The 144,179-nt window shown below is 40.7% G+C and overlaps 2 protein-coding genes, 1 long non-coding RNA gene and 1 pseudogene across 3 annotated transcripts in view; 3 read left to right on the forward strand and 1 right to left on the reverse strand.

Annotated features, from left to right (window-relative positions):
* Nucleotides 1-51,989: 51,989 nt before the first annotated feature.
* On the reverse strand, nt 51,990-89,372 carry LOC127483289 (uncharacterized). The gene is made up of 3 exons (XR_007909436.2): nt 89,244-89,372; nt 67,419-67,493; nt 51,990-52,121 (listed from the first exon to the last, which is right to left on the reverse strand). It is a non-coding gene; the product is annotated as an uncharacterized lncRNA (long non-coding RNA).
* On the forward strand, nt 72,284-72,817 carry LOC100349685 (small nuclear ribonucleoprotein Sm D1 pseudogene; annotated as a pseudogene).
* A 1,470-nt stretch (nt 89,373-90,842) lies between the features above and the next one.
* On the forward strand, nt 90,843-108,522 carry ADH1A (alcohol dehydrogenase 1A (class I), alpha polypeptide). The gene is given in 9 exon segments (NM_001101704.1): nt 90,843-90,895; nt 94,241-94,342; nt 95,197-95,335; nt 96,839-96,926; nt 97,022-97,241; nt 99,525-99,785; nt 103,451-103,586; nt 104,448-104,586; nt 108,365-108,522. Coding segments are annotated over 9 exon segments (1,128 nt in total). The 5' UTR covers nt 90,843-90,877; the 3' UTR covers nt 108,390-108,522.
* A 29,757-nt stretch (nt 108,523-138,279) lies between these two features.
* Nucleotides 138,280-144,179, forward strand: part of LOC100349939 (alcohol dehydrogenase 1) — an 18,921-nt gene continuing 13,021 nt past the window's right edge. The window contains 3 exon segments of the mRNA XM_070047209.1: nt 138,280-138,394; nt 141,871-141,984; nt 142,374-142,475. Of these exon segments, the coding sequence (XP_069903310.1) occupies nt 141,937-141,984; nt 142,374-142,475 (150 nt within the window). The 5' untranslated portion in view covers nt 138,280-138,394; nt 141,871-141,936.

Raw genomic sequence — 144,179 nt, forward strand, 5'->3', positions numbered from 1 at the left:
AAAGAGAAAAGAAAAAGCATGGCAAATCACAGTGATAATTACCCCCACAATTCAGCTTCAAAAACTTGCCATGTAACGTAATCATGTAGGAGTTGTAGGAGTTGTCTACTCCTAAGGAACTGTGGTTTTTCTACTTATTGTTGAATTATTTATTTAGTGGAGGCTTAAGTGATTATAAAGTAAATTGAAAGTATGTGATTGTAAAAACCAAGAGAAAAACAAGAGAGGAAGGAGAGCAGAGGATGAGAGAGAGGGAGGGACAGTAGGGTAGGAAGTATCATTATGCTCTTTAAAACTATATGTATGAAATACATGAAATTTGTTCTCTATATATAAATTTTAAAAAATGATGATAAGGTATGAATTATTTTAAAATTTTCTTAATCATTGTGAATGAAACACACTGTTCTAGTCATCAGGATGTTTGAGCCAGTGATTTGGTCAACAGCTTTGAAAAAGTGTTGAAATATCAAGTTAAAAATCATAGAAAAATACACACGTATGTATGTGTGTACTTATTACTTCCAGGAATGTTTGTATTGGTGCTTTCCATTATTTTTCCTTTTCAGAATACACATGGTTTTGAATTTCTGAGTAACAATCTCTGCAAGTAGTGTAGGTAACTTCTGAAAGGCAAATACTACTAAAAATAATACAAGGATAGAGCCCAATTTAGTCTATTTCCCGACTAGCCCTAAGAAGTAAAGGCTTACAACTTCTGTGTGCCTCTAATTCCCTTATGACTGATACCTCTCTGCTTTAATTTATTTTATGGTGGATTTAATTGATTTTCTAAGGTAATTTTGATGTTTTGAGATTTTCATTCCATACTTTGTACCAGTTAGGAAATTTCTTTACATAGCTAACAGCAGAGACCAGAAATAGTGCTTTAATCAAAATAAACACATATTTGCCTTCACATAAAAGAGCAAGAACCCAGAATTGGTTTGGACACTTCGTTGTGTCTTTATGGACTTCACTTTACTGTTGTCCATCTTTCTTAATATTTGGCTTCCATTTTTGAAATTATCTCTTGTTCAAATAGTTCCTGAAATTTCAGCCATCCAAGATGTCTTCTACACTTTCAGACATCACATCCATTCTCTAAGCAGGAAACAGGAGGAAAGATAGATCTTGTCAGGCAAGGGCACATGCTGGCTATTTGCTCCATTTGTTTTTTTTGTTGTTTGTTTGTTTGTTTATTTTGACAGGCAGAGTGGACAGTGAGAGAGAGAGACAGAGAGAAAGGTCTTCCTTTGCCGTTGGTTCACCCTCCAATGGCTGCCGTGGCCGGCGCACCGCGCTGATCCGAAGGCAGGAGCCAGGTACTTCTCCTGGTCTCCCATGGGATGCAGGGCCCAAGCACCTGGGCCATCCTCCACTGCACTCCCTGGCCACAGCAGAGAGCTGGCCTGGAAGAGGGGCAACCGGGACAGAATCCGGTGCCCTGACCGGGACTAGAACCCGGTGTGCCGGCGCCGCAAGGCGGAGGATTAGCCTAGTGAGCCGCGGCGCCGGCCCTATTTGCTCCATTTGTAAGAGCCTTTTCATGAGTCCTAGACAATAATATAGGTTGCATCGGTCACCTTTAGCCACAAGAGAGAACAGAAAATGTAACTTCTTAAGAGGGAACACTGCCATTCCATTCTAAAGTAGGGGTTTGGGGTTGGATGTTTTGTGTAGTGGTCAAGGTGCCACTTGGGATGCCCATATCCTATATTGGCATGCCTGAGCTTGAGTCCTGGCTCTGCTTCCAATTCTACCTTCCTGCTAATGTGCACCCTAAGAGCCAGTGCTGATGGCCCAGGTAGGTGGGTCCCTGCCAGCTATGTAGAGGACTTAGATCAAGTTCTAGGACCCTAGTTTTAGTCTGGCTCAGTTCCTGCTGTTTGGGAACATTTGGGAAATGAATTGGTGAATGTGACATCTCTTTCTCTCTCTCTCTGCCTTTCAAGTAAGTAAAATAAATAAATAAAATTTATAAAATAGGGGTTCAGTTATGAACAATAGAGGGAAAAAATGTATATTGGGTTGGACACAACACTCTACCCAAATCCTGACATCAGCATGAACCCTGTTTAAGAAACATCTACACTCTTCTGTGATTGTGCCTTCCCTTAGAGAGGGCAATTTAAAATAAACATCTGTGTGGCTATGCAGCTGTACTTGTGCCATATTCCCTTTATGAAGACCCATAGGGATCCTTTATGTCTCATTATAAAGAAAAATGACAAGCTGACTTATCAGGGAGTAGTTTGTATTAATTCTGTCTAAACTTAGGGACAGAAGGGGCTTTGCTGTACTGCTCAGGACAGCCTAAGTTTCCTTATTGCCTTAGATTCTCTGGAGATTTCTTGTAATATGTGTATAAATTTATGAATGGCAATTAGTGATTTTTAAAACATTGTCCTGGTTAATAGTGGGCAGGAAATGTCACAGGTTGTTGGTTATCCACACATATTTTGAGGTTCATTACAGATTGAGTTATGTCCCCTCAAAAAAGTCATATGTTAAAGCACCAAACCCTGTTGTGACTATTTGGAGATAGGGCTTTGAAGAAGGAAATTAAGGTTAAATGCAGTTATAAGGTAGGGCCCTAGTCTGATACAACTGATATCCTTACAAGAGGAGGCAAATGTATTTATAATTATTGTATAATCATCATGGATTGTCTCATTATTGTACAATATATCTATTTCTGTATTTGAGTTAACATCTATTTTGTTGATATTACTGTACCATTCTAGGTTCCTTGTGGTTTTTGTTTGCCTGATACATCTTCTACTTTCAATCTCTTTGTGTGTTTCCAAATATAAAATGTATCTCTTGTAGGTAGCATAGAGTTTGGTTATATTAAAATAACTCTTCTTTTTCTTTGCATTATTTAATTCATTCACAGTTATTATTATTGACATAGTTAAATTTACACTGACCATTTTACTTATTGTTTCTCTGTGTCTCATGTCTTTTTAATTTGTATATTCTCCCTTTACTGTTTTTTTGTATTAAATGAAATAACAGAAATATTTCCTCAAAACTTTAGATTTCTTTAATAATTTTTCTCACAAAATTTTTTTGTTTTATCCTTACTGATTGCTCTAGGACTTACTATATATCTAAATCAATCAATACAGCTTCAGATTTGTACTAAATCCCCATAAGATATACAAACAATACTTCTATTTATATACTTTTTTTTATTTTGCGGTACTACTGTTATACATGCCCCATCTAGAAGGGTTACAAATCTGTTATTATACTGTTATAATTATTACTTTATATGACTTTTGTCCTTTAAAGATGCTTAAAGATGAGGAAATACATGTAGTCTTTTCTCATGTTCACAGTAGTTAAGTCTGATTAAAACACATGCTCCTGTAAGACTCTGGTCATATTTTTACCAGTAGATCAATACATAGCCTCATTTTTTTGTGTGTTTCTGTTAAAGACATCTTGCTCATTACAAACTGCCAGTCTTGAGTACTAAAATCATGGGCAATACCACTATAACCCATGCCTGAAAGAGGCTGATCTAGCGTGTATTTTCTTCAAAGGGCACATCCAGACTTTCTTGTGCCTACACATGTCTGACAGAACTACATTATTATGCACCAGGGCTATTTTTAAAAATAAACATTACAAACAAAATATAAAAATAAGAAAAAAGTTTATATTTAATAGACCACAAAAAAGGATATTCATTTAAATTGAGAGCTGAAACAAGCAGAGTGTTGCCTTGTCCAATCTCAGGAACAAGTATGTGAGAAGATCAAAGTTTTTGAAGCTCTACATATATCCAGGAATGACTGAAAAAGCACTATGAGTATTGAATATGGGATTATAAAGAATTTTTGTATGCATACTAATTCACAAATAAGAAATGTAGGAATACTGAGTCTCAGTCTTACCTACAGCTTTTGTTATATTAATTTTCTCACTTCTTATTTATGAGTCTCTTCATTTGTTCTTATGCATTCAAGTTACCATCTGTTATTTCCTTAGCCCAAGAGAGCTTCATTGCCAACTACCTCCTTTGTGTTTTTATTGGCAAGCCCATAAAAATTCCATATACCATAGGCTTCACAAATATATGTTTATTTTTATATAATTACTTTTTAAATAAGAGAGGGAAGAAGCAAAAATATTCATTTATACTATCTTTTACAGTTACATAATTACTTTTGATGGTGCTCTTTATTATGTGGATCAAATGACTGCCTTGGCCACTAACTTTCAGCCTTTAAAGAACTTCCTTTAGTATTTCTTGTCATCGGGGAGAGGCATTTGGCTTTGTGGTTGAGACCCCATTAGAACATCTGCATCCCATATCAGAATCCCTGGGTTGAAGTCCCAGCTTCCTGCTAACTCAACCTTGGGAGACAGCAAAAGATGACTCTGATACTTGGGTTCCTGCAACCCACATGGGAGAGCCACAATGAGTTTTCTAGCCTGGTGAAGTCCTAACTGTTGCAGGTATTGGGAAGCAAACCAGCAGAGGATGATCTCTCTCTCTCTCTCTCTCTCTGTAAAAATCAATTAACTAATAGAAAACAGCCTAAAAATTATTTCTTGGAAGGAAGATCAGCTAGCAACAAATTCTCTGCTTTCATTTATCTGGAAATGTCTTCACTTCACCTTCATTTGTAAAATATAAGATGGCTAAATATGCCATCCTTGGTTCACAGTTTTTTTTTTTTTTCTCTTTTTCTTCACATTTTATTTTTAACATGTTATTTGAGAATAGTGTTAATAATACAGGGAATTTCCATATACCTATCACCCCATTTTCCCTGTTAACATCTCTTAAGTTTTCCTTTGAGCACTCTGAGTGTTACTGCACTACTCTCTAACCCCTATTCTGTCTGCTGAGAAGTGATCTGTTACTCTTACCAGGGTCTCCTTGGAAGTTGTAAGTCATTTTTCTCTTCTTGTTCTCAGAATTTTCTTATTGTTTTTGGCTTTTCGTATTTTTAGCATCATGGGTTTGTTTGAGTTTATCCAGATGGAACTTGTTGAGCTTCCTGACTGCATAGATTACTGTTTTTCTTTAATTTCCAGCCATTGTTTCTTTAAATGCTTTTTGTGCTCCTTTCCTCTCACCCTCCTTTTTTTTTTTTAAAGATTTTATTTATTTATTTATTTATTTATTTGAGAGGTAGAGTCACAGACAGTAGAGACAGAGAGAAAGGTCTTCCTTCCGTTGTTTTACTCTCCAGATGGCCGCAAGGGCCAGAGCTGCGCTGATCCAAAGCCAGGAGCCAGGTGCTTCTTCCTGGTCTCCCATGTAGGTACAGGGGCCCAAGCACTTGGGCCATCTTCTACTGCTTTCCCAGGCCACAGCAGAGAGCTGGACTGGAAGAGGGGCAGCCGGAATTAGAACCTGCACCCATATGGGAGGCTGGCACCACAGGCGGAGGACTAACCTACTACGCCACCAACCCGGTCCTTCTCACCCTCCTTTTGATACTCCTATTACACACTTTTGTACACCTAATATTTCCTGATGTTTGGTTTCTTCATTCTTTTTCCTCAAATACATTGTTATCCAAATACAGAATTTCTACAAGTTCAATAATTCTTTTTTTTTGCCGGTTCAACTTTATTTCTGAGCTCCTCCAGCATTTTCATTTCAGTTATACTTTTCAACTGTATTTTTAAATATATTTTATAATTTCTGTGTCTTAGCTGTAATCTCTAAAGAAACATCATCATCATACTTTCTGCTGTGGTTTGGATGTGTCCTTTGAAAATTCATGTGTTGGAAATTTAATTCCCAATTCAACAATGTTGGAAGGTATTTGGAGATGTATTAAATAATGAGGGCAGGGCTGGGCTCTCATGAATGGATTAATACTGCCTTAAAAATGTTTGCACAAGTGGGGTTGTTCTGTCTTAGTTTTCTACCTTCCATCTGGCTCACACCAGATTTTGTGAGAAATACCTGTTCTTCATAAGTTAGTCTCAAGTATTCTATTATAACAGCACACATGAGCTGAAATGCCCTCCTTTATTTCTTTATTCACGGTTTTGTTAATTTATTTGAGTATATTCATAATGTCAGATTTGAAGTCTGTGTGATGAATACAAATGTTGTTTGCTCTCACAGGCTATTTTTTGCTGCCATTTTTCCCCAGAGAATGAGACATAGTAATTTCTGTGTTTTCATGTCTCATTATTTTTTGGAAAGTGGACATTTTTAAGAATATTGGTTGGGAGAGATCAAATGACCTATCATAGTCCACAAGCTAGGAAATAAAATAAACATAACTCTAGCCCAGTTCTTTGATGAATTTATGATGGAGGATAATGATTTTTTGCACTTATTAAAAGTGAGCTCTTTTGGGCTAGCGCTGTGGCATAGTGTGTTAAGCCTCTGTCTGTGGCTCTGGCATCCCATGTGTGTGCTGGTTTGTGTCCTGGCTGCTTCTCTTCCAATCCATCTCTCAGTTAATGACCTGGGAAAGTAATGGAAGTTGGCCCAAGTCCTTGGGTCCCAGCACCAATGGAGGAGACCCGGAGGGAACTACTGGCTCCTGGTTTTGGATAAACCCAGCTCTGGCCGTTGCAGCCATTTGGGGAGTGAACAAGCAGATGGAAGACCTTTCTCTGTCTCTTTCCCTCTCTCTCTGTCTCTCCTCTCACCTCTCTGTAACTCCACCTTTCAAATAAATAAATCTTTTTAAAAACATTTTCTTTATTTATTTGAGAGGTAGAGTTATAGACAGTGAGAAGGAGAGACAGAGAGAAAGGTCTTCCTTCTGTTGGTTCACTCCCCAACTGGCTGCAATGGCCAGAGCTGTGCCAATCTGAAGCCAGGAGCCAGGAGCTTCTTCCTATTCTCCCATGTGGGTGCAGGGGCACAAGCACTTGGGCCATCTTCTACTGCTTTCCCAGGCCATGACAGAGAGCTGGATTGGAAGAGGAGCAGCCAGGACTAGAACTGGTGTCCATGTGGGCTGCCAGTGCTGCAGGTGGAGGATTAACCTATTGTGCCATGGCGCTGGCCCCATAAATTTTTTAAAGAAAGTGAGCTCTAGTATGTGTTGTGAGATTTGTCACTGAGATATACCATAGTCCTTTGTGTATCAGTCATTTTCAGGTTACAAGGATAAGCTTTTTAAAGATTTACTTATTTATTTGAAAGTCAGAGTTAACACAGAAAGAGAAGAAGAGGCAGAGAGGGAGAGAGGTCTTCCATCTGTTGGTTCACTCCCTAATTGACCACAATGGCCAGAGCTGTGCCTATCCAAAGACTGGAGCCTGATCTTCTTCCAGGTCTCTAAAGCAGGTACAGGGACCCAAGCACTTGGGCCATCCTCTACTGCTTTCCCATGCCATAGCAGAGAGCTGGATTGGAAGTGGAGCAGCCGGGACTGGAACCAGTGCCCATATTGGATGCCATCACTGCAGGCAGCAGCTTTACCCATGATGCCACAGCACTGGCCCCCAAAGATAACTTTTGACTAACGATTATGTATTTATTCCAAGAAATAAAACTAGGCCTCTAATTTTATCTCTAGTTTTCCCTTACCTGTTTCTTCCTTAAAGACAATCTCTGTAATAAATACAAATAGCTCTCATTAATTAGTATCTTATAATTTTCATCATATACCTTCATTTATTTTATGATCATTTTCCTTATACTAAGCTATGATGATATTTGGAGCAATTGCTGATGGCATCAGCAGATTTACTTGTAAAGAAAGAATGAAAAGCCATTTACCAACTCTTGAAGCAGCTTCACAGTATACACAGTGTTAAGGGAAAATTCATTTGTCAAAATTGAGCTGGCTGCTCCACTGGAGAGAAAGTCCGTTTGATAGCATGTGGATTTCCTGTGGGTTATGGGCAGCAATAAATAGTGCAAAGGGACTTTAGTGATTGACTTTTTCCATCATAGTATTCTAAAGCCTGGGTCATAGTTGCTTGCATTTAGTGTTTACCAAAAGCAAGTCAAACTCATCTCTGGGATTCTTCCATCAGACCATTGTGTTTAAAATGTTTAAGGCATAAAAGGGGATGAGGGCATTACTTGCTCCTAACATCCATTTTTTTGCTTACATGGCTATCTTCTTTTTCCCCATTATAGGTTGAGTGGTTTTACGAGTTGTCATAAAATGAAACATAGGAACAAACACAAACTGTTACAAGTCAGCCTTTCTTATTGCTTAGCACATTTAGGGTTATACACCTTAGATTATATCTGTTAGTATCTGATTTCTTGCACACGGAAAAGAATGCTTGGTAAAAGAGAACTAGCAGTTAGAGTTAATGGTGGTAACTCAATCATTAGAATTCTTGGCAGTGTCTCAAAAAGTATAGTAGTTTTCCTATAGTAGTTTTCCATAATCTGCAAGGGATACCTTCCAAGACACCAAGAAGATTCATGATATCATAGATACTAGGTTTTTTTCTGTACATAAACAAGGGAACTTTAAAAAGTTTATAGGAAATGAGGCCGGTGCCGCGGCTCACTAGGCTAATCCTCCGCCTTGCGGCGCCGGCACACTGGGTTGTAGTCCCGGTTGGGGCGCCGGATTCTGTCCCAGTTGTCCCTCTTCCAGGCCAGCTCTCTGCTGTGGCCAGGGAGTGCAGTGGAGGATGGCCCAAGTGCTTGGGCCCTACACCCCATGGGAGACCAGGATAAGTACCTGGCTCCTGCCATCGGATCAGCGCAATGCACCGGCTGCAGCGCGGTGGCTGCAGCGGCCATTGGAGGGTGAACCAACGGCAAAAGGAAGACATTTCTCTCTGTCTCTCTCTCTCACTGTCCACTCTGCCTGTCAAAAAAAAAAGTTTATAGGAAATGAAAATAAAAAATAAGTATCTTAATGCAAAAAATTGTGATCTATGCATATGAGGGTATTCAAAAAGTTCATGAAAATGTATATTATGTTAAAAAATGTATATTATGAAAAATGTATGAATTTAAAAATATTTTGCATCAAAATAAACTTATCTTTTAATTCCATTTTCCATGAAGTTATTGAAGTACTCTTGGATACATACCTACGATAAGGCTTAATTTATGAATTAAGACATGAACATCAATAGTTAATTATAAAATAAAACAATTTTAATAATATACTACAATTAAAGTTATTCAAAACATTCATTTTTATTTCCATAATTTTCCATTTAATATATTCAGGCTATGTTCGCTGCAGGTAAGTGAAACCATGGAAGGTGGAATCATGGGCAAGGCAGGACTAATGTACTAGCAGAGAGGTAGCTTCTCTTCCTAAGTGGTGCTTTCCCAGGATTAGCCCTTTACAAGAAAGCCGGAATATGAAAAGCAAACATCTGCTGGTCTTCCTTATTCACCTCAGAAATTGAAATACAAACACTTTAGTCTGAGCTATTCTAAAGTGGGGAATAGATAAAGGAGAGAGGGCAGCTCTTCCATTTGTTCTTTGTCTATAGTGATGTCTGTTTAAAATATTTTTGCTCCAAATTTTAAGGGACCTCATTCTATCTGGCAAGAAAAAAATCCCAATACTATTGCTTTTTGCAATTCTCAAGTCTGACATAAATGTGTCACTTTATGAACTACCTATGGCCCATTGATAACCAGGCATCTTGCATGCTCAGTTGACTACTATGAATAGAAAGTCTCCAGAAAGAAATAACACTGAACAAATTACTGATGACATTGACTATTCCTGTCTTAGTATGAGGCAAGCACTTTTGAGCCAATAAGTTTATTTTAACATAAACATTTTGTTGGGGTCAAGATTTTACAAGCTTCTCCTTAGAGAAATATTTGGAACTAACTAGGTGTCATCTCCTTCAAGGGTGAGTAGGTTAAGGGTAAACACTGCAATCCAGGGACTGGTGTTATGGCATAGTAGGTTAAACATCTGCCTGTGGTATCCCATGTGAGCTCTGGTTTGAGTCCCAGCTGCTCCACTTATGATCCAGCTCCCTTCTGATAGCCTGGAAAAGCAGAGGAAGATGGCCCAAGTGCTTGGACCCCTGTACCCAGGTGAGAGACCCAGAAGAAGCTCCTGGCTCCTGGCTTTCGATTGACCCAGCTGTGGCAGTTGCAGCCATTTGGGGAGTGAACCAGCAGATGGAAGACCTCTCTCTCTGTCTCGCTCGCTCTCTGTCTGTAACTCTGCCTCTCAAATAAATAAATGACTCTACCCACATTTCATCGACTTACGCTTCAAGTGAGAACAAGTGCAGGAGATTTGAAGGTAATGACAATTGCTAAATTGATTCCACATTCAAATATTTTATCAGAATTGCTTAGCCTAATCTTGATTAAATGAGAACTAGTATGTATAGATATTAATATACATTTCTCAGGAGTTCTTAGATACTTATTGATGTTTTTCATTCATGGTGAACTAATAAACAGGTAACAGGAGCTGGATACATTGTGGCTTGGTATAATGGAAACTTTTTCTTTATGTGGATATAATGTCTAGGGAGAAGTTACATCTACAGCTACTGCTAATCATTTGGTTTTCAACCCACAATAGAAGATTGCAATTTGTTCTTCAACCTCTTACAAGACTGTGACTTCCAAAAAAAAAAAAAAAACAGATTTATTTATTTGAAAGGCAGAGAAACAGAGAAAGAAAGAAATTTTCCATGCTTTGGTTCACTCCACAGCAGCAGGTCTGAGCAGGGCCAAAGTCAGGAGCCTGGATCTCCCACATGGGTGGCAGAGGCCTAAATACTTGGGCCATCGTCTGCTGTTTTCCCACGTGCAGTAGCAGACAGCTGTATTTGAATCAGAGACCGCTGGACTCAGACCAGCACTCCCACATGGGATTCCAGCATTGCAGGTGGCAGCTTAATCCACTGAGCCACAAAGTTGGCCCTGAGAACTTTTAACCATTCATACAGTAGTATTTGACATCCCTGTAGGGTATTTTCCATTGTTTAGGGATTTGTATTACATTGTGTAATGTTCTGAGTCAAAGTTCCTTTTCAAAGGAAAGTGGTATTTGAAACATTTAACTATTTAAAAATATTGACTAGAAACATCACCTCTCTCTCTTTCCCAGCTCAAGGAAATCAATCTTGATTTTCTCAACCACTCTTGGTGTCCATGTCCATCCATCCCTTTCCACCTATGTTGTCTTTAGGGTGGAGTTGGCTTTTCCATGATCATGGATTGCAAAGCACTTGGTACTTCCAGAATTATTGGTGTTAGCACCAACAGAAAAAAATATGAGAAGGCCATGTCTCTGGATGCCACTGCGTGTATCATCATATGGATCCTGAGAAGCCTGTCCAACAACTACTCATTGAAATGACTGGCAAGAAAGTCAGCTATTCCTTTGAAGTCACTGGCTGTGCTGAATGAAAGTACACTGCTCACTGAAATTTTGATAGTGGAATTTTTGGTCAGGTGATCTGCCTTCCATGATTGGTAGGAACCTATTTTTTTGTAGCTACTCAGAGTTAGGATGCAACCTTTAAGATGAATGAATCCAGCCTCTATGGAGAGGAGAGATCCTCTTCTTGCTACTTCTGCGTTAGCGTTTACAGTGAGAAATAAGTGATATAAGACAAGGCAGCCATTGCCTTTTCAGAAAAGGGAGAAATAGTTGATAATTTCTCTTAGACACTTCTTCCTTCTTTAACCTGTCCTAAATCCCAAACACAAGGTCTTTTTGTATTCTAGAAGACAGTTTGCTAGCATTCAAATGTATCATTTTACCATCTGTTGGCCTATATTAATAGTCCATTTTCTTAACATTGTTTAGTCTATCTGTGATGGACTTTGCAGAGTTTCCTTATTGAAAACTTGTTTTTAGCTGCTCTTTCCTCATCCTTATTCTTGTATATGACATGGGAGTTAAAATTTAACCACAGTAAAAGCCTCCTCAGTTGTCCACACCTTGCTTGCCTGCTTTGCTTTCTAAATAAGTCTCAAGCTATAACTCCAGCCTTCAGCTTTGGAACACTATTCTTACAGGTCTGGGACTCTTTTATTATACTTGATTATAGTACTGTCCCTGTCACTTGTCATTCAATTCTTTGTTTGAAGAGCTTCAGTACAGCCACATTAGAATCATCACATGTGGGGCTGGTTTTGTGTCACAGTGCTTTAAGCCATGGCCTGTGATGCCCTAATCCCATATGAGTGCCATTTTGAGTCCCAGCTGCTTGTCTTCTGATATAGCTCCCTGCTAATGTGCCTGGGAAAGCTGCAGTAGATGACCCAAGTGCTTGAGCCCCTGAACCCATATAGAACACCTGTATGGAACTCTTAGCTCCTGGTTTTGGCCTGGTCCAGCCCTGGCTGTTGTGACAATTTGGGGAATGAACCAGAAGATGAAAGATCTCTCTCTCTCTTGCTCTCTCTCTTTCTCACTCCACTATCTCTCTTTCTGTCTCTCTGTAACTCTACCCATCAGATAAATAAAATAACCCTCTAATTTTTGTTTAAATTAGGGTCTATTCTTGTCAAAGAATGTTAAATCCTGAAATTAATTGATGCATAGACTAAAAAGAAAGCAGTATCATTACCAGTGAATGATTACCAGTGAGTTTGCATTTAATTCTTTTTAAAAAGCAATATTACATTTAGGATCAGTAGAGATAACAAAGTTACTCCCATTAGAAGAAATGAAGCAGCCAAGGAAGGGTGGGAGGCATGAAGGGCAAGATGGCTGTCTCATCACTAGCAGTGAAGTTGGGAGAAAGCAGGGCTCAGCTACTCCTGGCAGTAGCGAGGACTTTCTTTGGGGCTGGAGAACTATTCAAGAGGTGACAGCGACAGGCTGCTTCCTTTCCCGTGAAGTATAGATTCAGACTGTTTGGAGTTGGGGGCGGGAGGGGCTTTTCCAACAGGAACTGCTCATCAGAATAGCTCCAGAGTGAGAGCCAATGCTCCTGATAAGTGAGAATTAGCTTCAGGGAGGAGGTGTGTAACATGCAGAACCTGAATGGTGTAGATAATTAAGATTGGACAAAGATCAGGGTAGGAACTGATAGCAAGAAGCCAATCAGAACAAAATAATCAACTGTGGGGAGCAACTCAGGACTAGACTAAGTTACTGGAATTAAGACTTATTCTATGCATCTGCTCTCCCACAATATGGCGCTGGGAGAGGAACAAACAGCTTCTACCCAGCTGCCTCTCACCAACTTGACAAGCTGCAGGAGCTGCTCCTGATTGGAGGAGAGCGGCGTGCTCAGCGTGTGGGCAGCAGAGTTGGGATTGGTGGAAGAGGACTATAAAGGAGGAGAGAGACAACATGCACCAGGAACATCTAAGGGGAACATCTAAGAGGAACACCTGTGCAGCCCCCTCGAGAGCCGGCCGGCAGTGTGCCGCTCCCCCGCAGAAGTGGGGAAAGTGGCAGGGGGGCCCGCCCTTCCACGGAGGTGGAAGGGACGGTAGCCAACCCGGGAAGAACCAGCAGCAAACCCGGGGAGGGCCGAGCAGACAAAAGAACAGCACAGGGTCCTGTGTCGTTCCTCCACGAAGACGGGGAGCGACATAATGGTGCCGTGACTCGGATATGAAGCCCAGGCAGGGTTTAGTGTCGTTCCTCCACGAAGAGGGGGAGCGACAATCAACGGTACCTGGAATACCACTTTATTCAGACCTCTTTCAGACAATTTTTAATAAAATTCAGTAACAAATTATTTGGAGTTTGTTATTCAGATATGATATAGATAAGCAACTCCTTAAAACAGCAGGAAGGATTTGTTTTCTGGTACTATTGTGATCCAGATAGAGTAGCCCTTTGTGGAAAAACACTTAAAAATGGTGGATAAAAGTAAAGCCGATATAATAGATACGTAGGTGAAGCAGCAAGAAAGAAAGGGAAAGAGTTTTGGCGTGGAAACATTAAGAAAGCACATTTAAACAAGAAGGATGCTCCAGCACTGGCTTTTCCCTGAGGGTTGATAATCCACGGTACTAATTCACAGTGGGCTCAAATGTACGTGTAAGGAACCTCAAGCAAAGGTGTAGAAGATGAATCTGGCACAGAAGCCCTTAGGAGCCTGGGTCAGATACACAGGCATACAGCCAGTGTCTTCTTGAAAGATAGAACATGTAATGAAAACAACTTTTCTTTCACTGTGGCTCCAAATAAACAGGGAAAGAAAAGGCAAGATTCTTCTGAGAATTCTTGGTGTTAAGCAAAAGCCACCTGTGTTCTGGAAATACGATCTACCTTATTGGTGTTGTTACCAGAGAAGCAAAGGATCCTTGACTTTGCGCAAGAAAGAATTCAGGCGTGAGACAGAGAGCAGGGGAAAGCAACATAGCAAGGTTTATTAGAGTAGGAACATCCGTAAGAATGGATGGGCACCTCTCCAGACAGAACCTGAGACAGAGTGCACAGTTTACATTTAAGCTGGGGCTTTTAAGGGGATGGGTCTTGCCTTCCCTCCCCCTCTCCTTCTCCTCCTAAACAAAGGACTTGTTGGATGTAAATATGAAAAATTCCTTTCTGAGTTTCCTACCTGAAACAGGGGAAGCCTGGCTGGCATCGCCTGCCTTAGAGGAAGGATGGTTATCAGGTAGAAGGGGCAGGACCCCCTGGAAGGTCATCAGGATCGGGCAGGACATTTGAAGAACAGATACTGGGCTGTACCTGGAAGGTTATCGGGATGATTTTGAGACGCGGATGCTGGACCTAGATGTCAATTCCTTAGGCCTTTGTCACACACACATAAGCTCATTTCTGACTTCCTTCCTAACAGTGTGACCCAGAGACTCTTAGGCATCTCCAGATGAGCAAGGTCCTGAGGTCCCTGCAGAAATAGACACAAATCTTTTGTGCAGAAATGCACTGCATTGGTAGGTTGCAAAAAAAGCCATCAGATCGTTTCAAGGCACAAGAGATTTTACACACACACACACACACACACACACACTATGAAACAAAATACCACAATCTGTGAAGTACTGAAGTTAAAGTAACAGCAATGGAGGCACTGGCCTTTGTATCTGGCATCCAGCTTGCACCCAGCCCTGCCTCTCCAGGATCTTCCCTAAGGAAGAAGAGTCAGGAGGACTGACACCTGAGCCAGAGATGGCCATTCCCTGGGAGACTTCATCTGCGTAACAAGACAACCCTTGCTCTCCTTCTCCAGCCTTTACAAGCCTGTGCCACCTCCGTTCCCCCTCCCCCAGCTCTCTGTAAGGTTTGGCCATCTTGCTCCTCTTGAGGTTTTCCTGCCTTAGGCAGACAATAAAACCGTGTGTTCTTTTCCTTGATATCTATTATCACGTTGTTTGGTAGACTAAAATTATCAAATCTTCAGAGGGAAATGAGCTTGGACCTAGGCATGCAGAGCTGCCATTCATATAGCTCTGACCCAGTGGACTCTGGAGCCCAGGGCCCAGTTTAGACTCTGAATAAACTGAGAAAAGGCTATTATTTGATATTTAAGTGCTAATTTAAGAAAAAGGTTAAAGAGCAATCTCAGCCAGTTGGGCATCCATATGAGAGATTTCACAGATACTGAATAGTTAGGGTGACAGTCTGTTCCTGCTGTAAAACAAAAAACACTTAAGGAAAAGCTATGACGTGAACAGATAAAAAGAGGAGAAAGGATTTCTTGCACACCTCTTGTAAAAAGTCGCTGGTGGTTTAATATCTAAACTTCTTAAAAGGATATATCAAGGTGGGGTTTTTTTTTTTGGGAACAGAAGACTGTTTCCAAAAAACCAATATTGCTTGTTCAATTCTAGCAGTTTATTCTAAGGAGAATTTTATCCCTGCTCTTGGCAAGGTTTGAACATCATACTCACCACTAGGTGGCAGCAAGGTGTTGTATACAGTCATCACGGAGCGCCACTCAGCTGTGGCGGAGAGGAGCCAGAACATAAGCTTGTGGTGGTCGAAAGTGCTGCTGGCGTTCAGTTCCCTCACTGTTAATAAAGCTCTTTGGAAGCAAAAATCAATGAAGGCTTATGTGCAGCACTTTCAGTAAGATCCTCTGGTAAATGGAGCATTCTGCAGAGATTGCTTCCGTGAGTGCAACTGACATTAGGTATCTTGGCACTGCCGCTTACTAGCAACTGACCTCAGTGATGTACAGTTTTCTTTCCATTAAACTAGGAGAACCATGATGCCCCAGGTTAAGCATAGTGAGCAATTAAAATCATTCCTGCAGGGGCCAGCATTGTGGCACAGTGGGTTAAGCTGCCGCTTGTGTTAGGAGTCCCACCTGCTCTACTTCTGATCCATCTTCCTCCTAATGAGCCTGGGAAGGCAGCAAAAGATGGCCCAAGTAGTCGGGTCCCTGCCACCCACAAAGGAGACCTGGATGGAGTTCCTGGCTCCTGGCCTCAGCCTGGCTCAGCCCCGGCTGTTGTAGCCAATCAGGAAATGAACCAATCTCCCTCTCTGTCCTCCCTCTCTCTTGGTTTCAAATAATGGATAGATAGAAAGATACTCATTCCTACAGAAATGTCTGACAGACTCAAAAGTGCTGGAAAAACATGGGCTTCTATTGACTCTTAAGTTGTTGCAGACTGGTCCTAGGAGGAAGAGTGGTCTTTATGCTGGGCACAGCAAAGGATCTCATGAGTGCTTTTGACAGGGAGACTCTGAAGATCTAAGTGTGGAATTCACCCTCTAGGATAACTCCACACATATTTACTGAGTGAATGAAACAGTGAATGAATCTACAGGACAAGCGTGGAGCTGATGAGATGCAGGGTGCTATCCTAGAGAGACTCTTCTGGCTGGACAGCAGGCTAGGGAAGAGAGCCCAAAGACGGGGGAGGCACGGGAAGTCCAGGCAGTGACAGGCACTGTGCCTGTGGAGCAGCTGCATCAGGACAGTTGTGGTGACCCTGAGGGACACCCCCTGCAGAAATCAGCACATTGAGAGTTAACGAGTAAGAATCTTTGCCCGGACTGAACAGCAGAAGCACCTGAGGAGCTTTCTAAAAATTCCATAGACTCTGAAGTAGGGCCTGGACTTAGTGTTCTAAAGCCTTCCCCAGCAGGTGGAGGCAGAGCCAAGATTGAGACAAATAACTGTGGAGCCAGGCCTCAAGCTAAGACTTGTTCTACAGCCAGAAGTCAGCCATCGCTCCCCCAGAACCAGCCACCCTGTGCCCTTGTCCATACCATCACCATCTTTAAGCATAAAAATTCCTTTGTGTTCTGTATTATTGATATTTGTGTCTTCACTAACTGATATGTAGTTTGCTGTTTTTCTTAAAATCTTAACTATGAATGCACCTGGAATTTTTTGGGAACAAAATCGAAGGCTTCTACTTTCAATGCTGGGCAGAATTAACTCCTAACATTTTTCTTAGCAAGGTGGAGAGGATGGATACCAGAGAAGTACTCACGGATTTCAGCTGTCCATCTGTTTCCAGGATATTCTTCACATTTAATCTCTTTGCAAGAGTCATTTAATCATCTAAAGGAATTCTCCAAGGGGTGATGCATTAGTTGGCAAGAGGAGAGAAAATTCATTTTTCAAGTGAACAAATTCATGAAAATATTTTGTTAAGAGTCCTATAGTCTCTCCCTCTCACACTTTCACTTTCACTCTCACACTCTCACTCTCCCTGCCAGAATCTGATAGTCTTAGCAAAATCATTTAATTGAATAACTCTAGAAAGGTCAGTTATATGACTGGAGGCCAGTCATGGAGCATCCTACATCTCATTTCTTTCTTTTCTTGAAAAAAAAAAAAGATTTATTCATTTATTTCAAAGACAGAGTTACAGAGAAAGAGGGAGAGACAGAGAAAAAGAGAGAGCTTCCAACCACAGGTTAACTCCCCAAATGGCTGCAATGTCTGGCTTATTCAGGCTGATAACAGGAGCCAGGAGCTTCATCCAGTCCCCCTTGTGGGTGCAGGGACCTAAGCACTGGGGCCATCTTCTGGTGCTTTCCCAGATCCATTAGCAGGGAGGTAGATCAGATGTGGAGCTGCTAGGACTCAAACTGGCACCCATATGGATGCCAGCATCAAAGACAGCGGCTTAACCCATTTTGCTGCAATACTGTCTACCCCCAACATCCCCACAATCCTGGACCCAGGTCAAAGTTCCACTTCTATAATGAGAAGCTTTAACTTGCCTAATTGTCAAAACCTACCAGTTGCAAAATCTGGTTTAGGTACAAAGGGGGAGATAGAGAGATAGTGGTCAGAGACACAGATTAGGTCATCCAGGAGCTCACAGTGACAGTCAATAGTCTTTCACAACATTCATGGTCCTCTTCAAATCCTGCCAAATTATGTCTAATTTCTGCATCACTGCTGCATGATTGACACACGGCAATGAAATACCGGCTTAGCTTCTTACAGACAAATAAGCAACTCCTGTTTTATAAATTTGTCGTTTTTGAACAAGTGATATATACAGATATTATTTTGTTTGTCTATTGCATTAGAAATTATAGCAAACGAGGGACCGGCACTGTGGCGCAGTGGGTTAAAGCCCTGTCCTGAAGCGCTGCCATCCCATATGGGCGTCAGTTCTAGTCCTGGCTGCTCCATTTCTGATCTCTCTGCTGAGGCCTGGGAAAGCAGTGGAAGATGGCCCAAGTCCTTGGGCCCCTGCACCCACGTGGGAGACCCAGAAGAAGGTCCTGGCTGCTGGCTTCAGATAGGCACAGCTCTGGCCATTGCGGCCATCTGGAAAGTGAACCGGCGGGTGGAAGACCTCTCTCTCTGTCTCTACCTCTCTCTGTAACTCTGTCTTTCAAATAAATAAACTAAATCTTTAAAAAAATTTTTAAAAAGAAAGTATAGCAAAAGAAACCAGTTTGTTGGAATATTATGTGAACACTAACCAAAAAAAAAAAAAAAGAGTCATGATCTAGAAGATGTGTATATCAGATGCAGTCCACTGCTAAATCCCATATCTTAAGTGACTGTGGAACAATTATTTAGTCTGTCTGTGCTGCATTTCTCACACATCAAAGGTCAACACAAGGTAATCTGTCTGTAAGACTTATAATTCTAGCGTTCAATGAAAATCATCCTGGGAATGATTTTCTGCCCATTCATATTTATAATATATATGGAGTCTGTATTTATAAAGATTTAATTAAGACTCATTATAATGTTTTAATGACACTTAAGTTATGAAATGCAGTATGCAATGGGAACAGAAGATACCCTTCTCCACATTGCCCCATCAAAGGTTAAAGTTCACATTAAGATAAGACAGAACCTTGGAGAACATAAGCCTGAAATACTTCCACACTTATACAGAAAAAATCATTGTTGTGAGTTGGATTTTCAAAGGAGATGTTTGCCAAATTTTGGGTATCAATTCTCCTCCTGCTACTTGTCTATTGTGAGGTTGTGGTTATTCTGGTTACGAAATTGATCCATTTAAAATAACAGTGCTAACTTGTTCTACAAGAATACTTCAAAGAGTTCATGGAGAATGGAATTAAGTTATTCTGGTGTGGGCATTGTAGCACAGCCGGTGAAGCTACTCCTTGGGATGCCCACATCCCATATCAGAATGCCTGAGACCAAGCTCCATCTTTACTTCTGATCTAACTTTCTGCTAATATGCACCCTGAGAAACACCAAGTGATCACGCAAGTACTTGGGTCTCTGTCACCCATGTAGAAGACCTAGTTGGAGAACCTTGCTCCTGGCTCAGCTGTAGGGTATTTAGGGAGTGAACCAGAAGATGGAAAGTCTCTCTCTCTCTCTCTCTCCCTTTCAAATAAATAAATAAACTCAGAATCTTTCAATGGAAAAAAAAATTGCCTAAAAAAGTGTATTTTGCTGGACACATTTTTGGAATCCATGCAATTTTTTTCCATAATATGCATTTTCCAGAACTTTTTGAAGATCCCTTGTTCTTTGGTCAACTTTTTAAAGTATTACTTATTTTTGTTTTTTGTTTTTTTTTTCTTTTAATTTTAAACAGATTCAATATGGTTTGTAGATACAATTCTTTTTTTTTTAACTTTTATTTAATGAATATAAATTTCCAAAGTACAGCTTATGGATTACAATGGCTTCCCCCCTATAATGTCCCTCCCACCCGCAACCCTCCCCTTTCCCACTCCCTCTCCCCTTCCATTCACATCAAGATTCATTTTCGATTCTCTTTATATACAGAAGATCAGTTTAGCATACATTAAGTAAAGATTTCAACAGTTTGCTCCCACACAGAAACATAAAGTGAAAAATACTGTTTGAGTACTAGTTATAGCATTAAATCTCAATGTACAGCACACTAAGGACAAAGATCCTACATGAGGAGTAAGTGCTCAGTGACTCCTGTTGTTGGACTTAACAAATTGACACTCTTGTTTATGGCATCAGTAATCACCCTAGGCTCTTGTCATGAGCTGCCAAGGCTATGGAAGCCCCCTGAGTTCACTGACTCTGATCATATTTAGAGAAGGCCATGGTCGAAGTGGAAGTTCTCTCCTCCCTTCAGAGAAAGGTACCTCCTTCTTTGATAACCCGTTCTTTCCACTGGGATCTCACTCGTGGAGATCTTTCATTTAGGTTTTTTTTTTTTTTCCCCCCAGAGTGTCTTGGCTTTCCATGCCTGAAATACTCTCATGGGCTTTTCAGCCGGATCCACATGCCTTAAGGGCTGATTCTGAGGCCAGAGTGCTGTTTAGGACATCTGCCATTCTATGGGTCTGCTGTGTATCTCGCTTCCCATGTTGGATCGTTCTCTTCCTTTTTTATTCTATCAGCTAGTATTTGCAGCCTCACCCCAGTTATAATGGCTCACATTCAGAAATCTACCAACAACAGATGCTGGAGAGGATGTGGGGAAAAAGGGACACTAACCCACTGTTGGTGGGAATGCAAACTGGTCAAGCCACTATGGAAGTCAGTCTGGAGATTCCTCAGAAACCTGAATATAACCCTACCATTCAACCCAGCCATCCCACTCCTTGGAATTTACCCAAAGGAAATGGAATTGGCAAACAAAAAAGCTGTCTGCACATTAATGTTTATTGCAGCTCAATTCACAATAGCTAAGACCTGGAACCAACCCAAATGCCCATCAACAGTAGACTGGATAAAGAAATTATGGGACATGTACTCTTTAGAATACTATACCACAGTAAGAAACAACGAAATCCAGTCATTTGCAACAAAATGGAGGAATCTGGAAAACATCATGCTGATTGAATTAAGCCAGTCCCAAAGGGACAAATATCATATGTTCTCCCTGATCGGCGACAACTAACTGAGCACCAAAGGGGAAACTTGTTGAAGTGAAATGGACACTATGAGAAACAGTGACTTGATCAGCTCTTGTCCTGATGGTTGATGTACAATGTAATACTTTATCCATTTTAGTATTTTTTTTTGTTCTAGTACTATTGGTTGAACTCTGTAATTAACACACAATTATTCTTAGGTGTTTAAATTTTAACTGAAAAGTGATCCCTGTTAGTAACTTGGAAAACATTATGCTGAGTGAAATAAGCCAATCCCAAAGGGACAAATACCACTTGTTCTCTTTGATAGGTGACAACTAACTGAGCACCAAAAAGGAAACCTGTTAAAGTGAAAGGAACACTATGAGAAACAGTGACTTGATCAGCCCTCACCCTGACTGTTGATGAGCAACTTAATATGTTATCCCTCTTAGTATTTTTTTGTTTGTTCTACTTAATACTTTTGGTTGAATACTGTAATCAATACACAATTCTTCTTAAGTGCTGAAACTTAACTGAAAAGTGATCACTGTTAAATATAAGAGTGGAAATAAGAGAGGGAAGAGATGTGCAATTCGGACATGCTCAAGCTGACTTACCTCAAATGGTAGAGTTAGAAACATACCAGGGGATTCCAATTCAATCCCATCAAGATCAAGGTGGCATGTACCAATGCCATCTCACTAGTCCCAGTGATCAATTTCTGTTCACAATTGATCATAATGATAGGACTAAGAATCAAAGGAATTACATAAACAAGAATAGTGTCTGTAGATACAATTCTAAGAACATAATGATATTCCCTTTCTTCCTCCCTCCCACCCTCTTTCCTTCTCCCTTTCTTTCCATCTTTTTTTAGTTTTTGAGATATTTTAAATTTGTATCAAAGTAGAGTTTATCTCAGACATCCAGGGATGGTTCAACATATGCAAATCAGAAAACATGATACATCACAATAATAGATTGACAAATAAAAACCACATGATTATCTCAATAAATGCAAATAAAGCATTTGATAAAATACAGCATACTTTCATGATAAAAGAAAAGCAACCTTAAGCAAATTGGGTATAGAAAGAACATACGTCAACACAATCAAGGAAATATAAGACAAATCCATAGCATGCATGACATTGAATGAGGAAAAACTGGAAGCATTTTCACTAAGATCTGATATATAAGGGGAACCAAAAGATTCCAGTAAGAGACTCTGGGACCTCATAAGAATGTTTGGTAAAGTTGCAGGTTATAAAATCGATGCAAAAAATCAAGAGCATTTATATGCACAAAGATAATTACCATTTTGTTTATGGCCTTTATCTCTACTGTTGAGGAATAGTGTTTTTTTCTTCATACTACTTGTTTAACTTTTCAGTTACTGTAGGGTTAATCTTATGAGTATAAAGTAAACAGAAAATAGATCTTTGTAAAAATTAAGAGTGGGAGTAGGAGAGAAATTAATCCACACATCTACAAACAACTAATCTTTGACAAATGACTTAAAATCACTGCATATAGAAAAGACAATATCTTCAACAAACAGTGTTGGGAAAATTAGATCTCCTCATGCAGAAGTATGAAAGAAGACCTCTACATTACATCTTATACAAAAATCAACTCAAAATGGATCGAGGATCTAAATATACAACCTTATACTATCAAATTACTAGAGGAAAACTTGGGAGAAACACTCAAAACATTAGGATTGTAAATACTTCTTGGAAAAGACCCCAAAGCATGGGGAATAAAGACAAAGATAGACAAATGAGATTACATCAAGCTAAAAAGCTGCTTCGCAGCAAAGGAAACATTCAACAAAGTAAAGAGACATCTGACAGAATAGAAAAAAATATTTGCAAACTATGCATCTGACAGAACAGAAAAAATATCTGCAAACTGTATATCCAAGATATACAAAGAGCTCAAGAAATTCAACAACAAAACAAACAATCCAGTTAAGAAATATGAAAAGGACATGAACAGACATTTTTCAAAGGATAAATACAAATGGCCAACAGACACATGAAAAGATGCTTGGGATCACTAGTCATCAGGGAAATGCAAATAAAACCACCCCAGTTAGAACGGCTGTCATCCAAAAAAATAATAATAAAAGGGGGAAAGATGTGGAGATAAATGTACCCTAATTTACTGTTAGTGGGAAGTTAAATTAGTATAACCATTATGAAAAACAGTATGGAACTTCCTCAGAAATCTGAAAACAGATTTACCATATGACCCAGCCATTGCACTCCTGGCCATTTACCCAAAGGAAATGAAATCAGTGTATGAAAGAGTTATCTGTACCCACATGTTTATAGCATCTCTATTCACAATAGCTAAGATGTGGAATTAACCCAGTTGTCTATTAACTGATGACCGGATAAAGAGGATATGATATTACACACACACACACACACACACACACACGATGGAGTACTACTCACCCATAAAAAAGAATGAACTTCTATTTCTGCAATAAAATGGATGCAATTGGAGACAATTATACTTAGTGAAATAAGCCAGTTTCAAAAAGACAAATATATGTCTTCTCTGATATGTGGTATTTAATATAGAATACAAAAAATGTATAAGAATGAAAAATGACATTTTATGATTTAATTATTGTTTATAGCCCTAATCGGTATTCCTGTGGAATAATGGTCTTTCTACTTTTTACTTGCTGAACATTATTGTTAGTGATGCATTAAGCTTGTGATTATAAATTACTGCAAAAAATAATGGAAAAAGAAAGAAAGGAAGGAAGGAGGGGAATTGAGGGGGGAGGAAAGTATGGTTATTTTCTCAAAGTTGTATCTACGAAGTACATGAAATCTGTTCTTTTTATATCAATGAAAATTTAAAAATGGTCTTACTCCTCAGTTTTTTCTTTGGATGCCTCTCCTTCTACCCTTTGTTAAGTGAATCCCCAGAGGGCTTAACTATAAAAATCTACTTTTATGCCATCATGTGGTAATAGCTGTATTCTTCTCTCACAAGAGCACCAGTTTTGTACCTAAAGGTCACACAGATGACTGTGTGGTACCAGGAGCACTGGTGTCTCATTTCCTAGAGATTTTAGGACATCAAGCAAATAAAATTGTAAACAACACTGGAGAAGGAGTCAGCATGGTGAAACCAAGTATGCAGATGTCAAGTCACAAGTTTGAAGTAAGCAGGCTTTGATTGGCCTGTCAAAAGAATTAGCACCCACTAGGAATTCCTAGAGAGAGCCTTAACACAATTTAGGGAGACAAAGGAAATGTGGAGAATAGATTATACCGAGTGATATCTAATCTAATTTGGCAAAATCTCAACCTTTAGCAAGCAAATCTCGTGGTGCTTATAAATCTTAGAACCTTTTAAGAAATGTTTGCATATAGTCTGTGTTGTGATACAGCAGGCTGAGCCACCCTTGGATTGTGGCAAGCATCATATGAAATATGGGTGAACTGAATCCATATTAACATAGACTTTATTTTTTTTTTTAAAGAAATGTCATTTGAAAGCCAGATTGAGAGAGAGTGAGCGAGAGTGAGCAAGAGATCTTCCATCTGCTGATTGACTCCACAATTGTCTGCATTGCCTGGGGCTGGGCCAGGCTGAAGTCAGGAGCCAGGAAATCAACCTGAATCTCCTACATGGGTGGCAAGGACCACAGTACCAAAGTAATTTAACCATCATCTGCTGCCTTCCAGGGTGCACATAAGCAGGAAGCTAGACCAAAGCAGAGGCAAGACTCTATGCCAGGCATTCCTTTATGGAGAAACAGATCTTCCATCTATTCACCCCCCATATGGCTGCAATGGCCAACACTTAGCCAGGCTGAAGTCAGGAGCCTGGAACTCCATCCAGATCTACCACATGAGTTACAGAGTCCCAACTACTTGGACCATGTTCTGCTGTTTGCCTAGGCACATTGACAGAGAGCTGGATCAGAAGCAGAGCAGTCAAGGCTGAAACTGGCACTCTGATGTAGGATGCTGATGTTGTGACCTGTGTAGCAACTGTTCCAAGGTAAAGGAGGGTGTAGTGCATAATGAATAAAGACAAAGACATTTTAATATCTAATTCCCATTCCTTATAACAGAAAGGGTTAGGAAAGGGAGGAAGCTTCAGGGTGGAGGGTACAGATGAAGGAAACAGAGACTGGGACCATGATTCACTTAGAGAGAATGAGAGGCACAGTAACAGGAGGATCAAGAGACTGTCACTGTATAAATAAGCAACTAAAATCTAGGGAGAAGTGTGCAGTGGTGCAGTTCTTGATAGTTATAAAGACCTAATGTTCACTGTGGTCAGAGGCTTACTAAAGATTCCAATAAGGCTGAATGAGTTCCCAGAGGACAGAGCTAGGATCTTACATATTTGCACCTAAATCTAGAACCTGAAATTTAACCATCAACAAAAAATTATATCTCAGTTCTAGACAATTAAACAAGACAATAAACTGGGAGAAAATAAAGAAATATCCAGTTGAGTTTCTGGCATAAGCTATTGACCATCAGAGATCCCAGTGTTAAAATTTATCAAATTGAAGAATAAATGACTTAATGATACTTGAGTGAATGCATTGACTTCCAAACCTCAAAATTCAGGAAATAAATTGAGGGATTAGAATTCCATTACTGAAATTATAACTCCTAGAAAGTGGGTACAAAAACTATGAAACTCAGCTTACAGGATATCAGGTGGCTGAATAGGGAAAAAGATAAACTGTTCTGACCACAGAAAGATACCAGAACAGGGGAGAAACCTCATTTCCATGGACAGTTGAAGAGAATTTTTCTGTGGAAAGTCTACAGAAAGAAGAGAGACTGTTTGGAGCAGTGAAGACTGTACAATCATACAGCAGCTAGCAGCAAACCACTAGGAATCCACAGCTGGTGGAGACACCCTGTTCTCAGACTGAGGTGGGAGGAATCTGCAGCAGCCAGCATGCCACTGGTGATCTTGACTGAGGGAGAATCTAGTGGTACCCACTGCTTTTGAGTCCAGCCTGAAGAGCTGGCAGGAGGCAGGGTGCTCACCTAATACCATAAAAGGAGGGAACATTAATTCCCCCCCACACACACCAAGACACCCAGCAATCAGGGGGAAGGAAGGACCATCTTCCAAGAATAAGGAGAGTGAAGTTTGCCGTGGCCCACACACAACTGGTGGATTCTACCTGAGGGAGAAATCCATGGTCCTCAGTGACTTTGAGTCCAGCCTAGAGAGGTGGAGGGGGCAGGGTGTCTTCTTACTTCTATGAAGGGAGAACACTTTGCTCTCTTCCCCTCACCCAACCAACCTTTGTCAGGCAGGTGGCTGAATCTGGGAATGGGGTGGCTCTCTCCATGGATGGAGAGGATCACAGGGCAGGGAGTGGATCCTCTGCACTCTGTGACTGTGGGAATCCTGTGATTTTAATAGGGCAGAAAACTGAAAAGGCTGTGTGTGCATCTTTGTGCAATCTCTGGGTCTGACTCCACAAGCTCAGAGCGTATAGATCCTTTGTGTGGTTCCTGTGCCTGAGTGGGTGGGGTGCTCAGGCACTCGGGGCTCACCCTGGACAGCTGGCTTACCTTGCAGGGAGGCTAGTGTTGTGAAACATGCCAGCCAATGTGATCATATCCTCTTTCCTGCTGACAATAGAGGGCATATACCACATCAAACTTGGGTGTCTCTGGATTCTTGCTCCACCCTTGAGCTCTGCTCAGAGCTCCCTATCCCCATCCAGCACACACCTCTGGATATCTGCTGAAAGAGAAGGCATTCCACTAAGCCAAAGAGGAACAAAGCCTTCACAGGAGATATGAACAGGTATTTACCCGTATGTGCAAAAACCAAAGTAGAAATGCAAGAAACATAAACAAGGAAGACAATATGACACCCCAAAAGGAGCACAACAATATTTCAATATTAGTCTGTGAAGATGAGAAGATTGATGAAATGCCTGAAAAAGGAATTTAAAAGAATGATTGTAAGATTACTCAAAACACAGATAAGCAAATACATAAGTTGAAAAAAAATCTGTACATGACATGGATAAGGAATTCTGTCAGGAGATTGAGATGGTAAAGAAAAATGAAACCGCAATGTTAGAAATGAAGAATTCAGTATGCCAAATGAAAAAATACAGTGGAAAGCCTTAACAACAGACTTGGTGAGGTAGAAGAAAGAATATCCATCAATTGATGGATGGATAAAGAAAATGATATATAAAATGGAATAATACTCAACCATTAAAAGAACGTAATCCTGTCTTTTGAACAAAATGGATGCAACTGGAGACCATTATGCTCAGTGAAATAAGCCAGTCCACAAAAGACAAAAATCACGTTTTCCCTAATATGTGGCAGCTAACATAGAATTCATAAAAGTGTGAGATTGAAACTGACATTTCATGATTTGACTGCTATTTATAGCCTTTTTGTAGATTCCTGGGGAACTGTGGTCTCTCCATGTGTTGAACATTACAGTTAGTAGTGTAGTAAGCCTGTGATTATAAAGTAAATTGAAAGTAAAAAAAATTGTAAGCATTCTTTTCTATATTTGGATATAAATTTGAAAAATTACTTGTTGGGGCTGGTGCTGTGGCATAGTAGGCTAAGGCTTCACTTGTGGTGCGGGCATCCCATCTTTCTGCCTATGGCCTGGGAAAGCAATGGAAGACGACACAGTGCTTGGACCTCTGCACCTGCATGGGAGATCAAAAGAAGCTCCTGGTTCTTGGCTTCCCATCAGCTAAACTCGGGCTATTGCAGTGACTTGGGGAGTGAACCAGCAAATGGAAGACCTCTCTCTCTGTCCCTCCCTCTGTTTGTAACTCTACTTCTCAAATAAATAAAATTCTTTAAAAAAATTAGTTGTTATAAATTAACTTGAATTAGTTGTGAAATCAGTTCATTGCATGGTATGTATCACTTGATTAGGTTAAGAAAGAACTTGGGAAATTTGAGTGAAGGGCACTCTTTTTAATGACTAACTTTTTCTTTTTTTTTTTGTTTGGACAGGCAGAGTGGACAGTGAGAGAGAGAGAAAAAGGTTGGTTCACCCTCCAATGGCCGCCGCGGCCGGTGTGCTGCGGCCGGCTCACCGCGCTGATCCGATGGCGGGAGCCAGGTGCTTCTCCTGGTCTCCCATGGGGTGCAGGGCCCAAGCACTTGGGCCATCCTCCACTGCCTTCTCGGGCCACAGCAGAGAGCTGGCCTGGAAGAGGGGCAACCGGGACAGAATCCGGCGCCCCGACCGGGACTAGAACCCGGTGTGCCGCCGCCGCAAGGTGGAGGATTAACCTAGTGAGCCGCGGCGCTGGCCTTAATGACTAACTTTAAGAATTACTACATGACTTGGTAAAACTGAAAATATAAATTTTAAGAGTGTATGGGGGCAGGCATTGTGGCATAGCAGGTAAAGCCTCTGCCTACGGTGTCAGTATCCCATATGGGATATTATATTATTTAATGAGTACAAATTTCATAAGTACAACTTTAGGAATATAGTGATTCTTTTCACCATACCCATCCTCCCACCCCTACCCCAGCCCCACATCCTCATCCTTCTCCCATTCCCAGTCCCATTCTCCACTAAGATCCATTTTCAATTAACTTTATACACAGAAGACCAACTCTATACTAAGATTTCAACAATTTGTGCACACACACACACAAACTAAGAACAAGTTCTACAGTTAATTCTCATAATACAACTCATTGAGGATAGAAGTCCTGCATGGGAAGTAAGTGCACAGTGACTCCTGTTGTTAATTTAACGCTTAACACTCTTGTATGACATCAGTGATCACCTGAATCACTTGACATGAGCTGCCTAGGCTATGGAAGCCTTTTGAATCCACAATCTCTGTCATATTTATTTATTTTTAAAAGATTTATTTATTTATTTGAAAGTCAGAATTACACACACAGAGAGAGAAGGAGAGGAAGGTGAGACAGGTCTTCCATCTGCTGATTCACTCCGCAGATAGCTGCAATGGCCAGTGTTGCGTCAATCTGAAGCCAGGAGCCAGGAGCTTCTTCTGGGTCTTCCATGTGGGTACAGGGGCCCAAGGACTTGGGCCATCTTCTACTGCTTTCCCCGGCCATTTTAGCAGAGAGCTGGATTGGAAGTGGAGCAGCCAGGACTCACGAACTGGTGCCCATATGGGATACTGGCACTGTAAGTGGCGGCTTCACCTGCTACGCCACAGTGCTGGCCCTGACAAATGATGTTATTTTAATCAAAATGAATTCTGTACAGTGAAGAAAACAACAGGGTGAAGAGACAACCTACAAAACAAGAGCAAATATTTGCAAACTATTCATCAATAAGGGATTGATATTCAGAATGTATGAGAAGTCTTCAAAAACTTTTGGAAATGCATATTATTAAAACTCTATGTATGAATTTTAAATAAGCTTATTTTTAATTCTATCTGCCTATGAACTCTTTGACATAATCATGTATAAAGATCTAAAAGGAAACATTTACAAAGAAATAAATAATCAATTTAAAAATGGGCAAATGACCTAAATAGCTATCTGTCAAAAAATAAATGATCAAGTATTTTTTTGAAAAAATATTCACCATCACTTATCAAGTTAATTCAAATCAAAACTACAATAAGATAAAAGGGCACTTCAAAAAAAGTTAATAGAAAATAGAATAAAAAGATATGTTTATTTTGTTGCAAAATATTTGGAATCCAGGTGGGGTTTTGTCATATCATTTCAATGCAGTTAGAATAACTATTATCAAAAGATAAATGCTGGAGAGGAGGCGGGAAGTGGGAAGTCTTCCTACTATTAGTGGGAATATAAATAATTATAGCCAATATGGAAAACAGTTTGGAGGGTCCTCAAAAACTGAAAATAGAACTACCATATGACTTAGCAATACCAATTATAAAGTATATATTCCAAGAAAATTAAATCAATACATCAAAGAGATACCTTCCGGGCTTATTGCATACATATGCATATGTTTTCTGACACTATTACAATAGTGGAATTATAGAGGATAACTAAAATTTGGTGTGTGTATGTGTGTGTACACAATGAAATATTATTCAGCCATATAAAGAATGAAATTGTAATTCTCAGCAACATGGGTGAGCCACTGAAGGACAGTACATTAAATGAAACAAGCCAGGTACAGAAAGATAAATTTTCTATGTTAAATCTCTCTCTCTCTCTTATATATATATATATATATATATACACACATATAATGTGTATATATATGTGTATATATATGTGTGTATATATAATGTGTATATATATATGTATATATAAATGTGGTGGAATGAGAAGGCCATGCCAAGGTGGCCACTGGCAAGTGAGCATCAGTTACTCAGGAATGGCTTTGAAGCCCACGTGGCAACGGAGCCTGCCTGGCAACAGGCTGTGATTGGATGGCTTTGGAAACTGCCTGGCAACAGGCTGTGATTGGATGGGGCATAGACCGTCCTTTGACCAGATTGGCTGGTCTTGGCTATATAAGATATGGTACCAACTGTAATAAACGAGTCTGTGGGCTGCTTGCCTCAAGCCCGCTTTCACCCAACTCCTGAGGTCTGTGGTCTGTGTGGTGACTCCTCGCCTCTTGCCCCCACCACGCTGCTCCTCTCAGAAATGAACCCACTGCAACATTGTTGAGAAATCAATGGCAACATCTATCTATCTATCTATCTATCTATCTATCTATCTATAATTTCCCATGTATTGTAAAAATATTGATCTCAAAAAATAGAGTAGAAAAGTAGTCACTAGAAAGGGTTGGAGGGCAGCAGGGGTAAATATAGGTTGGCTAGCTGGCACCAATATGCAGTTAAATAGGAGGAATAAGTTCTAGTGTTTCATGCATAGGTTTTTCATTATATGCATTTTCATGAACTTTTTGAAGACCCCCTCATATGCAAAGATTTCAATTTCTTGCACTGTTGTACCTGAGCGAGTGTAAACAAAGGAGCACCACACATTGATAAAATTTGATGGTTCTTTATTGCCGGTGGTGGAGAGTGGGCTCATGCCCTAAAGAACTCTCGACTCTGAAGCCCAAAGCAACAGGGTTTATAAAGGCAAAAACCACAAAATTGGGAGGGGAATTCATGGTTGCTAGGAACAGGGGGGAAATACATGGTTCCCTGGGTCAAGCTGACCTAAAACCTATGTGAAACTAGTATCAATTATAATCTTGACAATACCAGTTACAATCTTCTTTTTTTTTTCTTTTATATTTTGACAGGCAGAGTGGACAGTGAGAGAGAGAGACAGAGAGAAAGGTCTTCCTTTGCCGTTGGTTCACCCTCCAATGGCTGCCACGGCTGGCGCACTGCGGCTAGCGCACTGCGCTGATCCGATGGCAGGAGCCAGGTACTTCTCCTGGTCTCCCCATGGGGTGCAGGGCCCAAGTACTTGGGCCATCCTCCACTGTACTCCCTGGCCACAGCAGAGAGCTGGCCTGGAAGAGGGGCAACCAGGACTAGAACCTGGTGTGCCAGCGCCACAAGGTGGAGGATTAGCCTAGTGAGCCGTGGCGCCGGCTACAATCTTAACAATTTCAATTATAATCTTGACATTCATGCTAGGGGGTTTCTATGCTCTGCCAAGTGTGATGTAGTGGACTGCTATTGTTCAACTGTTTTAGATCACAGTTTCAGACCAGAGTCTCACGGTGTGGGGGGGCACCTTCCCAGAATGGAGTCTCAGGTGCTCCAAAGTGGAGTCCCTACTGTCAAAGTGTTACTTCAGCACCAAAATAAACTTATTTATAATTCAACTTTCTGTGAACTTTCCATTAAGGTACCCTTGTTTGTATGTAACTTGGATACAATACACTTCCTTCAACCATTGGCCATACCTGTTTCTAGACTTCCCACCCAATTAATGAAAGAAAAACTGCCTCAAAAAAGCATTTTTAACAAAAAACATATGTAAATATGTTGCTATGGATTCATTCTGAGAGGAGGAGTGTGGTGGGGGCAAGCGGTGTGGAGTCACTGCACAGACCCTGGGAGTCAGGTGAAAGCGGGCCAGAGGCAAGCAGCCCACAGACTCGTTCATTTCAGTTGGTACAGCAGCTTAAATAGCCGAGTCAGCCAATCCAGTCAAGGGGTGGTTTATGCCCTAACCAATCACAGCCCGTTGCCAGGCAGGCTCTGTTGCCAGGTGGTTTCCCAGGGGGTTTCTGAAGCCATTCCTAAGTAACTGATGCTAGCTTGCCAGCGGCCATCTTGGCATGGCCTTCCCATTCCACCACATAAATGAATTAATTTCTTTGTGTCTCAAAATTTTAAAAACAGGCGAAAAAGGACATGTAGTGTTATATTAACTAATAAGTACATAAAAATAAATAAATGCCAGAATGAATAAACACATTTATATTATCGGTCCATTTTTTAAAATTAAATCTCTTTTAGCCCAGAGTTTCTAGTGAATTATATGCTTACAAATAATGTTGCATATCTGGCAGTTCCAGATATTTACTGTTTATTATGAAATTTATAGCATCATCCCTAACTTCTAAGCTTGTCATTGCTACATAGCAAACAGAAAGGTTTTCAGCCATGTTACCAGGGAAGCCTTCCTGTGAGTGGCTTTCTGAGTTATCAGTAAATGCTGGTTCTAAGCAGAGATCATAACATTGATTGTTCTCACCATTTCCCTTTCTAGTCCTTGAAGCCACAGTGTACTGTCAGGTTGAGTTCTTGAATATTAAACCATAGGATAAATGAGCAAGAAATAACTAACAAAAGAATGTTAAAAGACATATCAGCTTCTTTTTTTTTAACTTTTATTTAATGAATATAAATTTCCAAAGTACAGCTTATGGATTACAATGGCTTCCCCCCCATAACGTCCCTCCCACCCACAACCCTCCCCCTCTCCCACTCCCTCTCCCCTTCCATTCACATCAAGACTCAGTTTCGATTCTCTTTATGTACAGAAGATCAGTTTAGCATACATTAAGTAAAGATTTCAACAGTTTGCTCCCACACAGAAACATAAAGTGAAAAATAATAGATGATTTTTTAAATGATGATGAAATCAGATCAGACCTATTGTCATGTTTAATCCCAGTGAGAGTCAAGTTGGGAATTGATAATTTCTTCTTCTTTTTTTTTTTTTTTTTTTACAGAAGATCAGTTTAGTATACATTAAGTAAAGCTTTCAATAGTTTGCACCCCCATAGAAACACAAAGTGAAATATACTGTTTGAGTACTCGTTATAGCATTAAGTCTCAATGTACAGCACATTAAGGACAGAGATCCTACATGAGGAGTAAGTGCACAGTGACTCCTGTTGTTGACTTTACAAATTGACACTCTTGTTTATGGCCTCAGTAATCTCCCCATGCTCCAGTCATGAGTTTCCAAGGCTATGGAAGCCCCTTGAGTTCTCCGACTCTTATCTTGTTTAGACAAGGTCATAGTCAAAGTGGAGGTTCTCTCCTCCCTTCAGAGAAAGGTACCTCCTTCTTTGAAGACCTGTTCTTTCCGCTGGGATCTCACTCACAGAGATCTTTCACTTAGGTTTTTTTTTTTTTTTCCCCAGAGTGAGTGTCTTGGCTTTCCATGCCTGAAATACTCTCATGGGCTTTTCAGCCAGATCAGAATGCCTTTAGGGATGATTCTGAGGCCAGAGTGCTGTTTATTTAGGACATCCGCCATTTTATGAGTCTGCTGAGTATCTCGCTTCCCATGTTGATCACTCTCCCCTTTATCTATTCTATCGGTTAGTATTAGCAGGTACTAGACTTGTTTATGTGCTCCCTTTGACTCTTAGTCCTTTCATTATGATCAATTGTGAACTGAAATTGATCACTTAGACTAGTGAGATGGCATTGGTACATGCCACCTTGATGGGATTGAATTGGAGTCCCCTGGTATGTTTCTAACTCTACCATTTGGGGCAAGTCAGCCTGAACATGTCCCAAATTGTACATCTCTTCCCTCTCTTATTCCCACTCTTATGTTTAACAGGGATCACATTTCAGTTAAATTTCAACACTTAAGAATAACTGTGTATTAATTACAGAATTAAACCAGTCATATTAAGTAGAGCAGACAAAAAAAAACTACTAAGAGGGATAATGTATTAAGTTGTTCATTAACAGTCAGGGCTATGCTGATCAAGTCACCGTTTCTCATAGTGTCGATTTTACTTCAACAGACAGGTTTCCTTTTTGGTGTTCAGTCAGTTGTCACCAATCAGGGAGAACATATGGTATTTGTCCCTTTGGGACTGGCTTATTTCACTCAGCATGATGTGTTCCAGATTCCTCCATTTTGTTGCAAATGACTGGATTTCGTTGTTTCTTACTGCGGTATAGTATTCTAAAGAGTACATATCCCATAATTTCTTTATCCAGTCTACTGTTGATGGGCATTTAGGTTGGTTCCAGGTCTTGGCTATTGTAATTGTGCTGCAATAAACATTAGGCTGCAGACCGCTTTTTTGTTTGCCAATTTAAATTCCTTTGGGTAAATTCCAAGGAGTGGGATGGCTGGGTCGAATGGTAGGGTTATCTTCAGGTTTCTGAGGAATCTCCAGACTGACTTCCATAGTGGCTTGACCAGTTTGCATTCCCACCAACAGTGGGTTAGTGTCCCTTTTTCCCCACATCCTCTCCAGCATCTGTTGTTGGTAGATTTCTGTATGTGAGCCATTCTAACCGGGGTGAGGTGAAACCTCATTGTGGTTTTGATTTGCATTTCCCTGATTGCTAGTGACCTTGAACATTTTTTCATGTGCCTGTTGGCCATTTGGATTTCCTCTTTTGAAAAATGTCTATTGAGGTCCTTTTTTAAAGCATAACCTAAACTTTCAATCACTTAAATTAGATGTGAAACATATTAATTAGGCAATTTTTTTTTTTTACTTCAGTCAGGCATTAAGCACTGAGCTAGTGTAATGAGTAAAACAGATATGGTCTCCACACTCAATAAGCACATAGTCTAATAGGAGATCCACTTGAGAAGAAAGTAGGTAAACCTGTAAGCCCATTACTTAAATTTTTGATAGATGTTAAATTGAGTAATGACCAAGGTGTTACAAGAGAGAGAGAGAGAAAAAAAATGGAAGATAGAGAAATGTCATTAAGGCATTTTGGAAGACCTCTCTGAGAAGGCAAACTGTGGGTCCTTGTGAAGACAGAAGCAAAATCTCCCAGCTGAGGGGACAACATACCAGAAAGTCAGTGATTAGGGGAACAAAACCATCTCCTCCTGGGAACTGTAAAAGGCCACTGTGACTGATATTGTCCTCAAAGCATTAGTGATGCTAAGAAACTGGCAAATGTTAATTCTTTATGGACATTTCAATACATTTATGTATCTAGTAGTCAGCTCCCTCTTGAGCTTATCCAGAAAAGAATGTGCTTTCAACAGTACCAAGACTGAAAGCATTTTCACTTAGGAAGGAGAAGGCTGCGTGGCCAGCTTCCTCGGGAGCAGTCTCTTGCCTGGGACTCCAGTCTCAGCAGACATTTCTCCCATCAATAATTTCTTTCTTGTTTCTCACTCCTCTTTTTATCTAAAGTTGTTCCTGCTTCTATGTAATAAGTAACTTGTGCCTCGTAAACTAGTCTGTAGCATTCGTCTTGCTCCTGTCTATATATTTGTCCATCTTTTTGTTCCTCACTCCCTCACAGAGTCGGACTCCCTTCACAAAAGAGAGTAAAAATCCTTCTTACACTGGCAAGCAGCCTTAGGTGCCAGCAGCTCTTCCTACTCCTCTTCTGACATCGTCACTCACCTCAGAGACAACAGGGAACTCACTGAGGGCTCAACCCATTATACATGTAAAGTTTTAGAAAATAAGAACTATGCTCCAAGTGAAACAGTGCCTAGTAAAGCATTCTTTGCCCTACACAGGCATCCGTGCATATTCAACAATTGAATTGGGAGGATAATATTTTCTGGCTGTGTCAAACGTGTAATTCATTAAAAGCACCATCATGATAGCCAAAAAAGTGAATGAAGTAGCAATGGCATGTTCTTGGCAGCTGCTCTCTCGGATAGTCAAATATTTCATTTTAAATTTGGATTTTTCTCTGCTTGAATCTTACCTCAGATTGAAGTCAACATGTTAACGAAAAGGAATGTTTACTTCAATTTGCAATTTTACATTTTAAAACTGCTGATATCATGTGTTAACTTTGCTAGGATTTTATACATTTCAACACAAGTTTTGGCAAAGAACTTTACACTTACATAGCTACTTGGCATGCCAAAAATGCAGTCCCATTCACTCAGCAAGGCCTCTGGGGAAACAAACTTTTCTCCTCCCTTCTCTCTCCTCTCGCCCACACACAAAACAAGATGAAATGACTATGCTCTGTGGGTTACAACTTCTGTTGAGAGCATGATGTAGTAGTCTGAATCAGGCAGTCTGGGTTTGAACCCAGCTTCACCTCTAGCTAAAACTCTTAGCACATGTTTCCTAAGGTCCTTTGTAGCTCTCCAACACTCTAATTAGAATGGTTTCTTTACGTCTGAATTGGTTTCTTTACATTTGAAATGAAGACTGAAGGGGGTCTCCTTAGGAAAAAAGGTTTTCAAACACTTTCAATTAGCTGCTTCAAAACCAGGGACTCTTCCAGTGCCCTGGTTCCTGCAAGTGAGAAGCACAGAAATAAACTTCCCTAGGAAGCCGACAACAGTTCTGGGGAGCAGTTGGCTCAATTCAACAAATGCTCCTGAAAGCCGCTTGATCAAGGGCTAAATCCCCAGCAAGCAGATCAGGGAAGACCGAGCTCTAGCACCTCAGCTCCAGCCCTAACAGGAGGCCCAGTGTTAGCCCTGCCTCTGGGAGGCTTGGCATGGTTATGATACGATCCTAATTCAGACTGTTACCCCTTTGCGATATGAAAGTATTGTGATAATATCTGCTATTTTTAGTCCATTTTTAAAAGCACATTCGGTGCTTTGTCTTATTTGAATACTCAGTCTACACTCTTCCCTCAAGTTTCTTAAAGCAGTTAAACCATGAGAAATAGCTCATGGTCCCTGCATCACTTCTTTTAATGGTTGTAAGGGTAAGATGGAGAAGTCAGGCTCCATCCTGACCCCGCTGTCTCCATCAGAAGCTAAATTGGCCCCTGGCTACCTAAGCAAGGACTTTCCATGGTGAGGCTGGGTGTAGTCCTTCTGTGTCTGTGCATTTGGCAATGGTTCTGGGCTTAGTGAGAGTCCCTGAAAAGGGAAGCACCTAATCATTCCCAGAAGTCTCCACACCTACACAGGAGCCCTTTCATATGAGATCTCCACCATTTACACAGAGTGTTTTTTCTCCTTATCAAAATCTGCACAATGGAAATGACACCAAGGGTCCACGCCCAGTTCTTTGCCTCAAAATAGCAGGGCATTTTTATCTGTCCCGTGGGAGTAAACTTCCCAATTAATAAAATAAACAACTGAGCACTCTTGGATAACTCAGTCTTACAAGACCTAAGCCTGTCATTCTCCCTCTCAGTTGATCTACTTCCTGGCTTTGTGAGTCCTGGTCCTACTATCCTCCTGGATATTTAACTGGACATTTGGGCACTAATCTCCATGGGTAATGACCCACTGTTACCTCCAAATCTTCCAGGCCCATGGGAATGTCCAATTGAACATTCTTTTTCTGTTCTTTTTTGAACCACAAAGTTTTTTTTTTTTTTTTTTTTTTTTTTTGACAGGCAGAGTTAGTGAGAGAGAAAGGTCTTCCTTCCCTTGGTTCACTCCCCTAATGGCCTCCACGACCGGCGCTGTGCTGATCTGAAGCCAGGAGCCAGGTGCTTCCTCCTGGTCTCCCATGTGGTGCAGGGACACAAGGACTTGGACCATCCTCCACTCCTTCCCGGGCCACAGCAGAGAGCTGGACTGGAAGAAGAGCAACTGGGACAGAATCTGGTGCCCCAACTGGGACTAGAACCCGGTGTGCCGGCGCCACAGGCGGAGGATTAGCCTAGTGAGCCACGGCACCGGCCAAACCACAAAGCTTTCTGAGAGCAAACTGGTGAAACAAAGTTGGTGAAAGAGCACCAAACCCTTTCCATGTGCTCACTCACCTTAAACCTCCAAGCAAGTCCTGGTGTGGGCAGTATGTGCAGGGTGGAGACAGCTGGTTCGTTGTGGACCAGCTCTGCAGGAGTCCCCGGGGGTTGTTCCTGTGGGAGAGAATCAGACCTCCACCTGGCAGGGGTGACAGCAATGCCAAGCACAGGTGCACTCCACAGCCGGGTTCAGATCCCATTGCCACCTTCCTCCCCCTCTCCATCAGAGCAAGAAACCACTCTTACTCCCCCATTTTCCCTTAGGTAGAAAGGGACTTAACTTTCCTTGGCTTATTTTCCCCACTTAAAACCAAGACAGCATTCTAGTTCTACTTACTACGGGCTTAACTGCTTTGCCATTCATTAAAGATAAGCTTTGTGATGCTTTCCTCCAGTCAGAATTACTGCATTTTTTAAACAAATGTTGGTTCACTCCCCAAAATGGCCACAATGACCAGGGCTGGGTCAAGCTGAAGCCAGGAGCCAGGGGCTGCTCCCGGGTTTCCCAGGTGGGTGCAGGGACCCAAGGACTTGGACCATCTTCCGCTACTTTCCCAGGCATATTAACAGGGAGCTGGATCAGAAGTGCAGCAACTGGAACATGAACCTGCGTCCATATTAGGATGCCGGTACTAGAGGTGGTGGTCTTACCAGCTATACCACAGCACTGGCCCCTGCATTTTTAAATATAGGTTTAGTCAGTACTTGCCAAGGCATAGTTTGTGTGATTTAATTTTCACTGTTCTTTGGGAAATTGCCAGTACTTAAACATGTTTTGATAGGCTTTTGTTTTTCTCCAAGGTAATCACAAAAGAAAACATTGAGAAAGTCCAGGTACTTGGCTTCTTGTCTTATTCCCTCAGATACATCTTCCCACAGTCACCAGAGTGATTCATCCACAGGGCAAATTCAACCACACCACTCCTTTTCTTACCAGTCATTAGGGGGCTCCACTTTGACCCCAGGATTATTAACAGGCATTAGAGATTTGTTTATTTATTTGAAAGGCAGAGTTAGAGAGAGAGGAAGAGAGACATTCTACCCTCTGGTTCATTCTCTAAATGGGCACAAGGGCTGGGGCTGAGGCAGGAGCTTCATCAGGATCTCCCATTTGGCTGCCAGGGGCCCAAGCACTTGGGCCATCTTTTGCTGCATTCCCAGGCACATTAGCAGGGAGCTGGATTGGAAGTAGGGGAACTGAGACTTGAACTGGCACCTATACGGAATACTGGCCTTGCAGGCAGAAGCTTAACTCTGTGCTACAGTGCTAGCCCCAATTAACAGGCCTTAATAATGCCTTGGGGTGGGCAGGCTGCCTCCCCATTACCCTCTGTACAGCCCTCCCTGCTCAGGCAATGTCAGAATGTTTTCTGTTGACCTGCACCCACCATCCTGGGGTTTCTTTGCTTTGCTTTCTCTTGCTATCACTCTTCCTAGAATATCCACCCAGCATTAACCTCACCTCCAACTTTGTCCTAGCAAACTTCTGCTCATCCTTTAAGACCTAGTTTAGTCTTCACTCCTCTAGGTCTTCTCCTCACCTGTCTGTGTGATATTCCATATGGCAGATTTTCATTTTTTATTTGTGTTTCTTCATGGATCAAGTCATCTGTCTCCAGCTGCTGGCAGAGGGGCTAACCAATAGACATCCAATAGAGTTTCTTTTTTATTTATTTTCATTTTGTTTGAAAGGCAGGGAGAGACAGAGAGCGAGCTTCCATCTTATGATTTACTCCCAAACTTTCTGTAATAGCCAGGACTGGAGCAGGCCAAAGCCAAAAGTCCAGAACTCCTTGTGGGTCTCCCACGTGGGTGGCAGGAATCTAAGTACTTGAGCCATCATGTGCGGCCTCCCAGCGTGCACAGTAGTAGAAAGCTGGATTAGAAATGTAGGTAGGATCCAGGACATTCTTACACGGGATGTGGATATCCTAAATGTTGCTTTAACGACTGCATGAATGCCTGCGCCTCCAAAGAGTCTGAAATAAATGAATAGATGAAAGGTCCTTGATCCCAGTTGAAAGTGTTTTTCTCTGCAGAACTTCTGAAGGCCTGAAGGTGGCAGTATACAGCTAGAGAAAAAAAGCCATGCGCTTGCTCACGGCTTAGTAGCTGGAGAAATCAGTCACACCACTCTGTTTCATATTTGCTTTGGAAAAATTTTCTAGATGTCTTGTTTGTTTCTCTTTTCCAATAGAATCAGCTGAAAACCTTGTGCCTCATAGAGACATCAAATCTGGGAATGCTGGACCAGCCGAGTAAATTGTGCAGAACTCATCCTACGGCTTCTGTCCTGCAGGGCCAGGGAACTGCATCAGGCACCAGAGCAAATGGTTTAACCAGTATGTAGATCATCTTCTGGCTTACAAACACTTTCACAGACTGCAGAAGTTATTGGTAAAATTTGGTAAAATATTGGTAAAGTTAGTGGATATTTCCATTGTGACCCAAAGTATTTCTTTTTATACTTTAATTACATTTATTAGTGTTTAATCCTGAATAATCTCATTCTCTGATTTTTATTTACTCATCTCTAGGTTCTAAATAAATAAACATAGGTTAAAGGAAAGGTTTAGTTCAGTGATCCCCAAGCATTAGCCCAGGTAGTTGCTATCATCTTATTTTTATTTTCTCTCTGCTCCTTATGTTGATAAAGTTCTAAATGAGTAAGTCAGAAACTTGAATCTTCATAATAGTGATCACATTTGTCGCTCCCCCTCTTCGTGGAGGAACGACACAGGACCCTGCGCTGTTCTTTTGTCTGCTCGGCCCTCCCCGGGTTTGCTGCTGGTTCTTCCCGGGTTGGCTACTGTCCCTTCCACCTCCGTGGAAGGGCGGTTCCCCCTGCCACATTCCCCACTTCCGCAGGGGAGCGGCACACCGCCGGCCGGCTCTCTCGGGGGCTGCACAGGTGTTCCTCTTAGATGTTCCCCTTAGATGTTCCTGGTGCATGTTGTCTCTCTCCTCCTTTATAGTCCTCTTCCACCAATCCCAACTCTGCTACCCACACGCCGAGTACGCTGCTCTCCTCCAATCAGGAGCAGGTCCTGCTGTTTATTGGTTGAACTGGAGGCAGCTGTGTAGAAGCTGTTTCTCCCTTCTCAGCGCCATATTGTGGGAGAGCAGATGCATAGAATAAGTCTTAATTCCAGTAACTTAGTCTAGTCTGGGTTGCTCCCCACAGATCCCCCTTTCTTTTTATTTTTGGCGTTGATACACGCCTGTCTTCGGTGCCCCGCAGCACACACTCTGCTCTGCTTGCTAGAGTTGCCCACAGGTGCTTACAAGCCCTACCAATCAGGCAAACCGAATCCGGGTCCTCTCTTCGCCATGTTGTGAGGAGGTTTTTAGGCGCTGATGCATGCCTGTGTTCGGTGCCCTGCAGCGCATGCTCTGCTCTGCTAGAACTGCCTGCAGGTGCTTACAAGCCCTATCAATCAGGCAAACCGAATCCAAGCCTTCTGATTGCCGTATTGTGGGGAGACTTATTAGTGTTGATTCGTGCCTATCTTCGGTGACCTGCAGCTCATACTCTGGTCGAGCTGCCTGCTGGTGCTTATCGCCTTACTAATCAGGCAGACCGAATCCAAGCCTTCTCATTGTGGTATTGTGGGGAGACTTATTGATGTTAATTCATGCCTGTCTTCGGTGACCTGCGGCGCATAAGCTGCTAGCCGCCCGCAGGTGCTCACCACCTCCCTAATCAGGCAGACCGAATCCAAGCTCTCTCATTGCCATGTTGAGGGGAGGCCTTATTTTTCTCTATTTCTCTATCTCCGGGCATTCCTATCTTTCCCATTTTACTTCTATCTTCCAGCATTCCTATTTCTCTCATTTTACTTCTATACTTCTGTTTCTCTTATCCCTGCGGCTTCCCGGCGCCCGCCCCGAGGCTGCTTCTCGGCGGCTTCCCGGCTCTGAGCTGCTTCAGCCCGCGCTTCTCTCATCTGCGCAGCTTCCCGGCTTCGCGCGCGCACTACGGCCTCGCACTAGCCCCACGTTCCCTATCTATTCACGCCCCGCGCGCTCTCTCTGCATGTGGCGGCTTCCGCGAGTCACACAGCGTAGCTTACGTTTCCGCCACCACCGGCATTCAGTCCAAGTTCCCCGGGCTAACCTGGCGAATTCCAACCTGGCGGCCCACGTCTCTGCCTCTGGTTCCAGATTTTCGCCTTTTGCTCCCCGGGCTGACTTGAAGAATTCCAAGATAGCTTACGTCTCTGCCTCGGCCTGCCCCCACGGCTTCAATTTCCCTAACATTTTTCTCTACCCGGTATGTTTCCCTAACTTTTCTTCCAACAACAATATTCCTCCCTCATTTCTCCCGGCTTCTCCCCACAGTCCGCATCCGAGTCCAAACCTCCTCCAGGTTTCACTTTCGCTTTCAATCTCCTAGCTTCCCCGCCATAGTCCGCATCCGAGTCTATGAAAGCTTTCACTTTCGCTTTCAATCCTAACTTCTTTCCCACAGTCCGTATCTGAGTCTATGCCTAGGCTTTCGATAGCTTCTTCCGGCACCTTTTCCGTCCAGCTTTTCCCTAGGCTCTTTGCTAGTCTCTCTCTCCGGTATTTTCCCACTTCTTCCCGTTTCTTCCCTCCTAGGTTTGCTATCCGAGTCACGGCACCATTATGTCGCTCCCCCTCTTCGTGGAGGAACGACACAGGACCCTGCGCTGTTCTTTTGTCTGCTCGGCCCTCCCCGGGTTTGCTGCTGGTTCTTCCCGGGTTGGCTACTGTCCCTTCCACCTCCGTGGAAGGGCGGTTCCCCCTGCCACATTCCCCACTTCCGCAGGGGAGCGGCACACCGCCGGCCGGCTCTCTCGGGGGCTGCACAGGTGTTCCTCTTAGATGTTCCCCTTAGATGTTCCTGGTGCATGTTGTCTCTCTCCTCCTTTATAGTCCTCTTCCACCAATCCCAACTCTGCTACCCACACGCCGAGTACGCTGCTCTCCTCCAATCAGGAGCAGGTCCTGCTGTTTATTGGTTGAACTGGAGGCAGCTGTGTAGAAGCTGTTTCTCCCTTCTCAGTGCCATATTGTGGGAGAGCAGATGCATAGAATAAGTCTTAATTCCAGTAACTTAGTCTAGTCCGGGTTGCTCCCCACAACATTGACTAGTCACTGTTTATTGATTTTCTGGTGAACAGCTGTACCCAAAATCTATATCCTTCAGGGTCCTGGCAGGAAACAGCTTATTCAAATTAGAGTTCAACTGAAGATAGTTTTAATTAAGTTTTCTTTTTTCCCCTAGAGGCGTAGGAATGGCTAGTCACTCAAATAAGGAATGATAAAATATATGGGTCTTGCTAAGGAAATTCTTATTACCCCTAGGCCTGAAGGTCAAGGACAGAGAAGAGACTTACAATAATCTGGCAAGAACTGGAGCCACAGATGGGGGCTGCTGGCAGGAGCAGTGGCCAAAGATTTCGAGAATTGGTGGTGCAATTATTCACTAACCAAAGACAGAGGGAAATCCCTGAAACGTGACTTTGGGTCTCCTTTTGGTTTCCAGCAATTCAGGACTAATTTCCTTTCATTACTTCTTGGGAACTTCAGGATTAGAGGTCATTTGCCTAAAAAATGAAATTTAAAAGCAAAAACTAATTTTCTCTTTGATAATAAAAACCATATTACTGCCCAGCTTCTTATCAGCACAAAACAGCTGATGTTAATAGGCTGAGTTTATACAGCCCAGCCAAAAGGAAAACAATTTGACTTCTTGTTACCCTCTGCAGTTTTATCTAGAAAATAAAACACATGCTTGTTTGCTATGTAAACTTGCTCTTTACCCCAGGATTCCCTTTCCTCAGCTGCAGGACTTCTAAGATCAAGAACCAAAGCATGAGAAGTATCATTATATCCTTAGAACTGTATCTATGGACTACATTGAATCTATTCTTTTAGTATTAGTATCACATTAACATGAGAATTGATGAGAATCATGAGGTAATAATATGCATTTGCTGTAACCCTGAGAATCTAATGTATTAATCGTCATTAAAAAAAAGAACCAATGCAGCATATCTTAAGATTTAATAAACTGACGTTCTAAGGGAGAATTAAGGTCACCATGGAATCTACAATTGACTTTTGTGACCACCACTCTATTCTTTTATAATGCGAATATATTACATGTTCATATTCATGTATGAAATAATTTTTTTCAGAACTATAGAATAATGCACTGCTTAAAAAGAGATTTGTGGGTAGACATTTGGTAGATCAGTTAAGAAATGACTTGGGACACCTACATCCCAAATCAGAGTGCCTGGTTCAAGTTTGGTTCTTCTTCCACATCTTGGGAGGCAGCAGGTAATGGCTCAAGTATTTGAGTCCCCAACACCCACTTAGGAGGATTATATTTAATTCTCAGCCTCTGACTTTGACTGGCCCAATCCTGGCTGTTGAAAGCATTTGGAGAGTGAAACAGAGGATGGAAGATCTTTTCCTGTCTCTTTCCTGCCTTTCAAATAAATGAAAATAAATGCTTTTTATTTAAAAATTCTTTTATTTATTTCAAAGACAGAACTATAGAAAGGGAAGGGGGGAGAGAGACAGAGAGGTCTTTGAACCACTGTTTCACTTCCCAAATGGCTGCAACGGCCAGAGTTGAGCCAATCTGAAGCCAGGAGCCAGGAGCTTCTTCTGGGTCTCCCACATGGATGCAGGGGACCAAGGACTTGGGCCTTCTTCTATTGCTTTCCCAGGTACATTGGCAGGGAGCTAATTAGAAGTGGAGCAGCTGGGACTTGAACCGGTGCCCATATGGGACGCTGGTGCTGCAGGCCAAGGCTCTAACCTGCTGCGCCACAGTGCTGTCCCCAAAGCTTTTTTTATTTTTAAAAGACATATTCATATCTTGAAGAGGAAAACTACTGAAATAAAACAATCTGTTTTCTCTACCACTGCAGCCAACTAATGGATGAAACACACTCCGGCACTAAGCAGGGTATTTCCCTCCCCATTTTCTCAAATCATACCCACTATATGTTGTGTAGCTGGATTCTGTCTTCTTGTTTAAAACACAATTTCTTTCCTTAGCGACTGGGAATGAAAAATCTTGCTCTTTGAAAATCAAGATGGGAACTTTATCTACTTTTATATGATGCTATTTTGAGTATCAGTTTTGAGATGAGTTTATAAGATAGTTTTCAGAATGTGGAAAACTATAAGGTCACATTCAGTTGCCAGAGTTACAGCTATTGCAGGCCCATGTTAGGTAACATACTGGGTTAGCAGTTTATTTCACACCTAGTATTGGCTGATTTCTCTCTTGAACTTTATATCCATAATCTGGATTTGGGGAGAATCTAGAACATAACAATTTTTATCATTAATCATTAACTTTTAAGGTATAATTACTTGTGTATATGATTAGCTCAGCTTTCAGCTACCCAAAGTTCAGAAACACAGCAGAAATCACCAGGACAAGCTTTGTTAGGCTTTAACAAGTGTTACCCACGTGCAAATGAAAGCCTGGGCTGAATACTCCCTGGGGAGGAAGGAGGTGCGGTTTTGCGGGATTTAAGAACATTTTTGCCAGCTGCTTCACAACTTGGTAGAACAAAAGTCACGTTAGAGGTCAAGAGTACTGCAGGAGCATTTGAGAAGTGGCTGCAATGGTCTCAGTTGACCTGGCCCTGGTCTCAGGAGGGCAAAATGAGTCCATGGCCTTGGTCACAGTGGAGAGTGCAGGCTGATTAGATCTGAATACAGCTGACGTGAGTTCTAGGCTTCGGTTGTTTGCCACATAGAATACAAAAGTGGACTTTTGTCATGTGGGGTAGGGAGAAGTAAGGCTTTGTGTAGAGCAAAAGAGCTTACCTCCTTCTCCTGGCCATGGACATGGGTTTTGCTAAAGAAGGAGGAGATTCTTGGGTTTGGAGAGGCTGAGAGCCGGGTAGGCAATGTCCTTCCAAGAGAGGGACACATGGGAGATGGATCACTTCTGTCTATCCGGGAGAAAGACCCTTCTGTTGGCCTTACAGCTCTTGGATCCTCAAGGCTTAAATGTTCCTTCTCAGCTGGGGAAAGAGATGAAAACTGGCTCCTGGAGAGCTTGGTATTTCCTCAATGTTGTGTGAAAGGATGGAGGTGAGGCCGTGTCTGCGCACCCTTGGTAGCTGATGTGGGGGAGAAAATGCCCTCAGTCTCCACTGCGTGAGAGAGAATCTCTCACATCTACCAGATGTCCAGTTGCTGAGTAGCTAGCAATGGTAGGTCAAGTTCTAAAATTCACATGTTGATCATGTTTGTGTGTAGCCAATGGAGTACTCAGGCCCCAAAGAGACCAATTGGGGTGAATAAACATTTCAGTGAGAACTGAACTGACTCCTGCCTGTGAAGTGTTTACCTGTCGCTTCCCCTCTTCGCGGAGGAACGACACAGGACCCTGCGCTGTTCTTTTGTCTGCTCGGCCCTCCCCGGGTTTGCTGCTGGTTCTTCCCGGGTTGGCTACTGTCCCTTCCACCTCCGTGGAAGGGCGGTTCCCCCCTGCCACTTTCCCCACTTCCGCGGGGGAGCGGCACACTGCCGGCCGGCTCTCTCAGGGGCTGCACAGGTGTTCCTCCAGATAGATGTTCCCCTTAGATGTTCCTGGTGCATGTTGTCTCTCTCCTCCTTTATAGTCCTCTTCCACCAATCCCAACTCTGCTACCCACACGCCGAGTACGCTGCTCTCCTCCAATCAGGAGTAAGTCCTACAGTTTATTGGTTGAACTGGAGGCAGCTGTGTAGAAGCTGTTTTCTCCTCTCCCAGCGCCATATTGTGGGAGAGCAGATGCATAGAATAAGTCTTAATTCCAGTAACTTAGTCTAGTCCGGGTTGCTCCCCACATTACCATGGCCTGATTGTTTGTGTCCCCCCTCACCCCGAATTTTTATGTTGAATCCTATCCCCCAAGATGATGGTGTTAGGAAGTGGAACATTTCAGAGGTGATTAGGTCATGAGGGCTGATCACTCATGGACAGGATTAGTGTCCTTCTAAAGAGGCCTGAGAGATCCTCTCACACTTCTACCAGGTGGGGATAGAGCAATAAAGTAGCCATCTGCAGCCCAGGAAGAGGACCCTTACCATTTACCCAATCTTCCAGGGCTTTGATGTTGGACTTTTCAACCTCTAGGTTTATGAGATACAAATTTCTGTTCTTTATAAGCTGTTGGTCTGGGGTGTCTTACTACTGTGAATGGTTTGAGGTAGCATTCCTGTCCCCATTCACGTATGTTAGTGTACATGACTCTGAGGATGTATGAGGCTGCTTCAAAGAGCTAATGTAAAGATGGAATTAAAAGATGGTGAGCATTTTCCATGAGCTTTTTTACCGAGAAAATTCATATCCTTAGGTGCTATTAGTGTCTCCCTCCACCCCCAAATTTCTCTTATCATGAAGTAGGGGAGACTCAAAATGTTTCCTAAAGCCCAGAAGTCCGTGCTAGGTGCATGCAGCCATGTTGTGGCCCAAGTAGGCATGTAGCTGAAATTCATTTACACATAAAGATAAATAGTTGAGTACTTTGGATAGTTTTCATTTGTTTTATAGATATGTCATATAATTAAATTTTGCCATTTCTTTTGTGATTCCAATGCTTAGAGTAATTTGTACCAACTACTTAAATACTTAAATATCCTTCCCTTGGCTACCAGGCCTATGGGGTAGCCCAGTGCTTCCTCACTTGAGGTCTTAGAATCTCCCTGACAAAGGCCTGGGAACACCTGAGTTGGAGGTGGCCTCCAGTTCAGTGCAGTTTCCATTTCACTTGCCAATAAAAGCCTGCAAGGAGTCCCTGCGGCCTCGCAGAATCCTTTAGGAGATGGTGGTCCAGAGTGTAGCCTCTGCCTAAAATCTCACCAGCTCAGGATTGACCTTCTGTCATTAGCATCTCTGTTGTGTCTGTGCGCAGGGAATGGGCAGGATGGAAGGGACATGGCAGTTGCTAGGATTTGAAGTGCCAAGAAGAGAAGAAGAATGGTCAGAGTTGTCATGTTCCTTTGGAGTAGCTCTGTTTTCTGTCTATAAAATAGCTGAGGGACAGGTTCTGGAATAGCACTTAAGTTACTGTTTGGGGGTCTGCATCCTATGTTACATGCCTAGACTCAAGTCTTGGCTCAAATAGTTGGATTTCTTCAACCTGCATGGAAGACCCAGATGGTGTTCCCAACTTGCAGCTTCACCCTGACCTAGCCCAGGCTAATGTAGGCATTTGTGGAGTGAACCAGTGTATGGGAGTGCCTTCTCTTTGTCTTTCAAATAAATCAAATTAATTAAATAAAAATTGAGAAAATAAAGGAAAGAAGATAGGCGAATCCCATTTCCCTTCTCCTTCCTGGGGAAGTGGTGGGAGGTAGTAGAGTTAGGAAGGATAATCAGGACATCAGTGGCATCAGTGGACTCATAGTCTGAACTCTCATGGTCAGAGCTAGACAATAGTTCCCCTGAGATTTAACTCTCCTTTAGGAGATCTGCGGAGAAGTCATGAGAATGCTGTGAGGAAGGGCAACTTTCAGATAGAGGTGCTTCCTGCCTGACCTTCAGAACCTGCAGGTCCTGTGGTCCTCATACTCTCTCCAATAAAACTGTGGCCTCGATTGCATCACAGGCTCAACTTCAGGTTCAGCCACTAAAGGGTGTAATTGTCCTCCCGTGTATCCTGTGAGCGTAATGAAAGCCTTCTCAAGTACTGTGTGAGGTGAGGGTGAAGAGAATTCAGCGATACTGATGTGGGTGCTTGAGCTCATTGATTCTATCCCCAAGCTTGTTTGACACTTGATGACTTTCTGGGTGAACTCAATTTATGGGAGAGGATAATCTCTTTGTCATTCTTGTCCTCTCCTCTCTGTGTCACCAGGCACTTCCAAGTCACACTGCACTAGCCCTTAGCCTACCTGATGGCTTCATTTATGTGCGAAATATCAAGCTATCCACTTTTCACATGACAAGCCTGAAAGAAGGCCCAACTTTATCAATCCAAAATAAAAGACACCCACCAAAACTAAAATACACATATTAGTTAAGGAAGGAAAACTGAACTGATAAGACCAGATGGCAAGCAACTGCTAGTGTAAACCTGTTAGCATTACACATGGTGAGAGGACCATGTCTTCAAACTCAACCTCTTCATTTTATAGACAAGAAGAGTGGAGAACAAAGTTGAAAGGCTGGTTGGTTCCAAGCAGAGAAGGGAACTCATGTATTCTTGTTATAGGTTCTTCTCTGTTCAGTGGGATACTCTGCTTTCCAACTAGCAGCTGTGTCTTTTCATTGTTAAACCACAGAACACAAAGAAATGTTTTCTGCTGGCTGCTTGGAAACGCTCTGTGTCCCCAATAATCAAGAGACTCTAATCTCTGGTTAGAAAGGGCTTTGGAAAACATCTGTTAGGACCACCCCTCCCATCCGGTATTGGACTTCTCCCCCACTAGAATCTGCCAAGGTATTGTGTAATCTCTGCTAGAACATCTCCCAGCCTGGGAAATCATTAGCTATGTCCACAATTGTGTACTAATGCATGCAGCTAGACTTGGGACATTGTTCATCATATCACTCTCAGCTACCTCTTTCCAATTCCTAGCTTTGCCCTGACCCAGCTGGTAGGAGCTAGAAAAGGTCTGATCTTTTTCCCACATGTCTCCACCTCCATCCTAGGCCTTTACCTCTCAGATTCCTTTGACAAGTTCCTGACTCTGAGTAGGCAGGGCAGGGTGCAAATTGACAAAACATCCTTGGAGACTTGGAGGTCTAGCAAAGACTATGTTCTGTGTGGTCTCTTGGTGCTCTGAGTGGAAAATACATTTAGAAAGAAATACAATATTAAGGAATTTGAATTGATCACATGTAAAAATAAAAGTCTTTGTTTTTCTCTTTCAATAACTATTTAACCTTCCTGAATCCAAATTCCCTCATCTACACAAGGACGATAAAATAACTTATGGGGCTGGCAGAGAGAATGCCTGCAAAGCATTCAGTGAGTGCCTACAGAGAGCGGTTCTCAGTCCTCTCCTGATTGTTACCTGTCACCTCTCCTGGGCTCCCCTCACATCCTTACACCTCTCCTCCCCCTGCAGAGCCAGAGTTCACTATTTCTTCACAACTCTTCCAGCTGCTGCCATTAACACTGCTCTTCCTTTCCTCTGCATTTCCATTCCAAATTAGCATCAAAGCTACCCCTAGATTGAATGTTTGTGTCCCCAGAATTCATATATTGAAATCTAAGCCCCACTGTGATGGTGTTTGAGGGAGGACTGGATGTTGATTGATCATGAGGGCAGATTGTCTCATGCATGCAATCAGTGCATTTGTACAAAATGAATCCAGAGAGCTCCTCTGCCCTTCCGCCATGTAAGACCACAGTGAGGAGTCAGCCGTCTACAGACCAAGAGGAGCACCTCACCAGATACTGCACCTGCTGGTGCCTCCATGTGGTACTGCTCGGCTTACAGAACTGTGAGAAATAAATGACGGCTGTTCATAAGCCACCCAGTCTGTGCTGTTCTGTTTAGCAGACTAACAAAGAGATTCTCCAGCTGTCCTGTGCTTGTTTCCTAACTCACTCTTGCCTCCTCTGCTTCCCACTCTTAACCTTGCCTCACTATAATATACAGTCTGTTCTCATCTGACAGAATAACTCATTTATAATCAGACTAGGCCATGCCACGCCTCAAAACCTTCCTGTGGCTTTCGATTGCAATCAGACTAAAAACAGAATCTCCTCAAAATAGCCTCAGCACTCACACTGCCTCACCTCCATTATTTCTCCGAGTTCCTTCCTTTGCTATCTTCCCTCCCATGCTCCCTGTGCTCTGTCCACTCTGGTCCCCTTGCTAATCCCGAGCCAGCCTGGGAGACTCCCAGCTCTATTGTTCACTTTGTCTGGAATGATCCTTGCCCAGGCAGCCTGGTGTCTCTCCTCCAATTCTGTCAAGTCCATGCTGAAATGGAATATTCTGGAAGAATCCTTGAAATTGCAGGTGTGTCCCCTTCCAGGAACCTCTAGACCTCTTCCTGATTATATTTTCTTCTCAGCACTTACTGCTAACTTCTTACGTAAACAACTTGCTCTGTTTCCTCCCTAAAAGTCTTCATTAGGATATGGGTCATACAAGGACAGTTTTTTTTTTTCTTTCTAGAACAGCACCCAGTATATATTACAAACTGTGTTTGTTTACCTAAAATGAACTTTCTTGTGAGAAGCAAGGTGGTATGGTGGGAGAGCTGTCGGTTTGGACTTTAAATTCCTGTTCTTCCACTCTTTAACCCTTGTAAATGATACTGGATCCTGCTCAGTTTCAATTTCCTCATGTGCAAAAAGTAAAGTAGACCAGTAACTAACTTGCAGCACTTGTGGATGGTCTGTTGAGATGGTGAGGGAAGAAAAACACACCACCAGTGTCTTTTCACCACCTCTCCATGTGTATTTGCCACCCCCCTCCCGCAAGAGTGGAGAGAAAACCTCCTTCTTTAAGATTCTTTTCTCTTCTTTTTTTTTTTTTTAAAGATTTATTTATTTGTTTGAAAGTCAAAGTTACACGGAGAAAAGGAAAGGCAAAAAGAGAGAGAGAGAGAGAGTCTTCCATCCGATGGTTCACTCCCCAATTGGCTGCAATGGCTGGAGCTGTGCTGATCCGAAGTCAGGAGCCAGGAGCTTCCTCCAGGTCTCCCACATGGGTACAGGGGCCCAAGGACTTGGGCCATCTTCCACTGCTTTCCCAGGCCATAGCAGAGAGCTGGATCGGAAGTGGAGCAGCCGGGACTCGATCTGGCGCCCATGTGGGATGCCAGCACTGCAGGTGGCAGTTTTACCCGCTATGCCACAGCACTGGCCCTTAAGATTATTTTCTTAAAATTCCCAAAGAAGAACTCCAAAAGAATATCTTGGGTCATGTGACCCTCCCAGAGCCACTCCCTGTGCATAGAAGGACACACTGCTGTGCTTGGCCAGCTTGGGGTCTTGTTCTCATTCCCATAACCAGCGTGTGACAGAGCCAGTCCCCTGAAAAAAAAAAATGGATTCAGGGAAGAGTAATTCCCAGATGAAGGACCTTTAGTTTATAAAGAAGGAATAATGGAATGCTTTGGATTCAATAACAAGAAGTGTCAAAGACCAGAGAATATGCTAACTCCAAGAATGCAAGGAAGGGCAAACCATCCAAAGGCACCTGGATCTCAGTAACAAGTAGACCCAGGAACCTGGCCTCAGTGCTCACTTTCTCTTTATTGTTATGTCTACTGCTTTGTGTGTTTTCTTCATTTTCTGTCACTGTAGTGTGAATTTCTTCACATGACGTAAAACATAATAGGAGTTAGTACCATTCCCACCAATGACTCATACCCTACTGTAGATGAATTTATATCACAGGCGATTTAGGCAACCCTGACACACAGAAGACTTTGACTTTGTGTCTCTCATGTTCTCCTTCTGTTCTTTTCTCCATCTCTGGAGTCATCTACCTCCTGTCTTAACCAGCTGTGGTATGTGACCTTATAGTTTACTATCCAAATCAGTACAATTTTAAGAATTAATGGAAGAGTTAATGTTAATTTTTCTGAAAACACAAAACATCAGGATCTCACTAAAATTATGACATATTTTCACCTTGCCTTTTAGCTTTATACTCCTTACTCTTTGAAGGGGTCTTATAAGAGAATATGTCCAAGGGTTTGTGGAAAAATGTAATCAAAAGGCAAGTTTATTGTGGTGGTGCAAAAATTTTGAAATCCACACATAATTTTTTGTATGCATTTTGCATGAACTTTTAGAAGACTCCTGTTATCTGTGGTGGAATGAGAAGGCCATGCCAAGATGGCCGCTGGCAAGCCAGCGTCAGTTACTCAGGAATGGCTTTGAAACTCACCTGGCAATGGAGCCTGCCTGGCAACAGGCTGTGATTGGATGGCTTTGAAACTCACATGGCAAACAGAGCCTGCCTAGCAACAGGCTTTGGAAACTGCCTGACAACAGGCTGTGATTGGTTGGGGCATAGACTGCCCCTTGACCGGATTGGCTGGTCTTGGCTATATAAGATGTTGTACCAACTGAAATAAACGAGTCTGCGGGCTGCTTGCCTCAAGCCTGCTTTCACCCGACTCATGGGGTCTGTGGTCTGTGTGGTGACTCCGCGCCTCTTACCCCCACCACGCTCCTCCTCTCAGAAACGAATCCACTGCAACATTGTTGAGAAATCAACTACAACAGTTATCCATCTTTTTTTTTTTTTTTTTTGACAGGCAGAGTTGATAGTGAGAGAGAGAGACAGAGAGAAAGGTCTTCCTTTTGCCGTTGGTTCACCCTCCAATGGCCGCCACAGCTGGTGCACTGCGGCCTGCGCACCACGCTGATCCGAAGGCAGGAGCCAGGTGCTTCTCCTGGTCTCCCATGGGGTGCAGGGCCCAAGCACCTGGGCCATCCTCCACTGCACTCCCTGGCCACAGCAGAGAGCTGGCCTGGAAGAGGGGCAACCGGGACAGAATCCGGCACCCCGACCGGGACTAGAACCCGGTGTGCCAGCGCCGCTAGGTGGAGGATTAGCCTATTGAGCCACGGCGCCGGCCAAGTTATCCATCATTTATGTCTGCATGAATCAAACTGCATTGTCATCCAGGTAAATTTTAAATATTAACTGACATATGAAAATAAATAATTTTGTTTCCTTTATAAAGGAGGTAAGGAGGGTTGCCTTCTACATGTTTAACTTTACAATGTTTTAGAAAGATAACTCAGTGCTATTAATCAAAGGTGTTCCTACTGTGGTGTAAAGTTCTGTTGATTTTTTTTTAATTTGTCCTATTTGAGACCATAAATATAGCTGAATAAAGCCAGCGTGGAAACTGTGAGAGAAGTAATGTAAATTTCCCTGGCCAACCTCACAAGGTGCATTCAAAAAGCTTTTCTGGAACTGTGATTGCTGTATAATAAACTGTATAGATACAAAGTATACAATTTGATAAGCTTTACTCTATGCTCACAAGCAAGATAATAAACACATCTATTATTCCACAAAGATTTCGTGTACCTTTGTGATTCCACCATTCAAACCCTTTCCTGTCTTCCCGCACCCCAACACAGCCATTGAGCTTGTGTCTGCCACTCTGGAATTTCCTTCTGCCTGAAGGAATTTTTTTTAATAGTATTTGTACTGTAGGTCTGATGATAATGAATGCTTTCTGCCTTTAGGGCTGAATATAGTCTTCATTTTGCCCTCATTTTAGAAAGATATTGAGGGAGAAGTAGGCCTGGTGGCACATCATTTTAAGCCACCAGTTGGGACACCCACATTCCATATTGGAGTACATGTATTGAGTCTTGGCTACCTCTCACTTCAGATCGGGCTTCCTGCTGATGTGCCCACGAGGTAGCTGATGATGGCCCAAGTACTAGGCTTCTTGCCACCCACATGGGATACCCAAATGATGTCTGGGTCCTGGTTTCTGCCTCGCCAAACCCTGGCTGTTGTGCAACTGAGGAGTGAATTAATGGATGGAAGATCTCTCTCCTCCTCCTCCTCATCTCCCTCCTCTGCCTCCTTCTTCCTCTTCTTCCTCGCTGTCTCCCTCCCTCTCTCATTCTCTCACTCACTTTGCCTTTAAGATAAATAAATAAATGAACATTTTTTAAAAAAAGATATTTTCACTGGGCATGGTATTCTAGATCTATGTCTAGATATTGTTTTTTGAATCTTAAAGATATTTCTACTAATTTGCAGAACTTACAACAATACATCTGCTGTTTTTCTTATCTTTTTTCTTTCTTCTTTGCTTTTAAGATTTTCTTTTTAGCACTGGTTTTGAGCATTGTGACTATGTATACTTGCTGTAGTTTTCCCCATATAGTTTGTGCTTGAGGTTTATTAAACTTCTTGGATTTGTGCATTTATATTTTTTATCAAATGTTGATAATTGTCAACAATTATGTCTTTCCTCCCAGGAAAACCTAAGGGATAACATCCATGGGCCTTAATAAATGCATGGTCCCACAGGTTGTCTCTTGCTCCTCATCTACTGGTTGAGTTCTTGCTGCCTCCTAACTTGCCTTCAGCCTCTGCTTGAAACCCACTGGAACTGTGAGTACTAAATTTATTCTGTTTATACATTTGGTTTCATTCCCTCATTGTGTCTCACCTAACACACTTGCACCTACCTTTTCCCTAGTCAGGATTCTCCTAGAGTGGAGACCTTGGTTTATGACTTGAGAAAGGTCTCAAGTCCAAATTACAAGGAAATGATAACAATGAAAATCCCAACAGCTCAGGTGCTACAAACATTTAAAATACAGTAAGACAGACAAGCATTTGGCCTAGTGGTTGGGCTGTTGGTTGGTATGCCCACGTCAGGACTAACTGAATTCAATCCCTGACTCCAGTTCTGGCTCCAGCTGCTGCAGGCACTTGGGGAATGAACCAATGTTCTCTCTCTCTCTCTCTCTCTCCCACTAAAGTAAATAAATAAAACATTTTAAGATTATTTTTAGATTTATTTGAAAGTCAGAGTTACACACAGAGAGAAGGAGAGGCAGAGAGAAAGAGGTCTTTCATCTACTGGTTCACTCCCTAGTTGGCCGCAACAGCCGGAGCTGTGCCGATCTGAAGCCTGGAGCCAGGAGCTTTCTCAGGGTCTTCCCATGCCGGTACAGGGGATCAAGGACTTGGGCCATCCCCTATTGGTGTCCCAGGCCATAGCAGAGAGCCAGATTGGAAGTGGAACAGCCGGGACTCGAACTGGCTTCCATATGGGACGCCAGCACTGCAGGCGGCGGCTTTAGCCACTATGCCACAGTGCCAGCCCCAAGATTATTTTTATAAGAGTTTAGTATATGATAAAGTTGACATTTTAATCAATACAAAAAGGACAGATAGGTAATTTATATTGTGATACTTGATCATGTTCCTACCTCATTCTGTATATGTAAATAAGTACCAGAGATGTTAGGATTATATGAGTGGCCTCCAAAACATTCATGGAAAATGAAAAACTATGCATACATTTCAAATTTTTTATACCAAATAGACGTATCTTTAATTTCACTTGTCCATTTTTTTTAACTTTTATTTAATGAATATAAATTTCCAAAGTACGACTTATGGATTACAATGGCTTCCCCCACATACCGTCCCTCCTACCCGTAACCTTCCCCTTTCCCATTCCCTCTCCCCTTCCATTCACATGAGGATTCATTTTTAATTCTCTTTATATACAGAAGATCAGTTTAGCATACATTAAGTAAAGATTTCAACAGTTTGCTCCCACACAGAAACATAAAGTGAAAAATAATAGATGATTTTTTAAATGATGATGAAATCAGATCAGACCTATTGTCATGTTTAATCCCAGCGAGAGTCAAGTTGGGAATTGATAATTTCTTCTTTTTTTTTTTTTTAACAGAAGATCAGTTTAGTATACAATAAGTAAAGATTTCAACAGTTTGCACCCCCATAGAAACACAAAGTGAAATATACTGTTTAAGTACTCGTTATAGCACTAAGCCTCAATGTACAGCACATTAAGGACAGAGATCCTACATGAGGAGTAAGTGCACAGTGACTCCTGTTGTTGACTTTACAAATTGACACTCCTGTTTATGGCATCAGTAATCTCCCTATGCACCAGTCATGAGTTTCCAAGGCTATGGAAGCCCCTTGAGTTCTCCGACTCTTATCTTGTTTAGACAAGGTCATAGTCAAAGTGGAGGTTCTCTCCTCCCTTCAGAGAAAGGTACCTCCTTCTTTGAAGACCTGTTCTTTCCGCTGGGATCTCACTCACAGAGATCTTTCATTTAGGGTTTTTTTTTTTTTTTTTGCCACAGTGTCTTGGCTTTCCATGCCTGAAATACTCTCGTGGGCTTTTCAGCCAGATCGGAATGCCTTTAGGGCTGATTCTGAGGCCAGAGTGCTGTTTATTTAGGACATCCGCCATTCTATGAGTCTGCTGAGTATCTTGCTTCCCATGTTGGATCACTCTCCCCTTTATTTATTCTATCGGTTAGTGTTAGCAGGTACTAGACTTGTTTATGTGCTCCCTTGGACTCTTAGTCCTTTCATTATGATCAATTGTGAACTGAAATTGATCACTTGGACTAGTGAGATGGCATTGGTACATGCCACCTTGATGGGATTAAACTGGAGTCCCCTGGTATGTTTCTAACTCTACCATTTGGGGCAAGTCAGCTTGAGCATGTCCCAAATTGTACATCTCTTCCCTCTCTTATTCCCACTCTTATGTTTAACAGGGATCACATTTCAGTTAAATTTCAACACTTAAGAATAACTGTGTATTAATTACAGAATTAAACCAGTCATATTAAGTAGAACAGACAAAAAAACTACTAAGAGGGATAATGTATTAAGTTGTTCATTAACAGTCAGGGCTATGCTGATCAAGTCACCGTTTCTCATAGTGTCGATTTTACTTCAACAGACAGGTTTCCTTTTTGGTGTTCAGTCAGTTGTCACCAATCAGGGAGAACATATGGTATTTGTCCCTTTGGGACTGGCTTATTTCACTCAGCATGATGTGTTCCAGATTCCTCCATTTTGTTGCAAATGACTGGATTTCGTTGTTTCTTTTTTTTTTTTTTTTTATTTTTTGACAGGCAGAGTGGACAGTGAGAGAGAGAGACAGAGAGAAAGGTCTTCCTTTGCCGTTGGTTCACCCTCCAATGGCCGCCGCGGCCGGCGCGCTGCGGCCGGCGCACCGCGCTGATCCGATGGCAGGAGCCAGGAGCCAGGTGCTTTTCCTGGTCTCCCATGGGGTGCAGGGCCCAAGCACCTGGGCCATCCTCCACTGCACTCCCTGGCCACAGCAGAGGGCTGGCCTGGAAGAGGGGCAACCGGGACAGAATCCGGCGCCCCAACCGGGACTAGAACCCGGTGTGCCGGCGCCGCTAGGCGGAGGATTAGCCTAGTGAGCCACGGCGCCGGCCGATTTCGTTGTTTCTTACTGCGGTATAGTATTCTAAAGAGTACATATCCCATAATTTCTTTATCCAGTCTACCGTTGATGGGCATTTAGGTTGGTTCCAGGTCTTGGCTATTGTGAATTGTGCTGCAATAAACATTAGGCTGCAGACCGCTTTTTTGTTTGCCAATTTAAATTCCTTTGGGTAAATTCCAAGGAGTGGGATGGCTGGGTTGTATGGTAGGGTTATCTTCAGGTTTCTGAGGAATCTCCAGACTGACTTCCATAGTGGCTTGACCAGTTTGCATTCCCACCAACAGTGGGTTAGTGTCCCTTTTTCCCCACATCCTCGCCAGCATCTGTTGTTGGTAGATTTCTGTATGTGAGCCATTCTAACCGGGGTGAGGTGAAACCTCATTGTGGTTTTGATTTGCATTTCCCTGATTGCTAGCGACCTTGAACATTTTTTCATGTGCCTGTTGGCCATTTGGATTTCTTCTTTTGAAAAATGTCTATTGAGGTCCTTGGCCCATCTCTTAAGTGGGTTGTTTGTTTTGATGTTGTGGAATTTCTTGATTTCTTTGTAGATTCTGGTTATCAACCCTTTATCTGTTGCATAGTTTGCAAATATTTTTTCCCATTCTGTCAATTGCCTCTTCACTTTCCTGACTGTATCTTTTGCAGTACAGAAACTTCTCAATTTGATGCAATCCCAAATGTTAATTTTGGCTTTGACTGCCTGTGCTTCTGGGGTATTTTCCAAAAAGTCTTTACCAGTACCTATATCTTGCAGGGTTTTTCCAAATAGATGTATCTTTAATTTCACTTGTCCATAAACTTTTGAAGTCTCATGCTGTGTATTTATTCACATATATATACCATATAGGATACCATATATATACCATTAGTAGTAGAAGACATGGGCTCAAATGAAAAAAAATTATCTACCAAAGAAATTTTCAGCAAATAACTGCCATACTGAAGTATCTGGATTCCAGTCCAGGCTCTGCTTCTGGATCCAGCTTCCTGATCATCCTCAGGGTGGAAAATAGCAAGTGACGACTCCAGTGCCTGGGTCCCTGCAATGCATGTGGGAAATCTAGATTGAGTTCCTGGTTCCTGGCTTTAGCCTGGCCCAGTCTCCTGGAAGCTATAGGAGTTTGAAGAGTGAACCAGTGGATGGAAGATCTCATTCTCTCTCTCTCTCTCTCTCTCTTTCTCCTTCAAATAAAAATAAATAAATAAATATTTTTTTTAAATCCTGGAAAAACTAATAAAATATTTACATTTTAAAATAAGCCTCTAAAAATAAGGAAATGAGACTAAATTAATCAAATTAAAAGATTTTAAAGACCAAGAATATTTAATTTTGGCTTGAATACAGATTCTTATGCAATTGTTCAAAAGTTATGATACATCCATATAATAAAAACAGTTTCACATATTAAATAATTTGTATAACCATTGTGACATAAAGCTCAAAAGTGCTAAACAGTATTAATCCTATAAAATTGTTTGTACAAAAAATTCTGGAAGTAAATAAGTTACTATTCATAGTTATCTCTGGGTAGTTGTATTTTGCTATTTTTATTATCAGTATTTTCTGCTATTTCAACAATAAATATGCATTGTTTTCCAAAATGTTAATATATTAACAAAATTTTGAGTTGTTTTCATAATTTCTATCAAGATAAAACCTTTCTGAGGAAATTATTTACTTCAAATATTTCTCTATCAACAAGAGTTTACTGAGATTTCAAGGAATATTACTGGTACATATCTCACTGAGAACCATATGTAGTGTGCATATTTTGATTGAATGTTTGATTTCTTCAGAATTTCTTGTGTTTAAGGCAACTGTCACAAACACTTTGTTTTCAGTAGATGCTAGATGTTTCCATAGATGTTCCCATCATTTCCTTTAAGCTGTAGCTTTTTGTTCACTTTGTGAATAATAAATTTCATTTATTTACTTGTCCACTGGTCTTTTTTAAAAAGATTTACTTGTTTACTTGAAAGGCAGAGTGACAGAGAGAGGCAGATACAGAATGAGAGAGTGAGAGAGATCTTTCATTACTGGTTCATTCCCTCAATGGATGCAAGAACTGGGGCTGGGACAGGCTGAAGCCAGGACCCAGGAACTCTATCCAGGTCTCCCATGTGGGTGGCAGGGACCCAGTACTTGGGACATTTTCTGCTTTCCCAGGCACATTAGCAGGACGTTTAATTGGAAGTAGAGCCACCAGAGTACAAACTGCTGCTCTGATACAGATGCTGGTGTCCCCTGCAGGCAGCTTAACCCGCTGTGCCACAATGCCAGCCTTGGTGCCTATTTCTGTTCTTATGCTAATACCACGCTGTTTTGATTATTTTAGGTTTGTAATTTATTTTGAAATCACAAACGTGATGCCACCAGATTTGTGATTTCTCAAGATTACTTTGGCTATGCCAAACCTTTTGTGGTTCTATATGAATTTTAGGAATGTTTGTTCTATTTCTATGAAAGATGTCCTTGGACTTTGATTGAATCTATACACATCTTTGGTTAATATAGACATTTTGACAATATTAATTCTTCCAATCCATGCACACAAGATAACTTTACTATTTTAAAAAATTTCCTCTGTCAATATTTTGTAGTCTTCAGTATATACATTTTACTTTCTTTGTTACATTTATTCATATTAAATATTGAAATTTAAGTTGAATTAAATATGGAAATATTTTGATTTTAAAACATTTCTTATGTATTTGATGGGTGGGGTGGGGGGGGGGAGTGCTCTAATATGCTGACTCACTCCCCAGAGCCTGGGAGCCAGGAATTCGATCCAGGTCTTCTAGGTGGGTGGCAGGAATCCAACTGCTTGAGCCATCACTGATGCCCCCTGCCCCCTGGGTCTGTGTTAGCACTAGATTCAGGAGCCAGCTAGGTATTGATCCCAGTTTCTCCTGCATTGGACATGGGCATGTTAACTACTAAGCCAAATACTCACTCTTTGATTTCTTTCTTGGGTAATTAATTGCTAATGTTTAGAACTACAACTGGCTTTGGTACATTGGTTTTTGTATCCTGAAACTTGCCTGAATTTGTTCATTAGTTCTAAAGGGGGCATCTTCAGGGTTTTTCATATACAGAATCATATCATCTGCAAACAGAGGCAATTTCACTTTTTCAAATTTGGATGCCATTTTCTTGCCTAATTGCTGTGGGTAGGGCTTCCAGAAGTATGCTGATCAGAAGTGTCCAGAGCAGGTATTGGGCATAGCAGTTAAGATGCCACTTGGGACACCCAGATCCTAAATTGAAGTGCCAGCTCCACTCCCAATTCTCGTTTCCTTCTAAGACAGACCAGGGAGATAGCACTGATGGTTCAAGCAGTGCGTTCCTGTTACCCACCTGGTAGACTTGGATTGAGTTCTTGGCTTCTATCTTCAGACTGGCCCATTCCCAGCTGTTACAGGCACCTGGGGAGTGAACTAGGCAATAGGAGAGCTCGCTCGCTCTCTCTCTCTCCCTTCACTCTCTTTTCCTCTGTCTTTCAAACAAATTAAATAAATAAATAAAAACCTTAAAAAAGCAGCAAGAGTGAGTATGCATCTTGGAAATACAGATGAGAATTTAAGATTTATCTGGATCTTACATAATTTTCAAGGTTCCTTTCCTAGAGACCTCCTTTCATACATTCTGCACAGCCTAACCATGCCCCACGGTTCGTGCCTTCCAGAAAGGCATTCCTCCACTTGGAATTATTTTAACCTCACACACCTCTTGTCCAAATAATGTTGTCTCCCTCACAGATGTTTCCCAATCACACTGATTATGCTTTCCTAAGCTTCTCATAAAGGATTCATTTGATTTTTCCCTATATGATCTTCTAAGTTTCCTGAAAGGAGAAAGGAGCTCTCTTATCTTACTGTGTTTGTATCTGGCCTCATTCAGCAATAGTTGTCTGAACTGCATTTCTTACAGGAAGGAAAAAGGAAGCCTTCCTCTATGTCTCCTGCCTTCCCATCTCATTCAGAATTTTTCTTAAGCTTTAATAAAAGACAAGGACCACAATTCCCAATCTACTTCTATGTAGATCACTAAATCTCACCTAGAAAACGTCCTCTGCAGAAACCCAACAGGACCTGGTTCTCATCTTTACCAGTTTTTATTTTAACTGCCTGGCACAACTGTATCACAGCTTCTTTGAAATCTTCTTATAGGAACAGGATGTGATGGACAGCTTTTATTTTCTATTGTTCTTAAGCAAAGTATGCCAAGGGTTGGGCACATTCTCTGATAAATTTTGAATATCTACAGTAAGAGGAGTAAACATGCCTTCTGCTCACACCTCTTTAAGATTCTCTATTGATAAATGATACATATTTCCCTTTTATTTGTTCGTAAAACTTAGAAAGAAGCTTGTCCTTTGTATCCTAAATCAAAGCAAAATAATGTTGTGCTTGAATTTCATTCTGGACCCACATTGTTTGCCCTGAAAAAGTAATAAAAAGAGAACACTCTCTTCCTCCCTCTTTCCTAGGAAGAGCGTCAGCTTGTTCCAGGGAGGCTCAATTGTGATCTGCAGTCGGGCGGCCTTTCATTAATGAGTGAGTTACTCTAGCTCTGAGTCTCAGAGTTTTGGGCAATCAAGGATTGTCTTTCAGGCAGAGGGTTGAGCACAGTATGGAACCACTGGAGTAGCAATTCTCTTTAAAGCCAATGTAAAGAAGAGATAACGCTGTAGTTGGTTAAATATAACTTACAAGCTACCCAGACAACAAACTTGGTTGTATCTGTTTTGCCACCAAGCATGTGTCTTGTCCTTGACTGTGGGGAGCAACCGGGACTAGACTAAGTTACTGGAATTAAGACTTATTCTATGCATCTGCTCTCCCACAATATGGCGCTGGGAGAGGAGAAAACAGCTTCTACGCAGCTGCCTCTTGCCAACTTGAGTGATGACCTCCAGGAGCTGATCCTGCTCCTGATTGGAGGAGAGCAGCGTACTCGGCGTGTGGGCAGCAGAGTTGGGATTGGCGGAAGAGGACTATAAGGGAGGAGAGAGACGGCACGCACCAGGAACATCTAAGGGGAACATCTATCTGAAGGAACACCTGTGCAGCCCCCGAGAGAGCCGGCCGGCGGTGTGCCGCTCCCCTGCGGAAGTGGGGAAAGTGGCAGGGGGAACCGCCCTTCCACGGAGGTGGAAGGGACAGTAGCCAACCCGGGAAGAACCAGCAGCAAACCGGGGAGGGCCGAGCAGACAAAAGAACAGCGCAGGGTCCTGTGTCGTTCCTCCACGAAGAGGGGGAGCGACACTTGACCATTCTATAAAACTGTCATAGGCTTTTATCTAAGAACACAGACGAGAGCATTTTATAAATCTTGGTATGAAGCTTTCTCAAAAGTCCACAATTTTATTTTTAATGTCTTCTTTGAGATAATAGCTAGCTAAGGTTTTGTTTATTGGTTGGTTGGTTGATTTTTTCAACATTGGTGTAATTAAATTTTAATCTAGTTTTCAGACTACATAACTTGCACAATTTCTGCGTTTTGGTGGTGAGAAGAGTTTTGTCTATAGCCTAGTTAAATGTTCAAAAAAAGAACATGGTCTCTGTTGGTAGGGTAAGTAGCACATACAATTTTGCCTCATTAACTTTATTACTCAGAATCCTCACATACCAAGTAAGTATATGTCTGACCATGAGTGAATAATGTGCATGTGAATCACCTGAGCATCTTGTTAGACCGTAGATTCTGCTTCAGTGTATGTGAGAGGGGCTCCAAGATTCTGCTCCTCTAATGAGTTCCCCAGTGATGCCCATTCTACCCACCTGTGGACACTGTTTTGCGTGGCAAGGGCTTAAGCAAGATGTTGTTAGTATTTTGTAACTTAGTACCTAGGCATCCTCATGCAGAGATGTCCAACCCATATGCATTTCTATCCCTTGGAGTAGGTTGCAACTTTCAAGTTTCCACTAAGTGCTTACTTTTCTAATTTTCTCCATAATTCTAACTTTTAAAATATTACATTACTTAATGCCAGGGCATTTCATGCATAAGCATTTTTTTTTTTTTACCAATACAAAATGATCCCCTCTCTCAGGTCTGTATCTTCTTTGCCTTCATTTATACTCTGCATGATGTTTATTAAACCATTCTGATTTCTTTTTTGTATGAATTTTCCCAGCATGTACCTAAAACATAATAGATGTTAAATAGCTATCAATTAAATGAATTAAGTTGTCATCAACTATCAGATTATTATTGACCTTCATCATTTTGTTTCAAGAAATCTCTGTCTCTGTTTCTCCTTTCTCTGTCTGTCTGTCTTAATTTATTCTAGGACTTCTTGGTGAATATCTCGAGTTCGCTCCCCAGATTTCTGATTTGATGTCAGGAGTGTTAGTTATAGTCCTTAGTACTTCTAGATGGAGGGTTTTAGTTTTAGTTTTGCTTTTCACTATTTTATCTCTTTTTTACTTTTACTTACATAAGTTTCCCATTCAGTTGGGTATCATTTGTGTCATCTTAGCCTAATGGTTCAAAGTACCCATTTCATGGAAGCTACATCATTCCTACACTTAGCAGAGACCTATGAAACAATTGCTTTCTAAAGTTAGAATTCGCTTCTTATATAAAATTATTTTCTCTTACATTTTGAGATAGTCTTCCCTTCTCTTAAGTATCTACTATAAGCTCTATTTCATTTTTTTCCCATTTTTTAAAAAAATATTTATTTATTTGAAAGGCAGAATTACAGAGAGAAAGTAGGGAGAGAGGGACAGAGAAATCTTCCCTTCCCTGGTTCACTTTCCAAATGGCCACAGTGGCCAGGGCTGGGCCAGGCCTAAGCCAGGAGCCAGGAGCTTCATCTGGGTCTCCCATGTGGGGGTAGGGACCCAAGGACTTGAGTAATCTACTGATTTCCCAGGTGCACTAGCAGGGAGCTGGATCAGAAGTAGAGCAGCTGTGACTCGAATCAGTGCCCATTTGGGATACTGGCATTGCAGGTGGCAGCTTAACCCCACAGGCCACAGTGCCAGCTCCCATTTACTTTTTCTTAAATGACTGATAATGCATTTGTCAAAAGCTGGGATGAATACAGCAGTGTTAAGTTTCTGCTCTGTGCACTTAGGACTTTGTTTCATAGCTCAAGCAAAATATCTAATTTATGAGCACAATTCCTAGCTCATGTTTAGCAGTGAAACTACCACAAAGTATGAAGTCCTTTACTGAACAACATAACACATGGGACTAGGACTCCTCATGAATTTTTCTAATGTGCTAACTGTAGCCACATTTGCAATACTTTCCTTAGGTTGCTAAGCATATCAGATGGCTTTTACTTTCTCCAGACCCCTGTCATACAACGTATCACATTCATGGAAAAGCCTGCATGGAGAAAAGGAGGCACTGATATTGCAAGATCTGGCTAGGGAGAGTAGAATAATTCTAAAAGGGTAGGGAGAGTTTGGCCTGGTGACTAAGTTTGCATCTCAAATCAAGGTGGAGTGCTTGGGCTTGGTGCTCATCTCTGGCTTCTGGCTCTAGTTGCAGTCCCAGCCATTGCAGGCATTTGGGTAGTAAACCAGCAGCACATAGGAGTGTGCTGTCTGTCTCTGTTCCTCTCCCTCTCAATCTCGGTGGGCATCTTTGCCTTTCCAATATATATGGTTGTTTGTTAATATATATGTTTGTTAAGAATAATTAAATACATGTTAATAGTAAATATATAAGATGAGTTAAAATGTTTGTTAGGAATGGTTCTAATGGGTAAAATCAATATTTCAGGAGACCTGCCTTGTGGTATACAGGGTTGAGCCAACACTTTTGATGCTGGCATGCTGTATTGGAGTCCTGGCTGCTCTGCTCCACAGCAGGGGTCCCTGCTAATACGCCTGGGAAGGGAGCAGAAGAGAGCCCAAGGTCCCTGACATCTTGTATGTGGGAGAACCGGATGGAGTTCCTGGCTCCTGGCGTGGACCTGGCTCAGCCCTGGCTATTGTGGCATTGGGGAATAAACAAGTGAGTGGAAGTCTCCCCTACCCCAGCTCCCTCTCTCGCTCTAACGCTGTCACCCTGCCTTTCAAATAAATAAATAAATAAATCATTTTAAACAACATAATATTTCATTGTCAGATCAGGAATCCCAGTGGATGGGCGAACCCTCTGTTCAGAAAAAGGCACAAAGGAGACACATAATACTTTTCTACTTCCTTTCACACTATTCAGTACCAATCAAGTTCAAAGGCTTAAAATCACAATATACCTCAAGGAATAAGCTTCTCCCTACAGAGGGAAAGCCTATTCTGACTATAGACTTCTGAGTTTATACTGTGGCTGCCATTTTTCTGTAGTTATTGGTTTTGTTGGGTAAAAGTGTGGAAGGCACGCTGCTTTTATATCATGTTAACCCAATAATTTAACCTCAAAAGGCAGTAACTTAGTGAACTAAGAAATCCGTTATCAGACACTGATAATAGTGAGGTTTACGAGAAAATGCAGACAACCCATTTCAAATATTGCACCAAATATTTGCAACCAGAATAAATTGCATAACCTTGGAGGACCTTTGATTTTATCACGTGTAAGATAATTTAGACTAAATGATCTCATCCAGCTATAGAATGTTGTAAAAAAAATCTCAAGGTGCAATGGAAATGTTTTTATTTTTTCCTACAGAGTGTTGGAGTCAGAAAAACCTTTTAGTAGGGCAGTTGTTTGGCACAGCAATTAAGAGGCAGCTTGAGATGCCACATTCCATATCGGAGTGCCTGGGTTCTAATATTTTCACATTCGGTACAAGTGTACACATCCCCCCCCCCCCCCCCCCCAATTATCTATTGGCTTCTAGAAGAATTTTACCAACTGGCCTTATGATTGACTTCGCTGAGCTTTTGTTTTTGACTCTTGAAAACACTACTTTATACCAGGAGGCCAAATTCACCCAGCTTTAAAACTTGTTGGTTAACACATTATTCCCTTCACCGATTAACACAATTAAGCAGAAACCTGGAAACTGATTCAACGGCTCAGGCACTTTGCTTGATGTTTTTCTGGTTACCATGTGGTGTTCCAACTAGATTTTAATCCGTGAAGGTGAGATATGCAATTTTGTTTTGTTTGTTTCTCCTTTTGAAGGCAGAAGCTGTGAAACCCAGTTGAAATGTGTAGTGTCATTCCACCTGGAACACAGCCACACGGCCGTGTTGGTTTGGGCAGCAGTGCAAACAGAGTGAACATAGATGAATACAGGAAGCACAGATGGCTACGTGTTTTATTGGGAGATATGCACCTCTGGAAGGGCTTTTCTCCTAAAGACCAGGAGCTTTCTTTTATTTTTCATGCAGTAAGCTCACAGTTAAGTAAGCACAACAAATCACTTGGTAAGCGTGCAATAAAACTCACAGAACACGATGACAGAGCCTGGTGTCCAGAAGGAAGGTAAGCAAGCGTTTCCATCCAACATCAAGTCCTTCAACTCTGGCAAGAAAAAAGAAAAAACATTTAAAAGACTCTAGGATTTTTCCATCCAGCTCCAAGGCTGGCCTCCTGTATTCGAGTTGTTTGGTTCTCTGTGGCGCTATCTCCTATGGCCTTTTTCTCAGTTGACATGAAACATCCATATGCCTCATGGCCAGAGACAAAAATGAATCAAAACAGTGCTTCATTTGTGGACATTTAAAATAGGACCTGAAATAAGGCAATAAACCTAAAACCAAAGCTTTGTAGGGAGTAAAATTTTCTAAGTCTCCCTCCCTCCCTCCCTCCTTTCCTTCCCTCCCTCCTTCCTTCCTCCCTCTCTTCCTTCCTTCCTTCTTTCCTTCCTTCCTTCCCTCCCTCCCTCCCTCCCTCCCTCCCTCCCTCCTTCCTTCCTTCCTTCCTTCCTTCCTTCCTTCCTTCCTTCCTCTCTTTCTCTCTCTCTCTCCTCTCTCTCTTTCTCTTCTCTCTCTCTCTCTCTCTTTCTTTCTCTTTCTTTCTTCAGGGTGTGCAGAGAAAGGGAGGAAACCAATCCTCCGGGGCTGGGGGTGTTGGGATTAAAGAGGAGAGGGAGGAGGAAAGGCAAGAAACAGATGGAAGTGCTCTGACTTCCCCCTTCTGGCTACAACCAGAAAAGAGAGGGATCCTGGAGAAGAGAGCTGTTGAGTCTTGTCTGGGTGCAAAGAGCCCAGTTAAAGGCTGCTCAGCTCAACCTGGAGCAGCATCTCATATCAGAGTTGATTCAGTTTTCTCCAAGCAATTGAAACTCTATCAAGACAATAGAAAACACAAGAAATGTTCCCAGTGGCATATAAGATCCTGTTTCTTTCTTTTTTTTTAAGATTATTTATTTGAAAGTCAGAATTACACAGAGAGAGGAGGAGAGAGAGAGAGAGGTCTTCCATCCGATGGCTCACTCTCCAATTGGCCACAATAGCTGGAGCTGCGCCGATCTGAAGCCAGGAGCCAGGAGCCTCGTCCAGGTCTCCCATGCAGGTGCAGGGGCCCAAGGACACGGAACATTCTCTACTGCTTCCCCAGGCCACAGCAGAGAGCTGGATCAGAAGTGGAGCAGCCGGGTCTGGAACCCGTGCCCACAGGAGATGCTGGTACCTCAGGCCAGGGCATTAACCCCACTGTGCCACAGCACTGGCTCCAGATCCTTGTTTCTTAGGTCAGTTTCAAGAATAAAGCTTTGATTAAGAGGATTAGCACATGGCATCATTCCATTATTTAGGGCAGTTAAATACATCAAGAAACAAGGAGGTATGAAATCAGATAATAATTCATCTGGTCTACTAAGACACAGGAACTGATTTAAAATAATTTCCTTTTAATATCACACAACATTCAACTTCTGCAAACATTCTACAATATTCTTATTTACTTCAGTTTCTTTTTCTATAAAAAAAATCTCTTTCTTAACCTTCCTCACCAAAAGTACATTCTTATGCTTTTGGCTTTCTCCACATTCTCTTTTTCTGTCCTACCTACTGGTTTCTTGAATCTACATTCTTGAAGAATCCTCTAACACTTCTAAATTAAGAGAAAAATTATTATTCTAAATTAAGAGAAAAATATCTTCTAACAAAGAACACACAGAATTGTCCTTTAAAGTAGTTTTTGAATTTTGGAGGAATTAAGTAGGAAAACAGATAAATGTTTTTATCTTTGTTTACACAACTATACTTTACCAAGTGTTGCAAACCCTAGAAATCTCAGGAAAATCTTTAAGCCTAGAAAGGAAAACATTTAAGCATAGAACCAACAATGTTTTCAGTAAAAGACATAACACCCTGAGTCCAATTGCAAATATTTCCAGAGAAGAATCAAAACTGTGGATGACAAAAGACTTAAAATAGTCGTGCTCACAATTAGAACAACTCAGCAATTTCTGTGTTTCAGAAAGCACAACAGGGCTTCAGGGACTATTCTTTCCTTTCAGACCTTGGACCTATAATGGGGGAAGGAGGGGCATGACAGACAAGGTATATATTGGCCCTGACCTCAGAACAGAGGGCTCTTAATAGATAGGCAGAGAAATACCCATAATTTAGAAAGCCAGAAAATGAGAGCCTTTTGAGGAGCTGGCCTCACTAGGCTAATCCTCCGCCTGAGGCGCCGGCACCCCGGGTTCTAGTCCCAGTTGCGGCACCAGATTCTGTCCCGGTTGCCCCTCTTCCAGGCCAGCTCTCTGCTGTGGCCCGGAAAGGCAGTGGAGGATGGCCCAAGTGCTTGGGTCCCTGCACCAGCATGGGAGACCGGGAAGAAGCACCTGGCTCCTGGCTTCGGATTGGTGCAGCACGCCGGCTGTGGTGGCCATTTGGGTGGTGAACCAATGGAAGGAAGACCTTTCTCTCTGTCTCTCTCTCACACTGTTTAACTCTGCCTGTAAAACAAACAAACAAACAAACAAAACAAAACAAAACAAACCACCTTTTGAGTCAGAGGGGCCAGAAGGCCTGCCCTTGCCAATCTAGAGAAAAGATATAGGATGGAGTTGGAAAACAGGTCTATGCAAGGTGAATGGTCAGTAGTAAAACCAGCTGTTTAAGACAAGCCATATAAGACCAGTTCTTGCAGAGCTTTTTAAAACAGTGGCCCATGGTTTCCTCTAGCAGGGAATTTAACATATAAAGATAGTGCCAACTAACGCTGGGCCTCGGGCCTCAGCTACTGAGCAGGCACAACATTCCTGCCCCTTCCCAACACTTGAGATGCAGAGGGGGTAGCAAATACACACCAGGAAGTCGTAAGCAAGATGGGCCTTGGTAGTCAGCTGGAAAGACAGAGAGTGAATGGCCTCTGTCTCCTTTAAGATATTCCTGATGGGATCATCTGCAGGGAGTGGATGGGTGTGTGGTTGGCCGGGTGCCGAATGTAATTTTCCTGTTCCACACCCAGATTATTCTGCTACAGGAGCCTTCTTGCAGCATGTGCCCTAACTGCATTTAACTACACGACCTGTGCCTGCATGTGTGCAGCAAGAAGACTGCATGGCTGACACTGCACAGGACAGAGAAGGGAAAGGCCAAGGTGGCTAGTTAAAAAAAAAAAAAAAGAGTGAGAGTGGGTAAGCCTCCGTCTCTGTAATAGATTCCTAACAGCATTGGCTTCAGGCAGTGGACAGGTGCATGATTTACAATGTGCCTATGGAATGTGGACACTGAATTGAGGCAGTGGGATGCCTAATGCAATCTTCCCCATTGGGCATTCCCAGCTTATCCCACCATGGAAATCTTCTGGAAGGGAATGCCCAAATAGCATTTACCTGCTTGACCCATTATTGTGTGGGTGCAGTGAAAAGAGACTGGGGCCGCTGTTGAATGAGATAGACAAGGCAAGAGAAAGGACAGAAGTAGGCCTGACATGGAGCATTCCGCAAGTCATCAGCTGAGGCTGCTCAGACTTATCCCCACTTTTGATCTGCCCCGGCTGGCTTGCCAAAGCTATGTTACTAGCCATGGCTGGAGTAGGTACTTGTCTTCCCATGAGAATGGTATTTCAGACATGAGCCAGAGACTGGAAGGAAAAAAATGGTGAGTTTTGATGAACAAACTTTACCTGGCAGGCCAGGAGGGTATCTCAGCAAAAAAAAAACAACAGCCCAGTCTGCATTAAGATTGAAGTTTTTATGGGTATGAGCCCATTCTTTCTCTTCCCTCTTATTCTGGGATGTTGCTGGACAGAGGGCTTTCCAGGTGTGGAATTTATCAAACTCCTCCAAGGGCTTTATCAGCACAATGTTATTGGAACTAATATTACTCCTGACAGAGCTTGGACAAGTCCCCTGAGGTGCCCCTGGGAGAGGGCTGGGGGCCCACATATAAGGTTAGCAGATGTGGGCAAGACCTTTGATGTGTGAATGCCACACTGCTTCCAAGGCATGCCTCTTTGTTTCTTCCCTCATTCCACCATGTGAACTTCCCATTTTTCTTCTTTGCTTCTTTTCATATACATAGGCTAATGTCTACTTTCCTACCTAATAAAAATAGGTGAGGAGCTAGGCAAGGAAAGTTGGAAAATCATGGCACAAACTTCCAAGGGTTGTGTGGGTAAAGGGGCTGTTGCCTGCGAACAGACCACCATAACTTTAGTTTTGTTTACAGTGGTGAGAAAAGAGATGGGTTGAAATTAAAGTCTTTAGGAAGGTAATTATGCACTAAGTCAAAGTGCTGTATTGCCTCAGTAACAAAAAACCTGACTTCTAGAGCCAAGAGTTCTATTTTTGTTATTGTCCCCCACAATATCATTCTTCGAATCTACACAACTATTGGTGCTAATAGGGGCACTGATGTTTTTGCTTACTGTTATAAAGGTGAAGGAAAATGTCACTTCAGCCCTATGAGAGTTCAGATGTTCAATAATAAGACATACAGATTTATTCATGTGCAAAAGCATAAAATCATGGCACAGACGAGAGCCATAGGATATCATTCTCCTGTGTATGTAACATTATTCCAAAACTTGCATACCCCTTTATCTATAGGGGAGGGGAGGAAAGAGGAGTGTAGGCAATTCCGAGGGCTATTAAGTGATTACTAGGGGAATCATGACTTCAGAGGTCATCTCTTTGGAATTTGCACAGGCCCAAGGGACAGACAGTATCTGGTCATGGAAGTCCACTGAACTGTGGTTACTTTCCTCAGTCCTCTTTTCTGAGATAGGAGAGGATTTCCAGGTGGAGATAGAAGGGCATTTTTCAATTCGGTCTTAATGCAGATAAGGAGAATTCCAGAGAGCCTTCTTGCTCTTGAAGGGACAGGAATAAAAAAGATTAGAGTAGGTTCATACGCCTAGCCGGTCCTCGGTAGTTGCATTCTCTGCGTTATCGAGCAGAAAGGACGATTGCGCCGCTACGATGAAGCTCGTGAGATTTTTGATGAAATTGAGTCATGAAACTGTAACCATTGAATTGAAGAATGGAACACAGGTCCATGGAACAATCACAGGTGTAGATGTCAGCATGAATACGCATCTTAAAGCCGTGAAAATGACCCTGAAGAACAGAGAACCTGTACAGCTGGAAACACTGAGTATTCGAGGAAATAACATTTGCTATTTTATTCTACCGGACAGTTTACCTCTGGATACACTACTTGTGGATGTTGAACCCAAGGTGAAATCTAAGAAAAGGGAAGCTGTTGCAGGAAGAGGCCGAGGCCGGGGTAGAGGAAGAGGACGTGGCCGTGGCAGAGGAAGAGGGGGTCCCAGGAGATAATGTCTCTCAAGATTACTGTTTCAGAGTGATGAGTGATTGGGGATTTCTTTTGTACAGGCTTTGTTTGTTTATGTCACTTTTTAATAAACATAAATGTTGGGCAGAATTGTCTATTGACTGTATCATATTGAGGTTCTAGTAGTTTCATATTCATGAAGTTGCCCTGTGAGACCTGAGCATTTCTTAGATAGTTCCCTTCTTTGATGATCAGACTTTAATTTTTTAAGTACAGTTTTTCTATTATGAATATATATATATAGAAAGAGAGCAACCACGTACCTTTTTACTTCACATGCTCTGAATATGTATTTTGTTACTTTACTCTTGACTCCTGTCTGTGGAACCTACCTATAGGTGAAACCATAAATTCTTTTTGATACTGTAGAAACTCAAGTCATTATTTTGGCGCCATGGCTCACTTGGCTAATCCTCCGCCTGCGGCGCCAGCACCCCGGGTTCTAGTCCCAGTCAGAGTGCCGGATTCTGTCCTGGTTGCTCCTCTTCCAGTCCAGCTCTCTGCTGTGGCCTGGGAAGGCAGTGGAGGATGGCCCAGGTGCTTGGGCCCTGCACCCGCATGGGAGACTAGGAGGAAGCACCTGGCTCCTGGCTTCGGATCGGCGCAGCACACCGGCCGTAGCGGCCATTTGGGGGGTGAACCAACGGAAGGAAGACCTTTCTCTCTCTCTCTCTCTAACTCTGCCTGTCCAAAAAAAAAAAAAAAAAAAAAAAAAAAAAAAAAAAAAAAAAAAAAAAAAAGAAAAGAAAAGAAAAAAAAGAAACTCAAGTCATGATAGAATAAGGGCTAACATTCATTCTGCTTTTCTGAGTTTCACTCTTTGGAGACTTGGGTACCTGGTAAAAGGTGGTAATCATCTTTGAATCAGGAGTCATTGATTGTGTTGTCATAGATAATGTTTTTTGTTTTTGTTTCTTTAGTTTTATAGAAGTTCTGAATAGAACATAGTTTTACGTGCCTCTGAGTTGAAACTGCAGCTAATATTCAGTAGATTATCAGTTATGAGCAATAATGAAACCTGTTGATGTGGAGGCACCTAAGTGGCTCCCCTTTCCAGCACTTTTTCAAGGAGTCCTTAAAAACAGAAGGGAGAAAAATCTTTATTTGACAGCAAAATGATTTTTTTTTCTATTATTAAGGATTTAATTGGTTAAGCTTAGAGAAAAATGCTTCTTGGTGTGTATAATTCCTTGTAAAGCTTACTACCATTTGTTTATATGTTAAGAAAAAACCTTACTTTGAGGCATTTGGGGAGCCTAAATCTACATTTCTGCTCAATATGCCTATGGATTTTTGTTTATTTTGTAAACAAGAAGATTTTCTGCAAAGTGTTATCTAAAAGTTTAGGCTTTGGGGGAAGGTTATATACAAAAAAGTGATAGCAAGGAGATGGTGTGTGTGTGTGTTTTTTAAAGTTACCATAAATCTTGTCATAAATATTTAAAGGTATCCACTCTCATCAAGTAAATTTAAATTTCTTGATTATTCCACAATTGACTGTCCTCTTGTTCATAAGTTAACCCATAGTGAATTACCTGTTTTATTACAGATCAGCCAGTTTGAATACAAATTCTTTGATCCAAAAAAGAATGTATAAAATTAATAATTAAGACAACTTTATATGAATATTCAAGTTGAACTGGCATGGGCAAAATACAATCAGTATGTAATTTTTCTCCGCATCTTTTGTAAATTTAGAAGTTGAGGGAATAAATATCTGGATCTTAAAAAAAAAAAAAAAGATTAGAGTTAGTTCATTTCTGAGCTTCCTGCTTTTAAGATCTGCAATTTACTTTAACTCAGATTGTTCAACATGCTCAAAAATTGCCATGTTTTAGGGCATCATTCTCCAAGCTCCAAAATAATGTTAGTCCCCTGAAAAATTATAAATGATATGTATTTAATGATTAATAAGTTCATGGTCTACATAACTGGAGCAAATACTCTCCTGTGTTACATTCACACTTTAAAAAAATGTATTTACTTGAAAGGCAGAGGGGCAGAGAGAAAGGGATATTCAGATAGACACACACACACACACACACACACACATACACACACATACACACACATTGAGAAGTCTTCCATCCACTGGTTCACTCCCCAGATGCTCACAACAACAGCAAGGGTGAAGCCAGGCTGAAGCTATGAGCCAGAAACCCCTTCTACCTAGTTCTTGAGCCATCATCTGCTGCCTACTGGGTGCATTAGCAGGAAATTGGCTTTGAAGTGCAAAGTAGCCGGGACTCTAACCTGGCACTTTGATACGGGATTCAGGCATCCCAAGTGGTAACTTAACCTGCCACAGCACAGCACCCGTGTCTACACTGACATTTGAGTACTAAACAACCATTGCATAATCCTCATTTAATCATAATGTATTATCATTTTATTTACATATTTTTGACTTTCATCTGTAAATTTCATCTGCTAATTCATTAAGGATTTGTGCATCTATATTCATAAAGCCAGTGTTTTTTTTTTTTTTTTTTTTTTGTCTGACTTAGACATGAGGAGTTGGAAAGTGTCCCCTCCTCCATTTTCTGAAATTGAGTAAATGGCATTATTTTCTCTTTAAATGTTTCACAGAATTTATCATTGGAGCCACACAGCCATGGATTTTATTTGTGGAAGGTTTATAATTAAGAATATATGGGGGGTGAACATTGTGGCACAGCATGTTAAATAGCCATTTGCAATGCTGGCATTCCATATCAGAACACCAGTTCACATCCTGGCTGCTCTACTTCCAATCAAGCTTCCTGCTAATGAGCCTGGGAAGGCAGTGGAAGATGGTGCAAGTGCTTGGGTCCCTGCAACCCATGTAGGAGACCTGGATGAAGTTCCAGGCTGTCGGCTGTTGGCTGTTTGGCTTTGACCCTGGATGAAGTTCCAGCCAGGCCACTGTGGCCATCTGGGGTGTAAACCAGTGGATGGAGGATAGATCTCTCTTTCTTTCTCTGCCTCTCACATAAGTAAATAAATAAATAAATAACTTTTTTTAAAGAATCAAAATTTTAAATGGTCATAGTGATCTTCAAATTTTCTTTTTTCCTTGGTCAGTTGGTTATCTGTGTCTGTCAAGGAATTTTCATATTCCATTAAAATTGTCAAATTTGTTGGCATAAAGTTGTTTATAATAGTCCCCTGATATTTTTTAATGTCTCCAATACATGTACTACTGTCTTCTTTTTATTTCTAAAGTTGATATTCATGCCATTTTAAAATTGATCAAACTAGCTAGAGGTTTCTCAATTATATTCATTCTGCTATTTTCTAAGAATTAGCTTTTGATTTCATGGGTTTTTCTGTAAATTTTCTTTATTATTTATATTTAATTTTATCTTATTTTATTTTTTCCACTTACTTTGAGTTCAGTTTGCTTCTTTTTTATTTTATAAGGAGAATGCTTGGTTTCAATCCTTTGTTTCTATTGTTTTCATCTAGAGATATATGATTTCTATCTAAGTCCAGGTTTAACTGAACCACACAATTTTTAATATGCTGCGATTTTATTATCATTAAGTTTTTTTTTTTTTGACAGGCAGAGTGGACAGTGAGAGAGAGAGACAGAGAGAAAGGTCTTCCTTTGCCGTTGGTTCACCCTCCAATGGCCGCCGCGGCCGGCGTGTTGCGGCAGGTGCACCGTGCTGATCCGATGGCAGGAGCCAGGTACTTATCCTGGTCTCCCATGGGGTGCAGGGCCCAAGCACTTGGGCCATCCTCCACTGCACTCCCTGGCCACAGCAGAGAGCTGGCCTGGAAGAGGGACAACCGGGACAGAATCTGGGGCCCCAACTGGGACTAGAACCCGGTGTGCCGGCGCCACAAGGTGGAGGATTAGCCTAGTGAGCCACGGCGCCAGCTATTAAGTTTTAAATGCTTTGGATTTTTTGGCCTCATAATTTCCAAATACCTTGGGTTTTTTATAGATGTATTGCTTTTATTGTTTTCTATATTAATTCTACTGTGGTCTGAGTACATCCTGTATATGATTTTAATAATTTCAGAATTGTTGAAAGTTATTTTAAAGTACAGGATAGGGCCCATCTTTTTTTAGATTTTTTAAAAATTTTATTTAAGGTCCACAAATTTCGTATATTTCATATGTACAGATTCAAGAACATAGCGATACTTTCTACCCTCCCTCTCACCCACACTCCCACTCTTCTTCTTCTTCCTTCTCCTATTCCTGTTCTTATTTTTTACAAAGACCTATTTATGGTCAACTTTATGCTCATAAGATTAACCCTACACTATGTAGAGAGTTTAACAAATAGAATGAAGAAAAAAAAATAAAACACTGTTCCTCAACAGTTGAGACGAGGGCTGTTAAAAATCATGGCATGTCGTTCCAAGTCGTTGGAAAGAAACACATGCTGTATTAGTCAAGTTGTCATCACTGTAACAAATGCCTGAGAGAAGCTACTCAGCCAGGAAGGTTTATTTTGGCTTCTGGTTCTGGAGGTTCACAGTCCGAGATAGGGTGGCCCCATTGGTTCAGTGTATGCCGCAGGCAGTGGATTGTGGAACATGGGTAGAGGGAACATCAGTTGGTGAGCCAGGAAGCAGAGTGGGCAGCTGGGCCAGGCACTCAGAGTTTTACAATCAACATTCCCCTCAGAACGACTTTCCAAGGGCATGATTCTAATAACCTAAGGACTTCCATCAGAGCCCTCTCCTAAATCCCGTAACTGGATCAAGGTTCCACCCTCCTAGCACCATTAACTTGTGACTCTGGGTGATTCAGTGACTGCATGCGTGTGTTGAGAAGCCAAATTTTGTTTAAGCATGGTATTTCATTGTTGGACATAAGGTTCTGTTTATGGTAATTGGCTCAAGCTGGTCAGTAAGGAGTTGTTCAGGTCATATCCCCACTGGTTTTCTTTTGACTTCTATCAAGTACTAATATGAGAGCACTGACTCTCTGCTTTAATGGTTAGGTTTGCCTGTTCCCCTTTTTAATTATAAGTCACTGCCTTAAATATTTTGAAACAGTACTGTATACATACACATTAATGACTAAAATCTGATGTTAACTATGGGTTTGTCATATATGCTTTTTATTGTGTTGAGAAAGTTTCATTTTTTTTAAAGATTTACTTATTTATTTGAAAGGCAAAGTTACAGAGAGGCAGAGAGAGAGAGAGAGAGAGAGAGAGAGAGAGAGAGGTCCTCCATCCACTGGTTCACTGTTCAAATGGCCACAACGGCCAGAACTGAGCCAGGAGCCTGAAGCTTCTTCCAGCTCGCCCATGTAGGTGCAGGAGTCCATAGACTTGGGCCATCTTCCACAAGCTTATGTATTTTGACTGGAGAATTTAGTCTGTTTACATGCAAGGTAATTTTTAGTGCCATTTGTTCACTGTTTTCTAGTAACTGCAGAGCCTTCCTTCCTTTCCCCCATCTTCCTTTGTGATGAAGTAATTTTCTCCAATAGTATAGTTTGTTTGGTTACTTGGTTTTATTTTTAGTCTATCTGTTACAGGCTTTTGTTCTGTTCTTACCATCAGGCTTATCAAAATATCTTGAAGTTATAATAGGTTATATCAGGTTATTTTAAACTGATAAAACTTAACTTTGTTTAAAAGGGAGGCATTTGGGAAAGCAGCTAAGCCACCACTTGGGATGTCTGTGTCCCATATTGCACTGCCTGTGTTCAAGGTTAGGCTCCACTGCCAATCCAGCTCCCTGCTAATGTGCACTCTGGGAGGCAGCAGGTGAACACTCAGGCAGTTGTGTCCCTACCACCTTGTGGGAGATCCATGTTAAGTTCCCAGCTCTAGGCTTTGGCCTGACCCAGCCTGGTTGTTACAGGTGTTTGGGGAGTGAACCAGCAAGCCAATTGGAAATCCTCATTCTCTCTCTCTCCCCCTGCCTTTCAAGCAAAACAAACAAATCATTAAAAAAAATGAAAACCTTTATACATTAACTCCATTCGTCTTACCACATTTAAAATTTCTTTTTATATTCCATTTTCCTCAACAAATTATTATAGCTACTGTTATTTTTAATAGTTTTGCCTTTTAACTTTCATATTGATTTACACATCATTGTTACAGTACAAGCATAAGAGTATTCTGAATTCAACTGTGTGCCTGCTTTGTTTTGAGACAAAGATAGAAAGAAAGAGACAGGGTTTATCTGCTGTTTCAATCCTCATATGCCCAAACAGTCAGGACAATGCCTAGCTGAGAAGCTGGGAGCCGGTATCTCAATCCAGATCTCCCAAGTGAGGGCAGTTAGTTGAAAACAAGCACTGCTGTGGTCACCGACATGACTACCAAGTGACTAACAGGCATATGGTTACACAGTGCAGATACCCTGGGCAAAGGCAGGGCTCACCTCCTGGGTGCAGTGGAGCAGGACAGAGTGAAACTTCATCATGCTACTCCAAATGGCATGCAGTTTAAAACTTACTAGCTGTTTCTGGAATTTTCCATCGTGTATTTGCCGACAACCCTAGTCCATGATGGATAATTGAAACTGCGGGAAGTGAAACCATGGATGAAGGGGATTTGTGCAGTGTGTGTGTATGAGTGTGTGTGAATTTGGACAGCTGCAATCATCAAATAATGAGAAATAAGAGAAATACTGGCTAGGTATTTACTGTCAGTTTTAGACTTTGCTATTTTTTCTGTAGAAAAGAGTCATTGAAAATGCAGGTTAAAAATGCTAAGCCAATTGAAACTCCACAAAAACAACTCTAAAAAATAGTAGAGTGCAAAATAGAGAGTGGAGAAGACTAATTAGGGGACCGTTATAATGAATCATCAGTTCAATGACAATGAAAGCAAATGCAAGAATCATCACGAACGCTAAGAATTAAATTATCATTATGAGAAAAGTCAAAAGTCAAAGGGGACCATAAGGTCACCAGCCAAGAAAAAGGAAATAGGAAAGCAAAGATATGAACATTTTAAAACAGATTGTTAACATTCACCCACTCAGGGTGTGGTATTGGAGGAAGTTGGAGTGGCATTAATTTTTAATTATAGTATGGTTTCTTTGTTTCTGTTTGGTTGCAGCAATAATTGTATATTGAAATATAATAATATGGGTCTGGTGCTGTGGTGTAGTAGGCTAAGCCTTGGCCTGTGATGCTGGCAACCCACATGGGCATTGGTTTGTGTCCTGGCTGCTCCTCTTCTGATCCAGCTCTCTACTATGGCCTGTGAAAGCAGTGGAAGATGGCAAGTGCTTGGGCCCCTGAACCTGCATGGGAGACCTGGAAGAACCTCCTGGTTCCTGGCTTTGAATTGGCCCAGGTGTGGCCATTGTGGTCATTTGGGGAGTGAATCAGAGAATGGAAGCCCTTTCTCTCTGTCTCTCCCTCTCTCTGCCTGTAACTCTTCCACTCATTAAATAAATAAATAAATAAATAATCTTCAAAAAGAAAAGAAATATGATAATGTAAAATGCTGTAAAGTAAAGGTAAATTTTTCAATTCTTGACATTCATATATAACTGTAAAATAACTTGCACATGGTGTCTTGTTTCTATTTTTAAAGAAAAGCTTGGGCAATTATTGTCAAAATAAGACAAACTACTCTTAGCTACCTCTGAAGCACTTATAAATTTTTCAAGGACTCTTATAAGATGCAGAGATAAAGAAATATTACTTTTTTATTGGATCATTAAGAGGGCAAAAGCCAAATTTATATAAAACAGATGGTAATTCAAATAAGCTGATTATATTCACAAACCTTAAAACACATGTGAGTTATTTGACTCTTTGTTTTCAGGTTATCATCATGTTGATGTGGACTTTAAAGAATTCTGGTTTATAGATTTAAGAGATTAAAATGACCAGACTTTGTGGGTTAGCCTGAATAGTCATGGGTTGCTACAGTTTCCTCCAAATGGTTTGTCATCTCCCCATCTGTCTCACATGGGGTTTACAGGCATTCTTTGAGAAAATTCACCCTCCACTATGTTCCTAGAATGCTGGTGAGTGGAAACATAATTTCTTTTCTTGGGGAAATGGGGAAAAAAAGGACCTAAAACATCTGAACTTGAGGTTTTTCCCAGCCACCAAACCACGCTGTAATGTATTAGTAGTGGATGGAAGCTCAGAACTTTTTTAAAATAAAGTATTTATTTTATTTTAATGGCAGAGTTACACAGAGAGAGAAGGAAAGGGAGAGGGAGAGGGGGAGAGAGAGAGAGAAAGAGAGAGAGAGAGAGAGAGAGAGAGAGAGAGAGAGAGATCCTCCATCATTGATTCACTCCCCAAATGGTTGCAATGGCCAGAGCTGTGCTGATCCAAAGCCAGGAGCCAGGAGCCTCTCTCAGGTCTCCCACACGGGTGTATGGCCCCAAGCACTTGGGCCATCTTTTACTGTTTTCCTAGGCTATAGCAGAGAGGCGGATTGGAAGTGGAGCAGCCAGGACTAGAACCGGCGCCCATATGGGATGCCGGCACTGCAGGAGGCAGCTTCACCTGCTACGCCACAGCGCTGAACCACTCAGAACTTCTAAAGAAGATGAAAAAGAACAACAGAATAGCAGAAGGGAAGTGAACATGAAAGAAATAGTAACTATGAAGGAAGGGGAAATGAAAAAAAATTATCTGAATATGAAATATATAACTTTTATAATATAAATGTATATATGCATATTATGCATATACTAGACATGCATATATTCATTTACATTTATATTCAGAAGGACAAAAAATGGCTCTCCTATGTAAAATATAAAGAACAAAAGTAAGTTCTTCATAATGAAAATATTATAGCATAAATTAAAAACTCAATAGACATGTTGAAAGGTACGTTCAGGAAATTTCCCAGAAAGTAAAGCAAAACTCAAAAAGACATGAAAAGGGGAGAATGAGGGGTGGGAGGGAATTAGAGTACCATATCAAACACACTGTCTTAGTAGTAAGTTCCAAAACGAATTCATAGAGAAAATGTGGCGGGAGGGGCAGTGAATGCCAGCTAAATGGACAAAAATAGAACCACCCCAAATGTATTATTATTTCAGACTACTTGGGATAAACAAACTGTCCTACAGACTTCCGAAGACAAGTAGATGAAGGGGGAGGAGGGGAAAGGAAAGGGATGGGGAGCAACAGCGCTACAAGCCAGGCCGTGCTAGCAGCTGTGGGAGCGGAAAAGGCAAGGCAAGGACTATTTCCCAGAGCCTCTGAGTCATGCTCCTTAGCCAACAGCTCGCCTTGGACCTAGCAATTTTCATTTCAGATCTCTGACTTCCAGCACCAAGAGAAAAATAAACCTCTGTTGCTTTAAGTCATCCAGTTTGAAAAAAAAAAAAAAAGAATTGTTGGGGCAGTCACATGAAAGGAATACAGCAGGTGTGGACCAGATGCAGAACACATGCAGGTCTTACCAAAGACTCCAATAAGAAACTCCAGGAGAAATTTCCTTCAAGACAAATGGATGAGGTACCTGACGTGTCTGTAGAACTTTGTGGGGAGAATTAGACAGCTGGTGAGATTTGGGGAATTGGATACGTCAAAGAGAACCTAAGCTAATTTTTATTTTATCAATTTGCAAAAGATTTATTTATATATTTAAAGGGCAGAATGAGAGAGAGAGAGAGAGAGAGAGAGAAAGTGTCTTCAATTTGATGGTTCACTCTCCAAATGTTGCAACAGCCAGGTCTTGGACAGGCTAAAACCAGAAGCTGGGAACTCAATCCTGGTATCCCACATGAGTGGCACTTAGGCCATCCCCCACTACCTTCCTAGGCACATTAGCAGGGAGCTGGATCAGAAGTGGAACAGCCAGAACTGGAACTGGCACTCTGATATAGCATGACTATGTCACAGTGGCTTAACTAACTGTGCCACAATGCTGGCCCCTATGCTAAATTTTATAAGGTAGCATTTAATTCTAGGGAAAAAGAAAATTGTTCAGGTCAATAGAAAAGAAAATCATTGCAAATCACATGGTTCATCTGTAAACAGCATTTTCATAGTCATAATAGTGAATCATTCTATTGCTCTATTGGAAAATGGAGAAGTAGGGTCTTATTATAGTAGTGATTACCCTAAATCTTCAACCTCCCAAAAAATGGGAGATCCATAGAACTGTCCAAAGAACAACACATACTACATAGAGATATACAGATAAAAATCTATAGAATAAGTTTCAAAAGTCGAATGCAGTGGCTTCTAGGGAAGAATAAATGTAGGAAGAGGTGAGAAAACACCTCTTTTTTCCATTAAAATTTTTTTTATTTATACAAAGGGAACAAATTTCATGTATTTAATGTGTATATGGTTTTAACAGCACAATGATACTTCTCACCCTGCCATCCCTCCCACTCTCCTCTTTCCTTTCTTATTTTTCTTTTGATTTTTTGCAATGACATACTTTTAAATTACTTTATAATCACAAGCTTAACCCTCCACTAAATAAAGACTTCAACAAGTAGTAAGTAGAAAAACCACTATTCATAAGAAGCATTGTAGAAAAAAAATAGTATATTGTGAATATTCATGTATGTTTTTATAACAATGAAAACTGGGAAATAAAACTGGAAAGATGATGACAACAAGACAAGCATTGGTTACATTCTAAGATCCACAAAATGTAAAACGCATGAAAAATTTAAAACAAGCTTCAAAGCATTTTGCAAATAGGTAGATATGGCTGGGAACAGCATTTTCAGTGACTACTTCATACAAGGGTTAAAAAAAGTATTACATGTTTCAAACACATTGGCAGGAAATGGAGGGCATGCAAAACATTGCAGGCCAACGCTTGTTAACAAATCTGTAATGGAAAAAAGCCACTTGACCCTGTTGGGCACCTCTACTGGCTTCCACTCGGTTGAATATTCTGGGTCTTTCCCTTTCTTCTCAAGTCCCGGAAACATACTCACTGCAGTGCTTTCTATTTCAGCAAATGACAACCATTAGAAGACATCAACTCAATCTGTGTAAACACAGATGTGTACTTCAGAGTCTGCTTCCGAGACCACTGCTGGTGGCAATTACTAAGCAATGTTTCCAGTTACAGAAGACTGGAGGAGCAGGTGTTTCGCCTACTGGTTAAGACACCCACGTACCATGTCAGAGTACCTGGGTTTGATTCTTAGCTGTGGCTCCCAGTTCCAGCTTCCTGCTAGTGCAAACCTTGAGATGCAGCAGTGATGGCTCAAGTAGTTGGATCCCCACCACCTCCATGGGAGACATGGATTGCATCCTCAGGTCTTGGCTTCAGCATGGCCCAGTCACATTCATTGTGGACATTTGAGGAGTAAACCAGCAGATGAGAGTGTTTTCTCTGTCTCCCCCCATGCTCCCCAAATAAACAGGTGATTATATTTCAAAGTAGATTTATTACATAAAACTGATTATAGACTTGTTGGAAGCTTGACAGATTATAAAGGGCATGCTGAGGTCACATAGAACACTAATGCTCCCTGAGGGTTGGGAGAAGAAAAGAAAGGGACAGGGTTACCAGAACCAAGGTTTCAAAGAAAGCGCTCTGGGAGTTTGGGGTGTGGACTTCTGAAGAAAGTGTGTCGCCCAGGGATTTCTCAGAAGGCAAGCTGTGTATTTATGTGGCTGAGAGTGTGTAGCCCAGCTGCTGCTGAACCCGCAGAGGGAATCCGGCAAGTCTGTGCCTGGAGGATTGACAACCACTGGAGGACAGAACCCACTGTGTGACATGGACTGGCACTAATGGGAACTGGGAAGAAAGGACCCTCTCCCTCCTCCTGCCCTCATGAATCTCTAGTGCCTTTCACTGGCAGAACTGTTAGGGAAGCCAAGTGTCAACAGGATGTGAGATGTTGCATTTGGAGGGTCACAGTTCAGCAGCATAGAGCAGGCGATAAAAGAGTAAATTGTGTAAGATAATAGGTAAATAAACCATATGTTATTTCTATTTAAGTAATACCCGGATGCACTCATTTCTGCTTCCCTCCAATTGCCACATTCACCTGCAAGGCAGCTCTGTCTCAGAAAGCTAAACTCTCCCACTGGCCCTTCCCAGCAGGGGGGGGGACCCATGTCCACAGGTACTCCCTTCTCCTGCGTGGAGAGGGCCTCCAGGCCTACTAGCTTTCCCCCACTCTGCCTGCACAGACCACTAACTGCTGTCAAAGAAACTCCCACACAATCCAGCATTCCTTCAGCTCTGTTTGCTTCCTTCCCCAAGCATGACTTGCACCCTTTCTGGCTCCCCAGTCTTCTGGCTGCAGTCTCCCCTCTTCCTCAAAGAACGACCTCACAGAGGTCCTCTGGGAACCAAATTCCTGTTTCCCTACTCTGCTTTCCACTTGTCGTCCTGCTGCCGAGTTCTCACTGTTCCTTCACTCTGGGTCAGGTAACTGTCCACACTGTTTTCAGATTCTTGATCATCTTTTGTTGTTTTATTTCCAATTTTCTTGAATCCTGCTCTTTGCAAAACTTCTTTCTCAAGAAATCAGTTCACATGGGGAGCTGAGAATTATCACCTCTTTGTGGTGTCAGATCCATTTTGTGTTGGCCATAACCATTCCTGTGTTCCACAGCACCCAATTGTAAGTGGCATTTAGAGGATTTCAAGGTTATCTAAAATTGCATGTGTTCAAATCTACCTCCCCTGTTTGTCAATAAAACCACTGGTTATTCTACTCTCTGAAGCTGGAATGTTTGCAGTTGTATTGCTATTACTGCAAGTACTTTAGTTTTTCCTTAAAAAACTATTTCTTCATCATGCCTTCTTTGCCATTTCCACTAAGCCCCAGGACTAGAACAGTGGTGTAGACTTGTGCTAATCCTAATTGGACCACAGACAGGCTGGGGAGCTTGGTTCTGGGCCTTGCTTTCTGTACCCATCAGAAGGAGTAATAATAATCACACCTACCTCTTAGGTCTGATGTGAGACTGAGTTAGTAAATGAAAAGTACTTGGAGCTGGTGCCATGGCTCACTGGGTTAATCCTCCGCCTGCGGCGCCAGCATCCCATATGGGCGCCGGATTCTAGTCCCAGTTGGGGTGCCGAATTCTGTCCTGGTTGCTCCTCTTCCAGTCCAGCTCTCTGCTGTGGCCCAGGAAGGCAGTGGAGGATGGCTCAAGTGCTTGGACCCTACACCTGTATGGGAGACCAGAAAGAAGCACCTGGCCCCTGGCTTCGGATTGGCACAGTTCCGGCCGTAGTGGCCATTTGGGGAGTGAACCAATGGGAGGAAGGCCTTTCTCTCTCTCTCTCTCTCTCTCTCACTGTCTATAACTCTACCTGTCAAGTAAATAAAAAAAATAAAATAAAAAAGTACTGAGACCACTGCCTCCCCCATTTGGAGGCCCCGGAAGTGTTGGCTGTTATTCTTGTCATTATTAATTCTCAGTTAGAAACTTCAGCTCTGGGGAAAATATCTTAGACTCTTAGTTCATGCAATTTGCTTAATCTCTCTGAGCCTCAGTTTCTCTGTAAAGCATGACTTATAATAAAACTTTCCAAGTAAGAGTTAACTTCAACAATATAAGTAAGGCATTTCATGATTTCTCAATAAATCGTGGCTACTACTACTGACAGAATGGTATCCTCAATGAAAATAATACTACCCCATGAAACATCACTGAAGATTGTTTATCCTTAAAAAGCTCTCTTCGGGGCCAGCATGTGGCGTTGCAGGTAAAGCCTCCAGCTATGATGCTGTGATGTGACCCAACGGCTCCAGTTCTGATCCAGTTCCCTGTTAATGGCCTGGGAAAAGCAGTGAAAGATGGCCCAAGTGCTTGGGCCCCTGCCACCCATGTGGGAGACCAGGAAGAAGATCCTGGCTCCTGGTTTCAGCCACTTGGGGGAGTGAAATAGCAGATGGAAGATTTCTCTGTCGCCGACTCCCCTACTCTCTCTGTAAATCTGATTTTCAAATAAATAGATAAATCTTTGAACAAAACAACTTAATAGAGTGTTTATAGAATGCATTCTTCTCTGGTGTGTATTTTGCTATCTGTGTTTTTATATTATTGGGATTATGGGATTAATGCTATTTTGCATTCTATTAAATCATTATATAATTTTTGCCTCTGCATGTTCTTTTTTTTAACTTTTATTTAGTAAATATAAATTTTCAAAGTACAGTTTATGGATTACAATGGCTCCCCCCCCATAACTTCCCTCCCACTCGCACCCCTCCCATCTCCCGCTCCCTCTCCCATTCCATTCACATCAACATTCATTTTCAATTATCTTTATATACAGAAGATCGATTTAGTATATATTAAGTAAAGATTTCATCAGTTTGAACCCACACAGAAAATAAAGTGTAACATACTGTTTGAGTACTAGTTACAGCATTAATTTACATTGGACAACACATTAAGGACAGAGATCCCACATGAGCAGTAAGTACACAGTGACTCCTGTTGTTGACTTAACAATTTGACATTCTTGTTTGTGGTAATCTCCCTAGGCTCTAGTCATGAGTTGCCAAGGCTCTGGAAACCTTTTGAGTTCACCGACTTCGATCTTAGTCAAAGTGGAAGTTCTCTCCTCCCTTCAGAGAAAGGTACCTTCTTCTTTGATGGCCCCGTTCTTTCCACTGGGATCTCACTCTCTGCATGGTTTTTTTTTTTTTTTTTTTTTTTTTTTTTACAGGCAGAGTGGACAGTGAGAGAGAGAGACAGAGAGAAAGGTCTTCCTTTGCCATTGGTTCACCCTCCAATGGCCGCTGCGGCCCGCGCGCTGCAGCTGGCGCACTGCGCTGATCCGATGGCAGGAGCCAGGTGCTTATCCTGGTCTCCCATGGGGTGCAGGGCCCAAGCACTTGGGCCATCCTCCACTGCACTCCCTGGCCACAGCAGAGAGCTGGCCTGGAAGAGGGGCAACCGGGACAGAGTCCGGTGCCCCAACGGAGACTAGAACCTGGGGTGCCGGCGCCGCGAGGCGGAGGATTAGCCTAGTGAGCTGCGGCGCCGGCTCTCTGCATGTTCTTAAACCTGGTCAGTTGCCTAGCACTTCGTCATACTAATGTACAGCATTTCACAAAAATGTTTGCTGAACATTTAAATTTTTGAGTTTGAACACTCAGAGCCAAGAATATCTGTACAGCTCTGCCTTTGGGCTTCTTTGTGAGCATTCTTGGGGAAATCTACAAAAAACATTTCCAAGATTCTATACAAGCTCTTTATGATAGCATCAAGAGCTAGGCTGGCAACCCATGTTGTAAATTGTGGGAGAGGCGGTAACTAATTTTTCTCACCAACTTTGGCTTTAATGTTAAAATGAAATGTTAAGTAAGGACTTGATTTATAGCGATGGATTTGGGTAGATTAAACACGGTGTTCCAGCAACTGAAATCTTGTGCTTTTTCCCCCTGTTTAAATCCTATAATATTTGAAAGCCTTTCTTTGCACTCACAAGAAGCTACATGTTTTTTTTTTTCTTTCCAAATATCTTTCAAGTAAATATTAACCATATTATATTGCCAAGTCCCTTGACCTATAAACGAAGGAATTTGGACAGAATGATTTCTGAGCACTTGCCAATTCCTGTGCTTTTTCTTAGGCCTTGCAAAATGTGGGGGTGGCCTTTGTGGGCAGACAGCTCTATAGCTCACTCCAACCCTTCTCTGCCCGGCCTCCTTTTGCAGAGTAGACGACAGAATGTGGGCTTCTGAGTCACACAGATGTGACTTGGGATTCTGCCACTGCATACCATTTTCCCAGCGCATTTCAGGATGGTTTCCTATACTCACATAACCTCAGCCCTCTGATCTGAAATGATTGTTCTGTGGCCAGACATCTGACTTAGGCTGCACACTTGACCCCACTGAGTGACTGAAAGGCTCTAATTTAGACAAAGAAGAATTGGGCCCAGGGTCTACTGAAGGGATGGGGGGAGGAGAGAGAAAATGTGAGACAGTCAGTCAGTTAGCTCCTGATAGGCAGTTAGTTAAGACACAGTACCCACTTCTTATCCTTTTATGCTAATGCGATTTCCCAATTTTCACTGTAAAACTCTTATTAACATTATCCTGAATACAATTCTGTTCTTGAAGCTAACTTCTCTGTCTTAGGAAGGACATTTAGGGACCTATAACAATTGGGCTTCTCTTACCTCATCTGTAAAGTGGGAAAAATAACAGTAATACCTTCCTTGTAAGGGTGATCTGGGGTTTATACATGAAAATGCAGGAATAACTTCCCATAGAGTTCTGGAGACATAGTAGGTGCTCAATAAATTGTGGTCAGTAGCTTTCTGTAAACTTATACCTCAACTAACATTGATTTATTAAGAAATGAAATGGTTCTTTGCCATCTTTTCATGCCTGTCTATCACCATGCAAACACACTAAAGAGTCCTTCAAATGGATCTGGACAAGCAGCATCCTTGATACTATCCAGATCATATGCTAAGTGGCCAGACTCCCTTCTTTGCAATGGTCTCCACAAGTGAAGGTAGGTGGATGCGAGAGGAGACTGAATGCCATTCTCTGGAAGTGATGCCAATGAAATGAAAAAAAGATTCTACTTATTTATTTCAGAGGTAGAATTACAGACAGAGAGAGGGAGAGGAGAGAAAGGTATTCCCTCCGCTGGTTCACTCACCAAATGGCCACAATGGCAGGAGCTGGGCCAATCAGCAGCCAAGAGCCAGGAGTTTCTTCTGGGTCTCCTATGTGGATGCAGGGGCCAACCACTTGCGCCATCCTCCACTGTTTTCCCAGGCAATAGCAGAGAGCTGGAACAGAAGAAGAGCAGCCAGAACATGGACTGGCGCCCATATGGGATGCCAGTGCCTCAGGCGGAGGCTTAACCCACTATACCACAGTGCCAACCCCTATGCAATGAGTTTAAGACCACAACAAAGAAATGAAAGACCTTCTGTCCCTGCTTGGTGGAATGGAACACCCCAGGATGGCTCTCTGTACCTGCATAAGTATAGGTGGACACAGACACAATGTTGCTCCTTTGGCAAGTCTAGATAAATATATATTTTTTGTGTGTATGCTGACAGACTATAAATCATTACATGACTATGTGCATTGTGGCCTCCAGGTGTTGGCAGAAGATTTGAGATTTATTAAAAATTAAGCCCATATTCTCTTTCCATATTCAAAGCCCTGAACAAGGGATAGGGAAAGGCCTAAGTGAGCATTTGGTCTATTTGCCAAGACAATCCTTGGGCCCTAACACAAAGGGCTGTTCTTTATGAAGCCTCCTTTGAGTCCTTCAGTCTGAATGCCCTGCCTTTAATAAGCTCTGCCCAGAGAGGCTGACTTGCTTGCTTGTGTGCCTTTCTCCTCCCTGGATGGTGAGTTTCCTACCTGCCAAGCTCTGTGATAAGTGCTTAACTTGTTTTTTTTTTTTTTCATTTATGCACCAAACAGTCCTTTGAACTGGTACTATTATTCATTCTAGTCTTATAAGAAAACTAAGAGGAGGAGCAGTTCAATAAGTTCAAGTTCACACAGATAGCAAGGAATCATGTGTTAGATCCACAAGTTATACAATACCCATTGCCCCATGTTGCCTATTGGCACTGGTACATGTCACCCAAGGGCACCAGTTCAGTGCTTGGAACAGGGAGGTGATTAGTCGATGCTGACTGATGTTGTGTGGAGCAGAAATACCAGGGACAAGTGAGCACCTTTGCTAGGACAGAGTGGGTGCCTAATTTCCTCTCTGGAGAGAAGAAGAGAGCTGGATCAAACGTGCTCTTCCAGTCCTATATCCTTCTGTCCTGCTCCAGGTGTCCTGCTCCCCCTTCTTCTCCTCCTTCCCAGCTGCACCACGTGCATTCACAGTTGGCAATTGGAGCAGACAGAGGGAAATAGAACTCGGAATAACCTCAGTGGGATTGAGAGAGGAGAAACATGGAATCACCAGGGAGAGAGAGTAAGAGAGAGACAGAGAGAGACAGAGAGAGACAGAGACAGAGAGATAGATTAAAATTTACGTGTAGGGAAATATTTAACCTAATAAAAACAAAGTATTATCTGCAATGATATATTGCAAAATCAGTTTTGAATCAAGGTTTTGAGTGCCTTTTTTTTCTTTTTCTGGTTTGATTTAGTGTGACAATAAGCTGATAAGGTGTGGCTTAAGGACTGAGATCATGTGCAAACTGGGTGGCACTTGAGCAAACAATCTGTGCAATATATTGGCTTCATGTACTAGAGCAGGCAAGAAGTCCACAAGAATTCACCAGTCTCCTGTTCTGCAGAGAAAACAGAAACAACATGAGCACAGCAGGAAAAGTAAGCAAAAAAGATTTTACTGTTGGAACTATAGTCTCATTAATATCATAAATAACAGGACATGGTATTTGTTGAAGAGTTAAAATTCATATATGAATTAGAAATAATGTACACTGAAATACAATATAAAATATGTGCTACAATTTACAATGTGTACTGAACTGCAGTGGAAATAAGTTATTCCTAAATATCTTTATTAAAAATACATAGGATCTGTATCTATTAGTCTTTATTCATACATTAAATAAGTTTGTAATAATTTGTGGGTTTATTCTAAGATAACTATGACTAGCTTGCAAATATATAATTAGACATACTTAATCAAGAAGTTATATTTATGTTAAGAAACTGTAATTTTAATGTGGTACTCTTTGTAATTATATTCTTTGTCTGAATGCAGGGAAATTAAGTATGACAGTTTTATGAGAGGAACTTATTTCAGAGCACATTGAAATATCCTTTATTATAAAGTCTCTTACAAGATATATTATCTCAAGCCATTATGATCATCACAGTTAGATAATACTAATTTGCAAGTTCTACAGATATTCTATAGAACAGTATCTTCTCCATACAAAAGTCAACATGATTTTACAGAAAATGAACACATTTTGCAGAAAATTTGAATCACTTACTAATACTAGTTACAAAGATATTTTGTTTTAAGTCTTTCATAGATTGATACTTATTTGAGGAATGTGATTATAAGTGCAGAGAAATGGATTGGGTCTTTCAAAATAATCAGCTCATGTTTTTAACTGCTTAATTACAAAAGCCAATGCAACTGCTTGCAAGTACACTTGCTGTGTTCAGAACAGATGACACAGTAGTGGAATATCCAAGTATAATGCTTAAAGGTTTTGAAGCTTCTAAACAACAGGTTCATATCAATAGCACCGGCTGGAATCATGTGAGTGGCCAATTGCCAGTGTTCTTATTCCAGCTCATTTTATTTCCATTTATTATTGATGGGTATTTACAATGGCATATTATATTTCAAGTGAAAATGATTAGGAGAACAAAATGGAAATTTACCCAAACTCACTTAGAAGAAATGTTGAATTCATACAGTAAAGGTGTAAGCCAATTATATTAACAAAAACAACATGCAGAGAAATAGTAATCTAGCAATCCTCCCCTCTCAGGCACAACATCAGTAACTTAGCCTATTGATAGTACTTAAACTATGTTAACAAATCTTGCCTTTTATTTTTCTCAGGTGATAAATAGTGATAGCAGGAACACTGATCTCATGAGGTGGTTGTGGGAATTTACTAAATAAATACTATAAGGCACTTAGAATGAGTCAATACATGTGAGTCATTGCTACTATTGATATTGTTGTTTAGCTTTTCATTGACTTTTCACTACTCTGAGGTGAAGAAAAGGTAAAGTTTGATTTATCTTAATTCTCTAGACAGCCAATTTGAGACTTTAGAAAATTACTCACTGAGTCAGCTGAGCTTCAGTCTTTTCATCCAAAAGAAAGGCAAATAATTCAACATACCCAACCTTGCTGGGTTTAAAGATATAGCATATATGGCTGGTGCCGCAGCTCACTAGGCTAATCCTCCGCCTTGTGGCGCCGGCACACCGGGTTCTAGTCCTGGTCAGGGCCCCGGATTCTGTCCCGGTTGCCCCTCTTCCAGGCCAGCTCTCTGCTGTGGCCAGGGAGTGCAGTGGAGGATGGCCCAAGTGCTTGGGCCCTGCACCCCATGGGAGACCAGGATAAGTACCTGGCTCCTGCCTTCGGATCTGCACAGTGTGCCGCGGCGGCCATTGGAGGGTGAACCAATGGCAAAGGAAGACCTTTCTCTCTGTCTCTCTCTCTCTCACTGTCCACTCTGCCTGTCAAAAAAAAAAAAAAAGATATAGCACATAACTCAGCCTACAGTACAGACTACAATGTACCTGCCACATCACAAGCATCTGATAATCATAAGTAGATATTATAATTGTATCAACATCAAGTACACTAATGGAGAGAGAGCTCCATCCACTGGTTCATTCCTGAAACACCATAGCATGGTGGCCAAAACCAGTAGCTCAATCCAGGCCTTTCACATGGGTAGAGGGAACCAACCACTTGATCCAACAGCACTGTTTCTTAGGGTCCCCATTAGCAGGAAGCTGGAATCAGGAGGTAGAGAGGCAAGTGTTGAGCCCAGGTATACTTGATGTGGGCATCCTAACTGGTGATTTAATTACTAGGCCAAACACCCACCCCTAATATTTATTTTGATGCTGATGCTGGTGAACACACTTCAAAGTTGAAGGATTTGAAAAATGCATTATGAAAATGAACTCTCAGAAGAATAAGTTTTACTGGAAATTTTGTCATATTTGCAATTATGTCAATTATCTCTAAAAAGAGCTCTCAACTTCATGCACTGAATATATACAGATTTGGAAACATGATGATTCTTTCCCCTCTACCTCCCTCCCACTCTACTGCCACTTTTCTTCCTCTTCCCTCTCCCTTTCCCATTCTTATTTTTTACAGAGATCAATTTTTCAGTTAATTTTTAAAAAGATTTATTTATTTATTTGAAAGTCGCAGTTACAGAGAGGCAGAGGCACAGATTGAGGTAGAGATAGAGAGAAAGGTCTTCCCTCCGTTGGTTCACTCCCCAACTGGCCGCAACTGGCCCAACTGGCAGCCAGAGCTGCGTCAATCCAAAGCCAGGAGCCTGGAGCTTCATCTGGGTCTCCCACGCAGATGCAGGGGCAAAGCACTTGAGCCATCTTTCACTGCTTTCCCAGACCGTAGCAGAGAGCTGGATCAGAAGTGGAGCAGTCGTGTCTTGAACCGGCGCCCATATGGGATGTCGGCACTGCAAGCAGCGGCTTTACTTGCTATGCCACATCACCATCCCCTCAGTTAATTTTTATACTCATAAAATTAACCCTAAATTAAGTAAAGGGTTCACTGATTAGTATGAAGAAGACAACAAAACCAAACAACCATCCAACCAAAACAATACTGTTCCTTGACAGGCAAGGCAAGGATTGTTCAAAATCATCACCTCTCAACGTGTCAGTTTCCCTCCTACAGATTACATTTTAGGTACTCTATTAGTTAATACAGGTCAGAGAGACCATATGGCATTTGTCTTTTTGTGACTGGCCTGTTTCTCTAAGCATAATGGTTTCCAGTTGCATCCATTTTCTTGCAAATGGAAGGATTCATTTTTTTAAAGCTCTGTGTAATCGATAGTGTATTATATTCCATAATTTCTTTATCCAGTCTTCAGTTGATGGACATCTGGGTTGATCACATATCTTAGTTGTTGCAAATTGAGCTGAGATGAACATGGGGGTACAGACTTCTGCTTGATTTTACAGGTAATAAAATGCAAAGCAGCTGTGCTGTGGCAGCTAAACAAACCCTTTTCCATCGAGGAGGTGGAGGTTGCACCCCCGAAGGCCCATGAAGTTCGCATTAAGGTGAAACATTTTTATATTTCTATAAAGTTTTAGTTTTAAAAATTTCAGAAAATATTCAAACTGGAAAAACCCAAAGATCCATTAAGTAGTACTTAATATGTGTTCATCCAGACAACATAATTAGATTTGTTGTTAAGGAAAGGTGTACATATATACTCTTAAAGATTTTTTAAAGATTTCTTATTTATTTATTTGAGAAAGCAAAGGAGAAACAGAGGAAAAGGTCTTCCATCTACTGGTTCACTTCCCAAATGACTGTAACAGCCAGAGCTGGGTTGATCCAAAGCCAGCAGCCAGGAAATTCTTCCAGGGTCTCCCAAGCGGATGTCGGGGCCCAAGTACTTGCTTTCCTGGGCCATAGCAGAGAGCTGGAGTGGAAGAGGAGCAGCTAGGACTTGAACTGGCACCCATATGGGATCCCAATGCCACAGGCAGAGGCTTAGCCCACTAGGCCATAGTGCCAGTGACCAAAGAATATGTACAGTATAATCCCAATAAATAAGAAAGAATGTATGTGTTTGTAAAAAATGGTACAAGATTTCAAAACTGATCAACATTGGGTGATTTCTTGGTGTTACTATGCAACTTATATTTTCACAAAAATCACACATTCTTGTCTATTACATAAGATAATTGTCAAGAAAAGTTATTTCATAAATTATTATAAATGGCTTACGTCAAGGAATGAAGGTAGACTAGATGTGAAAGGCTTTAGACTTGGAAATCAACTGACTCTTTCATATTTGGGAAATGCAGGGATTATTAGCAAAACTCTTTAGAAGCCCACTTTCCAGAAATGGTAAAATCCGTCAGAGGATCAAATCTTCTTCCGAATCTAACCCTCTTCTCTTTAGATGGTGGCCACAGGAATCTGTCGCTCAGATGACCACGCGGTTACAGGAAGCATTGCGGTTCCTCTCCCTGTGATTTTAGGCCATGAGGCAGCTGGCATTGTGGAGAGCATTGGAGAGGGGGTGACAACAGTAAAACCAGGTAAAGAATTTCCACTCAGGGAAGGTGACTTGGTTCAAGATCCCAAGGGCATCGAGGTCAAATAGGAAACAGAGGCCATGACAGATGAAAAAACTTGCACAAGTTCACAAGCAAGCTGGAACTTGAGGGCTCCCCACCTTCCCTCCCTGCCTAACTCAGTCATGTATGCATTCAGGCATTTAGAAATTCTCTCCTGCAGTAATTATGTTTTGAGTATCCATTCTAGATGTCAGGCACCAGTCTGAGGATTACATGAAGACCAAAAGACACACAGCACCTGCCAGCGTGGAGTTAATACATTCTAGTGTTGCTGAGCTCTGTCTTCCATAAAGCACAAAAAGAACTACAATTGGGACAAAGGAAAAAGCATAGCCTTGGTCCTGAGTCTGTAGATCAGTGCGTGGACTTGGTCCTGTGCTGAGTTCACAGAACCTGGGCTGTTAGGCTATGACTGAATCAATACGATCTTTTCCCAGATGGGAAGAGATTTTCCTTTTCCAATATGGCCTCCCTTCTTGAACATGGAACAAATGAAACACACTAGGTGGAAGGAACTGAAAGAAACATAATAGAAAGTATTTGGCCATAAGCAACATCTGCTTTGTTACCTTTAGCCAGGGCTAACTGTGACTGGTTACAAATCACTAATTATTTTATCCTTAATATTCATTTTATTCACATCTAATGGATATTACTAGTAATGTTTTATGGGGAAAGGGTGAATAAATAGAAAATGTCCATGTCATCATCCCTTCATAAAGTTTGCCTATAAAATGTAAGGGAGCATTTTTCCTGGTCTAGAGGGATAGTAACTTAAATAATTAAAGCAGAAAAAATAGATAATTCATAAACTATCAGCTAAAAACATTTGAAAGTCAGGTCTTATCTTAAAAGAAAATCCCTAATCCATTTTTGAGAATTAAGGGTTTCAAAGGAGATTTTTGAATTCTTTGTCGCATTTTTGTTAGTTCCCTCCCCCGCCCAATGATTGTTTTCTTATTCAGTTCATAGTAAAGATGAGCGGAATCACTTTGAAAAGTCAAGAATTGGTTGTTGAAATTCTCATTTTTACTATAACCTATGCTACAACAAAAGCCAAGTCTCCTCAACATGTAGTGGAGGTGTGGTAGCTTCCTTGCAACTAAGATTTGTGCTTAGAGGGGGAATATTTAAGCTTGAATTAATGAAAGATTAAATGAAATTATGAGTATAAGGTCCCCAGCAGAAATCAGAGTATGCAAAAGTTAAGAATTAAGACAGTGGAAGTAATTTTTAAAATCCATGTTTCTTTCCACATCTGTATTTCCTCTGTGGGAGTCTTCAGGCACAAATAAACCCAAACTGATGACAATGCTGACAGTGATGGATGACAGTTGTATTTGGACCTTATTTCTTGGAGACTTCAAAGACACACACGTCTAACGTATAGATATAAGCTTTGTATTCTTGCTTTATTAATTCCTGTATAGAAATCTAAGAAGGATTTGTTTTATCCCTCTCCAGGTGATAAAGTCATCCCGCTGTTTACTCCCCAGTGTGGAAAATGCAGAATTTGTAAACACCCAGAAAGCAACTTCTGTTTGATAAATGAGTAGGTTTCTGATACTCTTTGCACAGCCAATGAGTTTTCATATTAGTTATGATCTGGTCTCATGTCCTTGTGTGTTTCTGTGTTGCCCTGAGCAGTCTGGGCAAGCCGAAGGGGATGCTACTGGATGGCACCAGCAGGTTCACCTGCAAGGGGAAGCCCATCCACCACTTCATTGGCACCAGCACCTTCTCCCAGTACACAGTGGTGGATGAGATTGCAGTGGCCAAAATTGATGCAGCTGCACCACTGGAGAAAGTCTGCCTCATTGGCTGTGGATTTTCAACTGGTTATGGGTCGGCAGTCAAAGTTGCCAAGGTAGGAATGACAGCAGCCAATAAAACCGGTTCTACTCAGGCTGTCAGGAAATAAAAAGGGAAGCAATTTCTTAAGGAATTAGAGATTTTTTCAAACATCTGGGAGGCGTTGGTTGTGAATAGAACTATAGTTCTGGAAGAAATTTGGGAGCATGTCTTAGAAAATTCACCTGCTTATTACAGTTGAAAAAGCTCTTGATAGTTAAGAAAAATTAAATATTTCATTTTTAATAATTATTTTCTACATGTATTTGTTATTTATAAGATTATTAAATATTAGGTCTTGGAACTCATTTAGTCATGATTCTATAATTAGAAAGCACCTGTGCATGCATCAGGCACAGTTGGTTCTGCTAGACTCTGAGGCAACAAAAGTGAAGGAAGCGAAGGACTTTCCCTTGAGGATGTTTTATTCCCTACTCCCAGAAGTAGGATCAACAGTAGATTCCAAAGCCTTGTCTGTAAACTATTAAAACAAGGGTCATTTATCATTTGGATTCCTAGGAAGGAATTAATGAAGCTTTAGCGATATGTATAATTCATTGATTATGGAATTTTACTGCCACATCTCCTCCCTGCTATGAACACACACACACACACACACACACATGGCACACACACACACACACACGCACACACTTCAGCAGTGGCAAATCTCAAGGAGAAATTATGTGAAGTCTTTTTCTCCTAAGGGGTTGAAAATCTAGTAGCATCCTTCATTTTACGAAATTGAGATCCAGAGACTTAAAAATATTTTCGCAACATGTCATAGCTGGTTAGTTTGAGAGTGAGGATGAGAATAACTTCCTCAGATCTCCTGCTGAATTTTAAATCATAATACTTAATTACCAACACTTTCAAATTAACAATCACAAGCCCTGCATTTTTTCCAGTTATGGTAGAAAGTAGTTTTTGTATCTTGTTGAATTGTTTTTAGGTATTCATTTTTATTTAGTTGAAAGGCAGAGAGACAGAGACAGAAACAGAAATCTTCCATCCATTGATTTGTTCATCCCTAAATGCCCACAACAGCTAAGGCTGGACCCAGCCAAGCCAGGAGCCCAGAACTCAAGCCGAGACTCCCAAATTGGTGTCAGGGACTAAACGCTTGAGCTATCACCTGCTGCCTTTCAGGAAACTGGAATCAGAGGAGAGCTGGGATTCTGACCCAGGCAATCCAGCATGAGATATGGGTGTTCTAAGTGCCCGTTCCTATTCTGGTACTTAATAACATTTGGTGAATGAACAAGTAAATAGACACTCACAGGGAATATAACAATAAAATTACTGAGGACAAAAGGAGTATTTTATCTACCCTGAAGGATGACTACAGAAGACTAGATTTATTAAACAGTCTTTAGACAATTTAAGCAATTTAGAACATGTCTTTCCCGTTTTTCTGTTACTTTATCCCTAACTCCCTTGTGTTATTGCTTCATCTGTTTTAGCAGGTGGTATAAGTGAGCCTAAACACAAACTAGAAGCTAAGGGGAATCACATTAATGGATTTTGGTCATTATTAAAATTTAGAACATCTTTTCATTGCATTATTGTTCATTTATGTGACTTAAAAATCAAAGCTCAAGATCTATGAAGATCACATTGGTCTCAAAGTGTATTATCTTAAAGTTATATGTTGGATTTCCTCTATTGTTTCGGTTTTGCTTTGAATCAAGGATAACTTGTCTGTGTTTCACAGCTAACTTTGGCTCTCATTTTACTGCTTATGACAAATGAAAGTCAATGAACCAAAAAAAGGATTTAACTTTTGAGGGTTGGATTTGGGTTATTTTCAGTCACTTGGCATGACCCTGTCCACTTATTTTTTTTCCACTTATTTCATTTCCCAAAAATTGCTTCTGTGTACATATGAGATACTGAAGGGAGTTGTCAATGGATTTGAACCATTGAGGTTCTTGCCATGAATGGAGTCACTGATATTTCAAACTCAAAGATCATCCAGTCCACTGTTCTAGCCTGGCTTCCAACTGGAGTCATGTGGGGATAGATTCTGCCTACATAGATTCTGATTTAATTGGCACAGCTGGGCAATGGGATTTTGTAAAGCTCCCCAGATGAGTCTCATATACAGGAAAGTTTGAGAACCATTATCCAGTTCAATGCTCCCCAAATTAAACATGAAGCAAAAAAGAAGAGGTTTTGACAGTGGGTTGGATTTAAGAATATGAGTAGCTCCTAGTAGCAGACAAGGCACTGCACTTCATAGCTTAGTGACTTTCGAACAATCATCACTTAATCCATTTTGCATTTTCTAAAAACACAGGTCACCCCAGGCTCCACCTGTGCTGTGTTTGGCCTGGGAGGAGTTGGCCTCTCTGTTATCATGGGCTGTAAAGCAGCTGGGGCATCCAGGATCATTGCAGTGGACATTAACAAAGACAAGTTTCCAAAGGCCAAAGAGGTGGGTGCCACTGAGTGCATCAACCCTCAAGACTATAAGAAACCCATCCAGGAGGTGATACAGGAGATAAGCGATGGAGGAGTGGATTTTTCATTTGAAGTGATCGGTCGACTTGATACCGTGGTATGTACTGTGACATGCCTTGAGATTTCTGCCTCTGTAATCTGGAATCTGCTGTTTTAGCAATAAAATATAATTATTACATATTAAGAATTAGGCTGATATATGGTAATTTTCCATCTCCTGTTTTTTATCTGAATTATTTAACTTATTGTTATGAGAAATTTTTCTTCCAGCAGCTAAGCAAAACTGTCTGAAGAATATTTCCCCTTTAAAGAAAAAAAGTGTTTTTAATTGACCCATTACAAGTTAACAAATTAATCTTTAGAAAAAAAAACAAAATCAAGTAAATATAAGCAACACATATTCTTTTCCCTCCACAATATTATAAAGATGATTTAACAAGTTTTATATGTTTTAATGAATCCCAATATATTTTCACATTTTATTAGTTGGATAAAATGAATAATGATCAATTTCAGGCCAAGTATTATTTTATTAATGAAAAATATACCCCACAGAAAATGACTGCTTTAACACTATATTTTACTAGAGAGAGCACAGTGCCTGGCCCAGAGCCCACACCCAGGATCTATGTCTTTCTTTTAAAATTCAACTAGCTCTTTAGAAACATGCCATGGGATTCCAAATCCCATTAAGGTGGCATGTACCAATGCCATCTTACCAGTCAAAGTGATCAGTTTAAGTTCATAATCGATCATAAAGATAGGATTAAATCTCAAAGAGATCACACAAACAAGACCAGTGTCTGCTAATAAAAGCTGATAGAATTAAAAAGGAGAGAACAATCCAACATAGGAAGTGGGATACACAGCAGACTCACAGAATGGCAGATGCCCTAAACAGCACTCTGGCCTCAGAATCAGTCCTTAAGACATTCAGATCCAGCTAAAAAGCCCACAAGAGTTTCTCAGGCATGGAAAGCCAAGACACTCTGGCAGAAAAATGACCTAAATGAAAGATCTCTGTGAATGAGATTCCAGCGAAAACAATGGGCTATCAAAGAAGGAGGTACCTTTCTCTGAAGGGTGGAGAGAACTTCCACTTTGATTATGGCCTTGTCTAAATAAGTTCGGAGTTGTTATGATATATCACACACACACACACACACACACACACACACACACATATATATGTTATATATCAAGAGATTCCATAGCCTTGGCAGCTCATGATAAGGGCCTCAGCTGATTACTGACATCAAAAATAAGAGTGTCAATTGTTAAATCAACAACAGGAGTCACTGTGTACCTACTCCCCATGTAGGATCTCTGTCCTTAATGTGTTGTACTATGTGAATTAACGGTAAAACTACTATTCAAACAGTACTTTATACTTTGTGTATCTGTGTGGGTGTAAAATCTTTGATTCTACAGATTACAAATCTTGTGTTGAAATCTTTACTTAATATATACCAAATTGATCTTCTGTATATAAATATAATTAAAAATGAATCTTAATGAAGAATGGGATGGAAGAGGGAGTAGGAGATGGGATGGTTTACGGGTGGGAGTGGGGTTATGGGGGAAAAAGCCACTATAATCCAAAAGTTGTACTTTCAAAATTTAAATTTATTAAATAAAAGAAAAAAAATTCAACAGCTCTTACCACCCACTGTGGTCCATGGCTTTGCTTATAGGTGACATGAGATAATGCATGTAAAATTCTTATCACATGTCATCTGTAATCTGTAAACTTTCAATAAATGCCAGCTGCTATTACTGGTAGGAAATTTTGTTCCTAATCTTACAGACATTACATTTAGAAAATACAGGATATTACTTTCATATAACTACAAATGTCATCAGTTGCCATAGGAGAAATCTCCAGCTATAATTCTCCTAATCTAAAATCTTTAGTCCTATGCTAAAAGTTTCCAGAAACCAACACGTCCCCACTGTTGAAGTTATCCAATAAGTTCCAGCAGTCTTGGTACCATAATCAAAGGAAGAAGTGACCTGCGAGTAAAATTTTTTACATCCCTGCTCTAGGACAATATACCATAAAATGATTGAAGTTCCAACAGAATCCAGCTCTTCCCACATCATAGCTTTTTTTCTTTTGCTCCTTTTACATTTTCCCTCATAGAACTAGATTGTGACTTTACCTTATGACACCAATTCCTGCTAGCCATGTGTTCTGAGGATATCTGATCTCCAAATGTCATACAACAAAATAAAAGGACTAACCATCATGTAACGTGGGAAGCCCAAATAATTTCCTTACTACAGAATATGTCCCCAAACCCTTTTGGAGATGGATGGATTTCTGGACAGTCTTAAGATTTCATAAAATCTTAAGTTTACAGTAAAGCCAATATACATTTTGTGAAGATAAAAATAACACTCAAATATGTCCATCTTAGAAGTGAACAGAATGGGGATCCATTGGAAAGGGAGATGAGAAAATTCAAGAGAGTTTTGATGACATAATCATTATATTTTTCAGAGTCCCTGGTTCAAAACACCTGCTTACAAATAAATGAATAATGCATTAACCAACTCATAGATTGCCCAAGAATCATGTGATAATCAAAGGAAACAGTCTTTGATTGAGGAAGCAGTATTTTTTTTTAAAAAAAAACACTTTTATTTAGTAAATATAATTTTCCAAAGTACAGTTTATGGATTACAATGGCTTCCCCCCCACCCATAACTTCCCTCCCACCCTCACCCCTCCCATCTCCCACTCCTTCTCCCATTCCATTCACATCAAAATACATTTTCAATTATCTTTATATACAGAAGATCAATTTAGTATATATTAAGTAAAGATTTCATCAGTTTGAACCCACACAGAAAATAAAGTGTAACATACTGTTTGAGTACTAGTTACAGCATTAATTTACATTGGACAACACATTAAGGACAGAGATCCCACATGAGCAGTAAGTTCACAGTGACTCCTGTTGTTGACTTAACAATTTGACACTCTTGTTTATGGTGTCAGAAATCTCCCTAGGCTCTAGTCATGAGTTGCCAAGGCTATGGGAGCCTCTTGAGTTCGCTGACTTCTATCTTATTTAGACAAGGTCATAGTCAAAGTGGAAGTTCTCTCCTCCCTTCAGAGAAAGGTACCTCCTTCTTTGATGGCCCGTTCTTTCTACTGGGATCTCACTTACAGAGATCTTTCATTTAGGTCTTTTTTTTTTTTTTTTTTTTTTTTTGCCACAGTGTCTTGGCTTTCCATGCCTAAAATACTCTCATGGGCTCTTCAGCCATATCCGAATGCCTTAAGGGCTGATTCTGAGGCCAGAGTGCTGTTTAGGACATCTGCCATTCTATGAGTCTACTGTGTATCCCACTTCCCATGATGGATTGTTCTCTCCCTTTTTGATTCTATCAGCTAGTATTAGCAGACACTGGTCTTGTTTGTGTGATCCCTTTGACTCTTAGACCTATCAGTGTGATAAAGCAGTCTTTATACCCTTACATGCTTATAATAATATTTGCCTCTTTATTACTTTGTAAGGAGGAGGGAAATACACACTCGTTCTTTTTTTCAAAAAATATTTTCAGGGCGTTTTCTAAAGCCACTGCACTATGGCACTGTTCCATACGCCATGGAGAATAAAGAAGCAAAGGACATAACCCCTTTCCTCTACACACACACATACAATCTAGTTAATTCAATATTACAGCATACTATCAAAAGTAGGAGCTATCAGAGAATTGACTTTAATGATGCTAAATCTGATTTTATTCCAGGTTGCTGCCCTGTTAAGCTGTCACGGGGCATGTGGGACAAGTGTCATTGTAGGGGTACCTCCTGATTCCCAAAGCCTCACAGTGAACCCTATGCTGCTACTGAGTGGACGCACCTGGAAAGGAGCAATTTTTGGTGGTATGTACTTAAGCTTGGAGAGCAAAGTCTTTTTTTTTTAAAAAACATTTATTTGAAAGGGAGAGTGAAAGAGAGACAGATCTTCCATCCACTGGTTCACTCCCCAACTGCCAGAGCCAGGACCCAGGAACTCCATCTGTGTCTCTCATATACATGACAGGGCCCAAGTTCTTGAGCCATCTTCTGCTGCTTTCCCAGGTGCAATTAGCAGGAAGCTGGATCAGAAATGGAGCACCTGGGACTCAAAGTGGTGCTCATGTGAGATGCTCATGTGAGATGCCAATGGGAGAGAAAAGTCTTAGAATTTCTTGGCTTTTACAAGTGACAAGGTCAGGTTTTGAAAAGCAGTCATCATCAAACATAAACTTGACTTCCTGTTGTATCTACAGGCTCCAAAGCCAGACAGGGAACAAATGGAAAGAAGGGATCCTAAGACAGATTTCCTGGAGTCCTCATAAACTAACAAGGACATTTCAGCCCCATCTCTTTATTTTTGTGACTGGATAAGGCACCAACATTCCTAGTAGGACATAGAAAATCTGTGGCAATAATTCATGACAGCATTCATTGCCCAAGTTTAGACAACCTCTACATTTGCCCCTTGACTTTGGGCATAATCATCTGTGCCATAATTTCTCCATGAAAGAGCTAAGAACTCAGCACCCTGGTTGATCTGGAGGTACTGAAAAATAATTAAGGCCCTGAAAAGGATACTGAAGCACTATCTCTCTACTAACCTCAACAATAGCAGCATGTGTATTCAATACTTTTATAAGCTTTCATTTTATTCTATCTGAAAAGTTGACAGTCCAGTTCTCCTACTTCTGGCTGAATCTAACAATGGCTCTGTCTTCTTTTCAGGCTTTAAGAGTAAAGATTCTGTCCCCAAACTCGTGGCTGATTTTATGGCTAAGAAGTTTTCATTGGATCCATTAATCACCAATGTTTTACCTTTTGAAAAAATAAATGAAGGATTTGACCTGCTTCGCTCTGGGAAGAGGTAGATTTTAAGTTTTCTTTCATGGTTGAAGTTTGGATAACATAGAATGAAAATGTGGAAGGATGAGAAAAAATTGGAGTGGCTTCATTTTCCTTTACCATTCAGTCTTTCAAGGTAGAACATCTAAGAACATATTGTTAGAAGCTAAGAACTACTGCTTTGCATTTCCTATTCTGCTAAAGCCAAATGCTGTTGGTTACAGAGGTCTGATGATCAGAACCACTCAGATTTCTGTATGATAGAATACTCGTCCTTGCTAGAAAGAGAATCAGACCATGATAATTACATTATGGAGTTACTGAAGCCTCTGGCTGGTCACAGAGGCTGATTGTCAATTTCTGTAAATTTAAATTCTATTCAGAATATCCTCCAAATCTGCATTATAAGAGTAGGTGGAACTACAATGGGATAGATTTATAAAGATATTGCCAGTTTTTCATTTTAATACTGTGATTTTTACTTCTTCTTGCAATGTACATATGGTTTTCATAAAGAAAGTTATTGTCAGAGTACAAAATGCTATTTGAAATGCTTAAATCTTATATATTCTTCAAAGCTTGGGGGAAAAAAGCAAATTGCCTTTCATACTTCTTTTTTTTTTAAAGATATCATTTATTTATTTGAGAGGCAGAGTGACAGAAAGAGACAGAAAGAATGGTCTACTGGTTTATTCCCCAAGTGACCACAATGGCCAGAGCTGGGCCAATTTGAAACCAGGAAACAGGAGCTTCTTCTGGGTTTCCCACATGGGTGCAAGGGCCTAAGCACTTGGGCCATATTCCACTGCTTTCTCAGGCCATTACCAGAGAGCTGGATCGAAAGAGCAGCAGCAGGGACATGAACCGGCGCCCATATGGGATGCCAGCCTCTCAGGCAGAGGCTTAACCTACAACGTCACAGCGCCGGCCCCCTACTTTCTACTTTTAAGATTTCGCACTTATACACATCTCATAGGCTGAGTTTTGTCACCTGTATGTATATGAGGCACAACTGGCAATAGTCAGTAATAAACCTCCTGCTCTAACTCCATTAGCCCTGCTGCTTCTCCTACCCTAAACTTTTTGTTATGAGGTTTTCAACTTTCAGTAGCATTTCTTGGGCACTCATATAACATATACTATATACACCGACTGTGAAATAGTCCTGAGGAAGGAAAGAAGCACAGAGGGCAAGGTGCTCCATGAAGCGTCTTACTTTCATTATTGAATGTGGTTCTCAAATATTGCCGATATGCTTTCATTTCACAATCTTAAGGGAAGACTGACTCAGAGAAGATGTGACCTGGCCAAATTAGGCAGATAGTAGGCATGAAACCAGGATTCAAAGGTAGATGTTAGCAAAATCTATTTTCTTTTTATTAAACTGCACTGGCTCTCATGAGCTCAAGAGCTGTGAAGTCCAGTAGTTAGTAAATGTTAGTTATCATTTACTGTCATCACTATTATCATTATATTGTAGAGATGACAGCAGACATGAAGGGTCTTCAAAAAGTTCATGGAAAATGGAGTCAAAAGATAAGTTTATTTTGATACAAACATTTTTGAAATCCACCTACAATTGTTGTAATACACATTTTCCATGAATATTTGGAAGATGCTGATCTAGAGATCACCAAAACTAGAGAGCTGAGCACCAAATATTTTTGTTAAGCAATTTAAATTCTCTTTATATTAATGCCACATTGTTGAATACACATTTAAATAAAGTGAACCATATAATGAGCAAATTTTTTAAATGGTAACATTCAATACTGATAAGAATAAGCTTTGGGGGGAGAGGGGAATGAGGGGAGTGTGGATGTCTTCTTGGAACTATACCTATGAAATATGTTCTGTTTATATTAATAAAAATTTTAAGAAAGAATAAGCTGACATGGGCACTTTAATGTACTGCTTGTAGCAATATTGTTATAACCTTTTGAGAAAACAATTTGGTAATTTCTATCAGAAATCTTTAAAAACCTAGCTCCTTTATCCTAATAATTCTACTTATAAAAGTCTATTGTACACAGAGAAATAATAAAAATGGAAGCATACATGTATGGTTGAATATATTTACTGTTTATCTACATAAAATTAGAAGCATCTTGAAAGTCCAACATTAAGGCAATGCTTAAATAAATTCTAACCATAAATTAGGAATTAATAAAACCATTAAAAAGTATTTCATTACATTGAGAGGTTCTTATGATGTTATTTTTGGCTCAAAAATAGAGAATACAAACTTATATGTATAATGTGATTCTAAATTTTCAACACTGCAGTAAAAAAAGCATATATATCTAGAAAATTTTGATAAAAATTCAAGAAAATATTAACAATGGTTATCTCTAGATTTTGTAATCAGATCATTTTTACTGTCTTCTTTACATTGTCCTGTATTTTCTAAATTATTTACAAATATTTTCTTGTATATGTATAATATACATGTAAAAATTTAAAGTTATTAATATGATATTTTTCAAAAAGTATTTATTCATCAGAAGATGGCTTTTAGAAAGGGCATTAGTTTCAATATAAATGTTATATTTCTTATATTTCTATTTCCAAGAGTGAAGTCTCTTGGAATTCATACAATTCAACTTTATATCTACTAAGAATCATTAACCATCTCTATACCAAAGCTCTATTAAGCCTTCAACATTGTGGATTTTTTTTAACCATCTGATACTTTTTATGTTAATGTGATATTAATACAAAGAGAACAGATTCAATGTAGTTTATAGATACAATTCTAAGAATATAATTATATTACCTTCCTTTCTCCACCCTTCTGTCCCACCCTCTTCTTTTCTTTTATTTCCTTTTTCTCTTTCTTCCTTTCTTTCTTTCTTTGTTTCTTTGCTTTTGAGATAATGTGTTTTTATTACATCACAGTCAGACTTAAGATACCACTAAATAGAGTTCAACAAGTAGAAAGTTAAAAAAAATAACTTTGCTTTATATCTTTGTCAAATCAATGGTCAAGAATGATAGACTTCTATAGATTTAATGATCTGTATTCTTTTAAAATTTACTGCATATGAGTGAAATGGTCATCTTTTATTTGATTATTATTTATAGCCTTGCCTGAACTAGGTCTTTTTTGACTAATGGGTCTTTTTAACTTTTTACTTGTTGAATTCTTTATTAAGTGGAGCGTTAAACCTTTGACTAGTATGTAAATAAAATGTTATCTTTTTACTTTTAACATAGTCTTTATTAAGCTATCAGTTCCTTTAGGCAAGTTGCATATAATATAATGTGTACAACTTTGTATTTAAATTTGAATCCCCACACTCAACTAGACGTGTGACCTAAAGAAAGTTAAAAATCTCTAAGAATACATTTTTATAATCTCTAAAATGAAAAGTGTATTAAGAACCTTCTTCATAGCATTTATTGGATAGAGGTTTAAATGAGATAATGCTTGAAAAGCATCTACAACTTACATGACACGTAGCAAGAATATATTACATGTTATTACCCATATGTTTTATTCCTTATTGCACTAGTCTTGAAGGCTGTCAAAAATGATTTTTTATGGATGAAAATGTAGATTTGAATTATAAATGGTAGTCATATGCAGGAGGAGTGAGCTTAAGACTGGAGAAAACACAAGACAGAACCAGAAAAGATGAACTGCACTCCTATTTGACTCAACAGGAATGCACTGAGATGGGAGTCGAGTGGCAGGGAATATGGATTTTCAATGAGACACTGAATGCTCCTTGGATTCTTATGTGGAAGAGTGTGAATTGCCTAAATGTTAAAACAGTATCTTTGCTTTCCTATTTCAGTATTCGGACCATCCTGACATTTTGAGACTACACAGACGCCTTCCTTGGAAGCAGTCTTCTGATTCCTGTATCCCACATCATCTGTAGCACCAGCAGACATCCTTAGTTCTCCCCTTAGAGATGCTCTCAATAAATGATGTGCAGAAACTTTACAAAAGACACAGCGATTGATGTGAAATGCTTTTTCAAGTAAAATCCAAGAGACATTTAGATAAGACATTGAACATTATGTGGGAAATTGGGGCCAGCCAATGATTCTTTCTAGTCATTTTATGTATGTCATCTTTCCCACTGAGGAAAGATATTGCCTGTGCCTTTTTGCATTGTTGTATCACTTCTACCCTCAGTCACTGAAACCCAGTGAAGAGGACCATCCATTTGTTCCCAAGCTACATATGATAGACTATTGTGCATGAAGTCTTCTACCCCTACTTCTCTTTCCACCATCTGTACTCTCATTGTTTTTCTTTTTCATTTCCTTATCTTTTGTTTGGAGCCTATCAGCACCTTACTTCTAGTTCTTCATACAGTATATTAAACATTATTGTGAACTACGGTCACCTATGAGACATCAAAACTTGTCATTCCTCTCTGTGTTTTGTTAACCACTATCCAACCTCCCTCCTTCTTCTCCCCACCTCTCCAAACTTCTCATAATCACTATTCTGAGTTCAGATCTACTTTTTAAACTTTCACATATGAGAGAGAACATGTATTTGTCTTTCTGTTTCTTGTTCATTTTACTTAACATCCTGATCTTCAGTTTTGTCCATTTTCTGGTAAATGTCAGGCTTTCATTCTTTTTCATGTCCAAATAATATTCTATTATATATTCATACCACATTTTAAAAATCCGTTCATCCAGCGATGGATGCCTAGGTTGATTCCATATGTTGGCTACTGTGAGTAGCACTGCATGACACTGGTATTCTTCTATTTATGAAATATACTAAAGCCCTAGGGTAAAAGCTACAGTCTGGTAAAAGGTGGATTTATATGTAATAGTTGAGATTATCAAGAACTTATAAATCCAAAAATTTCTTAGAAACTCAAAGGAAATTTCACGTATTTTATAAATTTTCTTTTTTTAAAAAAATTTATTTGGCAGGTAGAATTACAGACAATGAGAGAGAGAGACAGAGAGAAAGGTCTTCCCTCTGCTGGTTCACTCCCCAAATGGCCGCCACAATGGTGCTGCACCTATCCAAAGCCAGGAGCCAGGCGCTTCCTCCTGGTCTCCCATGCAGCTGCAGGGCCCAAGCACTCAGGCCATCCTCCACTGCCCTCCCGGGCCACAGCAGAGAGCTGGACTGGAAGAGGAGCAACCAGGACTAGAACCTGGCACCCATATGGGGTGCCAGTGCCGCAGGCAGAGGATTAACCAAGTGAGCCACGGCGCTGGCCCCCAGAAATGTCACACATTTTAATACAGTGAGGGGAAGTATTTTTATTTTATATTATTTATTTGCATTGACTACATAATTGCTCTTATAAATGAAGGCAAATGCATGTATGTGTGTGACAAATGTCAGGTTCAGATACTAACTACAAAATTAAACTATTCCGGGAACCATACTGAAAAAACATGCATTCCCAAATGCACAGTAGTGGTTAAATGGTTGTAGTTAGTGATCACAACTGACAATGTGAGCATGAGATGTCACTCCTTTTTGTTAAAAATACTGTGGTGGCTTGAAGTATAGGGATAAGATAGAAGCAGCCAGGAACATAGCATAGAAAATGGGTAAGCAACTAAGGAATGACACAAATATTTACAACCGTCTAAACAGATATTGACATATGTACTCACACAGGTATGCAACTTCGCAAAAATCTATTCAATGTAGAACTCTTCTGTTAACTTCTATGCCTCAAATCTAGTCTACGAGCCAAGAGTTAGTTCAATATTTTGAATTCATTAAGACCCATTGTCCTGATTGGTAATGCTTCTTTCCTCTCAGGGAAAGATTTACATGTTGAGCTTTATCTTTAAATGAATAACAAAAAGTTTACTCATACTTAAAGGATTAGAGCTATCTCCAAAAGTATTATTTGTTGCTGTATCTATCATCCGTTTGCTACTGTGACCAACCACTTACTGGGTGACCTTCAGTAAGTCACTTAGCTCCTCTGAGTCTGTTCATCATTTGATTTCAAAAAATCTACTAAGCCATTACAGCTTCATCAAAATTAAATGGCACGATGCTAGTGCGAGGGCTTTGAAGTGAAGTGCCACATAAAGGCAGGGAAGCCTGGTCACTTTGTCAAAGATGCTGAAGGACAGACTCAGAGTCAAGGCAATCCTCAGAATGTTCGTGAGGTAGCACGTGTCCAAGAGAACCACTGTTGCTGGATGCTCTGTGATTTTACATTAGTGCTAATGATGTCTGCTCCAGAGAAAGAAGGAATTCTCAATGCCTGTCCTGCTGGTGGCACAGAAGCCTGCATCCAGCTCCCTCTGCTTCCTCCCAGGTTAGGGAAGCAAGTAAAGAAATGGGCATGGGCACAGCCAGGCACTGTCAAGTGTTATCATAGAGTGACATGGCCCTCAGGGAGCCCGCTGTATCGCACAGCTGGCTTTTAGTTACATTGACATTAGTAGGGAGAGATGGATTGAAACCAAAGTACAAAAATGGAACCAAATGGGCCAGGCATTTGGTGCAGTGATTGGGACACCTGTGTCTTGTATCAGAGTGCCTCAGCCTTCAGGTTTCAGCTCCAAGTCCACTTACAGACTCCTGCTTGTGCACACCCTGGGAAACAGCACATGAGGGCTGTAGTAACTGAGTCTTTGCCATCTATGTCGGAGACTCTGATTGAGTTCCCAGGCTCCTGGCTTCAACTTGCAGGCATTTAATTACCCAGTAGACAGGAGATCTCTCTTTCTCTCTCTCTCTCACTCTCTCTCTCTCTCTCTCTCTCTGTGTCCTTTCAAATTAAAAAAAAAGTGGAACCACAGGATGGTTGTGTCCCAACAGGCCTGTAGTCATGCACACACTCTGGGTGTCCTGGTGGCTTCCAGCACTTTTTCACTCTAGCATCAAGAACTTCATGTTTGCTGGTCTCCAACAAGAAACACAACTCTGTGAATGTACATGGTTTGCACTCACTTTCAGCCTTCAGCACAAAACTTAGTAAAATGAATGAAAATTTCAGTTCTAAGAGGCAGAATTCCAGATTGATGGTTTAACTGTTTAATAGCTCTGATACACTGCTTTAGTACCTGCAGAAATTGTACATATAAACGCAAGGAGCAGCACCAAGTGAACTCCAACCGTTTGCTACTTTACAAATCACACAGCTGCTCCAGTACTAGAAGGAGTCATTTTGATAGAATTATTAGAAAATTACTTAAAAATCATAGTATGGTGAGAACAGGTCACTATATACATAGATCCCAGACTACTCAATTTCTGTTCACAAATGGTTACTACACAAATAACCTGAATTAGACAATTCCCTGAAAATGTTAAAGCCACAATTTCCTTGAAATACACTAAATTGTTTGTCTGCCAAATACTGAGCAATATTCAGGGAGTGGGCTATTGTGTAAGAGAAGCAAAAATTGGTGGGGCCAAGAACAAGAATAAAAGCAGAATGATAGCAGCGTGGTAGGGGCCAAATATTATTTTGAAATGAGTGGTCATCTCTGGAGACTTGGTTTGTTCATTTTACTCACTTGGGATCCAGAAGCCATAAGACCATATGCACAGCTCCATCACAATCAGAAGACTGCAGACTTGCTTAGCAACTCACAAATCTAACACATGAACAATGATAATTCGAGAGAGCATGATCTGGTTTCTGTGCCCTGGCTTGCCCTTTGACATATATGACACGTCAACGAATAACTTGGCAGCTTTGTTTTCACCAAAAGCAGGCCAGAGAGATCAACAGATAGTTCTTATCTGACTATGATATTGAGAGATTGCTACTCACCCCGAAACCCATAATTCATATGGCATTGCCTTAAGGAGCTGTAAGTACAGTTTTGAAACAGTAAGATTTCCAGTTCATTGTAAATTTAAATGATACATATCATCTAGGTGGGGCCATGTTGCAGGTGGGTGGGAGAAAGAAGTTGGGAAACAACTTCAAGACAAGTATGTCTTCTGAATGTGAATTCAGGCCTCAGGAAATTGGAAGCAAAACAAAAGCTGGAGAGAAGAAAATTGGATTTCCATGTGCAGAATCACGAAGCAAGACCCCCTACCTTTCACCTTACACAAAAATTCACTCAACATGGATAAAAGACTTAAATCTACGACCTGACACCATCAGATCATTAGAGAGCATTGGAAAAACTCTGCAAGATATAGGTACTGACAAAGACTTCTTGGAAAATACCCCAGAAGCACAGGTAGTCAAAACCAAAATTAACATTTGGGATTGCATCAAATTGAGAAGTTTCTGTACTTCAAAAGATACAGTCAGGAAAGTGAAGAGGCAACCGAGAGAATGGGAAAAAATATTTGCAAACTGTGTAACAGATAAAGGGTTGATAACCAGAATCTACAAAGAAATCAAGAAACTCCACAACATCAAAACAAACTACCCACTTTTTTTGTTCTAGTACTATTGGTTGAACTCTGTAATTAACACACAATTATTCTTAGGTGTTTAAATTTTAACTGAAAATTGATCCCTGTTAGGAATTTGGAAAAAATTATGCTGAGTGAAATAAGCCAGTCATATGTACTCACTGATTGGTGACAACTAATCGAGCACCAAGAAGGAAACCTGTTAAAGTGAAATGAACACTATGAGAAACGGTGACCTGATCAGCCCTTGCCCTGACTGTTGATGAACAACTTAATACATTATCCCTCTTAGTATTTTTTTTGTTTGTTCTACTTAATACTTTTGGTTGAATACTGTAATGAATACACAGTTATTCTTAAGTGTTGAAACTTAACTGAGAAGTGATCGCTGTTAAATATAAGAGTGGGAATAAGAGACGGAAGAGATGTGCAATTCGGGACATGCTCAAGCTGACTTACCTCAAACGGTAGAGTTGGAAACATACCAGGGGATTCCAATTCAATCCCATCAAGGTGGCATGTACCAATGCCATCTCACTAGCCCAAATGATCAATTTCTGTTCACAATTGATCATAATGATAGGACTAAGAGCCAAAGGGATCACATAAACAAGACTAGTTTCTGCAAATACTAGCTGATAGAATCAAAAAGGGAGAGAATGATCCAACATGGGAAGCGAGATACACAGCAGAATCATAGAATGGCAGATGTCCTAAACAGCACTCTGGCCTCAGAATCAGCCCTTAAGGCATTCAGATCTGGCCGAAAAGCCCATGAGAGTATTTCAGGCATGGAAAGCCAAGACACTCTGGCAAAAAAAAAAAAAAAAAAAAAAAAAAAAAAAAAAAAAAAAAAAAAACACCTAAATGAAAGATCTCCGCGAGTGAGATCCCAGTGGAAAGAACGGGTCATCAAAGAAGGAGGTACCTTTCTCTGAAGAGAGGAGAGAACTTCCACTCTTATTACGACCTTGTGTAAATATGATCAGAGTCAGTGAACTCAGGGGGCTTCCATAGCCTTGGCAGCTCATGACAAGAGCCTAGGGTGATTACTGATGCCATAAACAAGAGTGTCAATTTGTTAAGTCAACAACAGGAATCACTGTGCACTTACTCCTTATGTAGGATCTCTGTCCTTAATGTGCTGTACATTGTGATTTAATGCTATAACTAGTACTGAAACAATATTGTTCACTTTATGTTTCTGTGTGGGTGCAAACTGTTGAAATCTTTACTTAATATATGCTAAACTGATCTTCTGTTTATAAAGAGAATCGAAAATGATTCTTGATGTGAATGGAAGGGTAGAGGGAGCGGGAAAGGTGAGGGTTGCGGGTGGGAGGGACGTTATGGGGGGGAAGCCATTGTAATCCATTAGCTATACTTTGGAAATTTATATTCATTAAATAAAGGTTAAAAAAAAAAGAAAGAAAATTCTTTCATTAATAGATGGAAATCCTAAGGCTTTAGGCTTTAGGTTTTATCTTCCCAAATCTTCTAACTATAATGAGTAGCAGAAAGAGTTTGTAGGGATCAATGACCACTTATTTGACGTTTGTTACTTTCCCTGCCTTTTGGAACGTTCAAAGGTGGAGGATATTCAAAGACACGCTGGTTGACTTCTAAGCATGAGAGAGAAGTGAATCTTTCTGATCTGTTGCCCAGCTCTTCAGAAGTTCTGAAGAAAATGAAGAAAGTGAAGAAGGGAAAGGGATAGCAATTACTTCTGAAACTAGTACAGAGGAAGAAACCAGCGGTTAGCAAATTCCACTGATTATGTTGATCTTTACCCAGTGTGAATATTTATGTCTACATATCAAGGAGTCATAGGAGGAAAACTGGGTGGGGGAGGGGTCCCAGACCAAGGACCCAGCATGAAAGAGCAGAGCACGTATAGGAGGTCAAGAGCACGCACTGTGAACTTCACGGTGGGGAATGTCTGTGGCCAGGTAGTAGTGATCCCTGGATTCCTCGCCAGAAAGTCTAGATTTTATCCTCTGAGAGATCAGAGCTCTGTGAACCTTTTTCTGAGCAGAATGGTAAGATGATCATTTTGGCATGTTGGAAACTCATTCCTGCAGCTTGAGAAAGGTGCCTGAGGACGGAGGAGAGGACCTGGGACAGGCAGGAGGGTTAGCTTTGGACAAGGGAGAGAGGATGGCTCTGTGGAAAAGACAAAGAGGGCACCAATAAGGAGATGCTCTGGGGAAGAATCGGTGACTCAACCTCAAGATTGCTGGAGTACAGAGCACAAGACCGATGGAGGAGGCTGGTTCTAAAGAGTCTGGTCTGACGACTGCATGTGGGCAGTGGAGCCTGTCGCCAGCTTGGGATCTAAAACCAGCATCAGGTATTTGTGGTGAAGATGATTGTCTTAGTCTGTTTTGTGCTGCTAGAACAGAATATCTGAAACTGGCTAATTTAGAGTGAATAGAAATTTTTTTCTCACAGTTCTGGAGGCTGGGAAGACCAATATCAAGGCGTGAGGTGAGGGTCTCCTTGCTGTCACAAACCCTGGTGGAGGAAGAGGGGGTGAGAGAGAACAAGAAGGGCCCAAACTGTCTCTCTTCTGATGTCACCAATCCCATCAAGAGTACAGCGCTCTCATGGCCTCATCATTTCTTAAAAATCTCAACTGTCAGGGCAGGCTTAGGTGGTCACAGCCCACCTCTGTTGTCAGGAGTGCCTGTGTTCCAGTCTCAGCTCTGCTGCAGATTCCAGCTTCCTGCTAATGTGCACCCTGATACCCAAAAGAAAAACCCAGATTGAATTCTGGGATCCTGGCTTTAGTCTGGCCCATCCCCAGTTGCTGTGGGCATTTGGGGAGTGAACCAGTGGACAGAAGATCTCTGTCTTTCTGTTTTTCAAATAAATAAATAAATATTTTAAAAATTATTCCAAGTGGCATTCTCATCTCTACTCACCAGTCTCCTTGACATCATTGAAAATGTTCCTAAAATTCTCTTTCCTCTATGAAGTCTTTTTTTTATTAGCTAAAACTGATCCCTTTCTAGACATTTCCCTTGATTACATTGAAAAGTTTACTCTAAATTTATGAATATATTGCCTGAAAGAATAAACACATGTAGGTGATTAAGTATATGAAACATCGCTTCATAGGCATAGTAGTTTTCTATTTCTTAATAATAAACTACCACAAAATTCTTGGTTTAACTGAAAACCCATTTACTATTTCACAATTTCTGTAGGTCAAAAATCCAGACACAAGGCTGTTTCTCCAGTTGAGGTGTCAAGGTGTTGGGCAGCATTCCTTTCTGGAGCTTAGGAATCTCTCTCAAGCTCACACTTTCGTTGGCAGGATCCAATGCCCTGAAGTTGTAGGACTGGAGCTTCCATTCTCTGCTGGCTGTTGGCCAAGAAACAATCTCACCAGGGTTCTGTCGGTACACCCTCTCGTGCCCCCAGTCTTCTGACTTCCAATGCGCCTCCACTCTCTTACAATGGTCTTACATAATGTGACAGGATCATAGGCATGACCATCCCATCACCATTTTCCATGGAATACAACCTAATCAAAGGAATGATTAACACATTATATTCAAAAGTTCCATCCTCACTTACATAAGAGGGATGATTCCAGAGACCTGGAATCTGGGGAGTCATCTTAGAATTCTGTCCACCCCAATATTTTATGCAGTCTGAGCTGCTTTACCAAAAATACTATGGACAAGATGGCTGAAATAGCATTTACTTCTCATGGTTCTGGAGACTTCGAAGTCCAAGGTCAAGGTGCCAATAGAGCTAGTGTCTAGTAAAAGCTTCCTGGCCTGAGGACAGATGCCTTTGCAACGTATCCTCATGGGGCCTAGAAGGCGATCATCCTTGTGTCTCTTCTTCCAAAGGCACTAACCTCACTCACGAGAAGGAATATTACCCTCTACTAGCACCAGTTCCACATATTATTTCCCTGGGGATTAGACTTCAACACATGAACATCGGCAAAATGCATTTAGTCCATAGCACACAGCAAGTGAACAGAACTCATGAAGAGATTCTTGATGTCGTTTGCATAACTTACTAAAGACTGATTGGCAGCAACTTGATTGTCCTGCTTCCCTTCAAGACTCTCAAGACCATTATGTACAGCAGTTTTTACTATGAGACAAGTGTTTAAGTACTTTAAGTGATTATATATGAGCATGTACTCAAGTGTATAAAATATTTGCTAGGGCTGTATTAATCAGGTCTTTTTACAGAAAAGGAGTGAAGTGGACTCTGACATTAGAGCAGAGGCTGGCTTCCTGGGTGTTGAGGAACAAGATTATGAGAGTAGCAGACAAGAAGACAGGAGAAAACATGCAGTGCAGGTGAGAATGCATTGCTTTGATCCCTGGATGTCTCATGGTATTCGTAATCACAATACAGCGGGAGGGAACCTCCATAGATTTCATGAAGTATTTAAAATTAAATTCTGAGATGCAGAAAAACTTAAAAATTTGACATAAAGAAATAAAATCAAATGGAAAATGATATACAAGGAAAAATACTTGGAATATATATGATTGACAGAGTTAAAATCTCTAAAGTCCAAGTGCTTTTTTTAATTAAAAAAAACATGATTCAATAGGAAAATAGAATTAAAAAAAACACAGGAGAGGAAATGAAAATGGCCAGCAAGCACAAGGCATGGTGCTAAACCTTGGTAGTAGTCTGCAAATCAAATAAAACAGGTTATCTCTGCAAACCTACTAGCAGGAATGTGGACTGTTTTAGGTTTCTGACAGTTAACCATAGTTATTAAAATTTAAAAACACACATGTTCCTTCCCCTGACAACATCACACTGAGAAATCAGCTCATAGAAATTCAGTATCTGTGTGTAAGAATATAAAGACAAGGCCATTAACTAAAGCATTGCTTGTAAAAGAAAAAGTCTTTAAATTATGATTGACAGAATAGGGAATGGTAAGTCCCTATTTTGAAGTTAAGTGCATCATTAAAAGAATAAATTAGGCCGGCGCCGCGGCTCACTAGGCTAATCCTCCGCCTAGCGGCGCCGGCACACCGGGTTCTAGTCCCGGTCGGGGCGCCGGATTCTGTCCCGGTTGTCCCTCTTCCAGGCCAGCCCTCTGCTGTGGCCAGGGAGTGCAGTGGAGGATGGCCCAGGTGCTTGGGCCCTGCACCCCATGGGAGACCAGGAAAAGCACCTGGCTCCTGGCTCCTGCCATCGGATCGGTGCGGTGCGCCAGCCGCAGCGCGCCAGCTGCGGCGGCCATTGGAGGGTGAACCAACGGCAAAGGAAGACCTTTCTCTCTGTCTCTCTCTCTCTCACTGTCCACTCTGCCTGTCAAAAAAAAAAAAAAAAAAAAAAAAAGAATAAATTATATCTTAAAATTTGAGGGATAAAAATGATAGCTCACTAAGGTTAAAATGTGAGATGTAGAGTAATCTGCATTGTATTGATCTATTTTTTGTGCAAGACAAAACACAGTAAATAAAACTCCCACTTATTTGTCCATAGATTTGTGTGAGCATCAGGAAAGATGTAGAAATATACAAAACAGGTTATTCATGACAGAAATCTGCATCTAAAGAGTGTTACAGAAGTAAAAACTGCTTAAAACTAACCGAGTTTACTTGTTGTGATGAGATTTATGATTTTATAACTTTATTATCTTGTAAAGAAACTGTAAAAATTGAATTTAAGATTTCAACTGACAATGTTCCTTTGTAATTGCTAGAAAAACACAGAACTAATTCAATTGTTTTATTTATTTATTTATTTTTACAGCTCTCTAGCCAAGTAACTGTCATAATCATGTAAACTCTCTCAGCTATCTCCAAATTCTTGGGAGGATTTATCAAAAACTCTGTTCATGTTTCCTATTAGTCAGTGAGTTAGAGAAATGTTTTTCTTACTGGATCATTTAGGAACCTAAGATTATCCAAAGCAGATAAACAGTCGTCCCTGGTATCCCTGGGGGATTGGTTCCAGGGCCCCATGGTTATAAAATTCAGCAGATGCTCATGTTTCTTATAAAATGGCACAGTATTTGCAGACAACACATGCAATTCTTCCATGTATTTAATTTAAAAAATTTTTAATATGAAGACTTATGAATTTTTAACATTTTACCATATTCATTTCATTTGTAGATATTATATATACAAATATTGGTTATTTTTCTTGAAAATAGAGACATTATTCTCACAAAATGTGGTATGCATAACAATCATAAGGCAGGAACATTGGAATATGTTGCAGTATACATGGTGCAATGCAGTGAAGTGATATTTATAATTATACACCCAAAAGTGTCGTTTACACAAGCTTTATACTCTCTACATATTAGTTGCCAAATAAGAGAAAATGTGATATTTGTTTTTGTTTTTCTGGGTCTGGCTTACTTCACTTAGCATTATGATCCGCAGTTCCATTGCATTCATTCTTCTTTATGGCTGACTAACACACACACACACACACACACACACACCTACTTAGTAGGTAGATAAAGAAAATGTGGTATATATATATATATATATATGAATATATAATATAATAAAATATATATTATGTGGCATAATGGATATAGTGGCATAACATACCACATATTCTCTATCTAATCACCAGCTGACGGACATCTAGTTGATTATATTTTTGCTATTATGAATTGGGCTACTACAAACATTGGAGGGCAGGTATATATTTAATATGCTGATTTTGCTTTGGATATATTCCCAGAAGTGGGATAGCTAGGTCATACGATTGATCCATCCTTTGTTTTTGAGGAATATCTGAACTGTTTTTCTTATGGTTGCATTTAATTTGCATTCTCGAATCTTGATGTGAATGGAAGGGGAGAGGGAGTGGGAAAGGGGAGGGTGGTGGGTGGGAGGGACGGTATGGGGGGGAAAGCCATTGTAACCCATGAGACGTACTTTGGAAATTTATATTCATTAAATAAAAGATAAAAAAAAATAATTTGCATTCTCACCAACAGTGTATTAGGGAACCCCTTTCTCCACAACCTTGCCAGAATTTGTTATTTTTTAATTTTTGGATAACAGCCATTCTAATTGGAGTGAGGTGATACCTCATTTAAATCACCTCTAGATTATTCATGATATCTAATAAATTGTACATGCTACTTAAACAGCTGTTATACTGTAGTGTTTAAGGAATATGGAACTCCCCCCAAATGTCTGCACATGTTCAATATAGATACATTTTTTTCTTCTCTAACAGTTTCAGTCCCAGGTTAGTTGACTCTGCAGATGCAGAAAAGAGAGATTCAGAGGCCTGACTGCATAGGAATAGATATTTAGGTTCACTTGGGGCCTGTGTTGTGAGGCAGCACATTAAGCCACTGCTTGCAATTCAATCATCTCATATGGGAGTGAAGGTTTGAGTCTTGGCTGCCCTGCTTCTGATCTAGCTTCCTGTTGATGTACCTGGGAAGGCAGTGGAAGTTGGCCCAAGTGTTTGGGCCCCTGCCACACATATGGAATACCAAGAGCAGTTCTTGGCCCCTGGCTTCAGCCTGTCCAACCCTGGCTGTTGCAGCTCTCTGGGGAGTGGCCCAGCAGATGGAAGATACCCCCCCCCCTTTCTGTTTCTCTGCTTTTCAACCAAACAAATAAAATAAATGTTTTAAACATGTTCACAGGCCTTAAAAGAAAATATTTAAAGCTGTTAAATATTGTCTAAATATGATCAGAGTCGGTGAACTCAGGGGGCTTCCATAGCCTTGGCAGCTCATGACAAGAGCCTAGGGTGATTACTGAGGCCATAAACAAGAGTGTCAATTTGTTAAGTCAACAACAGGAGTCACTGTGCACTTACTCCTCATGTAGGATCTTTGTCCTTAGTGTGCTGTACATTGAGATTTAATGCTATAATTAGTACTCAAACAGTATTTTTCACTTTATGTTTCTGTGTGGGAGCAAACTGTTGAAATCTTTACTTAATATATGCTAAACTGATCTTCTGTATATAAAGAGAAACGAGGATGAATCTTGATGTGAATGGAAGGGGAGAGGGAGTGGGAAAGGGGAGGGTTGCGGTGGGAGGGACGTTATGGGGGGGAAGCCATTGTAATCCATAAGCTGTACTTTGGAAATTTATATTCATTAAATAAAAGTTACAAAAAATAAAGTTGTTAAATATGAGATGGTTATAGTCTAATAGATTTTTGTCTTGTCTTACAAGATCACTGTGAACAAACCCTTTGTAGTTGTCCTGGATTCTGTCTTTCTCTCCTTAGATTTGGGCTCTCAACTGCCCCCCTTAGCCCTCAGAATGTAGCAGCCTATGTACCTTCTTCACAGAAACTTGGAAAATATTTCCATGTAAAACATGGCCAGACCAAGAGGAAAGACCTAAACCCACTGACCTTGGAGATTCCCCTGGATAAATCCGTGATATAATATTCTATCAAATCCACCCTTGTGGCTTGTTGAGATTCCCAGCAGCTTGTTATTGTCCCATCCTTCAGCCACAGCCAACAACCTAGAATCTGGACATGTGGGATGGGTCCAGCTTTCTAAACTGAAAGAAAACAAAGCAAAGAAAAAAAGAAATTGGAGCAGCCAGTGTTGTGATGCAGCAGGTTAAGCCACCCCTTGCAACACCAGCATCCCATACTGGAGCACCTGTTGAGTCCTGATGTTTTGGTTTCAATCCTGCTTCCTGTGAATATGCCTGAGAAAACAGTGGAAGATGGCTCATGTACTCAGGTCCCTGCCATCCATGTGGGAGACTGGGATGGAGTTTCTGGCTCCCGACTTTGGCCTGGTCAGATCTGTGTGTTTCAGTCATTTGGGGAGTGAACCAGTGGATGGAAGATTCCACTCCACCCCATTTTTCACCCTCACCCTCTCCCTCTCTTCCTTTCATGTAAATAAATAAATATTTAAACAAAGAGAGATATATTAGAAAATTAATCCAGAAAATGAAAACAATAAATATAAAAAACTTCAATTAATATTCCCAAAGAGAAAAGAAGATATTGGATGCATGAAATAAGAACAGGAAGTCATTTGAAATGTAAACTCCTGGGAATTAAAAATTATAGCAGAAATGGATATTCAAGAGAAACACTAAAAATTTCAATGAATTTACTCCTCCCCAGTACACTTTACTCCAGATGATGCCTGATGGAGTAGCCCACAATTGACAAAATAATTCTACTGAAGATGTGAGATGTGGGAAGCTGCTGCCCTCACCCTGGAGAGAATGTAAGGATTCCCAATGAGGCAGCTTCAGGATGGGAAGTGTGGTCAGGTTCAGAGTACCTGCTGCCCACACTGCAGTAAATCAGACTCAGAGGATACCAGCCAGGAACACAATTTCCAGTGATGGAACCAGTTCTTTCAACTTGACAGGTCTCAAACAAACTTAGATTGAAGTAAAATTGACATGGTTTGCAAAAATGTGTTTACAACACTCAAAAAGCAGCTTTGAGGGGACTGGTGAAACTTACCTCATAAAGTTGTAAAGCCCTACAAAGGGTACCTAGCACGTACTGAAAGTGGTGAGGATATTGGTCATTATTATTATTATTTGGCAGGGTATTAAGCGCTGGAAGTAGGTTTCTTGGAGTTTTGGCTCCCCACTAGCTGTGTTACTTGGGAAGTTTGTGTAAACTCTCTAAGCCTCAGTGACTTCATGTGCACAATGTGCCCAGCAGTGGTTCCTGCCAAGGAAGTCAACTCGATGTTGACTAGATGAAGCAACATAGGCACAATGCCTAGCAAGCAAGCACTCCTAAGTAACAATTTGGTTTTCATGAAAATCATAACATTTAAAATGCTTGAAAAGAGCCGGCGCCGTGGCTCAATAGGCTAATCCTCCACCTTGCGGCGCCGGCACACCGGGTTCTAGTCCCGGTTGGGGCGCCGGATTCTGTCCCGGTTGCCCCTCTTCCAGGCCAGCTCTCTGCTATGGCCAGGGAGTGCAGTGGAGGATGGCCCAGGTGCTTGGGCCCTGCACCCCATGGGAGACCAGGAAAAAGCACCTGGCTCCTGGCTCCTGCCAGGATCAGCGCGGTGCGCCGGCTGCAGCGGCGGCCATTGGAGGGTGAACCAACGGCAAAGGAAGACCTTTCTCTCTGTCTCTCTCTCTCACTGTCCACTCTGCCTGTCAAAAAAAAAAAAAAAAAATGCTTGAAAAGGAGAAAACTCTCCACCACTAAAGAACTCTTTAGTTTTTATTTTTTATCTTTTTAAAGATTTATTTATTTATTTTACAGAGGTATAGAGAGAGAGAGGGAGAGACAGAGAGAGAGACTTTCTATCCACTGGTTCACTCTCCAAATGGCCACAACGTCCCTGGGCTGAAGCTAGAAACCAGAAACTTTTTTGAGGTCTCCCACATGCATGCAGGGGCCCAAGTACTTTGGCCATCTTCTGTTGCTTTCCCAGGTGCATTAGCAGTGAGCTGAACTGGAAGTGGTGCTGCCAGGTCTCAGATCGGCACCCATAAAGGAAGTCTGTTGCAGGCGGAGCTTAACCGGCTGTTCCACAATGCTGGCCCCTGTAGTTTTTATTTTTATTTTTGTGGCAACCATGGCATGTGTATTACTCTGTATTGTTCTTTAGGCACTTTGGACAACTGGTCTATACCATCTAAGATGTGAAGGGTGCTTTATACTTCAAAGCATCTGCCAAACAGATCAACAGAATAATTTAAAACAAATCTCCAAAACACTTGTGGGACACTCACATGGCTTGTAGTTTGGTTGTCGCTGAGAAGACTGGTGTGAAAATCTTTGTGATTTTGGATTTTGCCTATTTCTTGCTCAAGACAAGAGAAATATCAACAAAACATTCTGCTCCCTTGTGCATGCCCATCTTGGAAGCTTTCTTGCTCCAAGGCCACAGCATGGCAGCAAGCATCTGAACTCCCTTAACATCCTTGGCTTCAATATTGAAATCAAAATGGAATACTAATTAAATATTAATGGTTTAGAATGTGAGTATTCTCAAAAACTACTCTGAGAACTTTAGTTTTCTGTCTGGCCTTCTAGTTATTGTTACTAAATTCCTTTTCGTATTCTTTATTATATACCTCCTTCCTCAACATATTTCCCAGTTTTCAGACTCTTCATATACATAGATGAAGCATCACAATTTTTCTTTCCAGCAACTTTTATTTTTAACTATTTATTTTTATGAAAGGCAGAGTGATTGAATGAGGGGGAGAAAGAGGGGGAGAGAGAGAGAGAGAGAGAGAGAGAGTCATTATCAGCTGGTTCTCTCCCTAAATGACCACAATAGCAATAGCCAGGGCTGGAACAGGCTGAAGCCTGAAGCCAGGAATTCCATTCAGGTCTCCTACATGGGTGGCAGGGACCCAAGTACTAGGACCATCTTCCATTGCCTTTCCAGGCCTACATTTTCAGGGATCCGGATTGGAAGGAGAAAAGCCAGAACTCGAATCAGCACTCCAATATGAGATGTGTACATCATAGGAGCGGAGCAACCTGCTGTGCCTCTCCAGCAATCTTTAAAATAATAATAACCTCAGTGTTTTTCATGCAACTTACTCATCAAAAAGAAGACTGAGGGCTGAGGACGATTTCTACCCATTACTAGGTCTCCGGGGAAAGGAGACCATTGGAGTTCTTGCAGAGATGCTAGTCTTTCTCTGAGAGCCTTTGACACAGATCTCAGCAACACTCTCTGTTAGGTGTGTAGTCGTATTAGTGATGTCAGGCCTTGCCTTCCTTCTAACTTCCCCTGAGGGTTTTGCAGAATTCATTAAATCAGTCATATAAATCTGTGGGAAACATGGCCATATAAGGGCTGTGAGTAGTCACATCTCCCTTTCTAGACCACAGTCTAGAAGAACTCCCCAGATTTAGGAACCCATGTGAGCAGACTGGGTCCACTTGGTTAATTCAAAATCATCTCAATTGGATTTGCCCCAAACGGTAGAGTTAGAAACGTGCCAGGGGATTCCAATTCAGTCCCATCAAGGTGGCATGTACCAATGCCATCTCACTAGTCCAAGTAATCAGTTTCAGTTCACAATTGATCATAATGATAGGATTAAGAGTCAAAGGGATCACACAAACAAGACTAGTGTCTGCTAATACTAACTGATAGAATGAAAAAGGAGAGAATGATCCAACATCGGAAGCGGGATACACAGCAAACTCATAGAATGGTGGATATCCTAAATAGCACTCTGGCCTCAGAATCAGCCCTTAAAGTATTCAGATCCGGCTAAAAAGCCCACAAGAGTATTTCAGGCATGGAAAGCCAAGACACTCTGGCAAAAAAAAAAAAAAAAAAAAACCTAAATGAATAATCTCTACAAGTGAGATTCCAGCAGAAATAACGGGCCATCAAAGAAGGAGGTACCTTTCTCTGAAGGGAGGAGAGAACTTCCACTTTGACTATCACCTTGTCTAAGTAAGATCAGAGTTGGCGAACTCAAAAGGCTTCCATAGCCTTGGAAACTCATGACAAGAGCCTAGGGTGATTACTGATGCCGTAAACAAGAGTGTCAACTGTTAAATCAACAATGGGAGTCACTGTGCACCTACTCCCCATGTAGGATCTCTGTCCTTGATGTGAATTAATGCTATAACTAGTACTCAAACAATACTTTGTGTTTCTGTGTGGGTGCAAACTGTTGAAATCTTTACTTAATATATGCTAAACTGATCTTCTGTATATAAAGAGAAACGAGGATGAATCTTGATGTGAATGGAATGGGAGAGGGAGTGGGAGATGGGAGGGTTGCGGGTGGGAGGGAAGTTATGGGGAGAAAAAGCCACTGTAATCCAACAGCTGTACTTTGGAAATTTATATTTACTAAATAAAAGTTAAAAAAAGAAAACAAAATCATCTCATCTCAAGACCTGAAACTCAAATCTGTGAAGCCCTTATTGCCATATAAAGCAACATATTGATAGGTTCCAGGGATCAGGAGTAGACATCTTTGGGGATCATTATTCTGCCTACCACATGGGGGATCCCTGACCCAAACCAAATCCATCATATCCTCCCTCTGGATAATCTGAATTTAGAAGATGGTACTTGAATGAAAACATTATGTAGAATTGGGCTGGCAGATGGGAGTGACACTCTGTGACACTTGGGCATTGACAGGATTGCCTTAGGACACTCTAGATGTTGTTCCAGTCCTGGCATGGTCCTCTGATACTGGAATGCTAATACTTCATTATTTTTACCATGCTCTTCCCACCAGCACATCTAAACTTCTAGAAGGCAGGGCAAGTATTCAGAGCAAGTAGCTGCCAGATGATACTAAGAAAGAGTCTATGGAGCCTTTCCCAAGATGTGTTGGTAATTCATGAATTGATAGAAATAATAAATGGGGATCAGCATTCCAAATTCATCTGGGCCTTGAAACAAGGTGGTAATGGCTACAGTTGCTTCAAATGTCAGGTCGCCAGGTACAGCAGAGGAATAAACAGGAATTGTACAAAGCAGAATATCACAAGAGTGTATTCAAGATTTTTTTTCCCCTGCTTTTGATTCCATCTTTACCTATTAATTATAACTCTTCTTTTTGGTATATATTAATAAAGCATTTTCCTTTCAAGGTTTTCTTGACTCTCAAAGTAGAAGTCACTCCTGCAGTTTAGTTAACAAATATATAAACACTCACTATGTGCCAGGCATTGAGTTAAGTGCTGAGAAGACACAATGAAAGAACAGGGTGGTATCTTTCGCATTTCAATTATACTTTGGAACTCTCTACAAGAACTGATCATTTTTTCTCCCAGGAGAGTTCTTTGTTTTGTCCACTTGGCCATTGCTAACCTGCAAGTCCTTAAAGAGGAGACACTGAAACTGCTAGATTATGGGATTCCTCATAGTTACTTCCATGCATGTCCTAACATAAATGAGAGCAAAAATGCAACAATCATTTATTCAGCACCTGCTGTATACCCAGTACTAGGTTCAGTTGAGAATATAAATGAAATTTAAAAACAGCCTCAGCCAGAAATTTCCAGTAGATTTTGAGAGATTTCTCTTCATGCTAAGTAAGAACACCAAAAGAGAATAGGTTCAGAATAGCACTGGAGAGTTGCAAAAGCTACAGGGATGCAGAGAGGGCCAGGCTAACTGTGAGCTGGATCTAACCTATTTCCACAGCAGGGGCCAGGGCTGGAGGAGCAGATATTAAGAGTAAAGGTTAAGATGCCTGCATCCCATATCAGGGTCCTGGGATTTAATTCCAAGCTCCAGCTCCTGACTCTTGTCCCTCACACCTGGCTCTGGCCCTGGCTCAGCCCCAGCCACTGTGGGCACCTGGGGAATGAACAGTAGATGGGAGTACTTGCTTGCCCTCCTCCATGTCTCTCTCAACCCCGGATAAATGAAGACTTCAACAAAATTATATGTTGGGAAATATTTAAATGAATAAAATTAAGGTATTATCTTGAAGTTGCTATATTGACAACAATGTCACAGTTTCAAGTGCTGGTTCAGTGCCCTTTTGAGTGTACGGATGAAAGACTCGAGATGGCAGATTTAGAATGTAGTAATATTTCTGCTCTGCTGACCAATCAACGAATTCATTGAAATATCTTGGGATGCACAGAGGACAGAAATCACAGAAGCAGAGCAGGGGAAGAACACATAAGGTTTGATGTGAAACTTGATTCTTTTTTTTTTTTTTTAGTAGCTCAATTCTCTCTCTCTCTCTCTTTTTTTTTTTTTTTTTTTTTTTTTTTTTTTTTTTTTTTGCTTTAAAACTTTTATTTAATGAATATAAATTTCCAAAGTACAGCTTATGGATTCCAATGGCTTCCCCCCCATAACGTCCCTCCCACCGCAACCCTCCCCTTTCCCACTCCCTCTCCCCTTCCATTCACATCAAGACTCATTTTCGATTCTCTTTATATACAGAAGATCAGTTTAGCATATATTAAGTAAAGATTTCAACAGTTTGCTCCCACACAGAAACATAAAGTGAAAAATACTGTTTGAGTACTAATTATAGCATTAAATCTCAATGTACAGCACACTAAGGACAAAGATCCTACATGAGGAGTAAGTGCACAGTGACTCCTGTTGTTGACTTAGCAAATTGACACTCTTGTTTATGGCATCAGTAATCACCCTAGGCTCTTGTCATGAGCTGCCAAGGCTATGGAAGCCCCCTGAGTTCACTGACTCTGATCATATTTACACAAGGTCTTAATAAGAGTGGAAGTTCTCTCCTCCCTTCAGAGAAAGGTACCTCCTTCTTTGATGACCCATTCTTTCCACTGGGATCTCACTCACAGAGATCTTTCATTTAGGTTTTTCTTTTTTTTCCCCAGAGTGTCTTGGCTTTCCATGCCTGAAATACTCTCATGGGCTTTTCGGCCAGATCTGAATGCCTTAAGGGCTGATTCTGAGGCCAGAGTGCTGTTTAGGACATCTGCCATTCTATGGGTCTGCTGTGTATCTCACTTCCCATGTTGGATCATTCTCTCCCTTTTTTATTCTATCAGCTAGTATTTGCAGACACTATTCTTGTTTATGTGATCCTTTTGGTTCTAAGTCCTATCATTATGATCAATTGTGAACAGAAATTGATCACTTGGACTAGTGAGATGGCATTGGTACATGCCACCTTGATGGGATTGAATTGGAATCCCCTGGTATGTTTCTAACTCTACCGTTTGAGGTAAGTCAGCTTGAGCATGTCCCGAATTGCACATCTCTTCCCTCTCTTATTCCCACTCTTATATTTAACAGTGATCACTTTTCAGTTAAGTTTCAGCACTTAAGAAGAATTGTGTATTGATTACAGTATTCAACCAAAAGTATTAAGTAGAACAAACAAAAAAAATACTAAGAGGGATAACATATCAAGTTGCTCATCAACAGTCAGGGTGAGGGCTGATCAAGTCACCGTTTCTCCTAGTGTTTATTTCACTTTAACAGGTTTCCTTTTTGGTGCTCAGTTAGTTGTCACCTATCAAGGAGAACAAGTGGTATTTGTCCCTTTGGGATTGGCTTATTACACTCAGCATAATGTTTTCCAAATTGTCTTTATAAATGTCATTGATAGGGGAATCAGTGTTACAGCATAGCAGGAAAAGGTGCGGCCTGCAATGCAGGCATCCCATATGGACGCCAGTTCGAGACTCCACTTCCAATCCATGTCCCTGCTAATGCAACTGGGAAAGCAGCGGACAATGGTCAGGAGGCTTGGGCCACTGCACTCGTGTGGGAGACTCTGACAAAGCTCTTGGTTCCTGGCTTTGGTCTGGCCTGGCCTCTGCCATTGTGACTATTTGGGGAGTGAACCAGCAGATGGAAGATCTCAAACTCCCTCCCTCTCTCTCTCTCTCTCTCTCTCTAGATTTACCTTTCAAATAAATAAATCTTTTTAAAAATGTCATTGATAAAGCAATGTGGAGTTAAAGACAAACCTAAATATAAGTTAGTAACAACATATACTATGCTGACTTTTATGGAAAAAGAGTGTATCCAAATGCCTCAAACTGTATGGCATTTTATTAAAACCTCTTTTCTGTATCTATGAAAATAATTTTGTTGTTGAAGGTTTACTCGAAACTAAATATGACTGGTTTGGTAAATCTAAGATAAGACACAAAGTCTCTAATCACAAGGAAACCTTTATGAAAAAAGTCGATATTTATAAGGACGATATTTTGACGTCTTATATTCCTGAAAGTTCAAACTGACAGATGGTTTTACACAAAGGATTTAGAAAAAGAGGACTTCAAATCTGTTCTCTGAAATTTCATATCAAATCACCAAAGCACATCAAGTAAAAGCATTAGAATTGTCATAATTAAGCAAGCCAAATAAATACAAAAATTCTTATTATATATGATAATATTGTTCAGAAAATCAAATCTCCCCAGAGGTTCAATAAAGCAGTATCCTCATCCTTTAAAAATTCAGCATCAAGCTTATAACAAATGAACAATTTAAATTTTACAGTTTGTGAGCTTTAAAAACGTATGATGCTTCAATTTTATGTAGACACATATCCATCTGTAAAATATTTATACATTCATAGAGCTTAAGCACAGTTAATGAGCAAAATCTTTCATTTAGCTCAAAAATCCTGGCAGCTGTTTCCAGTGTGGGTGTGGAACTGGACAGTGATCACACAGCAATGACAATGCAAGTGCGAATTTCTGATTTCTGGGGCTACAAAGGCACAGCAGTGTGATTAGCAACAGACAAATGGCCCGTTCCCTGTTGTCTTTTTTTAACTTCTTTTAGAAAATATTTATTCATTTTTAGCACTTAATTGTTGACCAGTGAATTCCAAATGACTTAGGAAAATGACAAAAAGAAAAACTATTGTGTCAAGACTGCCTGGAAAATATCAATAAAGAACTCAAAGCATAAACTAACAATACTGAGAAGAATAGATATTTAATTAGGTGCTAAATCCTCCCCCTCTCTCAGCCACAGCCAGCAGTACTAGTCTTCTGTTTAACACATTCTCATCTGCCTAATTTCACTAAGTCTTCACCATGCCTACAAGAGATAATAGTCGCTCACAGAACTGGTATGAGAAAAAATGATTTCATAGAAAAAAACATAAAGTAAGAGCTATTAGCATTGCCATCACTATTACACAAGTTTCCAGGAAGGTGTTGAAAGACATCACATGGAACTTTGGGGTCGGGTAAAACTGGATTCCAGCTCAGGTCTGTGGCTTACCAGATACATGACCACGGAGATGTTGCTCATTCACTTTGAGCTCAGTCTTTTCCACTGTAAAATAAGCCTACAATTTTGACGTTTTCTCAAAAAAAAAGTGTGATAGGAAGAGCACCTGAAAGTCATATTATCAAAATTAATTGCCAAGAAAAATTTCTACAAGTTAACATCTCTTGGCATATTTGATTTTATGTCAATCTTCCTATTGAAATATTTTGACTGGTAGTAGCTTCAAGAAAATAACACTGGAAATCATAAGAATGAACCTTGATTTAATGCAATATTGAAGTTCAAAACAAAAAATATTTAAGCAAGTTAATTTAAATAAGAAGCTGTTTTGAGCAGATTCAAACCCAGTTTTCCTAAAGATGAGGCAAAGAAAAGGGAAAGAAACCATTCCTTAGTTTTGCCTTCTGCATTTCTTAACTCAAATCACCTTGGATACAATATCTACATATGCAACAGACAATAAAATAGGCTGTGCATGCTAAGTTTCAGACAAGTTATACAAATAAAACATGCCTAATTAGCGTCATAGAGAGAGCTACAGGAGGCTCCAGCAGGCATAAAAAAAGTGAGGGAGAAGCCTCCCATTCTGGCACAGGAGAGAGAAGAGAAACCACAGGATAGGAAGATTTGTGGAACAACAAACAAACCAGTTTGAAGCAAAAAATTGAGCTGGTGCAATCAGGATTATATAAATACACATTGTATCTTTTTATCAACCAAATACATCTTGTACTGGATTAGGAAATATTAAGAATAAATATCTTTGGAAGAAAAATAAATTAAAAGAATAGCTTGAAATTCAACTTTACCAGAGTTATTATAGTTTGATTATTCTCATGGCATTGTTTTTCAGATTAAAGATGAAGTTTCTGCAGGCCAATAATTATTCACTTTATCTCTCTGAAGCACTTACTATTTTCTAGGAATCATGTGAAATGTTGCCTATATACGTGTCTCCTGCCATGGACTTCTTCTTTGTGTCTCCATACACCATCTCCTCTTCCTGTAAGGACACCGGTTGTATTGGTTTAGAGCTACTCTAGCCCAATATGATCTCAATTTATCTCAATTAATTATGACTCTACTTCCACACAAGGCCACACTCTGAGATGCCACGTGAATATAACTTTTAGGAGGACACTGTTCAACTCAGTAGTTTTCCCTCTTGCATATGCATCCCCTATCCCATGTAAGATCATTACCCTATCTCAACACTCTCAATAGTTTTAATCTAGGCCAACATGAACTCTAAATTCCAAATCCCATCTAAGCATCTTCAACTCTCAAAGTTCCAAATCTCATCACCTAGAAACTAGAAACTAGAAAACAAATTGCTTCCCAAGCACAGTGGCAGGTGAGGCATAGGATAGATAGACATGCCAATTCCACATGACAGAAAATGGAAGGAATACAAAGATCTCAATCTAGAGAAAATTCTCAACTCAGCAGGGCCAGTTGTCTTCGGTTTCAAGGCTTGAGATAATTTTCTGTGGCTCAACTCACCTTCTAGGTCCACGGAGGCTCCACCCCCTGGGCCTGTGTCTCTGGACCCTGTATCTGTAGTTCTATCCTTGGAGTCATTCCTTTGTCTTAGGTTAGCACATGTTTGTAGCTGAGAGGTATCTATAAGCCCATTTCCTATCTGTAGAATTCCAAAAGGTTGGCAGCCTTCCCTCATTTTGTCCTGTCTCTGGCTCCTTCAGGGCAAGCTGGCAGTAATTCCACTGACACAATATTCTCAAAAACCCTGCCAGTCCTTTGTGTATATCATGGAGATTCATATCTTTGCACAGACAGGTTTTCCACAGATTCCTATTGGCTTAGATGGCTGATTACATCCATAAATCACACACTGATCTCTTCATCAGCTTGTGCAGACACACCCTCAGCCCTGTTTCCAGAGCACACTACCTGAATTGTGCACTGCTGGTTCCTTTTAGCCTAGCAATGTCATCCTCATCCTTTTTCATCTTGTATTTATTAAGTCTGGGCAGCAAAGCAAAACCAGGCTGCAGCTTCCCTGGTTTGCTTGTGCATCTCTGCAGCTACATAGCTGAGCTTACAGGTTACAAGTTCTTTTTTTTTTTCTCTTTTTTTTTTAAGTGCCCTGTGTTACTTTCTGCAGTTTTTGAACTTTATTTTATTTGACAGATAGAGTTAGACAGTGAGAGAGAGAGACAGAGAGAAAGGTATTCCTTCCGTTGGTTCACTCCCAAAATGGCCACCACGGCCGGAGCTACGCTGATCCAAAGCCAGAAGCCAGGTGCTTCTTCCTGGTCTCTGATGTGGGTGCAGGCGCCCAAGCAACTGGGCCATCCTCCACTGCCCTCCCGGGCCACAGCAGAGAGCTAGACTGGAAGAGGAGCAACCGGGACTAGAACCCAGAGCCCGTATGGGATGCCGGTACTGCAGGCAGAGGATTAACCCCATGAGCCATGGCACCGGCCCCTACAAGTTCTAATTGAACACAGTTCAGCCAAGCTTTCTGCTACTTTATAGTAAGATTGACCACTCCTTCAGTGTCCAATAATACACTTCCCATTTCCTTCTGAGCCCTCACTAGGAGCACCTCTACCATTCATGCTTCTATACTGATCAGGATGGTGTGTGTCTTCTTCAAGAAACAGAGGATTCCTCTACCATGCTCCTCTCTTCCCTCTGAATCCACATAAAAATTACTAATTTTATTTACTTGAGAGAAAGACAGAAATAGTATCTGCTGGTTCACCCACCCAAATGCCCACAACCATCAGGGCTGGGCCAGGACCCCCACGTGAGTGGCAGGCACCCAAGTAGTTACACCATCATGGCTGCAACCCTAGGTCTGTTACTGGAAAGATGGAATTAGAAGTAGATGCAGGTGTCCCAACCAGCGGCTTACCCATAGGCCAAGCACCCAATTCTTACAATCACTTTTTATTTATTTATTTCCATGCATTTCATAAATAGAACTTAAGGAACATAGTGATTCTTCCCACTGTATCCTCTCCCACCCGAACTCCTATTTCTCTTCCTCTTCCCTCTCCTGTTCCCTGTCTTGTTTTTCACTAAGATCTATTTTCACTTAACTTTCTACACAGAAGATTAACTCTGTTCTAGGTAAAGAGTTCAACACTTTGTATGAGAAAGAAAAAGAAAAAGAAAGAAAGAAAAAAACAAACAAAAAACTTAAAAACATAAAACATAAAAAAAACAAGAATAAAAACTGTTCCTTAACAGTCCAGACAAGGGCTGTTCAAAGTCATACAATCATTTTTAACACCTATATTTCTACTAATAGTCTCCTCAAAGCAATCTATACATTTTCTTTCCCCTTGACACGATGCTGAAGTCGCTTCTATATTTCTAGATATTTTTTACAGCAGCAGCACATTTCCCCAAGCCAACTCTACATTCATTTCCTAGGGTTACAGTAACAAATTACTGTAGACTGCATGGTTTTCAAAGCATAGAAATGGACCCGTTCACAGTGCTGGAGGCTAGGAGTCCATAATTAAGGTGTCGGCAGGGTTGATTCCTTCTGGAGCCCCTGAGGGAGACTCTGTCCTGTGTCTTTCCCTTGGGATTTTGTTGGTTGCAAGAAATCATTGATTTTGCTTGTCTTTACAAAGGGTCTTCAACATGTTCATGGAAAATACATATTATGAAAAAGTTTCATGAATTTAAATTTTTTTGCATCAAAATAAACTTATTTTTAATTCCATTTTTCATAAACTTTTTAAGGGTCCCTTATAGTTAGATTGCTGCAATGCCTGTTCTCATTCTTCTCATGGCCTTCCTTCTGTAGGTGTCCTCTTTCCTTTTTGGATAGAATGAGTCATACTCACTCAGAGCCCATCCTAGTCCAGTATGACCTAATACTAACAAATGCTACACAGGAATGAGAAATAGTGAGTGATTGCTTTCTGCAGAACCACTGGTGGAAATCTCACAAACACGTTGCTGAGAGAAAACAGACACTAGAGTAGAGACTATGTGCTTTTGTCTACAACAAAGTGCAAGAATAAGGAAAAATATTCCATGATAATAAGAGATTGGACATACTCTAAAAGTACAATAAAGATGTGCCTAATTTGTGGAATACAACATAAATGGAATCCAATAAAGCCACTAAAAGTAATGTTTTATTTATTTATTTATCAACATGGGAAATACTCATTATGTAATTTCAGAATTTTGATATGCAAAATACAAAACTGCATACATAAATAGAAACCTAATTTCAGAAGAAAAAGACAATTTATGTGTAGAAAAATAGTTGTGAAATATTTATAGTGATGTGATTATAAGAATTTTTATTGTCTCCTTTATGCTTTCTGTATTTTCTAAATTTTCTAAAATGAGAATATATCACTTAAAATAACAGCAAAATACTACTGTTTAAAAGACACATAATAAATATCTTGTCTAAACATTATTTATGTGAAGGTAATAATTTGGAGGGAGGACAGAATATAAAAGAATGTTTCCACTGCAAGCATTTCACGGCTACTCTCCCACAGTGAGAGAGCATAAAACGGCTGAGCCTCGGGTTAGGGCTCAGCTGTCAGGACAGCGGGGCTGCAGAGGAGGGAGAATTCCCATGTTCAGAAAGTATACCTACCTGAAGTCAGGAACCTGAGTGAGAATTGTCAATGGCCAGGAAATAGAGGATGACTTAAATAAAGGAAGAAAAAGAGGAACAGAAAAATATTATGGAGGAAAACCAGGGGTGTGTTGAGCCTGGAAGTGAAAGGAAGAGAGAGTTTCCAAAGGAGGCAGAGATCAGTAGTACTGACTGTCAGGATGATTGCTGCAAAATGGTCATTGGCTTTAGTGAGGTGAGGATCATGGGTGCTAGCAGATGTAACTGTTTCGGTGGAGTTCTGCAGGAGTGAAGTGAGTGCCATGCGCTGAGAAGGAAGAGGGGGCAAGAGAAAGGAGATGCTGAGCACAAAGAGTCGTTTCTGAAACTGTCTTTTCTTAAATGGCATCAGCCAACTTATCCCCGGCTTCACAGTCACTACCACACACCCCTGAAGTCACCATAGAAACTTTCCAAAGCTACAAAGTCTTCATTACAAAATCAAGTTATATGTTGACACCTGAAACACAAATCATAATGTCAAATTCAAATCATTCCTATTTAAAAATCAAATTATATGTTAGTAAATTTTCCAAGTCTTGGTTACTTCAGAACAATTACAGTTTCTCCAGACCAATAAATGGAAGCCCAAATGATCAGTATTTGGCTTAGCATTCTTAATCCTTAATTCCGAGAAGCACATAAACACCCATCCTGACTCTCTCAGTGGTAGTTGGAAAGAAGTGTGAGGCAATGGAGGGTTTGTGTCTGTGCTTCCTTTTTTAGTGGGAGAGAAATCACTGTATTAAAAACCTGACAGATCACAGAGAAGAGGAAATAATTGACAGGGGCTTTCCTGAGCAGGAATAGAGTGATGGAGGAGGATGACAGATGAGCGTTGGTGCAGACATGTGACTAGGGAGGTCTGGTGCACCTTCTATTGTGATGCATTTAATCTATACTTACTGACTTCCTGCTATATACTAAGCAGTTGAGAGGGAAAAAATAAGAGGCTTAACGTCCCAGCTTTCATAGAAACTGGGTTTTAAAGGAAGGATCTAGCTACCAAGCACTAACACATTTGAAGTATTTGTATTTCGAGGCTGAGCTGGCAGGGTTGTTAATGAACTGGATATGGAAAGGAAAAGCATTTTGCCTAGAGCAGTATGGTGAGTTTTCTGTGCACAGTAAGCTCATGTCCTGAAAGAAAGAGGGTGCAGGATGACACTTAGTGGTGCTCAGGGACTGGACACGAGAGTTGAAAGACTGAGATAGCTATTTTAGGAAATTGGACGCAAGATGACTAGAAAAATGTTCTTGTGTTGCAAAAGCATATTGAAGCGTCATTTGATCTTGGTGATTAAAAATTTGCAATGGAATCACTCTCCCCTATGACTATGCCCATCTGCCTCCAGCTGCTCGAGGGTGTCTGTGTGACTGCCATAATGTCTGACAAATTTGACCCCCACTGCATACATACGGCTGGATTCCCAGAGTGAACACCTGCCCCATGCTGAGCAAAGAGTGATGCAAGAAAGATCAGAATTTGTGTTGTTGCTGCAGTTGTTACATTTCAGAAGCAGACATTATTATTGGCCGTATTTCCTGCTCTATGGCCAAATCAAGTCAGTGATGAGAAAATGAATAAAACACAGTCATCAGCAATGCCCCCTACAAGCACTCACTAGGTCAGGTTTCAGGGCAGATAAGCCTGGTCTCTCCACCCTAGTGCACGCTCTAGGTCAAGTCTGTAGCCAAAAATCCCAGGAGGAATGGAAAGTCACCAGACTGTAAGATAGAAACAGTGTAAGGGGCCAGAACTCTGAGAGAATTTCTGAATGATTAGCAGGTAAAACTCTTCAAATGAAACTTATTAATAACCAACCAGAGGGTTAAGAGTTTTGTTGCCAGAAATGCTCTAAACCTAGAGACCTGTAATTGCTATACATTGTCCCACAATACTGTCTCACCTCCCTTCCTATCCTCAGCCCACAGCAGCTGTGCAATGAGCGCTCAGCAGAGAAACTGCTCCACTGACTTCTTCAGGGGAGAGAGACTCTGAAGAACACTGGACGCATGATGTCTAAAGATGTGAATCGAGGCAAAGTAACCAGTAAAGTAATTCACATTCTTACTCTACAAGTTAACAAATGACACCTTTGGTGTTTTCCACTCTAATTTTTACTTTACTCACCTCATCCAGAAGAAGCAAAATCTCTGGAGGTAAAGTCCAAAATGATAAACATGTAGCAACGTCTTTCAAGGGATTATTATGTTTTCTTGTGTTACAAAATGCTGCATCCAGAAAATAATAAAAGATAAGCATGATGGTTATCATATGATCACCATCATCAGCATTACACCAGGTACACAATATTCTTCTTCACTTTGCCTTGTTTGAACTCAATCCTCTGTTTGGAATATGCTACCCAGTCTATATAAATTCTTTCTTCAAGATGCAGTCAAATTCTTATCCGAATAAAACTGTCTCTAATCATTCACAATGGCTTCATATCACCTTTAGCATTTACCACCTTTATAATTTTTTCTCAACTTTTCCAAAACTTATTTATTTATGTTGGGGGAGAGTGGGGAAGTGGGGAGGAAAGAGAGAGGGAGAGGGAGAGGGAGAGGGAGAGGGAGAGGGAGAGGGCGAGGGCGAGGGAGAGGGAGAGGGAGAGAACGAACATATTAACCCATTGGAAAATTTCCCAACAGCTGAGAGGCAAAGCCAGGAGCCAGGAACTCAATTCAGGTCTTTCATTTGGGTGGCAGGAACCACACTACTTGAGCCATCACCACTACCTCCTGGGGTCCACATTAGCTGGAAACTATTCAGGAGGGCAGCATGGTGTTGAACTCAGGTTAATCTAGAAGTTTTGTTGTAACGTGATGGGTAGGGGACTTTTCTTCCTTCTCTTAACACTTCATCTACTTTTCTGTAATCACTCCATTACCTTTGCACCCACTGCCTACTCAACAAACTGCTTCTCTATGCAGTCAGTTTCTGGGTTCTCAACTTCCTCCCTTATCGTACTTTCTTGTTCTTTCACATTCCTTATTGTCTTTTACTGTCACATAGTTGCCAACCACTCACCTGTTTTGTTTTCCCCATATTGGTATGTGGTTATGTAATTGTTATTAACGACTTTTGGTTTGTGAACACTATAAATACTCAGTCTGGTTTGCCAAGCGGCAAACTCAGAGAAGTCAAGTTCTTCCAGGTATACCCACAAAACACAGAGGAAACCAGAAAAGCTCATCATGGACACTTCAGGTAAAGTTAAGTATGTTGCCTTTAAAACAGATGCATATTATGGTCATTGGTTATCAAACAAGTGCACATTGAAACAAACTTAAGACATCATTTTATCCAGATTATCGAAGGTTTTCAATGACAATGCTCAGTATTTCCTCAGCTGTAGAAACGTATGCCTCATTCATGGGAGGATAAATTAACTGAAAACTTCTTGGGTGATAATTTAACAATATCCTAAGTAAAGCCTTAAAAATGTGCCTGTCATTTGACCTGGAAATTTATTCTAACAAAATAATTATATGTTTTAGAAATAAGCTAATTACAGTATTATTTTTAAAAGTATTACACTGAAGCAACATGTGTGAAATACTAGGAAACTGATTTTAAAAATTATGGTGCATTAGGCAGTAAAACCATAAGTAGTCATTAAAAATTACTTGCAAAATAACATCATGGGATGTTAATTGAAAGGACTTAACCTAAAATGTTAACAGTGGTAAATAGATGCTTTCCTCCCAACTTTCAAACATTTGTCTGAGGTTTCCAAGTGTTTATGTATTGGTTTTGAAACTGGAAAAATTTTTCATAGTTTATTTTATGTGAGATAAGTAGGTAAAAGTAAAATTATTTAATTATTTTATCCAGAGAATTTAAATTTTCTGTATTGTTATATTTTAATTTTTCTTGGGTATTTCCCTTTTTCTTATATTATAAGACATGTATGAAGGTAATTCAAAAAGTTCATGGAAAATGAAATTAAGAGATAAATTTATTTTGTTAAGAAAGTTTTTGAAATACATGCATAATTTCTAATAACTGTAAAAATGACCCCACATATCATCTCACCAGGAATCTAAATTTCTTGAACACACGACAGATTTATCCAGCTCAGTTTGCCTTACAAACACTTATGCAATTACTGCAAAAGTTCCTGCAAATAGAGAATACATAGAATTATGAAATCTATTAGCAACACATATTAAAATCTTTGAGGTTTTGTTGCAAGAATAGACAGAAAGATACCTGGAACAATGGAATTAGCCTCCAAAAAGAAGCTCTGAAATATAAAATCTTGCCTATAGTAAAGGTTCTAATTTAATTAGAAAATGAAGACGTGATTGGTCACCAGTTCAGGCTGGGACAATTTGTATGCTAACTTTGCACAGCACAACAAAATAATTTTCAGATCAATTTAAGAGTTAAATGTTTAAAACTGAAATTATAAATACCTAGAAAACAAGATAAGGATTATGTGATTGGTCTCTAGATAAAGAAAATTTTCAAAGCATAGAAACAAAATAAATCAAAAAGGAAAATATACTTTTACAAATGAAAATTTTGAAACATATATGAATATATGCATAATTTTATTCAAGATTAAATATATATGTATAAATTCTCACAAAGGGGCCGGCGCTGCCGCTCAATAGGCTAATCCTCTGCCTGCAGTGCCGGCACACCGGATTCTAGTCCTGGTTGGGGCGCAGGTCCTGTCCTGGTTGCTCCTCTTCCAGTCCAGCTCTCTGCTGTGGCCAGGGAGTGCAGTGGAGGATGGCCCAAGTGCTTGGGCCCTGCACCCACGTGGGAGACCAGGAAGAAACACCTGGCTCCTGGCTTCGGATCAGTGCGGTGCGCTGGCCGCAGCGTGCCAGCTGCAGCGGCCATTGGGTAGTGAACCAACGGAAAAAAGGAAGACCTTTCTCTCTTTTTCTCTCTCACTGTCCACTCTGCCTGTCAAAAAAAAAAAAAAAATTCTCACAAAGGATAAAAGTCAGCATAGGAAAAACATGTGTAATGAATTGACAAACAACAGGTTGCTCCTTTAATGTGTAAAGAACTCATATGTTGGGGCCAGCGCTGTGGCGTAGCAGGTAAGGCCATTGCCTGCAGTGCCAGCATCCCATGTGGGTGCCAGTTTGAGACCCAGCTGCTCCACTTCCAATTCAGCTCTCTGCTGTGGCCTGGGAAAGCAGTGGGAGATGGCCCAAGTCCTTGGGCCCCTGCACCCCCGTGGGAGATTTGGAAGAAGCTCCTGGCTCCGGATCAGTGCAGCTCCGGCCATTGCGGCCATCTGCAGAGTGGGCCAGCGGATGGATGGCCTCTCTCTCTCTCTCTCTCTCTCTCTCTCTCTCTTCCTCTCCTTCACTGTGTAACTCTGACTTTCAAATAAATAAATAAATCTTTAAAAAAAGAACTCATATGCATTAATTAAAAAAAAAACAAGATGCCAAAAGAAACATAAAAGATATGACCAAACAGTTCATAAGAGAAGAAAATATAAATTGCCAACATAAAGAAAGGAAATATTTACCATCACTAGCTAGGACTGAAAGAAACAAATGGGCATTCGAAAAATTCATGCAAAAAGTGGAATTAAATGATGTTTATTTTGATGCCAATAATGTTGAAATCCAGGCATATGAAGTTCTTCAAGAAGTTCACAGACATGTATATTATGAAGAAATTATGCATGGATTCCAAATGGGGGGGAATAAACTTATATTTTAATTGATTTTTCCATGAACTTTTAGAATTACCCTTGTACTAGTAAAAAAGAAAGAGTGAGCTTTTTTGACCTGTCAGATATTTTGTGTTTAATGACTACATTCAATGCTAATAAGGGTGAAATAAAATATGATTCAAACATTCTATTATACTTTAGGGAACATGCCAAATGATGCAACTTTTTGATAAAAAGATTTGGAAATCAATTCAGCATTAATAGTGTCTATCGCTTCTGAAGTAATATATAAGAAAAATAAGCAAGTAAAAATCATGCATGAAAGCATTCAGCTCAATGTACGTTATAATAGTTGAGTGGCAATAATTCCATATCCATATCCTTACTACTGATTAAGCAGATCAAGACCTTTCCGACAGAATGTAAAGACGCCACTTAAAATTATGATTACAAAGTAGTTTGAAATCATTAGAAGATTATTTTGAAGAAATAAATGGTAATTACCCAATAAGTAGTGGCTGTTACTAGCAAGAAAAGCAGAATGCAAGATAGCTTATATGAGGGGCAGGCAATTAGCCTGCTAGTTAAAACAACTACAGCCATTGGAGGGTGAACCAACGGCAAAGGAAGACCTTTCTCTCTGTCTCTCTCTCTCACTGTCCACTCTGCCTGTCCAAAAAAAAAAAAAAAAAAAACAAAAAAAAACAACTACAGCCCTCATCAGAGTGCCTGAGTTTAATACCTGGCTTCGGTTCAGCTTCCTGAATGGGTCAAGGAAGGAGTTCTGTCACTCACATAGGAGACCTTTTGGATTGGGATCCCGGTTCCCACCTTTTGCACAAACTGGGTCCATTGTAGGCATTTGAGGAGTGAACCAGTGGTTGGGATCTCTCTCTCTCTCTCTCTTTCTCTGCATCTGTCTTGCTCTTTCTCTCCACCTCTAAATAAATAAGTAAAAAAAATGTATTATGACATGATCTCAACTATATAAAATTTACTTTTTAAAAATTTTTTTATTTTATTTTTTTGACAGGCAGAGTGGACAGTGAGAGAGAGAGACAGAGAGAAAGGTCTACCTTTGCCGTTGGTTCACCCTTCAATGGCCGCTGAGGCCGGCACCGCGCTGGGATCCAAAGCCAGGAGCCAGGTACTTATCCTGGTTTCCCATGGGGTGCAGGGCCCAAGCACTTGGGCCATCCTCCACTGCACTTCCTGGCCACAGCAGAGAGCTGGCCTGAAAGAGAGGCAACCGGGACAGAATCCGGTGCCCTGACCGGGACTAGAACCTGGTGTGGCGGCGCCACAAGGCGGAGGATTAGCCTAGTGAGCCGCGGCGCCGGCTAAAATTTACTTTTAAAGACTAGAAGGAAATATGCTGAGATTTCAATGGCTTGTACCTATAATTTCAGGTCACCATTTTTCTTTATGACCTTTGCGCTATTATAAATTATAATAAGTAATACTTATTTGTATAATCAAAAATAAAGTCGGATTCCATCACTACATGATGTGATATTATTTCCCTTGTGTTTGCAGACAACCACATGTCGGGCAGCCATTGCCTGGGCAACAAATTCCCCTCTTTCAATTGAAGAAGTTCAAGTTGAGCCACCAAAACCTGGGGAAGTTCAAATTAAGGTAAATTTAATTCTTCTAGCCTTTATCTTTGAAGGCAAATAAAAAGAAATCCTATTTCATTAAAATATATAGATATAAGTTTTGAAACTCAGTTCTATACATTTCATTTGCATTTTTGGTCCATTTTGGTTCATTTTTCCTAGTAAGAAAATTTTAAAATGAAAATAGTTAATGAACTTTTGAAATATTCTTAATTGTAAAATATTAGTAACTCACCTATAATGATTATTTTTTAATTATTGAACTTCTTACAAACTATACATTATATAGGACAATATATTTTACAATGTGACCTAGAAGATTTTTTTAAGTGTTAAGTTCTCATATTCGAAGCAACAAGGAATACATTCCTACTTTTTAAAAACTCCATAGTTGTGTGTTCAGATGGTGTAATAGTCTCAGAAAATTCACCTGAAAAAGTCTGCTATGTAATAAATTTCAAATTCAGGAATGAGGATTAAGAGCTCCGTGATAGCCTTCAATGTGATTAGAAATAGTTGGCAATTATTGAACCATGCGTAAACCAGGGATGGAAAAACACTGGCCTATCAAAAGCCTCTTGCCACTCTCAAATCAAGCTCTCGGTCAGTGAATCTCAAATTTCACAAAATTATTAAGCATTCAATATAAGGGATAATATTGATTGGAATATCTTTACCATTAAATTGACCTTTCTTTAAGTTAATTACTTGATTAAGTGAATACAGCAAATATAAAAGGCTATCTGTTCCTATTCATAGCATATCTAATTGAAGTAGGGAAAGTAGAGGGGAATGGTGCAAAAGTAAGAGAGAAAAAGAATAAAGCAGATTGGAAAGGCACTAAGAGGAGAAAAGATAGAGGAAAAGGGTGAGGGTAGAAACAGAGTATGGAAGACAGAACAGGCAAATAGGGAACTAGCAATAAAATTACCAACTCTATTCTGATGCTATGCTAAAGGTTTTATTTCATTAATGAGAGAAGGTTAAGAACAAAATAAAAAGTAGTAAGAATGCAGGCAAAGGGAGGCATCTAATAATTTAACTATTTTTCAGAAGCTATATCATTCTATTTATCATTCATCTAAACAGTATTTAGTTATCACTTATTATGTGTTGGGTCACCATCCGCCAAAATGTTTACTAGTTAGTCACTATTCTGTGCTGTTATACTGCCAGACTCCTTAACTACAAAGGCTATAACTTACATAAAACTTCCTGAATAGCTCACCAAAGTGAAATCTACAGCAGCAAAGATCTGGGCAGTATCACCCTGAACCCTGAAGAAAACATATTTACAGACTGGTATGCCTAATGGTACCAACAATCCCTCCCCCAACTGATACTATGGGCAGCTTCCCACAGATAATTACCCATTTTTATGTAGTACATAGGATAAAACTAATAAGGACATCCCAGCCTGCTGTGTGCCTAAAGTAACAGTTCTAGCCTTTGCTAGCATCTTGAAGCCATTCGAACACTGTGGGAACCAAAACCACAGTATATTTCTCTAAGCATATCTAATACCATAGCTGATTGCAGCACTCCAGCTATAAAGTACTGCCTCCCTCTACAGAAACTAGAAAACCTGTCCCTATACTTTTCTGGCAGGATTCCAGGCAGAGCAGTAATACAGGAGTTAAGACATATGAAATGTTTTATTTTTATGATTCAATCTAATTGAGTTGGGCCTACACAGACGAGAATAATTAGGCCATGAATTAAG

The sequence above is a fragment of the Oryctolagus cuniculus genome, chromosome 8 (assembly GCF_964237555.1).
Source record: "Oryctolagus cuniculus chromosome 8, mOryCun1.1, whole genome shotgun sequence".
NCBI classification, from domain to species: Eukaryota; Metazoa; Chordata; class Mammalia; order Lagomorpha; family Leporidae; genus Oryctolagus; species Oryctolagus cuniculus.